General features: G+C 47.8%; 5 protein-coding genes and 1 long non-coding RNA gene across 7 annotated transcripts; 3 read left to right on the top strand and 3 right to left on the bottom strand.

The window, feature by feature from the left end:
• The first annotated feature begins 8092 nt into the window (after positions 1-8092).
• On the top strand, positions 8093-19188 carry Nrbp1 (nuclear receptor binding protein 1). The gene is made up of 18 exons (XM_059248286.1): positions 8093-8224; positions 11178-11406; positions 11580-11702; positions 11872-11973; positions 12532-12621; positions 12816-12856; positions 13213-13307; positions 14767-14850; positions 15061-15119; positions 15237-15335; positions 17137-17269; positions 17481-17586; positions 17678-17728; positions 17814-17949; positions 18124-18177; positions 18289-18352; positions 18539-18594; positions 18676-19188. The coding sequence occupies exons 2-18, from the start codon at positions 11197-11199 to the stop codon at positions 18778-18780; spliced, it is 1608 nt and encodes a 535-aa protein (XP_059104269.1). The 5' UTR covers positions 8093-8224; positions 11178-11196; the 3' UTR covers positions 18781-19188.
• Positions 19189-19329: 141 nt separating this feature from the next.
• On the top strand, positions 19330-20863 carry Krtcap3 (keratinocyte associated protein 3). The gene is made up of 7 exons (XM_059248677.1): positions 19330-19457; positions 19569-19753; positions 19837-19896; positions 20003-20209; positions 20311-20445; positions 20548-20660; positions 20757-20863. Exons 1-6 carry the CDS (start codon positions 19430-19432, stop codon positions 20653-20655), a joined length of 723 nt encoding a protein of 240 aa, XP_059104660.1. The 5' UTR covers positions 19330-19429; the 3' UTR covers positions 20656-20660; positions 20757-20863.
• Positions 20864-20940: 77 nt separating this feature from the next.
• Ift172 (intraflagellar transport 172) lies at positions 20941-61203 on the bottom strand. The gene is made up of 48 exons (XM_059248678.1): positions 61074-61203; positions 56185-56328; positions 55888-56000; positions 55438-55477; positions 55107-55172; positions 54852-54931; positions 54634-54721; positions 53393-53607; positions 52371-52494; positions 51877-51972; positions 50850-51011; positions 50449-50502; positions 50148-50251; positions 49894-49979; positions 46027-46139; positions 45156-45323; positions 41473-41609; positions 41134-41241; positions 36262-36346; positions 35920-36012; positions 35263-35340; positions 34817-35065; positions 34315-34393; positions 33966-34086; positions 33637-33781; positions 32642-32731; positions 32023-32120; positions 31798-31933; positions 31605-31721; positions 30970-31112; positions 29560-29653; positions 29380-29444; positions 28840-29020; positions 28508-28617; positions 28262-28391; positions 25760-25858; positions 25477-25586; positions 25300-25363; positions 25037-25123; positions 24714-24830; positions 24042-24152; positions 23758-23877; positions 22918-23013; positions 22574-22633; positions 22388-22486; positions 21885-22038; positions 21333-21424; positions 20941-21084 (listed from the first exon to the last, which is right to left on the bottom strand). Exons 1-48 carry the CDS (start codon positions 61110-61112, stop codon positions 20995-20997), a joined length of 5250 nt encoding a protein of 1749 aa, XP_059104661.1. The 5' UTR covers positions 61113-61203; the 3' UTR covers positions 20941-20994.
• Positions 61204-63424: 2221 nt separating this feature from the next.
• Fndc4 (fibronectin type III domain containing 4) lies at positions 63425-65904 on the bottom strand. The gene is made up of 7 exons (XM_059248372.1): positions 65700-65904; positions 65379-65523; positions 65166-65281; positions 64792-64996; positions 64263-64352; positions 63848-63972; positions 63425-63660 (listed from the first exon to the last, which is right to left on the bottom strand). The coding sequence occupies exons 2-7, from the start codon at positions 65497-65499 to the stop codon at positions 63625-63627; spliced, it is 693 nt and encodes a 230-aa protein (XP_059104355.1). The 5' UTR covers positions 65500-65523; positions 65700-65904; the 3' UTR covers positions 63425-63624.
• Positions 65905-67722: 1818 nt separating this feature from the next.
• Gckr (glucokinase regulator) lies at positions 67723-89205 on the top strand. 2 transcript variants are annotated; one of them, XM_059248345.1, is made up of 19 exons: positions 67723-67782; positions 68241-68396; positions 68789-68857; positions 69890-69958; positions 70321-70394; positions 70728-70794; positions 71061-71114; positions 72328-72422; positions 74898-75003; positions 76912-77030; positions 77435-77533; positions 77694-77791; positions 78113-78189; positions 78530-78626; positions 79238-79335; positions 79423-79506; positions 86692-86733; positions 88012-88146; positions 88545-89205. In XM_059248345.1, the coding sequence occupies exons 1-19, from the start codon at positions 67723-67725 to the stop codon at positions 88719-88721; spliced, it is 1776 nt and encodes a 591-aa protein (XP_059104328.1). In that variant the 3' UTR covers positions 88722-89205. The 2 variants fall into 2 exon arrangements, with proteins under 2 accessions (XP_059104328.1, XP_059104327.1); XM_059248344.1 differs by having other exon boundaries at positions 86692-86841.
• On the bottom strand, positions 86146-105807 carry LOC131897430 (uncharacterized). The gene is made up of 3 exons (XR_009375685.1): positions 105719-105807; positions 103689-103773; positions 86146-86453 (listed from the first exon to the last, which is right to left on the bottom strand). It is a non-coding gene; the product is annotated as an uncharacterized LOC131897430 (long non-coding RNA).
• Between the last annotated feature and the right edge of the window lie 358 nt (positions 105808-106165).

Genomic DNA, 106165 nt, shown 5'->3' with positions numbered 1-106165 from the left:
CAGGAGCTCTGGAAGAGCAGCCAGTGCTCTTAACCTCTGAGCCATCTCTCCAGCCCAAGAAACTAGATATTTTAAAAAATCTGATTTAAAAATGGAGTACAGATATAAACAGAGAATTTTCAATAGAAGAACTCAAATGGATGAGAAACAATTAAAAAATGTGTTCACTGGGCGGTGGTGGCACAAGGGAGGCAGAGGCAGGCAGATCTCTATGAGTTTGAGGCTAGCCTGGTCTACAGAGCTAGTCCAGGACAGCCAGGGCTACACAAAGAAGCCTTGTCTCAAAAAACAAACACAAAAACAAAAAAATGTTCAACATCCTTAGCCATCAGGAAAATGCAAATCAAAACTACTTTAAGAGTCCATCTTAAGTGTGTTATAATGATTAACAAGGGATGCTTGTGTTGGCCAGGACATGGAGCAAGGGGAACACTCCTCCATTGCTGGTGGGAGTGCATACTTGTACAGCCACTATGGAAATTAGTATGGAAGTTCCCCAGAAAGTTGGGAACTGATCCACCTCAGGATCCAGCTATACCATTCTTGGGCATATGCACAAAAGACACTCCATCCTACCACAAAGACACTTGCTCAACCGTATTCATTGTGACTTTATTCATAATAGCCAGAAACTGAAAACAATCTAAAAGTCCCTCAACAGAAGAATGGATAAAGAAAATGTTATACATTTAAACAATGGAGTATTACTCAATTTTTAAAAAAATGACATCATGGAATTTGCAGGCAAATGGATGGAACTAGAAAAAATCATCCTGAGTGAGGTAACCCAGATCCAGAAAGATAAATATAGTATGTATTCATTTGTAAGTGAATATTAGCCATTAAGTAAATAACCAAGCTACAATCCGTAGACCCAGAGATGTTAGGTTTTCTTTTTTCTTTTTCTTTCTTTCTTTCTTTTTTTTTTTTTTTTTTGAGTGGGGACACATGGATCTCCCTGAGAGGGGGAAATAGAATAGATTTTTATGAGCAAACTGGGAACTGGTGGGGATGGGAGAGGAGATCAGGTTGGGGGCAGATGAGGTGGAGGGAGAGAGTGCAGGCAGAGATGGCTGGAATTGGGAGTTTGGGGGAGCAATGTGGAAACCGAGTGCAGGGGAAACTCCCTGGAATCTATGAAGGTGATCCTAATGAGGACTCCCAGTAATGTGGGATATGGAGTCTCAACCGTCCAACTTTTGTTGACAGGCAAGGCTTCCAGTATTGGGGGTAGGTTGCATTCAACTGAGTTGTTGACCTAGGGGGTCCCATGGAAATCCCCAAACAACCCAGGCTGTTGCTAAGACAAAGGATTGCTCTCTGTAAACTGACAGTTGGGGCACCATTGTTGAGGACAACACCCACACAACTCATTGAATATGGAGAAGTCCGACAGGTGCCTACATGGAGCCTTCACCCCTACATTCTAGTCTCTTTGGTGTGGGAATATACTCTGCAGAGAAATGTGGACACCAACCCAGTCACAAAACCCTTGACCTACAATCTGTCCAGCCTGCAAAATATGCTAGGGCAATAGTGGCATAGAACTTGTGGGAGTAGCCAGCCAATGTCTGGTTTGACCTAAGACCCACTCCACAAGAAGAAACCCACACCCAACACTGCCTGTGTAACCAAGAACCAGAGACTTACCAAGCATGATGGCACATGCCTTTAAACCCAGCACTCAGGAGGCAGAGGCAGACTGATCTCTAGGTTTGAGGCCAACCTGGTCTACAGAGCGAGTTCCAGAGTTCCAAGACAGCCAGGGCTACATAGAGAAACTCTGTCTTGAAAAACAAAAACAAGCCAGGCGGTGGTGGCACACACCTTTAATCCCAGTACTCGGGAGGCAGAGGCAGGCAGATCTCTGTGAGTTCAAGGCCTGCCTGGGCTACAGAGTGAGTTCCAGGAAAGGCTCCAAAGCTACACAGAGAAACCCTGTCTCGAAAACTACCCCCTCCCAAAAAAAAGAAAGAAAAGCAAAAACAAAAAGAACCAGATGTAGCATGAATCTTAACAGTTCTTATTAATAAGATCAAACCCGAGGCCAGTTATTGGGGTAAATGCTTGAAGGTCAGAGTACCAGAACAAGCCACAGCTATCTCACCTTGCCAATTCCTCAGCTGGTCCTGTTTCCTCAGACTGGAAGCTTCTGTGTCCTCATCCCAATGGCTCTCAGCTGAACTGCTGCTAGAAGCCTGAATGCTTAACCAGCCAAAATGCTTAACCAGGCCAAATGCCTAACCAGCTAAATGCCTCCAGTTTCTGGTCCTGACGCCTTATAAACCTTTCTGCTTTCTACCACCACTCCCTGGGATTAAAGGCTGCTTTCTGGGATTAAAGGCGTGAGTCACCATGCCTGGCTGTTTCCAATGCGGCCTTGAACTCACAGAGATCCAGAGGGATTTCTATGTCTGGAATGCTAGGATTAAAGGCATGTGCTAACATTTTTAGCCTAAATATCTTGTGGCTTTTCTGTTCTCTGACCCCAGATAAGTTTATTAAGGTACACAATATTTTGGGGAACACAATACCACCACATTTCCTCTCTTTTTGTCTAAAATTAAAAAAGGCTTATAACTAATACAAGAAAAACTATCCAATAAGTATATACAATATATACAGCAAAAATTACATTAATGATGTCTAGTCCATTAACATTTGACAGATTCAGATAAAAACTCCATTATGTATATTAACAATGTCCAGTCCAGTAACATCTGATACTCAGACCAAAATTTTTTCATTACTTATCTTATTTAAAACAAGTAGCTCCTTTTTAAAAGTAGATTCCATAATCTCCCTTTTTATCTTACCATAACCATATTCTTTTTTCTTTTCACAATACATTCAGTAGTCTACCTTTTGTCATTTTTATATCTTCCCCTTTTTCTTCAGTGTAGATGCAGTGATCTACCTATTTATCCTATTATTTATCTTTTTTTCTCAGAGTAGATTCAATGATCTATCTCATATCTTATTCTCTTTTTGTTTTTGCTTTCTAGGGGTGAAGATATCTTTAGGGAATCTTGAAAAGAAAATTTTTGGGTTAATTGTCAAGTCCTGTATCATTTGTCCAGTCTCTGTATAATAGGAAAGTTTAGGGCTTGTCACAAGTACTTGCTGGAGTAGTCTGTCAGGCTGGATCATCTCAGCTAGTCATCTCAAAATTGTCCTAAACAGTTTGTAGTCCAAAGTCGATCTTTCCTTGGTGTTAACCAGCTTAATGGCTTTACCATAGTCCATGTGGAATCATTTTTGTGGGGTCCCATCATCCTTTTGAAGATTTCAAAGTTGCTGTTAGGTGTGGTCATGGTTCCCTGCAGACTTTTTTTTTGTTAAAACACAATACCACCACAACCAGAGACTAGATAACCCAATGCTTCTGGTTAAAAAAAAAAAAGTAACAGTAAAATCATCCCACTCCTAATAATATTCTGCTATACTCATAGATCAGTGCCTTATTCTTTTTTTTTTTTTTTTTTTTTTTTTTTTTTTTTTTTTTTTTTGGTTTTTCGAGACAAGGTTTCTCTGTGTAGCTTTGCGCCTTTCCTGGAACTCACTTGGTAGCCCAGGCTGGCCTCGAACTCACAGAGATCCGCCTGGCTCTGCCTCCCGAGTGCTGGGATTAAAGGCGTGCGCCACCACCGCCTGGCCAGTGCCTTATTCTTATTCAGTCATCATCTGAGAGGCTTCCTCTGGCATCATATGGTGACAGATGCAGAGACCCATAGCAGAGAGAGTAAAAATGAGAGATCTCCATGAAATCCCTCCCTTTAGAACTCAGGGAATCCTGAGGAGGTTGTAAGAGTCAGAGGGAATGGAGGATGTCCAGAGAACAAGGCCCTCTGAATCAACTAAGCAAGGTGCATATGAGCTCACAGGGGCTGAAGCAGAAAGTACAGGCCTACATGGGTCTGCATCAGATCCTCTGCATAGATATTATAGCTATCAGCTTAGTATTTTTATGGGACTCCTGACTGTGAGAATGAGTGGGTCTCTGACTCTTGTGCCTGCTCTTGGGGCTCTTTTCCTCCTGTTAGGTTGCTGTGTCCAACTTCGATATGATAGTTTCTGCTTCACCTTGTTTCAAATATGTTTTGTCATATTTTGTTATTTAAACATTTTCATATATTTTGATCATATTCTTTCCTCTCCTCCAACTCCTCCCAGATGCTCTCTGCCTCCCTACCCACCCAATAGGAGTGGATTTTAAGAACTCTCTCTCTCTCTCTCTCTCTCTCTCTCTCTCTCTCTCTCATACACACACACACACACACACACACACACACACACACACACACTCACTCACATGATAACTATATAAGGTGCCAGATACCTTGATTGTGGTGATCAATATATACATATATCAAAACATCAAGTTGAGGCTGGAGTGGGCTATTATGCCAGCAATTGGGAGACTGAAGTGTGATAGTGTTAAGTTGAAGCCCTGCCTTGGCATGGTGACATACATCTTTCATCCTAGCTCTTGGGAGGAATAGGCAGGCTGATCACTGGGTCCCAGGCCAGCCTCGTCTACATAGTAACAACTGAGCCAGCCAGGACTACATAGTGAGACTCTTGTCTAAAGAAGAAAGAGGGGCTGGAGAGATGGCTCAGTGGTGAAGAGCACCGTCTGCTCTTCCAGAGGTCCTGAGTTCAATTCTGAGACCTGGTGCCTTCTTCTGGCCTGCAGGGATTCATGCAGGCAGAATACTGTATACATAATCAATCAATCAATCAATCAATCAATCTTTAAAAAAAAAGAAGAAAGAGAAACAAACAAATGTGTTGTACACATAATGCTTTTCTTTTTGTGCTGGGAATGCAACCCAGGGTCTTGAGTATGCTAGGCAAACACTTTATCTCTGAACCACTCTGTAACCTTTAATCACTCAGAAAAATATTCATTTGTTTTTTGTTTTTTTGTATTTTTTCAAGACAGGGTTTCTCTGTGTAGCTTTGGAGCCTGTCCTGGATCTCGCTCTGTAGACCAGGATGGCCTCGAACCCACAAAAGATCTGCCTGCCTCTGCTTCCCGAGTGCTGGGATAAAAGGCGTGCGCCGCCGCCGCCGCCGCCGCCGCCGCCACCACCACCACCACCACTCGGCAGAACGAACGCTGTCTTAATAAGGCTTCTATATAAAATCTAACATATCAATGCGATACCTGTATTTTCCCCAAAATAATAATTTCATGAACAGGCAAGATACAATAGAATATTACCTGCAAACTAATACTTATAATAGCTAATGTTGGAAATCACTCTATTGTCCGATGGTAGTTATTAATTAAATATGGATATATTTGGGAAATGAAATACTTTATTGATAAAGTTTTTAAAAAAGGCTTTATTAGAAAGTATTGTGTAGGGACTGGAGAGAGAACTCAGCAGGTAAGACTTCAACCTGCCCCAGGGCGTGGTGGTTCCTGTGGAGGCCAAAAGAGGGCGCCAGATTTTTCTCAACCTGGAGTTACAGGCAATTGTGCGTTGCCATGTGGGTGTCGGCAACCAGACTAGGGTTATCTGCAAGAGCAGAAAGTGCTCCTGACTGCTGAGCCCATCTCCATGTCAATTTCTGAGTTTTTACGGCAAGCATTTATTACTTTCATAAGCAGGATGTATTTATTACTTCTGTAAGCAGGAAACATAAATGAAGTGGTATAAATGTGGGCAGCAGTTGACCACTTTAAGAATGAATGAGAGGATTGAAAATGAGGTTGCCAGAAGATCTGCTCTGCATATTTGAAATAGCTAGTTGAAATGCAAAGGCCGATAGTGCTGACAGAAAATAATGGGGAACTAAAGTAGCATGAACAGATACTTAATGAATGCTCGCCACGGTTCAGGAGTTCCAATTGCCTTGGTGCCCACGAGGAGAAAAGGTTAATCCGCAGAGGATGAGCATCCTTTCCCTTGAGACTAAAACAAACTTTGAAATTGTGTGCTCTACATTTTAGGTACATGCATCTTTTAATCCAAAAGAATTTTATTTTGAGAGAGGGTCTCATTATTGCCCTGGCTGACCTTGAACTCATGACATTAGCCTACTGAATGATGGGATTATAGGTATATACCACTATGCTGGGTGAAAAAAAAAAAAAGCTTGGTTTTTGAGACAGGGTCTTACTATGTAGCTCTGATCAGCTTCAAACTCACAGAGATTCACCTTACATGCCTGTTGAAAATGTAGTTTTTTGGGTTTTGTTTTTGTTTGTCAAGACAGGGTTTATCTGTGTAGCCCTAGCTGTCCTGGAGGATGTCTCTGCCTTCTGAGTGCTGGGATTAAAAGCGTGAACCACTACACCACCGCCCAGAGAATATTTAGTTTTTTGGTTTTTTTTAATTATTTTATTTTCTCTATAATCAGCTTGATACAGTACAAATTTTTATCCTAATAGTGAAATGTTTCACTGAGGCTTGCCCAGTAATTGAGTAAAACCAAAACTTATTATAAGCCACAGTCATCCTAGGGTCCTCCTGCTAGGTAGCCTCCCTGGTTCTGTAGGTTGCAGTCTGATTGTCCTTTGCTTTATATCTAGTATCATACCACTTATGAGTGAGTACATACCATGTTTGTCCTTCTGGGTTTGGGTTACCTCACTAAGGATGATGTTTTCTAGTTCCATCCATTTGCCTGCAAATTTCATGATGTCATTGTTTTTCTTTGCTGAGTAGTACTCCATTGTGTATATGTACCACATTTTCTTAATCCATTCTTTAGTTGACGGGCATCTAGGTTGTTTCCAGGTTCTGGCTATTACGAATAATGCTGCTATGAACATAGTTGAGCATGTATCCTTGTGGTATGATTGAGCATTCCTTGGGTATATGCCTAAGAGTGGTATGGCTGGGTCTTGAGGTAAATTGATTCCCAATTTTCTGAGAAACAGCCATACTGATTTCCACAGTGGTTGTACAAGTTTGCACTCCTACCAACAGTGGAGGAGTGTTCCCTTTGCTCAGCTACCACTACCACCTAGAGAAACCTTTGCTTTTAAAACAAGTCTTTTAGCTGGGCATCGGGGGTGCAGGCCCTTAATTCCAGTACTTGGGAGGCAGAGCCAGGCGGATCTCTGTGAGTTCCAGGCCAGCCTGGTCTACAGAGTGAGTTCCAGGACAACCAGAGCTACACAGAGAAACCCTGTCTCAAAAAACAAACAACCAACCAACCAACCAAACAAACAAACAAAAAACCAAGTCTTTTAAAATGAAGAGATGAGAAAATGAGTGTTTCTACAGGATTTCCAAATGAATCTGTGAAGTAGGATTAATTAGTACATTTAAGGCAGGTGAAATTGGTGATTATGACATTCTCAGGTCAGATGATTGCTCCTTCTCCCCTGATAATACATGTATAATGGCAGAATGAATTTCCATCCCTTACATTCTGCCATTAGTCTTCCAAGATGAACGGCTTACCCACAGTCTATTGTACTTTCTTTACATTAACTCGCAGCCAATCTAAATCCTTTCCAAACACCTTTCCAAGGGCAGTTTTGATGGATCTTCTCACTTCAGATTCTTCATTGGGCTCGCATCAACTTAAATTTGGATAACTTTTTTTGTATCATTTTCGCACGCGTTAACTATCACTGGATAATTTCAATGAGTTCTTCTTTATGAGGGTCAAATCGGGTGTGTTTGGGTAAACAGTGTTATGCAAATCAGCAACTATTAATTTTCACGTTAAGCGATTAAAAACAACAACAAAAAGCTTTCTGAAACACTGGTGCCCTGAGCACTGTCTCCTTCCCAAACGGGAAACGTGGGCGGGTTGGTCCCCGGGATTGAGGCGGCGTCTCTCGTTCCTTTTGTCTTTCCGGAGGATTAGGACTGTCATGGCGCTTTCAAGAAGAGAGAGGGAGAAGGCCTTGCTTTCGTCCGGCAGAATTACTCGGGGCACCTCGGCAGGGCGGAGGGTGGACCGAGAGCCGAGGAGACAACGCTGGCAAGCCGTCCGCCGGAGCCCCGCAAGGGGAGGAGACCCGGCAGGAGGCTGCCCGGAGAGCGCCCGTCTGCGGGAACCGCCCCCCGCCGGCCTGTCCAATGGAAACCTGGCGGCGGTGCGGCACCGCCCATCTGTTGGTCGGGACGCCGCGAGGGCGGGGCCCGCAGTTCGGTTGCGCTGCGGAGCGCAGCTGTGAGGGAGTCGCTGGCGATCGGAGGCCCCGGAACCCGAGCTGGAGCCGAGGCGCAGGCTGCGGGCGCGGAGTCGGGAGGTGAGCGCCGGAGAAGGAGGCCCTGGAGGGAGGGAGGGGCTCGCGGAAGGGCGCCGGGATCGCCCCGAGCCCGCGGGGCCGGCGGGACCCGGCCGGCGGGTGCTGTCGGGCGGCCCTGCTCCCTCGGGAGTCAGGCCCGACCCGGCCCGGGCCGTCGCAGCTGAGGGGGCCACCTTGGCCCCCGGGGCGCCGCCCGCCCTCCTTGGTGTCGCCGGCGTGGCCGCGGCGGCCCGGAATTCTGCGGGCGCGGGTCGGGGGGCCCCGGCGTTCTCTTAGAACTCTGGCCGCGAGAGGCGGGGCCGGCGGCGCGGGCGGGGGCGGGGCGGGGGCCCGGGCCGGAGGGCCTGCGGAAGGAAGCGCGGCGTCCGGGCCCGGCCTGCTCGCGGGGCGGCGCGCCGAGCGCGGGGGCGTGGCCTGCGGCCTGACGGCGCGGCGGGGCCGGCCTTTGATGAGGTGGCTGCGGTGCTCAGGCTCCTGTCTGGTGGGGCCCTCGGCGCCCGCCGCCGCTTCCTTCCTTCCCGATTCTGGCCGGGCGACCTGTTGGAGTGTGGAGGTGCTGAGGGCCTCGTGTCCCCGAGCTCGCTTCCTTTCCGACTGTGCACTAGTGCTGACCTCAGAGCGGCCTGCGGCTGCGAGCCATCTGGGGTGACGCGCAAGTGGGCTCTCAACTAATAATGGAAGCCGGGCGAGCAACTTTGCAAGATAACGGACGATGCCCTGGGGTGAATGTGCTGTGCGCCCTCGGGGTAGCTAGGGGCTGCGGGGAGATGGCCCTCACCGATGGCAGGCAGCCTTTCCACGTGTGATCCCCGGTAAACCTGCCAGCAGCCCCGAGGCAGAAGCCCCTGTGATGCAGAAGTTTCTGCATCCCGAGTGGGAGTGCTTTCAGATCTTTAGACACTGCTCTCATTTTACCTACCGGGACGGGACTAGGGAAGAGGAAGACACAAGCGTGTACCTTCCGGGACATTTGTCTCTAACTGATGACAGTCTTCTCTTGGAGTGACCTGACTGTGAAGTGGCTGTGTCCTTGGTCCAGTAGTTTAGGATTCCATAGGCCACAGCTTCCTGTATTGACATTCTACTCGTATCTTCTGTTGTTATCTCGCTAGAAGTTTAATTTAGCGGTGCAGATTTTAGGCACATCGCGTGAACGTAGCTGCTGGAGGAACTAATTGAAACACAGTTATTTCCTTAGCCTAACTCATCTTTTCTGTTCTACTGCTAAGACGTGCACATAACTTTCTTGGCAGACGAAGGAGAATTTCTAGGGTAGGCAAGGACTTTTCTTAGAAATTAAATCGGGGAAATATTCTACCAGATTTTTTTTTTCCCTGTGGTGCGGTGTTGCTCTTTGAGTTTACTGGAACGTTGTTTATCCCTCGATTTGGGTAAAACAGTATAGATTGGGGAGAGATGTGCAGAAAAGGACATCGGAGAGAAGTGTATGGCGGATTGGTGTTGATTGCAGGTTTCTGGTATTCTGAGCTGACTTTGGAGTGCAAGTTTACCTTGGGGGTATCACCTTCCCACTAGACAGCACTCACATGTTGCAGTTCCTTTTCAGCCTTTTTTTGGTGGTCCTTTTATTTTTTGCATGGATTAATGAAAAATTTAGGATTTTCTTCAAGCACCTCTGCCCCTGTAGAAATGTTACTGTTGAACACTTTTCCCATGAAAGCTATAGCTTGAATTATTTGTACTTGAAGGAAGTAACCGGTATCAGATGCAGTGCTTCAGAGAATGGAAAAGTCACAGCCTTTGAGCAATGTGAATGAAAGGAAAGTTGGAAACTTAAGGTCTTTGATCTTTTTTTCCTTCCAATTTGTGCTAATTAAGTGCAGGCATTTCATTTAATTCACTGATGTATCTCAAGCACCCACCCAGTGTGTGACCTACTAACCTACAAATGTTACTAAAGATTTCAGTGAGTAAATGAAAAGAAATGCTGTTAAACAATACCCACTTGCCACAGTCACACATCATAAGGAAGGTGAGCCATTAGGGATGGAGGTCACTCCTGCCAGTCACCTGGCCCAAAGGCAGCTTCTTTCTGTGTGGAAGGACGGCTAATGTCCCTGTTGGTTCTAGTAGGATAAATCAGTTAGGCATTTCAGCTCGTTGGCTGAGGATGGTGTAGACCCATAGAGCTGTCTCAGTGGAACATTTTGGAGTCTGGAGTCATGTGTTCTGAGTAATGCCCGTGTACCCTAGTCTTTGAGCACAGTGAAAATTGAGGCACATATGGAGAGTCAATGGGGACTATATTAATTGCATCACTATTTGCTGAGAAGGAATGGGGAACCCATTTGATCGTGGTATTTTGGTTTGACCAAAGTGGGTTGTCATTAGCCTTGTGTTTGATCTCTGGGTGGTCTTCAGCTGAGGTAACTAACAACTCTTCTCCAGAAGCAGGAGAGTCATTCACGTTTCAGTATTAGGTAGGAGTAATTCTGATTTTAGATTTTAATTTTTTTTTTTTTTCCCCGAGACAGGGTTTCGCTGTATAGGTTTGTGCCTTTCCTGGAACTCACTCTGTAGCCCAGGCTGGCCTCGAACTCACAGAGATCCACCTGCCTCTGCCTCCTGAGTGCTGGGATTAAAGGCGTGTGCTACCACTGCCTGGCTCTGATTTTAGATTTAAAGGAAACAGGGAGATGTATTTTTGAATCTGAAGACAAAGTTAGTTAAGACTATTATTTTTTTCTTTTTCTTTATCTTTTTTTTTGTTTGTTTGTTTTTTGTTTTTAGAGACAGGGTTTCTCAGTGTAGCCTTGGCTATCCTGGAACTCCCTCTGTAGACCAGGCTAGCCTCGAACTCACAGAGATCCACCTGGCTCTGCCTCTCTGCTGGGATTAAAGGCGTGTGCCACCACTGCCTGGCAAGACTATTAAAGTTTTATAGATGTGTTTTTGACCTCTGTCTTCTCCTGTGTTTGCCCAACCAATGCAGGCTGAGTGTTCATTCCAGCATGTCGGAAGGGGAGTCCCAAACAGTAGTCAGCAGTGGCTCAGACCCAAAGGTAGAATCCTCTTCTTCAGCTCCTGGCCTGACTTCAGTGTCACCTCCTGTGACCTCTACAACCTCAGCTGCTTCCCCCGAGGAGGAAGAAGAAAGCGAAGATGAGTCTGAGATCTTGGAAGAGTCGCCCTGTGGACGCTGGCAGAAGAGGAGAGAAGAGGTGAGTGGTGGAGATGGAGTTCTGGGGATGGAGAGTCAGCTGTACAGGTGAGGACTGGAGTAGCTGTCCGGAAGAGCAGACAGACTGGGTAGGTGGAGCTGGAAGGTGGTCATGCGGAGTACTGACATGGCAGGTTCGGGAGGTGACTTCATTTCTCTTGAATTGCTTCTCAGGTGAATCAGCGTAATGTACCAGGTATTGACAGCGCATACCTGGCCATGGATACGGAGGAGGGTGTGGAGGTTGTGTGGAATGAGGTACAGTTCTCTGAACGCAAGAACTACAAACTGCAGGAGGTAGGTGGTGAGGCCGGGGGCACTAGAACCAGGATTTAAACAGCTGTTGGTGGTGGGGAATGACTGGGAGGAGAACTTCATGGTTGGATCATCTATGCGGAGGGGGTAGGGAATGGCTTTCTTATTATTACAGTGATTTGTAAACTGTTTTTTCCATCTCCCTTGCCAGGAAAAGGTCCGTGCAGTGTTTGATAATCTGATTCAGTTGGAACATCTTAACATTGTTAAGTTTCACAAGTATTGGGCTGATGTTAAAGAGAACAAGGCCAGGGTAAGATTTTTTGCCTAGTATTTCCTGAACTCTCTGCCAGACAGCAACTGCATTTACTGTCCTTTTTACACTCAGAGGTTGAAACAAAGAGGTGATTTTGAGACAAGAACTAAAAATCTCCAGCTGTGGCAGGGAGAGTAGGGCTTCATCTGCTACCTATAGCATTTCCCAGCTCAAGATGGGGAGAAATGAGTGAACATGTTTGCTTCTGTATTTTCTTTGTGCTGTTGAGCCTAACAAAGTGATATTAAAGAAAAGGAAAGTTGGGGACTGGAGAGATGGCTCAGTGGTTAAGAGCACTATCTGCTCTTCTAGAGGACCCGGGTTCAATTCCCAGCGCCCACATGGCAGCTCACAACTATCTGTAACTCCAGTTCCAGGGGACCCTCACACAGATATACACACAGACAAAACACCAATGCACACAAAATAAAAATAAATTATTAAAAGAAAAGGAAAGTTGACAGACACATTTTAATATGTATGTGGTGTAAATGTCACCAGGTGAGAAAGAATGTCTAGATTAAAGCCATAACAGGAAGTGCTTTGCCCCTCTAGGTGATTTTCATCACAGAATACATGTCATCTGGAAGCCTTAAGCAGTTTCTGAAGAAGACCAAGAAGAACCACAAGACTATGAATGAAAAGGTACGGCGTGAGGCTAGACGTAGTTCAGTGGGAGCAGAGGCAGGCAGGTCTTGAGTTCAAGGCTAGTGTGATCTACAGTTTCAGGACAGCTAGGGCAATCTAGTGAGACCCTGGAGGAGGGTGGGTAGAGAGGGGAGAAGTAAGGGGGAGAGAAAATATTACCTGCTGATCCTTGGACCAAACTCTTTTTCCAGGCTTGGAAACGCTGGTGCACACAGATTCTGTCTGCCCTAAGGTAAGTAATATCTGGTTAGTTTTTTCCCCCAGTATCTCCTGATTTATTTCCTTAAGCAGACTGCAAGGCACTACTCTGCTTTTCTATTCTGCCTCTCCCCAATTCCTTTGAGTCACGTGTTGACAAGATTAGCTCCCCCTTATGGGGTCCTCCTAATGTCCTAATCACTGCAGTGAGCCTGCCTCACTCTCCTAGTGCTTATCCTAATCAAGTCACCTGGTATAACAGAGATTCAGAGTACAGGGATTATCATTATGGTGTCCAAGAGGAGACCTGGCCCTTGCTCCTCTTAACCCTTGGGTTCCCCCTGCCCTTAATTTCCTAGTGGCCCCTCTAACAGCCCAGTGCCCCCACAGCTACCTGCACTCCTGTGACCCTCCCATCATCCATGGGAACCTGACCTGTGACACCATCTTCATCCAGCACAACGGACTCATCAAGATTGGCTCTGGTGAGGGAGGGAGAGGTTCTGGGCAGGGGCGCCTCGGGAATTTGGGAACCATGGGGGTAAGGCAAAAGGCATGGGGAGACCAGCGAATTTTGAGGTGTGGGCTGGTGATAAGAGAGGCTTTTAGTAGAGATAATTCATAGGGAGAGACCAGTGAGTGGAAATGGGGTAGGGTATACAATCTTGTACTTCTTGGCGAGAAACTTGGACTAATACAGAGAAACTGATAGGAGGCTGGGAAAGGGCAAGAGATGGATCTGAGGTCTGACTTGAGCCCTTTGGGCCAAACCCTACCAAAGAGGTTCCAGACTGTGCCTGCTGTGAGTGCTTCCATTTGCCGTGTATCTGTGTGCAGTGACATTTCCGTGTGTCGTGTCTGTGTGGTGTTACCATTGTCTGGGGCTTGGCTGCTCCATCGCTCACAACTTTTCTCTGTTTTCCTCCCTCCCGCTTACGGGCTGCTCTGTTCCCAACAGTCTTTCATAGGATTTTTGCTAATGGTGAGAGCTCCCTCTGCCCCACTTGGGGCTCTGTTTGTGCTCCCGCTGCTCCCTCTGCGGCTGCCCAGTGCATGCAGTCGTGGGAGCAAGGCCTGTTCCCCGCTTCCCTGCCTAGTTCTGCCTGCCAAGCTTCTGCCCCGCCAGCCCTCCACTTGCTTGTCCCTTTGTGACCTGCTTGTTTCCTGTGGATTCTGCCTGGCTGGACACTTCCTCTTAGTCAGACTCCCCCCATCATCCGCTGGCTCCCTAAATCATACTGTGCTCCTAGATTCTCTGTGATGTGTAGTCATTGTTACGATCAGAGTGAGTCCAGCCTGGCCCTGGTTCCTCGTTCAGTCCTGTGGTAGGTGATGTTGAGGAATAAGGTTTTGGACAAGAGTCTGACATTTTGGTGGATTAAAAGTGAAACTGATTTCAGGGTATTGGTTCACTTTTGAGGTATTTTTTTGAGTTTCAGTCAACACAGACGGGTAACGGAAGAGGCTAGCTCCTTGGTTGTATGTTAATGCTGCTTTGCCTTTATCCAGGTTCATGAGGTCTCCAGTTGTCCCATCGTAGGAAGGGCTGCCTGTGTTTTTATGTTCATTGCAGGGCGGATGAATCAAATAAAACCTAGCATTTTCATGGGCCTATGAATTTGATAGATGGGACTTTGGAAAGATGAGCAGGTCATAAATGAAAGCTTTTCCTTTGACTCTGTTACTTGATGAGCCTAAAGCCTCAGTGTCTGTCTGTACAGTGTGTGGACTTTGTTGTTCCTGAGTTAGGGACCTTGGGCTGCAGAAAGGGGACATAGGTGGTGTTCGTATGTAGTCTATGGCTCAGAATTGGGAGAGTGGTAGGTTTGTGTCCATTGAGTATTAGAAAGGACACTTCAGGAGAAACATGGCTTTTGCAGCCTCTCTCTAGAGTAAGATCATGCTTTGGTGGTGGTCAGATTGTGGGTGTCTCCCTACTCCTAGTGGCTCCTGACACTATCAACAATCATGTGAAGACTTGCCGGGAAGAGCAGAAGAACCTGCACTTCTTTGCACCAGAGTATGGAGGTGAGGAACCCTGCCTCTCTGCCCCAGTCTCAGACCCCGCTTTAAAAAAAACAATTACAGTCCCTCAGGTTGTGTCCCTCCACCACTCCGTCCCTGATAGAGCCACCCCTGAGATACAGGGATATTACAACCAAAACTTCATCTCTCTGCACTTGCATACATTTTAGAAGTATGCCAGCCACTTCTTACACAGACATGTGTTTTCTCTAGAAGTCACTAATGTGACAACAGCGGTGGACATCTACTCCTTTGGCATGTGTGCACTGGAGGTGAGAGACTTGAGGGAGGGGAAAAGACAGAGAGGGAAGTGCTGGGAGGGATTGTGGGTTTGAACAAGGGTTTGTTTCTTAGACCTCATGTTCCCTTTGGGTTCCTCCTCCCTGCAGATGGCTGTGCTGGAGATTCAGGGCAATGGCGAGTCCTCATATGTGCCACAGGAAGCCATCAGCAGCGCCATCCAGCTCCTGGAAGACTCACTACAGAGGGTAAGAGTACTTGGGGCCAATTCCGTCCTTAGCTGATTTTCAGATGCTTTCAGGCTTATCCTCTTGGGATATGTTCTAAGAGAAAAAGAAGAAAATCAAAGTAGAAAAGATTAAACTGTACGATTTTCCTGTGAAGGGGTTCCGATAAGTAGTATTGAGGATAAAAATTGTTTCCTAGTTAAGTATATCTACATAGAGGTGAGCTGATTTGATGGTTACCTCGGTCAATTGCTATACACTCTTACACAGTAATCTTGGCATTCTAAAGTAAATTTAAATATCAAACCAGTCATTTTGGATTTTTGTTTGTTTGTTTGTTTTTTGTTTTTTGTTTTTTTCGAGACAGGGTTTCTCTGTGTAGCTTTGCGCCTTTTCCTGGAACTCACTTGGTAGCCCAGGCTGTCCTGGAACTCACAGAGATCCGCCTGGCTCTGCCTCCCGAGTGCTGGGATTAAAGGCGTGCGCCACCACCGCCCGGCTTCATTTTGGATTTTATATTTAATGAGCTAAGATTTAAAGGATGAAGGAATTATGAATCAGTAGGTAGATTAACTATAGTGAGACAGGACAGTCTGAACAAGAACAGTTAACTCAGGTCAGGCATAGAGGCATACACTTTATAATCCCAGCACTTGGGAGGTGGAGGTAGGAGGATCAGGAGTTCAAGGCCAGCCTGAGCTACATTACAGCCTGCCTCAAAAACAAAACAACAGCCAGGCGGTGGTTGTGCACACCTTTAATCCCAGCACTCAGGAGGCAGAAGCAGGTGGATCTCTGTGAGTTCGAGGCCAGCCTGGGAACAAAAGGAGTTCCAGGACAACCAGGACTACACAGAGAAACCCTGTCTCCAAAAACCAAAACAAACCAACCAACCAAACAAACAAAAAACAAGGAAGGAACAGTTAACAGAGACAATGATGGGGAGCAAGAAAGAAGCATCGGTCTAGTCCAAGAGTTAATAGAGTGGGATCAGGTTCCAGTCCGCATTAGGATGGGATAGTTGGGTAAAAGATCAGGTCTGTGACTTTGCTGGCCTTTAAAACTGAAAGTAAGAAAGCATGTTGCCATGCGATTTGATCAAAGGCAGAAAAGGAGGTAGAATGGTTAGAGAAAGCACGAGAAAAGGGCTGGAGAGATGACTCAGGGGTTAAGAAAGCATGGGAAACAGTGAATTCAGGAATTGAGTGGATAAAGGAGGTTGTGATAACAGTCTAGTGAAACACAAAATATGGTGACTATTACAGAGTTCAATAGTTCGCTAAGTTTGGGAAGGGAAAAACTAAATTTGGCAAAGTTCTAAAAAAAGTTGGCCATGAATGAGCTAATATAATAAAACAAAACAAAACAAACAAACAAACAAACAATATACATATCTATATAAAAAAGAAACACCAAGTCTCAACATTCAAGAAAAAGTATTGTGCTTGGAGAGTAGAAAAGTAATAACCAAGCCAGGCATGGTGGCTCATGCCTGTAATCCCAGCACTTCAAAGGCTGAGGCAGGAGAATTGTGAGTTCAAAGCCAACCTGGGCTATATAGTGAGTTCCAGGCCAGCTTAAGCCACTTAATGAGACCATGTCCCCGAAAAATAAAAGTCTAAGATGAAAAACAAACCAGAAAGACAGTGAATGATAATTTTCTTCATTACCATATATATATTTAAAGTCCTTTCAGGAAATATGTCAATGTTTCCAACAGTGTTGACTTCCAGGTATGTACGAGACCTTACTAGGTCTAATGAAAGTTACAGGACGTGAGAGGCTTGCCAGATGCCTGTTCCAGTTTCTTGTTCTCTTACAGGAGTTTATTCAAAAGTGCCTGCAGTCTGAGCCTGCCCGAAGACCAACAGCCAGAGAGCTTCTGTTCCACCCAGCACTGTTTGAAGTGCCCTCGCTAAAACTGCTCGCTGCTCACTGTATTGTGGGACACCAACGTGAGTCCCTGGACCCTACTAGAAATTGGTACTGGGACTGAATCCATGCTAAACAGAGATGACTAGGATTTTCTTCCAACCTGGGGCTTCCATCCCTGGCATGGCGTCTTTATTCTATTACCAAAGGGATTCATTACTGCTCCTGGGCCTCTAAGCCTTGAGTGAAGTGATTCTGTCTTTTTATAATGTTCCACCCCGTTATACCCACCAGACATGATCCCAGAGAACGCTCTGGAGGAGATCACCAAAAACATGGATACCAGTGCTGTACTAGCTGAAATCCCTGCTGGGCCAGGACGAGACTCAGTTCAGACTCTGTGAGTAACCAGCTGAGAGGGTCTGAAGGGGATAGATTGCTCACTCTCCCTCTGAGGCGCTGTAGAATGCTCTGCCGTTTCCTCCTTTCAGGTACTCTCAGTCACCGGCCCTGGAGTTGGACAAATTCCTTGAAGATGTCAGGTGAGAGGAGACGGGGGACTTGTGAGGAAGCAGGGGCAGGTGCCCTGAGACTTCACGTTTGTGTGACTCATGTCATCTCCCCCAGGAATGGGATCTACCCTCTGACAGCCTTTGGCCTACCTCGGCCTCAGCAGCCACAGCAGGAGGAGGTGACGTCACCTGTTGTGCCCCCGTCTGTCAAAACTCCAACTCCTGAGCCAGCTGAGGTGGAGACACGCAAGGTGGGACTCTGGGTGACTGTGTCTGTGGCCGTGGGGGCAGAGACGTTCAACTACAGCACTGTCCTCTGGAGTGCGTTTCTGCCCTGGCCACCGTGTTCTTCTGTGGGCCGGAAAGGCTTCCAGGTGCTGCCGTTTCCTGCCTGCTCTCTAGTGGCCGCCTCTCCTCTGTTCCAGGTGGTGCTGATGCAGTGTAACATCGAGTCAGTGGAGGAGGGGGTCAAACACCACGTAAGTGGGGCTGTGCGGGGCTGTGTGTGTGTGTGGGGAGGGGGGGACATCGGGACCGCACGGGGCCGCACGGGGAGAGGAGCCTCATTCCGTGATCGTCCTGTTCTCTAGCTAACACTTCTGCTGAAGCTGGAGGACAAGCTGAACCGGCACCTGAGCTGTGACCTGATGCCAAGTGAGGTCCCCTTTCTTTTGGAGGAGGGAGGCCCTATCCTTGAGGGGACGTGTCAGGGAGAGAGAGAGGGATTCAGAGCATGACTGTCCAGCTCCTGAAACTGGGTGGTCTGAGGAGGGCCTCGGGGGGTCCTCCCGTAGGGGGTCCTCCTGTAGGGTGCTCATCGCCCCTCCTCTCTTCTGTCAGATGAGAACATCCCGGACTTGGCGGCTGAGCTGGTGCAGCTGGGCTTCATTAGTGAGGTGAGTGGGGTTCCTGCCCTCTGCCCTGGCTGCTGCCGCCCTGCCGGCCCTCAGCCCTGCCTCACTGAGCTGCTTCCGCAGGCCGATCAGAGCCGCCTGACCTCTCTGCTCGAGGAGACCCTCAACAAGTTCAATTTTGCCAGGAACAGCACCGTCAACCCGGCCGCTGTCACCGTCTCCTCCTAGAGCTCTCTTGAGCCAGACCCCTGAGTGTGGCTGCCCCTTCCTTCTCCCCAGTCAGTATTACCCGGGAAGCCCCTTCTCCCCCTTATTATTCAGGAGGGCTTTGGGGCGCCCTGGTTGAGCATCACCCTGCCCCTCGCCCTCTCCTCCCTCTGCACTTTGTTTACTTGTTTTGCACAGACGTGGGCCAGGGCCTTCTCAGCAGCCACCTTGTAGCTGGGGCTAGTGGCTGCCCTGCTGGCCCCTGCCCTGCCTGTGTGGACAGGAGGCCCACGGGCACTGGGGGAGCTGACTTCTACGATCCCGCTGGGGCGGATGGGCGGGACAGAAAGGTGGTGCTGCGGGGGTGGCCCCGGGGGCCATTCGAATCGCCTCAGTTGCTGCTGTAATAAAGTCTACTTTTTGCTAAAAGCGTCGCTTGGTGTTTGGCGGCTCATTGGGTGGCACAGGGCCCGGGTGGGGGCGGGGCCAGGTGGGGCGGCCCCTTGGAGGCGGGGGCGGGGCCTCGGCGGGGCGGGGCCTCGGCGGGGGCGGGGCGGGCTCAGGTGGAGCTGCCTTGCGGCGGCGCGGAAGCTGGACTCCAGGTCGGCGGCCGGGCGAGGCCGGGGCCAGGTAGGGCGTGCGGGTGGTGGCGGGGCCAGAGCGGCCCACGATGAGGTGCTGCCGCCTCTGCGTCTTCGGTAAGTTGCACGACTTAACTCACCTGTAGCTCCCCGGCGTCCCACGCGCCGTGGCTGGCCCCGTGGCCCCGCCCTGCACGGCTAATACCTGCCCCTCCCCCTACTTTTCAGACGCCGCCCGCGGTCCCAGGCGGCTGATGCGCGTGGGCCTCGCGCTGCTCCTGGTGGGCCACGTGAACCTTCTGGTGGGAGCTGTGCTGCATGGTACTGTCCTGCGGCATGTGGCCAACCCCCGTGGCGCGGTCACGCCGGAATACACCACGGCCAATGTCATCTCCGTGGGTTCGGGGCTGCTGGTGAGCGTGGCGGGCGGATGGACCGGCAGGCGGGTGGAATGGGCGCAGAGAGACAGTGAACCATCGGCTTGTTGCTTCCGCAGAGCGTTTCCGTGGGACTTGTGGCCCTCTTGGCATCCAGGAACCTTCTTCGCCCACGACTGGTGAGAGGGGTGGAGGTGTCTCAGCTCTGCCTCAAATAGAGAAACTCGTGTCTAAGTCCCTGGGAAACGTAACCGGGCTGTTCACCCGGGTCTTCTACCCCACTAGCACTGGGCCCTTCTGGCGCTGGCCCTAGTGAACCTGCTTTTGTCTGCTGCGTGCTCCATGGGCCTCCTCCTTGCTGTGTCGCTCACGATTGCCAATGGTGGCCGCCGCCTTATTGCTGACTGCCATCCAGGACTGCTGGATCCTTCCATACCTCTGGACCAGGGGCCTGGACACACCGACTGCCCCTTTGATCCCACCAGAATTTATGTGAGCTTACTCTTGTTCCCAAACTTTGGTGGTCCTCACCTATGCCCTGTGTGCTCTCCTGCCCATTCCAAGCCTAGCCCTCTGTAACTTTTTGGTTTTAGGATACAGCCTTGGCTCTCTGGATCCCCTCTCTGTTCATGTCTGCAGCCGAGGCTGCTCTTTCTGGTTACTGTTGTGTCGCCGCACTCACCCTACGGGGAATTGGGCCCTGCAGGAAGGAAGGGTTGCAGGGACAGGTAAGGAAGAGGAACAGGAAGGGTTGGTTCCGTAGCCTGGTCCTGTAGAAAGGAGCTGTGTGCCATTGAAGGCCCAGTTACTGAATGCACCCTCTGCTGCAGCTGGAGGAACTGACAGAGCTTGAACCTCCTGAGTGTAGAAGGCAGGAAAATGTGAAGCTACTCCATCATCATCAGGATTTCCAGGCTTCACAGAGAACCTGGGTTTAGGACAGGTAAGAGGCCCTGGAGTGGGATGCATTCTTGGGACTGGGGCCAGTTTTTTGCTATGTTGATTGCTCTCTGATGCAGGTCGGCTCTTTCTTTATCAGGCAGGTGCTCTTCTGAGGCGCAATCCACAGGTGTTTTCTACTACGCAAGGGGCCCTGACTCCAGGGTGATATAAATAATTGTAATAAAAGAACTTGTTTTTGTCTTCTGCTTGATTATAATTACTTTCAGAGTAAAGGGTGCTGAGGTGTGCTGGGGAGATGTTGATCAAAGAATACAGCAGTCTCAACTACTTACAGAACTTTAATGAGGGGCAGAGCTAAGTCCCCGCCACACCAGTCACTGAAAAGAAAAGCTGGTGCTGGGGAGCCCGCCGCACCACTGGCTGATGAATTTGAGCACGTCCTGGCACACTGGGCTGTGGGAGGTCTGTGAGCAAAGGGAGAACGCGAGGGGACTCCTTAGAACCCGCGTGTTATGAGGAGCAGGCTCTGTGCCTGCCTTGTGGACAATCCTGCTGCACCCCACTCCACCACCCTGCACCCCACTCCTCCACCCTGCACCCACTCCTCCACCCTGCACCCACTCCTCCACCCTGCACCGCACTCCTCCACCCTGTACCCCACTCCACCACTGTTCTCTTTGCCCTCGTCCTTAAGACCGGCTCCCTCTCTAACCTTGATGGCCATAAGAAACTTGTTCCAGTTGTCTTTGTTAGCAGCCTTCCCTGGCCGCTTAAATTCAATTTTGTTCCTCAGAATGGGGTAACCTGTGGTGGAAGATAAGATGATGGGAGCCAGGCGGGGTGGTGCACGCCTTTAATCCCAGCACTCGGGAGGCAGGCAGAGCTCTGTGAGTTTGAAGCCAGCCTTGGCTACAGAGTGAGATCCCGGACAGCTAGGGCTGTTAACACAGAGAAACCCTGTCTCGAAAATCAGTTTAAAAAAAAGGTGCTGGTGTTTGCAAGGGAATGGGAAGGGTGAAAGCGGCCTGGGAGTAGAGTGGGATGGACGGATGGATGGTCCTGTCACTGAAGGGCATTTTCAGGGTTTCTCTGTGTAACATTCCTGGCTGGCCTCGAACTCACAGAGATCCGCCTGCCTCTGCCTCCTGAGTGCTGGGATCAAAGGCGTGCGCCACCACGGCCCAGCTGAAATGCATTTTTGATGCTGCTGCTTTTCCCTCCTTTCTGCTTGCTGTGGGATATGGGGTGATGTGGGGTTCGGTACCTGTAATGAGGCAGGGCAGTGCTCGCACTCCAGTGCTCGCTGCTACTAGGGAAGCCTCGTAGACCCCACGCTCATCCCGGGGCAGAACCTGTTCCAGCCGCTGATCCATTGAGACTGTGAGCACCCAGTCTCGAACCTCTTCCCTCTGGGCCTCCTGGGAAAGAGACTCGGTAGCACCAGCTTCCCATGGGGCTGGGGGAGGGGTGTGCGGGTGTGCGGGTGTGCGTGTGTGCGTGTGTGCGTGTGTGTGTGTGTGTGTGTGTGCGTGTGTGTGTGCGTGTGTGTGTGTGTGTGTGTGTGTGTGCGCGCGCGCGCGCGCGCGGACAGGCCTTCCTGAGCCTCGGCCATATGTCGGCTTTAGCTACAAGTAGCCCACCTTGGATCTGAAGGACACTGTCACTGCCTCTACTTTCCCTGAGCAATAGTGAAGGCTGAGGTCACTGACAATTAGCAACCCAAAGCCATCCTCCCTTCTCAGTGCCAACCCACTGGTGACACCTTACCGGTACATGCTGCTTGGCCGGGAGTGGCACCTCAAAGGGGATGTCTGTGTCCTGGAAATCTGAGTGGTCAAGGGCGTCCAGAGTCCCTTCTTCGATTGCCTGTGACAGAACAGTCAACCAGGAGATAGATAGGCACAGCCGGTGACAGGCAGAGCATCCCGATCTCTAGACGGTTTTCCTACTTACGTCAGTCAGATCCAAAAACCGGTTGAGGAAAATGAAAGCCATATTTTCCCAGCCAACTTCCTAGAAGAGACAAGTTGCAAATGGGTTTGAGGTTGAATCCTTCCAGGGGGTCAGGGGCTGCTCCAGGACGAGGCTGACCGTCCTCAACGTCAGCCCCATGCTCAGCTTTGCTCAGCTTTGCTCAGCTTTGCTCAGCTTTGCTCAGCTTTGCTCAGCTTTGCTCAGCTTTGCTCAGCTTTGCTCAGCTTTGCTCAGCTTTGCTCAGCTTTGCTCAGGGCGGTCTCCATCTTCCACTTTAGACTTCCTCGTTTCTTCGGCCCCACCCTTCCCTCGTCCCGGCTCACCTTGGCAGCCGTGCCGGCTTCGTAAAAGGCCTTGTCCGCAGGTAATAGCTGGGTGTGGCGCAGGAGCGAGACAGAAAGCCTGGCAGCTACGGTTTCCTGTGGATTAAAGGCAGAGTTTACGATCCTGGTCCTGCGGTGACTGAGCTACCCGACCAGTGAGCCTGTAACCAAGACAGCCATGGAGCTGGAGAACCAGCAAGCAGTTCTGAACCCTCTAGCTCTCAGGCTACTCTGGCCTTGGTTCTTTTCATCAGTGTAACATAACCCACTCAGGTTATGTATGGGGAGGGCTCTTTTACTTCTAGGAGTTGACCAAGTACATGAAATGTATGCACAGTTACAACCAAATTAGTCAAAAGTGTACTTCCAGGAGGCACATAGAAACTATCATCTGGGCTGGAGAGATGGCTCAGCGGTTAAGGGCACTGGCTGCTCTTCCAGAGGTCCTAAGTTCAATTCCCAGCAACCACATGGTGGCTCACAACCATCTGTAATGAGATCTGATGCCCTCTTCTGGCCTGCAGACATACATGCAGACAGAACACTATACATAATAAATCTTCTAAAAAAAAAAATCTATCTTATGTGAGTGTTTCAATGTAATGAGGCTGGTAGAACTGTGGGCACAGAGCCCTACGGTCAGAACAGTACAGGAAGAAACCTCATGTCTGCAAGTGTTAAGGACGGTTTAGAAAGAAGAGACTTTTGCGCAAAGGAAACGTGGCAGTCGAGGAGCCTAAGCTCGAAGACCCAGAACTCGGATCTGTTTGGCCTCCTAGGTCTGAGGGCGCATCCTTGTGACTGAGGGCTCTGCACTGGATCTCTCTGGTTGCATCTTACCAGCTGTTTGATGCTCTGGGCTGCAGATCGTGTAGCGTAGTAATGAGCAATCAGCAGCATCACCTCAAACTCCTCATGAGCGGCGGAGTTTGCTTCGCTGGACTTCACCAGGTTTTCACACTAGAAAAGGGTGGGGGGCAGAGCTAGACTCGGGTCAGAGAGGGGCCAAGGAGGGTTGTGGAGTGGTCACTGCTGGCCATTTGCACTGATAAGGGAAAGGTCTGTGTCCACTAAGGAGGCCAGGACAGAAGGGACTTCTTATCTCATTGTTAACCCTTGCTTACCAGGTTGAAGAGGACATCCCGAAGGTCAGCCCAGCTATGGTAGGCCTCGGCATTGTTGGTCCCAGGAGAGCTAACCATGTCAGTGAAGATCCTTTTGTAGATGTTGAAGTTCTAGAGGTTGAGGGGGAAGGAGACCCGAGTGAGGGAGCTGTGTGTGTAGGAGCTAAGAGACTGATGGGGGAAGAAGAGGCATAAGAAAAAAAATTTTTTTTGGCAGGAGGACCAGGATTTCAAGGTTATCCTAGGCTCCATAGTGAGTTCCAGGCCGGCCTGGCCTGCAGAAGGTCCTGACTCAGAAAACAGACAAAATTCACAACAAAAAACCTCGTCATATTAGCTGGTGTTCAGTGAGTGTGGGCGAATATATAAATGTGAGTACGGCCATGACATTAACAGGCTAATAGTCTAGAAAACTCTGATTCTCCGTAGAACAGTGTCAGTTCTAGAGGAAGTCAGTAAAGACTCTTGAAGGGTATCCATGATTCCTCTTGGACAGACAGGTCTGTATGTTTACTAAGGACATGGACAACTGCTTGGGTTTCTTCAAAGGCTAAATCCTCCAGAGAGTCTGCATTTCAGCACAGGATTCTTGGAGACAGCTGAAGGGATGGCTGCTTTAGAGGATGAAGAATGAAATCCTTAGGGGAAACATTCATCCCAGAAGGCGGGTACCTGTGGGTTAGCAGGGGCTCCATGTTGCACATAGAGGGCCAGTGCCTGGGTATAGCCACCTTCTCGGATCAGATGAGTTGCATACAAAGCCACATACTTGTGCAGAATCTTGTAGTTCTGTTTGGGAGTGGAGGGACAGCATGGACAGCAGTGACAAGAGTCCGTGGGTTGTTCGGGAGGTAAAGGGCACGTGCGACCCCCCCCACACACACACACACTCCCATGCTCAGTAGGGCCTCCGCAGATTGGGCATTGGTGGGATTAAGGGTGGGATGCTCAGAAGCAGGTAGATTCAAGAGGAGATGGGGGGGGGGCAGCCATACCTGCTTGGTAGCTGTTTCAATGCACTTGTCCCACTGACCCTGCTCCACGTACAGGTCCAAAGCAGCTACTACGTCCACACCCACCAGCTGTGGAGCAATAAAAAAGGGAGGATCTCTAGTACCTCTTCAGGAATTTGGCTTTTACTCTTGGTGGTGCTGGGGACTGAACCCAGGGCCTTATACGTGCTAGGCAAGAGCTCAACCACCTAGCTAGCCCCTCTGGCTTCTCCCTGCATTCTGCTTCCTAACACTGAGCGCCTTACCGAATCCACTTTGCCCTGGTTCTTGAGGAATTCCTTATAGTGCTGGTCCACATAGTCTTCATACCTGGGAAGATATACAGAGATTGCTAACTCCATGGTCCTGTGACGCCACACCCTCCCTCTAAGAACGTTCCGGTGTTTACAAAAGGAACTAAAGAGACAGACTCTAGCAGTTACCGGGGGTCTAACTCTTTGGCCACGCGTTTGGCCTTGTTCCACTCTTCCCCCTCAATGAAAGCATCGATTGCTTCTTTGACAAGGTCCAGGTTCAGATAGAGTTCGGCAGCCTGCACAGTGGGAATCGGAGGTTTTCACTATCTTTCCATCTGACCCCACGACCTCCCATTGCTGAACCCTCTCCCCAGAACACCGCCGCACCTGCCGGAGGGTCCGCCCCACCCATGTGGTGTCCACCATCCCACCCGTGTACACGGATTGTTGCTCCCAGCACCCTACTTACAGCGCTGTGCTTTCCAATTCCAATCAGCTGGGGACCTACAGCCCGAACGACTTCCAGACTGCGCTGGGGAGGCAGAAACTTGATGGACAGCTCAGCCGCCTGAGTGGTTGAACACAAGGTGGAAATGGTGGGAGACGGTCTACTAGGGCTTCTTGGCCTTGTGTTTTCCTCCTCCAGCTTCCCACTTTCTTGTGACCCTTCCTCATCTTCCACCCTCCCGGGCTAAGCCTGGCCGGCGGGTCTTCTGGCTGACCACCAGGGAACCTGTCTCATGTTCCACTCGGTCACTGCAACTCTGCACACTTCGTTTGCTGTATGAGCTCACTGTGTTTTCTTTGTCACAGCTAGGATCTTAGCACAGGGTAGAGAAAACCCAAATGAGAATTGCAGGGAACGCTGCGACTATGTGAGCCTCAGATTGTTCATGTTCACTGGATTTTGAAAACAGTACTAAAAAAGAATGGCAAATACCAGTAATATTAAGTTTAATGATTATTATGTTGAAATGTCAATATTTTAAAGATTTTGCTTATTTTTATGTTATGTGTATGGGTATTTTGTCTGCATTTTTTTCTGTGTCTGGTGCCCATGGAGGCTAGAAGAGGGTGTTGGATTCGCTGAAACTGGAGTTCCAGATGGTTGTGAGCTGCCATGTGGGTGATGGGAACATAACCTGGGTCCTCTGGAAGAACAGCAACTGCTCTTAACCACTGAGCCACCTCTCCAGTCCGAAATGTCAACATTTAAATGTTCAGTTAAGTATATTCAAACTATTTTTATTCTCTTTTTAAACCTTATTCAAACACAGGTATTAAAAACTGAAATGACGCCGGGCGGTGGTGGCGCACGCCTTTAATCCCAGTACTCGGGAGGCAGAGCCAGGCGGATCTCTGTGAGTTCGAGGCCAGCCTGGACTACCAAGTGAGTTCCAGGAAAGGCGCAAAAGCTACACAGAGAAACCCTGTCTCGAAAAACCAAAAAAAAAAGAACAAAAAAAAAAAAAAAAAAAAAAAAAAAAAAAAAAACCTGAAATGACACATTTGTAGCTTGTATAGTGTCCCAGCGACAGTGCTGGGCTGGATGATTGATAGCTCTGTTTAACTCTGTTTCCACTGGGGTGCCAACATCCACACTTATTTTAATTTCCACGTGACCCAATTTAGCTACCGTCTAGACTTTCCCCTGCCCTCTCTTGGCCTGCCAAATCCTTTAAGCAAGGCTTAAAGCATGCTTTCTCCCGATCCAGAGAGCCATCCTGTGGCCAACCTGAAGGTACAGCCCTGCAGACTTTAGTGAACAGCATAAAAGGTACCAGGTGCTTAGCGCTTGGTGAGCGTCTGCTCAGACCTCACAACCAAACATCAGCCCCTTGACTTCCTTTATTCCACCTTCTGGGACCTATTCAATGACCCCAGAACTTAGGACATCTTACGTGCGCATCAACATGACAATATTTAATTTAGAGAGCCAGTTACCCCCTCAGCCCCTCAGGGCTCCCAATCCTGTATATTTCCCTGTACCCAGGGTACACCATCTCAACTACACACGCATGCCTAATCACAAAGATAATAAACGGGGTTGGCTTATCGGGTAGTTTTGTGTCATAACTGAAATACACAGGATGTAGGCATTGTTCAAACAGTACTTTGGGTGTTTCCATACTTGGATGAGGTTAACATTTAAATTGTAAAGCAGATTGGCCTTCCTAATGTAGATGGGATTCATCCAATCAGCTGAAAGCTTGGATTGAACAAAAGGCTTACTTTACCCTGAGTAAAGGAAAACTCTCCCTGCCCAAATGTTGTCTGAACTGGGACACTGGCTTTTTCCTGCCTTCACTCTGGAACTGAAATGCTGACTCTTCCTGGGTCTCCAGCCTGGCAGTCTTCAGACAGGAACTACAGCACTTTCTCTCCTGGCCTTCCTGCTTGCCAGTCTCCATGCAGACCTTGGGACTTGCCACTTGGGTAGCTGTGTGAGCCAGTTTCTTATCTCGGGCAGATACACATGCATATCAGTTTTGTTCCTCTGACTAATGGTTTGTCTTTGGCTTGAGGAAGAGTACTGGCTGGCTCAGTCTGCTGGGGGGAGATGTTGGGTGGAGGTGCTGAAGGAGGAGCCATGCTGTTGGCACGGCCTTCAGCTAAGCCCCTGCGCCCCGAGTTGTCCTTCTGGCTCCTGTTCAAGTCCTCCTTCCTTCCTCAGAGAACTCTGGACTGCTGCAGCCCACAGAGAGCTCAGGTGTCTCTGAACTCCACTCCATACCCCTCAGTCTTTACTCCGATTGGTATGATTAAGTCCCCTAACTTCTGGCTGGCTGGGGTGTCTGTCTTACATCTCTTAGGGTCTTCAGATGTTGTGGCTCTAGTATACACAGCAGGCACTCGGTAGACGTCTGTTACTTCAAATAAAGTAACAGGAGGGTCAAGATGAATGCCTGTGAAGGCCGCTGAGTGGGAATGGACCTATGGGAATCAGGACCAGGAATGTCTGCAGCCTCACCTTCATCCAGCACTTCTCCATGAGGCCGCTGCTGCCTGCCTCTCGAACTTTGAGGTAGCAGTCCACGGCACGGCTGTACTCTCCAGCCTGTTCCCACTGCCGCGCTTGCTCCACAAGTCCCTCCACGCCTCTGTGGGGTGAGGAGAGTGTTTAATGGTCAGGACTGGGGAGGGGGAGTGTGGGCCGGTATATGCATGCCTTGTGTCCCATCCCCACCAGGTCCTGCCAGGACACGTGGCTTCTTACCTTCCCCCCTTCTTGGTGGCTTCCCGCTCATACTCTTCCTGGAGGGCCTCTAGCTGGCCAGGCACATAGTCCTTGCAGATGCGCAGAGCGTCACTCCAGAGTCCAGCCTCCTGCTCAGGTTTGCAGGTGTCAGAAGGGCAGAGCTGGGGGCTCTGAGGCGGCCTACTGCTACGTGGGCCCCTCTGGCCTGGGTCCTGACTTCTTAGACTCCTCCTTTCTCTTCTCCTGCCTGTCCTTTCTCTCTCCCGCTTTCTTCAGCACCAGGGGTCAGTGTGGACCTGTGGTCTCTCACTGTCCCATCCTCCCTTTGTGGCCCAAATAGAGTGACTCACCTTATAATAATTGAGAGCCAGGCCTGGTCTCTGGGCCCGAAGCAGCAACCCTTCGGCCTTCTGGAAGTCCTTCTCCTCCAGGGCCCCACGGGCCTGACCCACAAGTACCTCAGCAACACTGTCAGGGTCATGGGCCTCAGCCACGCGTTGAGCTGCCTCCCAATCCTGGTTGTGGACAAACCTGCCCGACAGGGGACATGGGAGATCTTGAGCACAGGACCGAAGCCTCAGCAGTGAGAGACAGACAACTATATAACTTGTAAGGTTTAAAGTAAAGATGACCGTGAGAGATCCTGGGGCAGTGTCTTTATCCTATCCCAGGGCAGGATAAAGAATCTGCAGTGCGGGGCTGGGGAGATGGCTTAGTGGGTAAAGGTGCTTGCCACAAAAACGGATGACCTGAGTTCAGATCCTGGAACCCGCATGGTAGGGGGAGAAAACCATCGTCTGCAAGTTGTCTTTTGACCCCCACACTTGTGTGGTGCATGCATTTCCAGACCCAGAAGTAAACAGAAAAAGAAAAGGTGTGAGGAAACTCACATGAGGACTGCCTCTTTGGGTTTACCAGCTCTGATGAACTCGGCTTCAGCCTCTTCAAATTTGCCCTGGACAGAGAGACCGTCACACGGGGTGAGGAGGAGCCTGGTATCACAGGCAACTAGACAGGATTGAAAGGGTCACAGTGGTTAGGGGTATGGGGGAACAAAATGACATCCATACCTCATCCTCCAGGTACATGGCGTATCTGAGATGAATCTCCGGGGTTTTGTGCTTGAGGGCTAGCCGAGAGAGTTCAAAGGCAAATTCAAAGGAGCTGAAATGGAAGATGTAGACAGTTTGTATATAATGCTTACAGAAGGCGAGAAAAATGGAGACAACCATGGGGGAAGAAAGGGCAGGTTTAAAGGTAACAGAAGTGACACAGTGACAGGTCAATCCCGTGCTTTGCTGAGGCCAGCAGGAGGGCTCCTGAAGCCCCCACCCTCCTCCTGAGCACTACTGAGTCCCAGCCTGGGACTCTGCTCCCGGCTTGAGACATTTGTTAAGAAATGCAGACATCTGCCCTGATCAGTTGTATGTGCTGCGGGAGATGACCCCCTCCCACGTTCACACAGGCAACCCTAATTTAACACAGTGGGTCACAGACAGATGAGTTGTGTGTGCTGCGGGAGATGACCCCCTCCCACGTTCACACAGGCAACCCTAATTTAACACAGTGGGTCACAGACAGATGAGTTGTGTGTGCTGCGGGAGATGACCCCCTCCCACGTTCACACAGGCAACCCTAATTTAACACAGTGGGTCACAGACAGACAGACAAAGACATCCCAGTAGGAGGGAGACAGACTAGCTGGGAGCTGGCTGAGGTGGGATGATAAGACAGGGTGATGGGGGAGGGTATGACTACAGTGCATTGTATGTGTTTATGAAATTGTCTAAAAAGATAAAAGAGAAGAATAGACATTGCTCATTTAACAGAATTACACTCTGATGACCCCAAAATGTTACTTAGTATAGTTCTAGCTTTTCATGCTGTTCCTGCCCCACCCTTCTCTTTAGAACCATTGATAAAACACCTCCCTTCCAAAGGTCTCTCGGTCTCTCTCTCTCGGTCTCTCTCTCTCTCTCTCTCTCTCTCTCTCTCTCTCTCTCTCTCTCTCTCTCTCTCCCCTCTCTCCTCTCTCCTCTCTCCTCTCTCCTCTCTCCTCTCTCTCCCCTCTCGACAGGGTTTCACTATGTAACCTTGGCTGGCCTGAGACTCACTATGTCGACCAGGCCAGCCTTGAACTCACAGAGATCTACTTGCCTCAGTCTCCCAAGTAGTGGGACTAAAAGTGTGCATTATTATGCCTAGCCAATTTTTCACTCTTTTTTTTGTTCGTTTTTGTTGAAACATGGTATCATATAGTGTAGGCTGGCCTCAAACTCACTATGTATTGAAGCTGGTCTTGAACCCCTGATCCTTCTGCCTCCACCCCCGAGTGGCAGGATTGCACATGGCACCGCCATGCCTGGCTCACGTCTTTACTTCTGCCTCGGCTTTTGGAACTGTTTTTCAGTGGCACGTCAGATTTCTTTCTCTATGTATGGGCTGCAGTCAAGGGAGAGGCGGCTTCCTCCGAGACCCACCAGTTGTCTGCAGCGTGGTCGACGGCAGCCTCCAGAAGCCCCAGCTTGTTAAGCAGTCTGACCGCGGCCTCTCCGCCCAGGCTCTTCGCCCACAGATAGGCCACGTGTTTGTGGGCGTTGGCTCCTCCGTGGGCTTTGGCCACCTGTAGAGCAAAGTTGCAGGAGCCCAGCCCACTGCAGGGCTGCCCCTGTTGTCTCTGGCCCCCTGCCTCAGCGGCGATGAGGGTCAGGATCCTGCTTCAGATCAGCACTGAAGAGGGCCAGGTTTCAGGTCTCTTAACGTAGGTCACAGTGGTTTTTTGTTTGTTTGTTTTTTTGAGACAAGGTTTCTCTATGTAGTTTTGCGCCTGTCCTGGATCTCGCTCTGTAGACCAGGCTGGCCTCAAACTCACAGAGATCCGCCTGGCTCTGCCTCCCGAGTGCTGGGATTAAAGGCGTGCATCACCACCGCCCGGCGGTCACAGTGTTTAGGGACAGAGGATGGGCTTCAGGAAAGTCAGAAGCCCTTAAAATTATAAGTAAAGTGTCGTATATACAGGCGTGGCTGTGCTTCTGACAACAATACTTGGGTCTTTGTGACATTAGTCAAAACCAGTCTTGTGAGAACAGGAAAGAGGGATGCACGGACTCCTTACCCGGTAGGCCTCCTCCCACAGCCCACTGGACCGGTACATGTTCACAGTGGCCTTCCATTCCTGGGCCTCAAGGTAGTGATACTCGGCCTCCTGCAGACGGCCTTCGGCCTCCAGCTCCTGTAGGGGAGTTCGTCAGGATGGAAGGGGTGATGGGGACTGGCTGGCAGGGCTGGGCAGGGCTGGAAGGGCTCACCTTGCCCAGGTGGAGGTGTGTGTCACTGAGCAGATCTGGGTGGTGCTTCCCTACCAGGCGGATCATGTCGTCATACAACTTGTGCTTCTTGAACATGGTGATGGCAAGATCGGGCTCCTCCACCGTCACATACAGCCTGAGGACAGAATGCAGCTGGAGCCTCCAACAGCTAGATCCCTGCTGCTGCTGCTTCTGGGAGGACCCGCCCTCCTCCACGCCCCTCACCTTTCGGCCTCCCGGTACTTGCCCTGCTTCTCCATCTCCTGGGCCTGCGTGATGTACAGCACCGACACGTCTTCCGGCCGCATGCACTTCATTGCCAGCTGTGAACATGGAACCCAGGGGGCTTCGGGTGCCAGCCTCAAGGAGGCCCATCCGCTCTTGAGCTCCGAGTTCTCCCCCAACGCTCACTGGCATTTAGTTACTGCCACTCTACTGGTCAGTTCAGGCCATGCCGTGTCCACCAGGAGCCCGTGAAGAGCTATACTCTGCTGAGGCATGAGAGACTGGGATATGTAGCACCCGCTGCATCACTACACGTCTACTTGCTCTGTGGAGCTCTGCGATGTAGGGAGAGGACAGTTAGAGGGACCAGGGGCTGTGGAGTGATAATTCCGAAGGCCTGGCTCCCAAGTCCATCAGCTGTTGTTAGAACTGCAGGCTAAGGGACAGGGACCTCTGATTTTTTTCCCATTGCTAGGGATCCAAGTTGTCCATGCTGTATTCTAGCAATCTTTCTTAGCCTTCAGGGAACCAGTAAAGGAGGGGGATCGGAGATCAAGGAGTGAGGCAACATGGCCACTAACGCAGAGTTCTTTCCTCACGGACACTGCTCATTCTCTACCTTGTGGGCTTGCTCCCAGCGGCCGGCCTGCGTGTACATGTCTATAGCATCTTTGGTCCGGTCTCCTTTGGTGTAGAGCTCCTCAGCAATCTAAAATTGAAAGGATGTCAACTGGGGTAGCAGAGAGCCTGGTACACCACTTTGTAGTAATACTGAAGAAAAGAAGGGTGCAAGGACAATGTGTCTCTAGGAAAAAGGCCACATCACGGTTGGGGATTTAGCTCAGTAGTAGAGCACTTGCCGAGCAAGCGCAAGGGCCTGGGTTCGATCCTCAGCTCAAAAAATAAATAGATAAATAGATAAATAAATAAATAAATAAGAAAGAAAAAGGCTAGATCAAAGCGGGGCAGAGACAATCATGCGCGTGTGCGTGTGTGTGTGTGTGTGTGTGTGTGTGTGTGTGTATGTGTGCATGTGTGTGTGATGCACATGTGTGGTGTATGTGCATGTGTTAGGTACACACATAAACATGAAACAAGGAGAAAGTGTTATTCCAGCACCCTCTGCCTTGTTTCTTTGAGGCAGGGTCTCTCTCTGAAGCTGGACTGTGTGATGTTTAGCTAGGCTGGTGGCCAGCAAGCCCCAGGCAGGGGATTCTCTTGTCTTCGCCCTCCACAGCTCTGGGGCTCCAGGCATGTGCGGGATCACGTGAGTGCTGGTATCTGAACGTAGGTTCTCACGGTGGCATAGCAAGTGCTCTGGACCACTGAGCCATCTATTCACATTTCTGCCCTGCAGGACAATCTACACCAGCTCTGCTGACGTCACTCATGAAGAATCACTTGAGCTGGCACAGGAAGAGAGCTGCAGCTCGCTCTGTCTGGGGAATGAGGCAGCATCTGGGTTGACAGTAGAGAAGTGAGCCTCCTCATTCGCAGTAACGTTGTCCGAGCCCAGCAAGAACGGCTCGGTGAGCTGCCCCCCATCTTGTTCTAGGGGGCGTCCTTACTGCCCTGCACTGCATTGCTTCAATGCTGCAGAAAGGGACTTCTCACCTCATACTCCTGCAGAGATGCATAGTGCTGGGCCACACGAGGATAGTATTTAGACGCAGTGTTCCGATCCTGGAGGTCTAATATATAAATTGCCTTCTTCCACTGGCGGGCACCCAGAGCAGCCTCAATGGCTTTAATGGAGCACCTGGCAGAGTCGGGCAGGACATTAAATATGTGTAAGGAAAGAGGAAGAGGAAAGGAGTGGAGACACTAAGCACATTCTAGCCCACATTTTGAGATCTCTCCCTTTAGGCTGCAGCATCCTCCTTCACCACAGTTTCTCACCTCATGCCCAAATCCCTGTGCCCTGTGCCCTGAAGCCACCACACCTGGCTTCAATGTAGTGGTTGATGGCTGCATCCAGCTGCTTCTGCTGCACCAAGTAGTCCCCCCAGGCCTCCTCCAGCTTCACAACCTCCACTGGGAAGGCCAGTCGAGCCAGCTCAACCGCTGCCAGGGATACAAGAGGCACTTGGCTCAGAATTCCAGGGACAGGACCCAGGGACGGGACCCAGGGAAACGGGACAGGGAGATGAAGTATGGACGAACGGGGAAGAAGTAGAGGAATGCAGAAGAATTGAAGCCAGTCAACCGGAATGGATGTCCCCAAGGAGATGCTGGGGTACTGGATGGGCAGGAGTGTACAGTGGAAAAAGACAGCTTAGAAGCAGCTAGTACCTTTCATGAATGCATTGCCTTTACAGTAGCACTCAAGGGCCCGCTGTGGGTTTTGAATCTTCTCAAAGAGATCACCTGCCTGTCAACACATAAGACTACAGTGAGAGAGACCCACTGAACACCTGCCTGTCAACACATATAAGACTACAGTGAGAGAGACCCACTGAACACCTGCCTGTCAACACATATAAGACTACAGTGAGAGAGACCCACTGAACACCTGCCTGTCAACACATATAAGACTACAGTGAGAGAGACCCACTGAACACCTCCCTGTCAACACATATAAGACTACAGTGAGAGAGACCCACTGAACACCTGCCTGTCAACACATATAAGACTACAGTGAGAGACCCATTGGACACAAAGAATCAGGAGTCGGCTTCCCCAAAGAAGGAGTGCTAGCAGGCAGTCAGGGAGAGCTATGTGTCCTCAAGTCTCCTTGGGTGGGAGAGGGTTTCAGGTTCTGGAGACAAGGGCCAAGAAAAGGTAGTCCACATACCCTTTCATAGAGCTCCCCCTTGATGAGGGCTGTGGTGATGTGTTCTACCAGCTCCGTGTTGGCCAGAAGCTCCTCACGGGTCAGCACCAGGCGCGCAGCTTTGGCAGGGAGCCCCGCTTTGAGGTAGAGGCTGATGGCTGCCAGCCCATCCCCTTGACTCTCCTGCAGTTCACCTGCTCGTTCCTCTTGTTGTGTGTCCATTAACCACTGATAGTAATCCCTGCGCAGCTTCTCCAGGGCTGGGTGTCCCTGGGCGTGCACAGAGGGAGCTAGGAATGCCATGTCTCTCCTGCTCCTATGTGACAGTGTGGCTCCTCCCATGGCACCAATATGTTAATTCCTCACCATATCAGGCAGCCCCAACCCCATTCCAGACCCCATGGCTTCCTTGGAAAGATTTCTGAAATTGGTAACACCAAACTGTGAAGAGAAGACAGAAACAATACCTTGGCCTCGGCCACAGCGATACACTCGTCCCAGCGGTGCAGCTCCTGGTACATGTCCATGGCCTCCTCAACAGCATTCTAAGGGTACCACATGGAAGAAAGAGGATACCAGGAAGGCACAGGGGCAGTAAGTCCTGCTCAGGATGACCAAGATGCCAAGCATAAACATGTTCTGTGTGTGTGCACTGGAAACTGAACTGAGTGCCTTGCACATGTTAAGCCCATGCTCAACCACTGAGCTATGCACCTGGCTCCAGTGATAGATTTACTATAAACTACAAGAAGCTGAAGATTCTGGGCTCCTTGTTTGCAATTTATCTTAAAGAAGGCTCCTCAGACTGTATAAGTTTTGGGCTCCACAAAATCTTGAATCTACCTGTGCACAAGAACTGCAAAGACCAATAAATAAATAAAATAAAATGTTGCAAAGGCAGGTTCTGGAGTAGAGAGGAGCTGAGACACTGTTTTGGGAGGAAGAAGAAATTAAAGACCAAAGGCGAATGCTTGCCTAGAACCAACACAGAGGAGGAACCTAAGGAAGGCGTGGGGTGAAGGCCCCAAACCTGAAAGTTCTCTCCAAACTTTTGGAAGATGGTCTTTCATTTTTTCTCCCCTCCCAAGATCCTCTTTTCCATCCTGTCCCTCTTCTCCCATTACCTGTTCCAAGAAGATCATCTCTGCCAGTTTGTAGTTCTTTTCCAGCATGGCTAGCCGTGCTCGGACCTGATAGAAGTCGGTTCCTTCTCCACCCTACAGGGAAAAGGAGGTTTGGTCATTCAGCCTAGGCGGACACGGGGGCCAGGAGGCTAACAGATGTGAGAAGCTAAAGATCTTTAAGGGACTCAGCAGCCTGAGGTTTCACAGGTAATTCCAAAGTGGTCCAACTTTAAGGACAAGGGCTGGGCAGGGTAGAAGCTAGAGAGGCTAGAAAACTAGGAATCACAAACTAACAGCAACTTCCACTTGGGAGACCGAATGAGTCAAGAGGATGATACTTGCATATTCCCTGGACACCTGATCTGCGATCTCATTGGTCTCATGCAGGAATCGAGCTTTTGCCACGTGACCCAGAGCAGAAAAGCACCTATAGCACAGAGGCATAATACCAAGAGTTACATTACTACAGGACTGTCATTAAGTCACTGGTTCAACACACATGTAGTGGCATCTAGTGTGTGCCCCGCACTGCAGTCACAGAAAGCCCAAGAGGAACAAGGAAGATGAAAGCCTTGCTCTTGGGATTTTCCATTCCTGTGGAGACAGACAATAGTAAATGGACAAAGAAGGAGAGAATGAGAAGTAAAACGATTGTGGTGATACTGTCATCAGTGGCTGAGGAGGCCAGTGAAATTGCCTGGGACCTGACTACAAGCAGCAGCTAGTCACTGGCCAGGCAAAAATATGCTCAGGGCTACAAAGTGGCAAGTCTGCTGGGGGTAACCAAGAACTCTGTCATTGGATTTCAGGCCTGCCCCACAAGAGGGAATTCACATCTGGTGCTATAAAAATGGTCCAAAGTCTATGACTGGGGAATCACAGGCCTAGTCAGGAAGCTACCACTGTTATTTTTTGCTAAATGTACATGATGTGCCCGTCATATTGCCTTTTAAATAATTACGTTTTGCCCATCGATCAGTGCTGTCTGTGGTCAGCATTGGTCAGGGGAGCTTCTGTGTGTAGTGGGCAGATGTAACGGCCAGGACATAACTGGTCAGGGTGATGAGCGTAAGTGACTGTTGAGTGCTCAGCCATACACGGGACGTATGTAAGGTATGTAAGGCTCAGGGAACGTCATGGAAGAGGGGGCGGGAAGAACCTAAGAAAGAAAGGGTGGGATGCTGTCTTCCAGGTATGACATGTGCCATGTGGAGACCAATATATCGTTATGGGGATAGAGGCACTCACGGGTGCCTCAGGATCTATGTGCAGTGAATGGTTGGGGGGGGGGGATACTTTCTTTAGTGGTGTGGCCACTGGTAAGGTGCCCACGCTCCTGCAAACAACCCCTCACCCAGGATCCTGTAAACAACTCTAAAGAAACTCACTGAATCATTAAAAGCAAAAGGTAGGAGGCAGGCTGGCTGGGAAGATGGGGATCAGAGACAGTGAGAGGGGACAAGAGAGGGTAATGGGTAAATATGATAAAAATACGTTACAACACCATAAGGAAACCCATTAGTATGTATGATTAATATCTGCTAGTAGAAAAAATTTTAGGAGAGTTAGTCATGGCACGATGGGGCAGAGGGAATGGCTATGCCCACTCCCAGCAAGGATGAGTGGGGCATGCTCAGAGCCAAAGGGTACAGTGTGGCTAGAAACTGATGGGCAACTAGCTAACCAGAATAAGAAAGATGCAGGGGCAAATACTTACAGGGCCACTGGCCACAGCAAGGGGTCTACCTTTTTTTTTTAAAGATTTTATTTATTATGCATACAGTGTTGTGCCTGCATACCAGAAGAGGGCGCCAGATCTCATTACAGATGGTTGTGAGCCACCATGTGGTTGCTGGGAATTGAACTCAGGACCTCCGGAAGAACAGCCAGTGCTCTTAACCTCTGAGCCATCTCTCCAGCCCCCAGTCTAGCTTTTATATTGAATATAACAATAAACTATTGGAAAATTCTAGGCAAAAAACAATTTTACAACATAGTGGGTTTTGTTGTTTTATAGACAGGGTCTCACATAGGCCAGGCTGGTCTTGAACTCATTATATAGTCAAGGAACTTCTGTCCTTCTGTCTCCACCTCCCAAATGCTGAAATTACCGGCATGTGCTATAATCTGGTATATGTGGTGCTGGAGACCAAAGCCAGGGCTCACACATGCTAGGCAAGCACTCCGTCAATCGAGCTCCAGCCCCAGCCCTCTAACGGATGGTTTTAAAAATTACTCTAGTTATTATTTGTTGTGCATATGTATTGCATGTGTGTGAATGCAGGCATGCCTGTGCTATGCTGTGCATGTGGAGGTCATAGAATAACATAGAGGAGTTGGTTCTCTCCTTCGACTATGGGTTCTGGGGATTGAACTCTGGTCAACAGGCTTGTGCAGCAAAACCTTCTAACCACTGAGCCATCTTGCTGGTCCCATAGTTGATGGTTTTAAAAAAAATCTGCTGGGCGGCGGTGGCGCACGCCTTTAATCCCAGCACTCGGGAGGCAGAGGCAGGTGAATCTCTGTGAGTTCGAGGCCAGCCTGGTCTACAGACCGAGTTCCAGGAAAGGTTCCAATGCTATACAGAGAAACCTTGTCTCGAAAAAAACACATATATATTTTATGTGTATGGGTGTTTTATCTGCATGTATTTCTATGTACCATGTGCATGCGTGGTGTTCCCTGAGGCCAGAAGAGGGCACTGGATCCCATGGAACTGGAGTGACAAAAAACTGTAAGCTGCTATGTGGGTGCTGGGAATCAGATCCTGAACCTCTGGAAGAGCAACAAGTGCTCTGAACTGCTGAGCCATCTCTAGCCCCCTAGCTGGTGATTGGAAAAAAAAAAAAAAAAAAAAAAGGACAGGTTCAGGGCACATGTTTTTAATCTCGCCCTGGGGAAGTGAAGCAGGTAACTGAGTCCCTGCTGTGTGGTGAACAGATTTTGCAGTACAAGACTAATATCAGTGAGGCTAACGAAGAGGCTTTCAAGTGACTGAGGGTGGGAGATGGTGGTGGTCTGCACTAGCGGTAGGATGGCTAGACCAGATATCAGACGTGGAATGTGTGTTGAAGACGAAGCCCGAGGCTGGGATGGAGCTCAGCTGGTAGAGCACTTGTCTAGTGCTCATTGAGCCCTGGGTTCGATCCCCCACTGTATAAACTAGGCAAGGCAGTGCAAGCCTGTTATCTTAGTACAGAGAGGTAGAGGCAGGAGGATCGGAATTCCAAGGTCATCCTTGGCTACATATGAAATTTGAGGCCAGCCTGGGCTATCCAAGACTTTGCTTAAAAACAAAATCAGGGCTGGAACAATGGTTTAGCAGTTAAGAGCATTTATTACTCTTGTGGAAGACTAGAGTTTGGTTCCCAGCACCTACAAGGTGGTTCACAACCATCTGTAACTCCAGTTTCAGGGGATCTGATGCCCTCTTCTGGCTACATGGGTGCCTGACACACATGGGTGCTCAGATAGATATGCAAGCAAACAGTCATATACATAAAAATAAAATAAACACACCTTAAAAAGTAAAAAGTAGATAGATACATATATTGATAGAGAGATGGATAGATATGTAGATAGATAGACAGACAGACAGACAGACAGAGCATACATACATACATATATAAATAGGTAGGTAGGTGGATAAGACGGAGTCCTTAGGACTTGCTGATGGTCTACATCGGGCCAAGGGAGGAGGGGTATAGAAGAAAAAGCTCAAGGGTGCTTCCCAGCAGCAGCTGACGTTTACTGGGCACTTTCATAAGCCTTCTGCACAGATCCCTCACTTCTTCACCACCATCACATTACCACTCTTCTTTGTAATACTATGTGGTAAATACTATCATCAGTGCCCCACTTTTTATGAAGAAAATCAAAGCCCAGGGTCGGAAAGGGTGAGTAACCTCTCTAAGTTTATACATTTGGAAAGCTGACCCAAGGTTTGAACTCAAGGAATCTGAGGTCCCAACTCTGTCTGTTACCTCTGTACCACACCCAGGACAGACAGAGAAGGCATGTTAAAAACTCCTGGGCAGGCTGGAGAGATGGCTTAGTGGTTAAGAGAGAGTACTGCTCTTGCAGAGGACCTGAGTTCAGGTCCCGGTACCTACATAAGGAGACTCACGACTACCTGGAGCTCTGGCCCCAGGGATCCCACGCCTCTGGCCTCTGCAGGAACCACACTTATGTGGACATACCCACACACAGACGCGCACACATACACACTGTGGTGGTTTGGATGAGAATGACCCCACAGGCTCAGATGTTTGAAGACTTGGTCCCCAGTTGGTGGAACTGTTTGGGAAGGGTCAGGAGGTGTGGCCTAACAAGGAGGAGGTGTGTCACTAGGGGTGGGCTCTGAAGTTTCAAAAGCTTGCTGCCATCTCCAATGCTGTCTGTCTGCTGGTTCCAAGACACGACTCTCAGCTGTCCAGGCCACTATGCTTTCCCTAAACTATCACAGACTCTAGCCCCATGGAACTGTAAGCCATTTTGTGCTCTTTTATAGGCTGCCTTGGTTATGGTGTCTTATCACAATAATAGTAAAGTGACTAATACACACCCAGTTAAAAATAACTAAATCTTAAAAAATTAAAAACTTGAAGAAAATCTCTTGGGCTGGGATTGCTGCTCCGTGGCAAAGGGCTTGCCTGGTAAGCATATAGTCCTGGCTGGCTTTTCCACATCATAAAACAGAAGAAAACAAATATGTAAACAGCAACAGTGCAAATAAGAAACTCTTAAGGGAGAAGCTTACAAAGAAGGGGAGCAAAAGTATTGGGGCATATTCGGAGCTAGCATATTAGGGAGGGCTCTGCAGTTAGGAGTGTGTTCTGCTCTTGTAGAAACTGGAGTTTGAGTCCCAGCACCTCCAGCAAGGTGGCTCACAACTGCCTGAAACTCCAGCTCCAGGGGACTGGACACTCTCTTCTGACCTGGGCAGGCACCTGCACACATACCCACACACTGACATTCTTATACACAAAGTTTAAAACTATTTTTTAAAAGATGATTCCTCAAATTTAGGATGGGAGGGGGTTTGGAGCAAGTGCACCAGGGAGGGCTCACACTGTTGGTGGTGTGTGTGTGTGTGTGTGTGTGTGTGTGTGTGTGTGTGTAGAAGCAGTGCCTACACACGGGACAGGAGCAGCCCAGAGGTGACCACTCACAGGCCTCCTAGTTGCCGGCATCTCAGTTCCCCATGGCTCTCACCTCTCAGCAGTGTGGAGCTGCCTTGCCTCCAGAGCCAGTTTGCTCAAGGTTTTCCACATTGCCTCTGTTTCTGGGGTCATCTCCAGGGTCTCCAAGAAGGCCGTCGCCCTGGAGAGGGAGGGAAGCAGAGCCCAGGAGTGAAGCCGGGTCTGGAGAAGCAGAGGAACCCTGGAGCTGGGGGGGAGGAGGGAGGAGAAAGGCCAGAAGCATTTGCCCGTTTTGTCTAGGCTCCTCCCACGACTGCGGGGCCCCATGGAGCTATGGCAGCTAGGGGGTCACTGCAGGTGCCCCTGGACCCACACTGGCTCACCACCACACTGGTTGTGAGCAGCCTCTCACCGGGCGTAGTTGCCGTCGTCGATGGCTGTTCCAAACTCAATAAGGCCCTCGTCCAGGGTGTAGGCAACAGTGGTCACACCTTCGGTCACCATCACCTCTGTCTTGCCTCCGCCTCGCTCCAGACCTACAACATCACCCTGCACAGGCCCCCCCACCGCCCAATGCCAGGTCAGCGCTTCCACCCATCCAGCTGCGGAGCCGGCTGCCCCCACCTAACCCAGGGTTCACACCCAGGGAATTACAGTGGCCTTGTTTCTTATCGCTGTTTCTCTTGGGCTGTAGCAATAAAGTTAACAGAGGTCAGCTCCAGTGCCTGGAGGGATACCAACAAAGAGTGGCATCCAGTTCTTCTGTGTGTGTGTGTGTGTGTGTGTGTGTGTGCGTGCGCGTGCACGTACACCTGTAATGTCTGTACTTGTGTGTCTGCGTAGACACGTGATTGTGCCTGTAACACGTGAGGCGGCCAGAAGACAAGCTCAGGTGTTGATCTTTTCTTTCATGAGCCAGGATCTCAGCTTGGCCCTAGGATTTACCAAGTAAGCTGGGCTGAGCCCAGGGGTCTACCTGTCTCTGCCTCTCCAGCTCTGGGATTGTAAGTGTGTACCATCAGGCCTCCCCCCGCCCCCCCCCCCTTTTTTTTTGGTTTTTTGAGACAGGGTTTCCCTGGCTATCCTGGAACTTACTCTGTAGACCAGGCTGGCCTTGAACTCACAGAGATCCACTTGCCTCTGCCTCCCAAGTGCTGGGATTAAAGGCGTGTGCCACCACTGCCCGGCAAGTTTAGATCTCTAAAAATTTTAGATATTAAAAATAGCAGTTATAGATAATGCACTGTAACAAAATTACATATGACATACTTAAAGATATAAAGATGACATGGAAAATGAAGTAAGGAAAGACTATGGCGTGGCCGGGCATACTGGAAAAAGAATCGAAATTTTATGAAGTGAAACCTGTGACATTGAACACGGACAAGTTCCCTGCCCAAATTTAACTCTGAGGTAAAAACCCCAGTGGTGGCTTAAGTAGCAGAGAGGGAAGAGTGAACCAATGAGGGGAAGGAGAGATCTGAAGACGTTATCCAGAATGTTCAGGGGGCAAGAAGGAGGAAGAGAGAAGAAGCTGAAAAGGCAAACGAGACAGAACAAGACATGTAGCATATGCTTAGTTAGAACTCCTGGGAGAAGGGCAACCGTGTTCTGAGAGAGTGGCTGAGACGTTCCCAAGACTGAGGAAGATAAGTGTGTTCGCAATCACAGGAAACACAACATATGCTGAATGGAATAACATTTCAATCCATATGTAAAGGCTGGGGTACCGCTCAGTACTAGAGAACTGACTTCTAATGCATAGGTTCAGTTGCTAGCCATCCACTGAAACAACCAAACCCCACACCCCTAACCTGATGAGCTGGCCTGTGCCCACAGCCCCTGTCTCTCAGGAGGTGAGGGCAGGAGGACTGAGCCCAGGAATTTGAGGCCAGTCTGTGCTACATAGCAAGACCCCATCACAAGGAAAAAAAGTACTACATAGAACAATTGTAGTCAAGTGTCACAACATCTAAGAAAAGCAGGTTTTAGAAACAATCAAAGGGCTACAGGAGACGGCTCAGGGACTAAGACTCCTGACTGCTCTGGCAGAGGACCTGAGCGTGGCTCCCAGCACCCACATCAGGCAGCTCACAGCAGCCTCTAACTCCAGCTCCGGGGGATCTGGTGCCCTCTTCTGGCCTCAGCAGGCACCTGCACTCAGGTGCACACAACAGGCCAGTTCATTATTGGGATAACATGTTACAAAAAGCTAAGAAGAGTTGGCTGTCAGTCAGGTACTGAGTCCAAAAGTGTTTTTGGAACAAAAGCTAAACAAAACCACTTTCAGATCATCAAGAACTGAGAGATTATAATCTTCCACTGAAGGACTTTCACCATAGGAATTTCTAAATGATATTCTCCAGGAAGAAAAGTAAGTCCTGAGGGGAGACCAACACTGCAGGCAGAGAGAGAGAGAAACGCGCTGGTGGCAAGTCTAAGCTCCGCCCACAAGATGATGATGTCATGAGCCATGTGTGGTGGCCCATGCTTGTGGTACCAGCACTCAGGGAGGCAGAGGCAGGAGGATAAGTTCAAGGCCAGGAGGGAGAGAAAGAATGAGAAAACGAAAATGAATGTTGACTATTTTGGGAGGGAAAAAAACCCCTACTAGCCAGGCATGGTGGCACAGGTCTGTAATGCCAGCCCTCAGGCACTTAGGAGGTAAAGGCAGGACTATAGAAAGTTCAAGACTAGCGTGACTTTCGAGTTGGAGAGATGGCTCAGTGGTTAGCTCTTACAGAGGACTTGGGTTTGGTTCCCAGCTCCCACATGGCAGCTTATAACTGTCTGTAACTCTAGTTCCAGGGGACCTGACACTCTCTTCTAGTTTCCACAGGCACCAGGCTTGCATGTGGTGCACAGATAAATGTAGGCAAAACAAACACACACATAACATAAAATAAATATTTTCTAAAAAAGAACCCCCCAAAACCAAAAACCAACCAACCAAACAAACGAACCAAAAAAACCATCAAAACTAAAGGTCTAACCCTGGAAACCCACTGCATGTAGTTTATAGTGCAGTGGTAAATACTTGTGTAGTGTGCCTGAAGCATGTTGGGTTTGATCCCAGCACAGCAGGAACAATGAAGATTAGAACTAAGAGCCAGAGAGAAGGTTCGACAGGCAGAGGCGCTCACTGGCCTGTTTTCAATCCCAGGACCCGCATGGTGAAGGAGAGAGCCAACTCTCAGAAGCTGTCCTCTGACCTCCACATATATATGCCATGGTATTTGTGCATGTGTGCACATACATACCCATAAAATAAATAAATGTAACTTAAAAATCTAAAGGTAGCCGGGCGGTGGTGGTGCACGCCTTTAATCCCAGCACTTGGGAGGCAGGGCCAGGTGGATCTCTGTGAGTTCGAGGCCAGCCTGGGCTACAGAGTGAGATCCAGGAAAGGTGCAAAGCTACACAGGGAAACCCTGTCTCGAAAAACCAAAAAACAAAAAAACAAAACAAAACAAAAAGTCTAAAGGTAGAATTAAAATACAGGTCCACAAAAGAAAAAGGGCGGTAATCAGAGCCAAAGACTTTCAAGGTCCTTACATTATTTGTTGGGGAGAGATGCTGGCTAACTTGAGCCTTCAAGTGCCTGTTAAGGGTTCAAGGATATCTCAAACAGATTTTGGATGGGGTGTGTGTGTGTGTGTGTGTGTGTGTGTGTGTGTGTGTGTGTGTGTGTGTGTGACGGGTCAGTGGAGAGTGTTTTATGTGTAATTTGAGAAAGGAGAGATTCTGAATGGCCTATAACAGCGAGCCAGCACAAGGATGATGGCATGGAACCATCCATCCCTCCTACTGGGGTCTATCTTCTAGACTAGAAAGAACTCCCTTTGGTGACTCCACACAGTCCCAGGGCCACAGGAACCCACGTGGGCTCATCTCCAGGAATGTAATACAAGGTCGGGAGACCCAGGCAAGGACAATCTGGAGCCAGTATGGGGAGGGAGCGAAAGCTCTGCTTGCCCGTTTCATCACGGAGATTATGGGGGGTGGGTGGAGAAAGTCAAGCAGCCTTCACAGACTTCTCCCCGGGGCTCTACCTAATTAGATGGACACGTCTGGGGGCTCCTGGTGTCAACATACCCTGATGGAGGACATGGTGACTCTCTCAGGTGCCTCAATGTTGTACCACACACACAAGCTGTTGCGGTTCTGAGCTACCAGCACATCACTCCCGGGAACCCACTGCACGTAGGAGCAGAAGTTGAGGATCATTGTCTTGGAGCAGCTTTCAATATCATATAGATGCAGCTGGAGGAGGGAGACAGCACAATTAGGAAGCAGTGTGGTGATGTCATCCGATTCTGCCCATTTTCCCCGTGGTAAACGACCCACCAGTCAGTGACGTACTGAGTTGCCAGCCCCTGGAGTTGATACTAAGTTGGTTTATCCTGACTCTGGTCAAGTATGAGATGACCAAACAAGCTAACACCTACATTCAAGGTGTGGTTAGGTGAAGGTCGGACTTTCGTTCTTAGAGTAACCCTGGGTCAGATTAACAGGCAAGGCTCCCAAATAAAACTAAACGAGCTGATGGTCTGCCGTGTGGCTCTCACCGAAACGACCAATCACACGAGAGGCTGAACTCTGGTGAGGCCATACTGAGAAGAGAATACGGAAGTGCAAGGAGGGACTTCTCAAGCCAGCCTCCTCACCTTCAGCTAATGTGGCTGAAGCGCACTGGTGGAGTGGCACAAGGACAGACTGGTGAACAGTCAGAGAAACCGACCCTGGAACGCCCTTCCTGACTCTGTTCCCATCAGAAGACAGTCTCCTTCAGGGTACCTAAGACAGGCTGTGACGGGGTACAGACTATTCTTTATCCCTTCTGCTATGCTAATGGCATATGGAACCAAGGACTTCTGTCCTGCATTGCCCCCACAGTCCTGGTAACAGTTTCTCTCATGCCCTTTATGGACCAGCCCAGGCCGAAGGCCCTAGTAACCCCTCTCACACGAAGTTTGCGGTCCCTGAAGAGAAGCTTGTGTCCAGTCTCATTAAGTTCCAGCCAATCCACACGGCTCTCGTGGTTGATTGTACCAATGTTGTAGCCGCCAATCAGATCCACTGCAAAGGAGACAGGTAAGAAGGATGATCCCAGCCATGTCCAGGGCTGCAGTTGTCTGGATAATGCTGGCCTTACAATCACGTTGGGCTTTAAGAACATCTTATCAGTCCAGGGGTACCAATGGGGACTGCAAATGACAAATACTGCACAATTTTTCTAGGATGCTTAAAAAACTGGGTTTCGCCAAGTATGGTTGTGCACGCCTTTAATCCCAGCACTCAGGAGGCAGAGGCAGGTGGATCTCTGTGAGTTCAAGGCCAGCCTGGTCTATAGAGAGAGTTCCAGGACAGCCAAGAACAGCTAAGGCTACACAGAGAAACCCTGTCAAGGAACTTGTCTAGAATTATAGACGTTTTACTTTGACTTTGTAGGCAACTAAAAGATCTCATGGAGACATGGTGGTCCATTGCAATAAGTCCAGCCCTCAGAAATCGGAGGCAGAGAGTGGGAGCTGGCAGCCAGGCCCTTCTATGTCAGCCAGCTCCCACTACCTAGTTTGACCCTGTCTTGAATAAACAAGTAAAAAAGGGTGAGTGTGTCACTGGGTACCAGAGAAAGCTGATGAATGAAGTGACCTTGGTGATGTCATACTGACTCCAAGGTCACCTGAGCAATGGAGTGCATGAGCTGAGACGGCACCAGTGGGTTCAGAGTGAAGAGTAGAAGGGAGCCTCTGAGGAAAGCTAGGCTCAGTGCAGCCGAGTGGCTCACGCCCAGAGTTTGAGCACAGGGCAGAAAGGCCGGATCAGGAAGATGGCCCACTGGAGACCAGCTGGTATGCAAGCTGGTAACTTGGAGACACAGAAATCATGACAGCAGGCATGGTGACTCCTATCTATAACCCCAGTACTCAAGGGTAAAGCCAATCTGGGCAACTTGAGACCCTGTCTCCAAACACTGAAAAAGAAAACAGCAACCCAAACCACGCCAGAGCAAGCCATGTTTGAGCTACAAGGATTCCTGGGAACACTGAAATTGTATGCAAAATTTGATGTACATGCATTTTTTTCTGGAAATGTCTATACTTTTCATTACATTAAAAAGGACTGGTGACTCAGAAAATTGAAGAACTATGTCCTTTTAGATATACTGAAAATGACCCCTGAGGAGGGACTGGACTTGTCTGAAGTCTCATAGTTTACCATTGCCACCAGAGGCTTAGGCCTCTTGACCTACATATCATTCCCACTGCAGATACCTGCATTTCTGAGCTCAGTGTGAAATGTAATATGCATGAAACATGAAACTATCTTAAGAAGAGGCCCATATGTGTATGAAAGCTTGGTTTATGACAGGATGGCATAACAAATTAGTGGGCTTTCAGTAAATGGTTAACAGATGGAGAAAATAAAGTTAAAAACCCTACCTACCCACACCACACACAAAAATAAATTCCAGGTGGAAAGCAAAATTTAAGAATGTTAAAATATAGGAGGGAGGAAGAGAACAAGTTGTTAGATGAGACCTCAAAAACCAGCAATTATTCTACTATTATTTTGGTAGATCTGGTGATGGAACGCAGGCCTGCCATGCAGTCTACCCCCAAGCTCTATCCCTAGACTCAATTTTTTTTTAAACTAAAAATCTATTAGTTGCATTTTTATTTATTTGTTTTTATTTTGCAAGGAGCACATGTGGACGTCAGGAGACAACTTATAGGAGTCAGTTCTCTCTTGAAGGAACTGACGTCAAGTCATCAGGCTTAGTGGCAAGTACCTTTAGATGCTAAGTCATCTTATTAGCCCCTAAATTAATTTTTAAAGTGCTTGCTGCAGGGCCTGAGTTTGATCCCTTAGAGCCACATGGTGGAAGAAAAGGACCCACTGTGACTCAGGTTGTCTTTTGACTCCCACTTGAGTACCATGGCATGCATGTCCCCAAACCAGTTCCGTGACACAAGTAAGTATAATCCATTCTTTAAATGTCTCAATACTAAAGACACCTAAAAGAGAGAAAAGTCAAGCCACGCAGACTGAGAAAAAAAATTTACAATGTAAGTACCCATCAGAGGCTACATACATACGTAAAAATTTCCCATCTTCAACAAAACACTTGGCTTTCACAATGCATATGGGATAAGAACTGGCAGGTCACAGAAGGAGAAATCCAAGTGATTAATAATAAATGCAATAGCATTTCACACACACCAGGCATTTCAGGTCCTGGAGAGGATGTGGAAGAAGAGGAATTCTAACTGGGAGAGGAACTGAGGTTGATGAACCTCTCTGGAGAGCAATGAGAAACACTTAGTGAAGTTGAAGACACAGCCCCTCTGTGATTCAGCAATTCTACCCTAAGCATAGACCTCAGCAAGCAGCATTGCTGTGATTAAAAAACAAAACAAGGGGTTGGGGATTTAGCTCAGTGGTAGAGCGCTTGTCTAGCAAGCACAAGGCCCTGGGTTCAATCCTCAGCTCCAGGAAAAAAACAAACAAACAAACAAACAAGACCAAAACAAACAACGAAAACCCCCAAACAACCAGGGGTTAAAGAAATGGTTCAGTGGTTAAAAGTACTGACTGCTCTTCCAGAGGGCCCAGGTTCAATTCCCAGTACCCACATGGCATCTGACACTCATGTATAAGTCAAGTTCCAGGGATCCCAATACCCTCTTTTGACCTCCAGGGGCATAAGGCATGTACATGGTGCACAGACATACATGCAGGCAAAATATCCATACACATAAAATAAATAAACCTTAAAAAAATTAACACTCAGCAGGGTGTGGAAGCATACACCTTTTGTCCCAGCACTTGGGAGGCAGAGGGAAGTGGATCTCTGAGTTCAAAGGCAGCCTGGTCTACAGAGTGAGTTCCAGGACAGCCAGGGCTACATAGAGAAACCCTGTCTCGAAAAAATAAAACAAAACAACCAAAAAGGAAAAAAAAAATTAACACTCTAAATGCCCATGAGTAAGAGATGAGGGAAAAGACTCAATGTAAATGCAACAACATGTTAGGATTCAACAGAACTAGGCATGAGTAAGCATGTATTAACGATATGCCATGACGGTCAGCAGCTCGTTTATTAAATGACTGTGTGGCAGGCAGGGGTCTAAGTGCTCCCCTCTGACGCAGGCGCTGTCTTCGCTCCCTCTCCGTGGGTGAAGAAATTAAGAAAGACTAACTTTGGTAAGCTCACACTGTAGCAAGTACAGCCAGGGTAGCTGGCGCCAGAGACCCATTCACACAGCTATGCTGTATATGCACGCTCGTCTCTACACTTTCTGGAAGATACTATGCTATTCTCAATCCTTTCTTCCATGCTTGTAACATTTGGTGATACAAATTACAAAGTTAATATTTATAAATGAAACACTTGTGAAATGCAAATTAAGTTTCTATTGTTACTAGTTACTAATAATAAAGGACATAAACATAAAAAAAATACAGCCCTCTCAGTTCTAAATAGTCTATGATTTGATGGCGTCTAAACAGGAAAATTCCTAAATTTGCTGATAATTCTTCTCTACTGTTCACAACTTGCTGACCCTAAGATATATTACTAGAGAAGATGGAAATTAAATAAACAGGCCTATCTGATAGGCCTGTGCATTTATATATCCATAGCTAGATACTTACATAAAGGCATACCCACAGGGAATTAAATATTTCCTATAACGGCTGTAAAAATGAGGTTACGTGTTCACCTGGTACCTTTCAGACTCCTGGACTTGTCAGTGAATGTGATCCCATGATACCGAAGTGCAATACAGGTATCCGTTTCCATATTAAAGTGATAAGAGCATCTTACCTATAGCAATAGTCTTAATATCAACAAGATAAGCCAATTTCTTATTATCTTCCATTCCTCGCTGGCACCTCTCGTTGATACGGACGCTGCGACAAGAACAAGGTGAGGTAAAAAGGGCTCAGCCTGGGGTCTTCTTGACAGTTCTGAAGTACCACGTGGGATGACATTTTTAGACTGATCTGGGGGCATACAGTTCAGAAGCTCAAAAGGAATCCTTCTGGATTTCAAGGGTTCAGAGACCCTTGTGAGGTTACCTGATGAGGTGAGGGTTCATGAATTCAGTGCGTACAGAACCCAAGGAGTCATTACTCCCATATTCTACCAGGGTCAGCTCGCCAGCATTGAAGATCATGCATACCTGGGGAGGAAGAGGAAGGAGGCGTGGAGAAAAATGGTGAAAGGGATACTGTGGGTCAGGGCGGCTTCTCTCTCACCTCTTCCTGCTTCGTCCCCACCCTTTGCCTGCAGTCTCCCTATCCCCTGCCGCTCACCCCTCTGACTAGGAGCTGGAATGAGGCTCATTGAAGGGGGTGGGGAATCGAGCTCTCCACTCACATTCTCATTTTCAAAGAAGTATTTCTCATTGCCACCAGATCCCTGCCAGGCTATCTGCAGAGTGAGGAGAAAACGTCAGAGACAGTGTGGACAACGACCCAGGACAAGGCTGGAAGGACATCAGTGGGGAGGAAGAGACGGCGTTCCAGGAGGCTTTGACATTACACAAAAGATGCGCGCATCAGATTCTTGCCCTGGTCCCCACAATTCTGAGAGATAGCGGTGAAACACAGTCCAGCTATGGAAATTTATACGCCATGATTCCACACCTCTCACTATTGAAATGAGGTCACCAGCATCAGAATGGTCTCCTTTGGGGATCCTACTTCTTGGGGCCCTGTGTCTCTAGAATTAGCAAGCCAAGACATCCCATTACCCACCTTGCCATCCTCGGTTCCTACCTCGCTGAGGCGGTTAGTGTTCAAGTCTCCGAGCAGCAGCGTGTCTGACGTGTGAGCTACCAAGTACCGTTCCTTTCCCAGGATCTTCACCTCCTCTACCTCATAGCCGTAGTGGGACTTGAGCACCACCCTGGTCCCTGAGGATAGGTTCTTCACTATCACCTGGTGAGGGACAGGGCCGAGATTAGATCTTCTTTCTTTTTCTTCCTCTTCTACTTCTGAATTTATTTATTTTGAGACATGTAGCCCTGGTTGGCTTGGAACTTGCTATGTAGTCCAGGCTGGCCTCAAAACTCACTGGCCACATGCCAGACCACAATATCTTTCTTTCTTTCTTTCTTTCTTTTTTTTTTTTTTTTTTTTAAGATTTTTAATTATGTATGTAGGTGTGTACAAAAATGAGTGCAGAGAGGATGTTGGATCTCCTAGGGCTGAAGTTACAAGTGACTGTTGTGAACCACTTAACATGGTGCTGGGAACTGAACTCATGTCCTCTACAAGAATAGTAAGAGCCACATCTCTGGCCCTGGTACAATGTCTTCCAGATAAATCACCTTTGTATTCTCAGTCCTTAGCAGCACTAACAACAGCAGGGAAAGGATAAATGTTTCTGGAGAGAATGGAAAGGTAAAGGAACAAACCAATAATAAATGCAGGGAAGGGCACAGGGAGAGTGAAAGTGTGTCTCTAAGACGACAGAGTCCTGGAGCTTTATGGTAGCTCATGATCCTGCTCATCGACTCCTCTAGTGGGCAGCGTTGGGGAGACTGCTTGACACCAGAAAGATAAAGGTGCCAGTCCCTGTACTCTTGAGCCTGGTGCTTAACCCTTTCCTTACAACAGGCCAGAACATCTCTACAGCAGGAGAGTTGCCAGGAAGTCGCCCTGACGCACTCTGTTCCCTGCGCCAGCTCTGCCAGAGCGATGAAGGTTACATTTGACTGTGGCTGTGGCCAGCAGGTGGGAAAATGTCACAAGGACGGGTGAGCATGGGCGATCTCAGCATGATAGGTCATGGGCTGCTCACCTGGCTGGGTCCCACATACGTCAGCTCGAACTTGTTCTTGTAAATGCTCCTCCGGAGGCAACAGTCAAACTGCTCCACCCCGCCACAGAGTGTGCCCTGAGAGACGAAGGGACAGCATGGGAGGCAACGCATGGGTGTGCTGGCACGGGACGCTGTCTAGATACACCCTCAGGACCTCAGTCCTCGGGGTCACAGTCTAGAGACGAGCGGCCAGCACAGGAGTGGCCAGGCTTTGGACCTATCCAGAGAGGACTTACAGGCATCACATGTGGATTGGATAATGAGGGAGCAATCAGGGTCCCCTGGACAAGTGTGTCCTTTGCAGTCTCCAGCAAAGTGCAAGTTTCCCTTTCCTGCCTTTAACAGCAGATTTTTGGGTTGAAGTCACAAGGCAGCTGGAGCATCTCTTGTGTCACAGTGGTGCCTTGGCACAGGGAGCATTTTAGTCTATGTGGAGACAATCGCCACTACGGAAAGGGGCAAGACTAACACACCGCACAGAGTCGTGAGCCGTCCCGTTTCCAGGCCAAGGCAGTGACAGTGTATAAGTTGGCAATCTCCTTGGGCTTGGCCTCTTCCCAGATGCTTCTTCGAGGACTCCAGTTGAACACCCGGAGTCTAGAGAGGGAAAGAGTGAAAATAAGCTAGTCATGAAAGGGAGCCGTCTCACTCCGTGAGAAAGGGAAGCAGATGCAAAAGAAGGGATCAGCAAGGCAGCCCAGCAGGGAGGGTAAAAACGGTGCAGAGGGAGCTGAGGAAGTCAAGGCAAAGGGAAACAGGGCAAGATGGGTGCCAGGCGTTGTGGGGCACACCTGTAATGCCAACACTTGGGAGGCAGAGGCAGGAGGATCACTGCAAGTTTGAGGCCAGCCTGGTCTACCGAGTGAGTTCCAGGCTGGATGGGCCACAGAATGAGACCCCGTCTCAAAAATCAAAGACAACAACAAAGGCCAGAAGAAGAGAAAGCAGGACAGCAGGACAGCAGGACAAGTGAGACAAATAGACTGCCAGGAGAGAGAAGAAGGAAAAACAAAGTGTAGCAGTTGAAGAAGAAAGGCACGTAAGGAGACACACAGGACTGAAAGGCCACAAAGGCAGACAGACAGACAGAGAAGAGGGGACCTGACCCCAGCTGCTTAGCTGTTGTTTTGTTCTTTATTCATTCACCAAACAGTGGCTGTACATCACATGCCAGATGCCAACGCAGGCACCGGAGAGAAAAAGATGGCTACTCAGAGTTCTTCTCAAGAACTCCTCAAAACAGAAGCAACAACTATGGCACAGTGGGATGAACTCCAGTCTGAAGAGGGGACTCGGAGGATGTGATGGATTCTGCTGTGGAATCCCAGGCTGCGGCAGCACAGTGCATTCTGAAGCCGCCAGCATGCCAACGGATGACAATCTGAGAATCCCTTTCAACAGACGTGGCTTCTGCCCACGCTCCCGCTGCAATTCAGGACAACTCAGCCAGTGCAGAGAGTCCAGAGAAAGACGGTGCAACTGGACGGGGACCTACCTGTCATAACTGCCCAGCACGACAGACTGGCCTCCAGGACTTGCTGCGGCTGTGGTGAATTCCCGCTCCTGAGGGTCACGGCTGTAGTCGAAAGTCTGCAGCACGTGGCCTTCCTTCCCATAGGCCACGATCCTCCGATCACAGCCCGCAGCCACAATGCTGTTGGTTGCCCAGGCCAAGGCATAGGGTGGGCATGGATGGCTAACCAGCTTCCCCTGAGACAGAACGTTTCAATTGTACTTTGTGGATGCCATCCTAGAAATGCCTCAGCCTCGCAGCTGATCCACACACTCTTGACCATCCCACCCTGCCAAGAAAAAAAAATCTTCCTGCCAACATTTCCCCACACCAACACACGCTAATTCTGAGGACTTCACGAATTATCCTTCGGGTCATGAGCACACACGTGCCTTATGTATATACTTGTTGACCTTGTACTCACAGGGGTGTGAGTGTTGGAGCTCTCTGGTATGTACTAGTAAAGCCACCCAAAGGGACACAACACACAGTAACTACACTGTCTAGGCCCAAGATAGCACATGGCTTCAAGGAGGGCTAAATGTAATTAATTACACAGTTAACTCACAATGTAAACGATTCAATAGTACTGAAATATACTGAGCAAAACACCAACACTTCCCTTTATGTCTATCTTTTCTTTTTCCAACAAAATCATTACCTCGTTGATATTTTATTGATTTGTATGTGTTTGTGTGTGTGCATTTGCATGTGTGTGCACATCTGTGCTTGTGTGCACGTGGTTGGAGGGCACAGGATAACCTGCAGATAAGTCACGTCTGTCCTTGCACCGCGTGGGTCCTGACAGGTTTGGCATCAGCACCTTTACCTGCTGAGCTCGCTCGCTGGCCTGTTAACTTCTTTCCCCCTATGCACTCGGATGTATGTGTGTTACGTAAACACGTGTATATATATATATATATATATATATATACACACACACATTTGTGTATATGTATCTATTTACATAAGTGGAAATAATTTTCACTTTTTGTCCCCCTCAGTCTTTCTCCCCCCTCTCTCAAGGTCCCTTCCACCCACTCCTCCCTATAAATAGTGAGCTCTAGCCTCCTGAACGCAGATCTCTGTGGCGGCACCCAAATGCTTCTCTCCAAGATCACACTCTCCCAGCCTCCTCCCCCAGTACCTCAGCCTCCCCCCGACCCCCCGGGGGGGGGGCTCCTAGAATGTCCACCCCACCCCAGAGTATGCGTGGTGCATACCTGTGACTCTCCAGAGCCTTCATCATCGAAGAAATACCTGACGATGGTGCCGTCTGCATGGCCCGAGAGGATCCCTTTCCCAGAGCAACTGAAGGGCAAAGGTGGAGAGGTGGACACAGAGGGAGACACACACACACACACACACACACCGTGAAAGTCCCCTTTCCGTCAAATGCAGCTTTTTCCCGACATTTCCCAGTCTTATTTTTTCCACTCACTTGGTTGTCAACGCCACCACGTAAGAGTCTGTCCCGTAGATGGTAGACGACTTGTTAGTTTTAGTGTTTGCTAAGCGAACCTGAAACAGCAAAGAATATGCAGAAGTCTGGCTAGGCTACTTTCAATTTCGCCCAGGCACTAAGATGAAGCCCACACTAATCTCCAGGGGAAAAGAGGAACCATATTCTCCCCTACCTCCCCAGGACCATTATCCCCACCTCACACCTACTCTGGGTTTCCTTCCCCTCCTTTACCTTGCCTTCAGCCAGTCCAAAGACAATAATGTACTCGGCAGGCCACTGCAGACAAGTGACAGCGCTCTATAGGAGAAAGGGTAAAAGGTAACCCCGCCTGCGTGGATTCGCACATGTACAACAACCCGCCACCCACCACCCACCGCCACCCCAGTCTTCCACAGGGGGAGCAGGCGAGGAGGGGACACAACAAGGCTCCTCGGTAGGTGACAATGAGCAGCCAGTCCACACCAGCCCTCAGCAGGTCAAATCAGGGCTAGACATTGGGAGAGGCAAGTCCGGGGACATTTCCAAGCAGATAAGCAGGTGTTTGCGCATCTGTGAACTTTACCGTCTGGATGAACTTGTTGCAGATCACCTTCTTGTCACCCCTGTCAAACAAAGACAAGGACGCATACTTGAAAATCACGTCCGAAGATAAACTGCCCGACGTGATGCGGATGAAAGGCGGCGGCAAGACCGGAAACCTTTCCTGGCCGACTAGCGCTTCCTGTCCCTCTGTGGGAGGTCTGATGGAGATGTGAGTGAGTGCCCAAGAAGCCCTGGAGCTACATCAAAGACACAGCGTCGCACTGGCTCTCGGGACCTTCCGCTGGCCTTACACTCATCCCTCCAGAGACGGGACTGCAGGACACACGGGGCAGGCACAGGATGGCCACCACAGCATCAGGCTCTAGGGCATTCCTGCTTTCCACGGTTGACCCCATCCCTATCCCAGCAAAGCATTTCTCACGCCCAGCTCTTTTTCTGTGGGCCACAAGCCACCTCCCGCCATCCTCACCAGTCTTCTCCAATCTTGTAGACATAGATGATGTTGTCAGTCTGTCCTATGGCAATTTTAGTGGAATCAGGAGAGAAAGCCATGCCTTTTACCATGTAGCTCTTCCTGCCATACTAGGGGTGAAAACAAAGATAATGAGTATAAATGAAAGAGAACAAAAAAACCACACGCCTGTCCCAAAAGACCGGGAAGTTTACACTGAGAAAAAGCGTAGACCATTTCCCATGTCTACGGCTAGAGGCCAGATTACCAAGTTTTCTAGGATAACATGTTGGAGCACACATGAGTTCACTCTACCTTCATGTCGGCTGGCTTGGTGGAGAACTTGTCTCTCCGCTCCCCATGTTCATCATACAGCAGTACCACGCGGTCCACCGTGCAGACAGCAAATTTAGCATTGTTCTGGGACCAGGCCATACAAGTCACCTTCGCAGCTCCATCCTGCAGAGGCAAAGGGGCAGTGTAGACAGTGCTGGTCTATGGTGCGTGAAGTATCTCCAGGCTCCTCAGTCTTAGCGTGGCTTTGCTCTACATCTACCGACACAGTGCTTTTCTCAAAACTAAACAAAATACGACAAAGTGCTTGGACACTTGAATTGTAAGAACAATAGTTTCCAAAACCTCGTGTGGCCCAGATTGGCTTCAAATTTACTCTACAGCATGGATGACTTGAACTTCTGATTCTCCTGGCTCTACCTCCTGAGTGCTAGGATTCAACGCATGCACCATCATGTCTAGTTTATGCCATGCTGGGGATAGGACAGGACCCAGGGATTCATTCAAGGCAAGCAAACACTGTCCCTACCAAGGCCTCTCCTCAGCCCCTAATGTGCTTTGAGACTCATGGTATAAATAATGCATCAACTGTTCCAAAAGCAATGGCCTGCTTGTTCCCTCATCTTTCAGGTCTGCTACTGGAAAAAAAAAATCAATTATTGTGATAAAGTTTAGTCTTTATAGCTACTCATTCAATTAACATTTTCAAGCACTTTACCCAGAAAGGCACTTGGCCAGGAGCTGACAGAGAGACAAAGACGAAGCACAGTCCAGCCCCAGGACGTAACTGGATGCTGAAAAATTGGAAATGCCCCATAAGAATAATATGTCCTGAGTGCAGGAATAATTTAGAGAAGCTCAGGACAATTTTATGCTTAAATGGTCAAAATTAAACTTTGAAGAATGGATGCCAGTGAATGGTAAATTACTTCAGATGTAATGAGTAGCATGAACGGAGTCAAGCTCTGGCCGAGGACCAGCAATTTAAGGAAGCCGAGGCTTTGCAAACGAGAGAGGAGGTAGGGCAGGAAGCACAGACTGGGCTAGCTCAGGAAGGGCCTTTGGAGGCGAGCTAATGATCTAGATTTATTGGGCAGGAATAGGAGAGACAGTGGACATGTGGAAACAAGGAGTAACATAATTAGAAGACTCGGGATAAACAATGTCACTGTCCCCTGCTAACTGCCTGCTTTATCAAAGTCTCGAGTTAAAAGTGACCACTGCACAAGCTGAGATACGGCCCAGTCAATGGAGTGTTTGCCTTGCACTCACGACTCCCCAAGTTTGATGCTTGGCACCTCAGAAGAGTAAGTTAAGAAATGAAAAGAATGTGGGAATGGCAGGTATGACGGCCCAGGCCTGGGAGGTGGAGGCAGGAGGATCAGATGTTCAAAATCCTCCTCAGCTACACAGCAAGTGTGAAGCCAGCCGGGTTATATGAGATGTTGTCCTTAAGAAAAAGTAAAAACAAGAACCGGGCATGGTGGCACATGCCTTTAATCCCAGCACTCGGGAGGCAGAGGCAGGCGGATCTCTGTGAGTTCAAGGATAGCCTGGTCTACAGAGTGAGATCCAGGATAGGCTCCAAAGCTACACAGAGAAACCCTGTCTTGAAAAACCAAAATAAATAAATAAATAAAAAGAAAATAAGTGATCATCCACAGTGAATTATTCTTCCTGCTTGTCCCTCACTGTACCAGCTGGGGTCCTCTAAGGCTCTACCACTAAAGGTTTTTGTTCCTGAGATAAAATTTTTCTCCTGCTCCAAATGTTTGAGTAATCATTTGGGGCTACTAGAGGTCTGGCTTAAAACACTTTTACTTTCTATATCTAACCCAAATGCTTCCAGAGCCAGAAGGGGAAGGGGTCATTGCATCAAAATTCTCAAACCACAGCCCGAAAAATAGCCAGCCACACCATCACCATGGTCATGATCCAACCACTCACTACCGTAGGTTAGAAGGGGGTGCAGGCGCTTCACCAACTTTGGCTGATCACCTTCCTTCATGGCTGAGTCCATCCTGGGCATCAGGCCCAGCTGCACCATGACATCATCTTGTTTTAGGGACCAAGGGGTTCTATTTCCAATTTTTCCATTAGGGTATTTTGAAATTACAGATGGCAGCACAAGTTTACTGAGCAAAGAGTACAACTTTTTATTGTTCTACCACGGAGCCAGGGCTCCATCCCCTACAACTCTTTCTTCTAATTTACTTCTACTCTCCACACACCCTGCAAACATCCCCAAGTCCCATAATCGATGGATTCTCCTTTCTCTGCAATAAGTGCCTGTCTGTCTTGACAACTGAGTGGAACAGGAAGTGGGACAGACATTTTCATAAATGCTTGATACCCAGTAAGTACCTGACCTCATATCTCTGAGGTAGAAGCTACTATTATTCCCATTTTACATATGGGGAAACTGAGGCACTGAAAATTTAAAAAGTAAATTACATATACAGTTTTTCGATGACAGATGGAATATTTGAATCCATGTATGTTTGATTCCAAAAGCTATAACTATAATGTCTTTAATTATGCTGTTGTGGTATATGTATTAATAACTTAATTCTACCATATGCTTTTATTTATTTTTGTCATTATCATTATTTTATTTTATTTTTTTTTGAGACAGGGGCTCTCTATGTACTCCTGGAACTCAATTTGTGAGACCAGACTGGGATTGAACTCACAGAGATCTGCCTGCCTCAAGGCATGAGGCATCATCATGCCTGGCTATTCTTTTTTTTTAAACTTTTTTATTAATTAAATTAATTGATTTATTTTACATCCTGACTGCAATTTCCCCGGCCCCCCTTCTCCCATCCCCTCTTTCTACTTCCCCTCACCCTCACCCCCAATCCTCTGCTCCTGTTTCTGTTCAGAAAGGAGCAGGCCTCCCATGGGCGTCAACAAAGCACGGCACATCAAGCTGAGGTAGGACTACACCCAGCTTCTCAAGGAGACTCTAAAAGCCACACATTATTCTTAGTTTTAAAAAGAAGGTCTTGCTATGTAGTCAGGCTGGCTCTGAGAGCACAGCAAGCTTCCTTCCTGCCTCAGCCTCACCAATTCTGAGATTACAGGCACCACAATCAGGTAAGGGATTTCCTTTTGTAGGGCTAGGGACAAATGCAGGGTCTCACATATGCCAAGCATATGCTCTACCACTATGCAACATCCTCTGCAAATAGCATACTCTTTCCGTATGTAGGTGTGTGGATGTTGGGGGTTCTATGTGCCTGTTTGTGTGTGCACGTAGAGGCCAGAGGTCAGGATCAAGTGTCTTCCTTAATTGCACCCCACCTTATTTTTTAAGACAGGGTCTCTCACGGAACCTGGAGCTCATAAATTTGGCTAGGCTGGCTGGTCAATGAGCTCTTGGGACCCACCTGACTCTGCCTCCCCAGAACTGAGATTACAGGTGTGCCTGGCACTTAAGCGGATGCTGGAGATCTGAATTCCGTGTCTCCTGCTTATGAAGAGCCATCTCCCCCACAGCCAACCTTATTTGTGCAGTGTTAGCCTGTCTTTTCTGTTTTGATGCCTTTCCCTGTGGTCTATCAGTCTTCACACAGCTTTTCAGCTTACAATGCTCTCTAAAACTTTCTCCTTACATCTCCACTCACAGGGCAGCAAGGGGATGTCCAGGAAGAGCCCCAGTGAGGGCCTGGTGCTGATAGTGTAGCAGAGACCAGGGGCCTCGAACCAGACCAATGATTCTTTGCGATGAACGCCCGCACGACAAGATGTATGGATAAAGGGGTTTACTGCGTGACTCACTGTGTCACACTGCAGCTTCCATGACAAGATTTTCCCTTTCTTCCTTTTTCTTTTTCTCCTTTTTTTATCTTAAATTTTATCTTGTTTTATTTGGGGGGGTTAGGTTGCAGGGTAGAGGGCGGATGTGAGGGGACAGGAGATGGGTGTGATCGGGATCCATGATGCGAAAGACACAGAGTCAATAAAAAAAGAGAATGTTAAAAAACTTTTTTTCCTTACATTTATTTATTATGTGTGGTGGGGTTGTGCGTGTGTGGCGGTCAGTGGACGACTTGCATGAGTTGGTTCTTTCCACCGTGTGGGTCTCAGGGATCAAACTCAGGCAGTCAGGCTGAGTGGTAAGTGCCTTTATCCACTGAGCCATCTCACTGGCCCAATTTTTTTTTTTTTTTTTTCTGTTTTCAAGATAAAGAGTCTCATGCAGCCCAGGCTGGCCTTGAACTCTCAATGTAGCCAAGAATGACCTTGCACTCCTGATCCTCCTGCCTCCACTTCCCAACTGCTGGGATTTCTGGCCTTCAGTGCCACCAAACCAGCTTATGGGGTGTGTGTGTGTGTGTGTGTGTGTGTGTGTGTGTGTGTGTGTGTGTATGTGTGTATGTAACATCATTTAACTCTCTCCTAAGTCTCTTAGAATTGCTCTCACGACGGATTTTCTTTCCCAAACGAAGAAGCTAGTGACAGAAAGACCAGGTAAGATGAGGCTTAAAGCCAGAGATACCATTCGGACAAATCAGCGCTACACCTGAACTCCGTTCCCTTCACTGCCAAACACTTTATGTTCCTGGGCTCCTCCCCGAGTGCCCAGCCTCTCCTGAATCTGAGATACACTTTCACAATCCAAACGCAGGTTCAGCCTTGCGCTTACTTCATCCTGTGCAGACGTATGATCGTTGTCCCTTATAGCCTGTGACGCAACTCCATCCCTTAGAGCCTAAGCTTGGGGCCTGACACTCGACTCATGTACGTGATGCAGTGAAGGTCTTCAGCGATGCCTGTGGCCTACTGAAAGAGCTTTCGCACTCTCCTGCACACCGCAGGCACTCCACAGAAACTTCTGTTCCCCCGCTTTTTTTTTTTTGGAACGCCCGGCGGCCGGGGCGGGGGAGAGGCACGCGATTCCTCACCTGAGGGCTCAGCAGGGTCCTCAGGTGCTTCAACTGCATGACGCACACGGCTCTCGGAGGCTCGCTGACCGAGGCAGCTCCCGCCGTTACCCGGACAACCCGCCAAGCTGCGGCGGCGGCGGCGCGAGCCGCTGACGCACAGGCGACGTGGCGCGACACACGTCCTAAGGTCACGTAGCGGGTTCGCGACGGCGGGAACAGGCACGTGCGCAAGCGCGGCGAGTCCTAGGGCGGGGCCACAAGAAGGGAGGTGGGGGTGGTCGCATCATCGCCTCGACCAATCCCGTAACGGCATGCAAACCCAAGGCAAAGCCCCACCCACAAGTCTTCCTCTTTCCCCGCCCCCCACCGCTCCGACATCACTTTAACCCTGGTGTTTCTCACCGCTGTATCCAGCCAAGTGCGCTTTTTCGTGGCTTAAACTCTGGAGCAGAGCAAAAGCAGGGGCTACGAGAGGCGAAAGCCGATTCGCCGAACTGCAACCTCCACCCGCCCCCGCCAAAAGTTCTGTGACTTGCCCGAGGCCACTCAGTACTGATGAGCAACAGTGAATGCTCAGGGAGATACCTGTTTGAAGTGGGCAGAGGTACAGTCCCGTTTTACACAACAGGACGGGTCACGGGCCGAAGTTAAAACAGCTAGTAAATGGTGGAGCCGGGATTCAACCCAGAGCCGATAACCTTTTAATTCCCGGAAGATGATTCAAGTCTTCTTAACCCATTGTCTCCGTGTTCAGCTTCTCGACCCTGTAAGACAGTCTCCGGAAATGATCCGGGGTTTGAGGGCTGTGTTGGAAGCACTGGCTAGGGAAAGGCAAGGCACCCTGTTTGGAAGCACCCTGTTTGGCCAATGGGTAAACGGTGAGTTCACGGCCGCTTACTGAAATCCAGGTGTCTTTATGGGTCAGTGCAAGGGACAGACAGAGCTTGGCTGCCCTCCTAGCTTAGAGCTAGGGGTTGAGGATTGGTTAAGAAAAGATACTGTCCTCTTTATTTTGTTTGACTGGGATCCTTTCAAGAATTTTTCTTCTAATTTCTTGCAAAGTATCAGAGAGAGCGAATGACATGCAGAAAAGGAGCTACCCGGAGGCCTTCTCTAAACGGTCCCAGGTTGGCAAGACCTATACCCCCTAAAAGCACAGCATGTGCTCTCCAGACAGAAGCTGGGTCCCAAAGCCTTGCATGCACAGCGGTTGCCAACGGCAACGAATATTTCTCTCTCCATTACTACCTCCCGCTTGAAAAATTAAGAACGGGTAGAGGCCAGGTCCCAAAATTTTTCACAGGTAACACAAATAGGTCCCAGAACCCAAATTATAATTTTTTTTTTTTCGATAGGGGCATCCAAACCCCTTTGTTTTATTTCTAGAATCCTCTGGATATGTTACAGAGTATAAATATAAACTCCTTTGTGGATTACAATTATTATTAAGTGTGAGTGAACAGAGACACAGACGAAAGAGAAAACAAAGAGGCACTGGTGTGCACAGGGTGAGAATACATGGCACCAAGGGACAGTCCGTGGGAGCTGTTCTTGTTAGCCCCCAAGACACTGCTCAGTCCTTCTGACCATTTTCCCAGAGTGAACGGTGGAATAAAAAGAATGGGGAGGGGGTTAGTTATATAACTCAGTGGTAGAGCATTTGCTTAGTATGCACGAGGTCCTGGACAAAGATTTAAACAACAACAAAAAAAAAATCGACTGGCCCTTTTATGTGACATGGCCCGGTTTCCACTGGTGCAAAAACTTCTGTGTCTTCTCATCGCCTTCCCCCGTTCGACAGAGCCAAAGAAAGGAGGGCTTCTAGCTTTCTGTGCCCTTTCCTCCTTGTCTTTTCTCCGCCCATCTTAGACGACAACACGGAGACAAACATCTTATGAGTCTGTTCCTTAAGTTGGCGGTGGCGTGAGGGGCCCTTGGAGAGCTGACAGGGTGTAGAGACGTCTTCAGCATACCATACAGTATACCTTACAGCCAGTTCCAGTTTGTCCAAGAACCTTTATTGGAAAAAATGTCCCAGGGGTGAGATCACCCGCAGCTGGAGGGGCTGCCAGGTGAGGGGAGCACCTGAGGCTCCGTGGAAGACATTGGAGTAAGTAGTACAGTGTGACATCTGCCTCTAGGCCCAGAGGGTTCCTCTTCCTCCCTGGAGGAAGGGCAATGCAGACAGAAACACCCCTCTCTCAGGCCCAGAGGCAAGCTGGAGGGGCAGCTAGTGGATGCCAAGAGTCCTGATGCACGTGAGATGGGCCCCTATTTGGGACCTAGTGGGATAGGGTTGAATAAATGACTCTCCCCTGGACCTGGGGGATAGGAGATGTTTCATTGATAGCCACTCCCAGGTCCAGGGGTACAGATTCTAACAGACCTACCTTCTGGCCCTGCTCACAGTAGAAAGAGGATGGGTACCAGCCAGGGATTCTGGGAGGGCATTGCCTTGTGGGAGTCTCAAGCAGATCACCATCTTAGGCTTTCCCTGACCCCACCCCCACCTCCCACATTATTAGTGCATCTCTCTTCTGGTTCCGGTTCTTCGTTTCACTCAGTTCACTCAAACGTCGATGGTGTTGATGGATGGAGACTTTTTCTGTGAAAGAAAATCACCCCAAATCTCGAATTCCAGAAAAGTAAAGGTGCCACACCTGCTTCCTGGACTCCTCCCTCCCAGACATTCCTGTCCCACCCCACCCCTCTTTTCTGCCTGTTCTGCCTTTCACTGAATACTCCTTGGCACCCAAATCACCCTTCTCACACCCACTGGTTCCCCACATCACCTGTCTCGTCCCCACTGGCCTTCCCTGAGGACTCTGTTCGGGCCCCTTCCCCTTCTCCTTGGGGTTGTTGTTGGAGTCGTTGTCCTTGATGATGTCGTACTGACGGCAGAACAGCCCAATTACAGCTGAAACACAACAAGACCATCTGAGCCGTTGCGGATCTTGACCTCTCCATTCACGGCCTGGAGGGTCCAGAGATAGTCACACAACTAGAAAAAATCCTTCAATCCCTGGTGCCCGTGCAACCCTGGCCTTGCAGTAGCCTTCCTCTTTCTCCTCAAACCTGTCCTGATTACCTCCCTCCACCGGCCCTCCCCCCACTCCCTTCCTCTCCCTTTTCTCCTGACAGATCGACAGCCTTCACCACGTCCCACTATCACAGACCCAAGTCCCTGGTTCCCCATCCAGGACTCACCAGCCCACATGAGCAACACCACCACAATGATGACCACTTCCCCTGTCTGCAGTGGCTGCTCTCCATCCAGACCCTCCACCGTAATGTCACCTAAGAAGAGAGCCATCCTCTGGGTTACAAAGGACCCCCTGGAGAGCTCTGTTACATACAGAAGGGAGATGTTGGGGGTTAGAGTCAGCGGGATCCATCTCGCACTGAACCTGGAGTTGTAGAGTGGGCCCTCTCAGGAAGAAGCCCTTGGTGGGCAGTGTTTAGACATCAAAGTGTGATCACAGAACTTGCTCGGTGCAGGCTGTGGCGGATGCGATTTGAGTTTGGGTGAAAGGAAGCTTTTTAAAAGCCCTTCCCCCCAAAGGATTCATTAGCAGCGTCTCTCTAGCTGGTCCCCTGCCCACCTGTTTTTTTTTCCTTCCCTGGCAGTGGAACGAATTAAATCATTCTGTTCATCTGAGCTAGACTGTTGTTAGCAAGTAAACCAGAGGTTAAAAGCCAGGTAAAAAGCCGTGAATCTACTAACACAGGCTCTCACCTGGGCTGGAGCTGTTGGAGGGCAGCCTGTCAGAACCCTTGAGAGTACGGAAGTGCACACGGGGCCCAGGGGGACTCTCTCCCCGGAGGCCGATGCTCCTGACCTGCACCGTATAGTCACTGTCTTCAGCCAGGCCCCAAAGAGCACAGGCCCTGGTGGTGGTGTTCACCTCCCTGATGACACGCTGCCCAGGGCCGTTCTGCCGCTGCAAGGAGATGAAGGGAAAGGAGAGCAACCTAGCCCCAGTCCCTGACCATCAGGCTGAACTCGGGGACTTCATAACATCCAAGCACTCCAAACGAGTAGTGTGGAGGTGACTGGAGGGATGTTCAGAGATCCAAGGGCACAGGTTGGGGAAACAGGGTGATTCATACTTGCTGGGAAATGGAGTAGCCAATGACGATGTTGCCTTCTGGGACGTCCCAGGACACAGTGGCCGAGTTGGCTCTGAGGTGAGTGACCGTCACATTCACAGGAGAGGGAGGTCGGTCTGGGGGGGGGGGGGTGCCAGGGTGTTGACAGGTTAAGAGGCTTCACCTCCACACTAGCTCTGACGGACCCCCACTGCGGGCGTCCTCTTCACTCACCTGCTCGCACAAAGCCCAGGTCACAGCTGACCAGCAGGAGGACCGTGGGACTCAGATATGGGGAAAGGGGCATCAAAGAAGCCATGGTTTCCACCGAGTTCGCCGAGGGGCCCGGAGGCATCCGCTGGACATCCAGGCGGGGATCCTGGAGGAGGCACGAGTTGAGAGGGTCAGGAGCTGCCCAGAACGCAAGCGGGATGCAGCAGCTCTTCCAGGCTGCCCACAGCCCACAGCCCATTTGCCCCGCGGCTTTCCCGCCTCCGCATAACCCCGGTGCCCACCCCAGCCCCCACCCGCGCAGTCGGATCAGCCCACACCCACCTCCCGGGTCCTCGTGGTCGGTCAGGCCTCGGGGGGCTGTTCGGTGCCCAGGGGGCGGCCCATCGCCGAACCGGCGCTGGTCCTACCCCATCCCGACGCGGGCCCGCCGAGGCGGGCAGCGCCGGCCGAGCTGCGGGCAGAGAGGGCAGAAGCGGAGTGGCCGCGGGCCGCGGGTCTGCGGGGCCCCCAGCGTTCCCAAGGGCCGCGCGCGACGTCTGTCTCGGAGCAGGGGGCGTTGCCGGCGGCGAGGCCTGGCAGCTGGCCTGCGTCCCCGGTGCAGAGGACAGTGCGGCGGCCGAAACTGGCCCCCTGCAGCGGGATAGGATCGTCCGGGCCAGCCAGCCAGCCAGCCAGCCAGCCGCCGCCTTCTGCAGAGCTGGCCCCGCGCGCTCCGCTGCAGCCCGGCTGGGACGCGCGGGCCTGCCCCGCCCCGCTGGGGTTCTCGCCGCCGTCATTCCCCCCGCCCCCCCTACAGCCCTGTTCTCTCGGGGCTCCTCCCACGACCCTCCCAATGGCGGCCTGCAGGGCCCCTATCCCTTCATCCTCCCTGCCCTAGTAGATGAACTGACTAGGGTACCCGGACAGGCGCAGGTGCCAGGGTCTCTCGGGCACCTGAGAGAGCCCCTCCTTCCCGGCATGAAATTAGCCAATTTGGGAGGAGGCATTCCATCTCCGAATGCAGGAGGGGGGCGAAGAGGCGAGGAGACCGAGAGGTGGAGATGATAATTGTTTTAACAGTCTCTTGGAGACTGCGTCAGCCTTTTAAGTCTCTTTCCCATTCATGATCTGATTTGATTCCGTTCTCTTTTTCATTCATTCTTTCATTTATTCAGCAAATATTTACTGATCATCTTCTCTGTGCCTGGCTTTATAAGAGCTGGAGATGACTTAAAAAGAATGCTGGGAGACGAGGAACAATTAAAAAACATCTCTCTCTCTCTCTCTCTCTCTCTCTCTCTCTCTCTCTCTCTCTCTCTCTCGTGTGTGTGTGTGTGTGTGTGTGTGTGTGTGTGTGTGTGTGTGTCTAACTCATTCGTTTTAGAGAAATCCATTAACCTGCGCCTCAGGTTTCCCACCTGTGAAGCATAGAAACCTCCAACAGTTGTTAGACCATCAAATGGACAGACTGGACAAGGTTCTTTAGAAACCTTCCGCTACTGTATGCAAAGAGTGTTATTAATTTGCACCAACTTGTTAATTGTTGCAAAATTCATTCAGGGAACATGGAAGTCCTTAAGTGATTCCATATTTTGGCTGAGTATGAAATCTGTGTGACACGAAATAACAGACCACTTCTCTGAGCCTGTTTCCTCATCTAAAAGCAAGGATGTCAACAATGACTTCTAAGTGTCCGGGGATCCAGTGACACCTACCATCTACAGGAGAAAGACACTGGCTGTATTTAGGGCAGGTTCTTCTTCGGTCCTCATTCTTCTGACGGTATTTCTATTTCTGTGACTTTTCCTCTGTGATATCCAGTTCGGTGTAGGTACACCCAGGGCCCAGCAGCTTCTGATGCTCTTCTTTCTGAGAGGAGAAGATAAAAATGGGCCAGTGGGGCAGGGAAAGACTGCAGGCTGACACGTGATCAAGCCATGGCCCAGGTCCTCCGATTCCTCTGACCCTGATCTCTGGCCTTTAGAGGCATTTGGGCCCCGGAGCTCTCTTGATCAGGGATTCTTTCTGGCCTGGGTGTTGTTCTGCACATCCAGGCTCCCAGCCTTCCAGAGGGCACTGTGCCTGAAGCAATGACCCTCACCTCTTCTTCAAGAGCAAAGCAGAGGCTGTGGAGACATAGTCTATTTGAAGAGGACCCTCAGGAGCGCCTATGGAGGGCTGGGAAGCTAGGGACAGGAAAGGGTGGGGAAGAGAGGGGTGTAGGGGGTGGGGCCTAGAGACACAGAGTTAATCATCTCCATGGCTCTCAGATAAGACCCTGCCAGCTGGAAGCAAAGTTATTGTCACCAGAGGAGTTTGTGTGACTGCAGAGGCAGGCAGGACAGAGTGTCCACAGTGTGGGACCATGCCAGGCACAAAACGATACCAGCATGTGATCGAGACCCCTGAGCCTGGCGAATGGGAGGTGAGGCCCTTTCTCAATTTCAGCCTTCTACCCTGATTCCTAGAATAGTTTTGAATTTGGACTGGCCTCAGCCCTAGGCTTCTGCTCCTTACCTCTTCCTCCTCCTCTTCTTTTTTTGGCTTTTGAGACAGGGTCTAGCCCAGGCTGGCCTCAAACTTGCTGCCTATCTGAGGAAAGTCTTGAACTCCTGATCCCCTGCTGCCACTTTCCAAATGCTGAGATCGAAGGCACACACCCGTCATAGGCATTCTTTTCCTTGTCTTCCCTTGTAATTTTCTGTCCCTAATAGACTCGGAACATCACATGAAGACTAAGTTCTTGGTAGATGACTGGGTGTGTGTGTGTGTGTGTGTGTGTGTGTGTGTGTGTGTGTGTGTGTGCCTGCTTTCACTCCCACGTCCAGTCCAGCAGTCAGAAAAGACTTTGGCTTCCTGTTCCTGCCCTTGTACCCCTTCCAGTTGTCAGGGTATGAAGCAGCTGTGCCAATCACAGAGAAGTCCAACCCACTGACCCGGAACTTGGACAAAGCAGATGCAGAGAAGATTGTCCAACTGCTGGGGCAGTGTGATGCTGAGATCTTCCAGGAGGAGGGGCAAATCATGCCCACCTACCAGGTAACCCAGAGTCAAACCTCAGACACCACAAAAGAGATGCCAAGCCAACCAAAAAAAAACACATCTCAACCTCTGCCCTCCCAGACTATGACTCCTGATTTTGGAAACCCTGAGTCCTCTCCTCCATCCCAATCCACCATCCTCTGTTTTTCCCCCTCATTCCCCCCTTTTCCCATGTATTTATGTATATGGTGGGGGGATTTATTCCGTGGGGAAATGTATGGAGGTCAGAGGACAACTTTTGGGAATCAGTCTGTTCTTTCATCACGAGGGTCCCAGGGATCGAACTCAGATCATCAGGCTTGGTGGCAATCCCCTTACCCGCTGAGCCCTCTTACTGCCTCCCTCCTCTCCTCCGTTTCTTCCTACTGATTCCTGTCCACTCTCTACAGCGGCTGTACAGTGAGGCCATTCTGACCACCATGTTGCAAGTGGCTAGGAAAGTCCAGGAAGTCTTGAAGGTGCGAGCTCTCCACCTGCTTCTCATCCAAACACTTTTGTTCCCTATAATGTCTTCTTTCTTGGGTCTCCATCTCTCATTTTTATAAATCTCAGCTCTTTATTATCTTGGTCTTCCCTTTGGATATTTATTGTTATCTTGGTCATCATAATAGTTAATGATAATTACTAGACAAATAATACTTTATCATCAGCAGTACATTTTCTAATTTTGTTTTGTTTTGTTTTCTTGGTTTTTCAAGACAGGGTTTCTCTGTGTAGCCCTGGCTGTCCTGGAACTCATTCTGTAGACCAGGCTGGCCTCAAACTCACAGAGATCCACCTGCCTCTGCCTCCCGAGTGCTGGGATTAAAAACATGCACTACCACTGCCCAACATACATTTTCTTTTAAAAAAATATTATTTTTTTTAACATGTATGGTTGTTTTGCCTGCATGTATGTCTGTGTACTACGTGAGTACCTGGTCCCCACGGAGAGCAGAAAAAGGTGTTGGATCATCAGGAACTGGAGTTACAGATGGTTGTGAGCTGCCATGTGGGTGTGGACAATCAAATCTGGCTCCTCTGGAAGTGTCTTAATTGCTGAGCCATCTTTCCGGCCCCAGCCATGAACCTTCGCACTCACTACCTTCATAGAAACCTGTGAAGTTGGTATTCTTGTCTTTTTTTTCTCTTTCCAGACCAGAAAACAAAGAAAGGGGGATCCCAGTAGCTTGCTCGAATATACCCAGCTAATAATTGTTGGATGCTTCTGCTTTGAGTATTTATTTTTGTTTAATTGACAAAGCTGCTCCCAAGTCCCTGCTGGAATAAGTAGGAATTTTAATGAATAGCTTAGTCAGGGAGGAGCGCCAGGAGGATTTCTTTCTCCAATTGTTCTTGTTTGCTACCTCACACAGCCTATGTTCTACTCAATTTTATGATGACATGAAGAATAAGTAGTTCTAAGTCCTCCATTGCTGACAAAGGAAAAAAAAAAGTATGCTTCTCCCCTGAGCTGGACCCTGGTGACCTGGGCTTCTCTCCTTCCACAGGAGCCCGATGGAGGCCTGGTTGTGCTGAGTGGGGGAGGAACCTCTGGCCGGATGGCATTCCTCATGTCTGTGAGTATGCTCATTCCCTCATTCATTTTCTCTCTTCATTCTGGGGATGTCACCCGGAACCACAAAGCTCGCCAGAGGTCAATTCTCTCAACAGACATCTTCTCTCCCCACCTCCATTCCAAAGGATAGAGTCTGATTTCTCTGACCCCACTAGAGCGCCATCTTTCTCTTGTTAACCCCCGCCATCTCACGCATCGCTAACCGATCATCCCCAAGTTGCATCTTTAAGTGGGAGATTACAAATAAGTTAGGGTTAACTATTGGTCTAAAAGACCATTCTGCATCCTCGGTCCTCTAGAAGCTGAGAATCCATGTTACGTCCTCTTTATCATTCCCTCTTCGTACCCTCTCCTCCTGGACAGGTCTCTTTTAACCAGTTGATGAAAGGTCTTGGACAAAAGCCTCTTTACACATACCTCATTGCAGGAGGTGACAGGTAAGTTACCTTGACCTGTGCATGTGGTCCGAACGTTTTTTTGAAACTGAATTTGAATGACTTTAGTCAAAGATTGTATCGAACCTCAGTCTCCACCATTCCCAATTGCCTTCTATCTGGCCGTTCAGACTTTTATCGCCTACCTGGCCTTGTAGGTATTTGAGTTTTTTCAAAAACTCTGTGGTGTATCTACCTTGGTCCTCGCTAAACAGAAGGTGTCCATTCAATGATAGCTCCCCTCCATTCCGTTCTTTCAGTGTGCCCTTTCCTAATAAACTATAGGTTTCTGCTTCTTAGCCAGTGCCACCGACCTGATTGAGTGTGTACCCTTAGGTCTGTCGTGGCCTCTCGGGAACGAACAGAAGATAGCGCCCTTCACGGGATCGAGGAGCTGAAGAAGGTCTGTGTTTTCTGACACTACTCGATTAGAGACACCCGTAGGTCCCTTTTCACAGGGTTAGAAAAACCCCAACCCCAGCCAAGGCCTGGCCCCTCCTCTGGCCCTGATTTTCTCACACAGTAGATTTGTACCCTGGTGACCTCCCTACCACCCTAACTCAGTTCCCCTCCAGGAGACCGCCCTGCTCCCGGGCACCCTAACTCAGTCCTCCTCCAGGAGACCGCCCTGCTCCCGGGCACCCTAACTCACACCTCCTCCATTCCTAGGTGGCTGCTGGGAAGAAGAGAGTGATTGTCATAGGCATTTCTGTGGGACTCTCAGTAAGTGTCAGGGCAGGCTGATGGGGCCATTTGACAAGAGGAAGGGGGTGGGGCTAGAACGGCATGAAAGGTGGATTGATGAGCTGGGTGCTAGGAAATAGAAAACCAACACAAGGAATTATTTTAATTTTCACCAACTTCGATCTGTTGTTTTTTTTTTTTCATGGATATGAAAAGAGGGGAGGGGGGAATTCCATCTCAGAATAACTGTGCATTGATTCATCAACAGCCAAGATGGACAGACTAGTCCAGGGGTCAGCAAGCTCTGCTGGCAGTCCATGTAGCCAGCTGCTTGAACTTGTGGACCGTTTTACTGGTGTGCAGTCTTTGTGTTTACTTAGACATCATGGCCTCTTTTGTGCTAGGCTTAAGTAGTTGGACAGAGATCATAGGGCCCACAAAGCCTGCAGTATTAATCTCTGGCTCTTCACAGAAGAGTCTGGCCCTGGCTTCGATCCCCACCAGCAACATCAGCATCCATTGTTAGAAATACTGGATCTCAGGCTCCAGCGGGTCAATCTGCGTTTTAACAAGATTCTCAGGATGTTTGTATGAGAACCACTGGATGAGGTTTCCTGTTAACCCCACAACAGTTTTGATTCTAAGAGTTCAGGGTGCAGAGCATTAGATCTCAGCAGTTGTATGATGAGGAAGAAGAAGACATTGGCCTCAAGGAGGCATTTCAGTTACAATTGTGATTGGCAGTTTCCCAGCTTCACCTTCTGGAGGATTTCCGCGGAGGAACATAAGAAAAATGCAGCACTAGCTGGGTGACTCTTGCCTGTAATCCAAGTACTCAGGAGGGAGAGGCAGAAGGATGGCTGTGTGTTCAAGGCCAGCATCAACTATACAAGGAAATCATAGCTCAGAGAAAAAGTAGATCTGGCCGGGCGGTGGTGGCGCATGCCTTTAATCCCAGCATTCGGGAGGTAGAGGTAGGCGGATCTCTGTGAGTTCCGGGCCAGCCTGGGCTACAGCGTGAGATCCAGGACAGGCTCCAAAGCTACACAGAGAAACCCTGTCTCGAAAAACCAAAAAAAAAAAAAAAAAAAAAAAAAAGGTAGATCTGCTACTTTTGGGGTACTTGTAAGAAGTAGGCTCCCCTACATAAAATTTGGGCTCAAGTCTTAAGCGTGCCGGGGCAGGTTCCATGTGGACCTTGGGAAACACGGAGTGGCCTCTTTAATGTGTCTTCCTCTCTTGCTCCCGCCAGGCCCCCTTTGTGGCAGGCCAGATGGACTACTGCATGGATAACACAGCTGTCTTCTTGCCAGTTCTGGTTGGCTTCAATCCGGTGAGCATGGCCAGGTGAGGCTTCCGTTAGGACCGGCCGGGCCTTGGGGGAGCCCGGGAAAGGGACATGTCAAAGTCCACAGTATGATCAGCAGGAGGCGGCAGATGGATCTGTAGTCTTGCTTGCCAAGCCTTGGAAAGTCAAAGTAAATAGGCGGTGGCCCTGAAGCTTTTGACGTTTTTGTTGGTCGCTTCATTTCCAATGGTCTCTCCTTGTTTCAGAAAGGGTGGAAGGCAGTTTACAAAGGCCACATAAGCTAGTTGGTGGTGGCGCACGCCTTTAATCCCAGCACTTCGGGAGGCAGAGGCAGGCGGATCTGTGAGTTCGAGGCCAGCCTGGGCTACAGAGCCTGTTCCAGCACAGCCAGGGTTACACAGAGAAACTCTGTATTGAAAAAACAAGCAAGCAAACAAAAACGAAAACAAAAGGTACATAAAACACAAATTCAAAGCAGGAATTGAAGAAGTAAAAAAGATAAGAACTAGAAGGAAAAAGCAGGTCAGGAAAGGGTATATCCCAAAGGTCTATGCTTTTATCTGGGGTGACCCCCAAGCGTCTTCTCAGAGTAGCAGTGGTCCCAAGTGGCCACCCACTCCTCTTTCCATCTCCTTTATTTCATGCTTTTTCTTTCATTATCCAAGGAGCCCTCTGGCTCCTCTTTGGCTGCTCACATCCGCCCCTCCTCCCCCTTGAAACCCTGTGCTACGGAACCACCTTCTTGGGAGGAGAGGGACAAGGTCTTGCTATGTAGCCTACCTAAGCTGCCCTATCCAAATGGCCACTTGGTCTGGTCTAACACTCCATGTCGCTGGCTAATACTGTGCCGGTGTCGTTCTTTATCCATTTGGGGTAAGGCCATGAAATGTCTATTTTGTTAAAGCATCCTTGGCGATTCTAATGCAGAGCCACATTGGGGGAACCCTGCTAAATAAGCCATTGGGTCGGATCACCCTATGGCACCGAGGGCTTCCTGTCCATGAGGGGTTGCAGTGAGAGAGCCTGGTTCTTTTGGAAGTTCTCCTCCAAGTCCCAGATTCCAGGCTTGTAGTGTAACTCATACTAAGGTGTAAATGAGTCTGTGATACTCTTAACCCTGATCCTTTTCGTGGAGGACGCTCCTTCACCCAAAATATATCTGCAGCAGCGGGTGCTAATTTCAGGCCCTGTGACTAAGTGAAATGAAGAATTTCAAACAATGTAGGCGTGGAGACCTTCCAGTTGTTCCTTAAAGCGGTGGCTCCCTGTCTTGGCTCATCTTCAGAACTGTCTCGGAAGCTCTATAAAAATACAGTTTAGGGCTCTGTGCACGCCTGCTGAGGCTAACCTCAGGGTGGATGTGGTATCCAGAACTGGATGGTTACTGCAAAACAGAACCCCTCCCCGGTGGGTGGGGTGGGGGGTGTTGATGTTCAGCGAAGTCTGGGAATCCTAATTTTTAGTCACAATGTTGGTCCTTTTTCTGTTCCCTCCTTGGGTCTAGGGAAGCAGAGGCAGGCAGATCTCTGTGAGTTCAAGACCAGCCTGGTTTACAGAGCAAGTTCTAGGACAGGCTTCAAAGCTACATAGAGAAACCCTGTCTCGAAAAACCAAAAAAGAGTTCAAGAAGGGGCTGGTGTGGGCCTGTAATCCCAGTGCTGGGGAAGCAGAGGCAGGAGGATCCCTGGGCGTGCTGGCCAGTCAGTCTAGGTTTAGTGTCTCAAAAAATAAGATGGAGAATAATTAGAGAAGATAGCTGGGGTTGGCCTCTGACCTCCACACACAAGTGCATGTGGAGCCACATACATGTGCATACACACACATGAACACACACACCACATGCACACACACACACACACACACACACACAGAACAAAAGAAATAGTTCAAAAAATTATGAAATCTTGTCGGGGATGTGATGATAAGGGACAGTTAGGGATGTCGTGTGCAGGGGTAGCTCAGTCGTTAAGGTCCTGACACACTGATGAATTCACAAATTATCTCCCACTTCAGAAGACCCTAATTTTTCTTTTTTGACATTCCAGTTTGTAGCTAAGCACATAGACTGCACTAGCTCTGATTAATTGATTGTGGAATATTCACCAACAGATGCTACAATTAACAGCATAACTTTACACCTCACTAGGGACTAACAATCTCCCTCAGGTAGTAAGGGTTCATTCCTTCGAGAGATTTTCAGATGTATTTCCCAGAAAGGGAAGGGTCTCAAAGGAGTCTAAGATGGAATATGAGGTGGTAATTTTTTTTAAGATTGATTTATTTATTATGTATACAGTGCTCTGCCTGCATGTATGTCTACAGGCTAGAAGAGGTCACCAGATCTCATTATGTATGGTTGTGAGCCACCATGTGGATGCTGAGAATTGAACCCAACTACTGTGAAGTAGTTGACCTCTGACCCCACTCTCTCACTGATCCTCACTACTAGCCGAGGCCTTTCCTTCAGAGTCTCACAGGCAGTCCTTTTTCTTACATGTTTTTCTGGACCTCAGAAATGACCCCATTGAAGACTGGAGATCGACATTCCGGCAAGTAGCCGAGCGGATGCAGAAGATGCAAGAGAAACAGGAAGCTTTTGTGCTCAATCCTGCCATTGGGGTAGGGCCTGACTTTCTTTCCTCTATGCACCTCTTCAGGCATGTGGGAATTGTTTGTTACTTACTGGGAACCTTTGATCTTATAGTCCCTGTTCATAAATCCCCAAGGCATTTCACATCAACCACATGGTTTCAAGGGAGTCCTATTTTCTCTTTACCTCAAATGCTTTTTAAAAAATCTTTATTTCAACCCTACTTATCAGTAACCAGTAGGCACTTCTAGGGTCTAGAACAGTCTAGAAGAGCTAGGACAGTTTAGAGTCTAGAACAGTTTAGAGAGTCTAGAACAGTCTAGAAGAGCTAGGACAGTTTAGAGTCTAGAACAGTTTAGAGAGTCTAGAACAGTCTAGAAGAGCCCTTTGCCATCTATGCATAGACAGGCTTCACTCAGCAACCACTGTTAAGTCTCATTTAGTCTCTTTTACAGCTTCAAATGTCAAATATGGCTTTAAAAACCAGCATGCAGTTTCATTCTTTGTTTTTGGTTTTTGGTTTTTCCAGACAGGGTTTCTCTGTGTAGCTCTGGCTGTCCTGGATCTCACTCTGTAGCCCAGGCTGGCCTCGAACTCAGAGATCCGCCTGCCTCTGCCTCCCAAGTGCTGCGATTAAAGGCATGTGCCACCACTGCCCATCGCCCGACTTTTTTCTTAACTAAAACTTTTGCTCCCTACCTCCCTTTGTCAGTGGTGGGCACACCCGAGAACTTCCTCTTGATCTTCACGTGAGCTAGGAAGGGGAATTTCATTGTGTGTTTAGCTTGTTCTTGTTTCCCGTTTTGTCTCATGTCTCACCCTCACTCTGCTGGTTGGTTTTCTGGTTTGTTTTTTTCATTAAAGGTTTATTTATTTATTTATTTATTTATTTATTTATTTATTTATTTGGTTTTTCGAGACAGGGTTTCTCTGTGTAGCTTTGTGCCTTTCCTGGAACTCACTTGGTAGCCCAGGTTAAAGGTTTATTTTTAAAAATTATTTTTAGCTGGGTGGTGGTGGCGCATGCCTTTAATCCCAGCACTCGGCAGGCAGAGGCAGGTGGATCTCTGTGAGTTTGAGGCCAGCCTAATCTCCAAAGCGAGTTCTAGGACAGGCACAAAACTACACAGAGAAACCCTGTCTCGAAAAAAAAATTATTTTTAGGGGTGTGTGTGTGTGTGTGTGTGTGTGTGTATGTGTGTGTGTGTGTGTGTGTGTGTGTGTGTGTGTATGTGTGTGTGTGTAGGTGACCATGGAGGCCAGAAGAGGGAATCAGTTCCTCTGGAGCCTCATACAGGCAGTGGTGAGCTTCCCAATGTGGGTGCTGGGAACTGAACTCAGGTCCTCTACAAGAGCAGTAAGCACTGGTAACCACTGGGCCGTCCTTCCAGCCCTTAGTCTTCTGCTTTTAATCACTGGCCACACCATTCTCTTTGCTGCGATCTTTGTGATGTGCGGTGTTACAAATCACCACTGAGTGCCTGCTCCACGTGTCTGTCCAAAGCATGGGGGACTTGGCACTGAAGAACAGCAAACTGCCGTAAAACACAGTGGGGGAAGGTTCTCAGAAAGAAGAGTATTCTCTGAAAACGCTCGACCCAGCCGACAAGAGACACAATCACTGTGGCTTCCTCCTGAGAGTCTTGGATCCACCATCGAGACGGCCAGAGGTGGCCCTTTCCTTCTCGTCTCCTTCCGTTAAGCACACTCCAGCACCCGTTCTCATAAAACAGTCAAGGCCACCAGGAAAAGATGGGCTCAGAGTGAACATGTAGTGGGGACCACCAACCACACTCATGCCCAGGAGTCACCAATCATGTTCCATGCCCAAGGGTCACCAACACCACTCCGTGCTCAGGGGTCATGAACTGGAGAACCGGTAGACTCCTGGGTTGTTCTCTTTCTCCCAGTTCCTCTTAGTGTCTTTGCCTCCTTAGCCCGAGGGGCTCAGTGGCTCCTCCCGGATGAAAGGTGGGAGTGCCACCAAGATCCTGCTGGAAACTCTGCTACTCGCGGCCCATAAGACTGTGGACCAGGGTGTTGCGGTCTCTCAAAGGTATGGAGGAAACAGACAAGTTGGGGATCAGATCCATGCAGGGGTGACGTGGGGGAGGAGGTGGGAGGTTCAGAATCCAGAGGCTGGCTTCCAAGATGCCAGTCTGCTGTGACATCTTTCCCTTACCAGAGTCTCTGGCCCAGGTTCAGAATGCTCAAGCCCACCCTCTTCTTGGCTTTTGTTTTTCCCACTTCAGCCCTTTTTTAAAATAGGATCCTTTCTGCTCTTATCAAAGGGGATCTTTCTCCCTCCTTCTTCCCTCCAGCTTCCCTCCAGCAGGGACTAGCAAAATTTTTTTTTTTGAAAAATGGGAATTGTGTCTTCCCTGAGGCGTGGGTAGGGATACCTAGGTCTTTTTGGGGGGACACCAGGCCCTCTTTGGGAGCTAGTGAATTTTCTTCCAGATGCCTTCTGGAAATCCTGAGGACATTTGAGCGGGCTCATCAGGTGACCTACAGTCAGAATTCCAAAATTGCCACCCTGATGAAACAAGTCAGCACCAGGTATGTGGCTGTGTGTTTGTAGAGGACATCTTGAGAGCAGGGCATAGTCTGCGGGATGGGTTAACAAGAGTGATGGGTCCACGTGCTGGAAGGCCTTGGGTGTTTCCTCTTGGGTTATTCATGGTGATCACGTGTGGCCTGGTCTCTGACTCATTCTCAGCCTGGAGAAGAAAGGCCGAGTGTGTCTAGTTGGCTGGCAGACCCTCGGCATCATTGCCATCATGGATGGAGTGGAGTGCATCCACACCTTTGGTGCTGGTAGGTCCTGGTCCTGATGCTCTTTCCAAGTATCCCAGCCGACTGATCTGCTATCAAAGCGTTTTCTGCAGACCCCTGAGGTTCTCCGGTGCCCTCCATAAAGAGGCATCTCAGTCAAATGCTCTTTCCATCTGAAGCACCAAATTCCACCTCGTCCTTGACCTCTCGGCTCCCACCTCAGTGCTTTGACTATAACTTCCCACCCAGATTACCGCTCACCCCGCGTCCCACTTTCCGACCCCATGACAGCCCTTACAGGAGAGCCTTAGTCCTATCTTCTAAAGCCCGCCATTCTTTTCTCTCTGATCTCAAACGTCCCAGATTTCCAAGACGTCCGTGGCTTTCTCATTGGTGATCACAATGACATGTTTAACCAGAAGGCAGAGCTCACCAACCAGGTTGGAAGAGGACAGGCCTGGGGAAGTTTTGGGACTCATTGGTGTTCAGAGGGCAGTGGAGGAGTGGAGCCTGGGGGTGAGGGAGGATGAGGGGATAAACAGTCCCAAGAAGGTCAAAGGTCATGGTGCCTCAAAGCAGTGAGTATGGAAGGCTCTGGATTGACCCTCTAACACTTGGCTTTAGTTCACCTTTGGTAAAATGCTACCATTTTGAACACTGATTGTTTTTCCAAGTGAAGTCAGAAGGGCTGTATTAGATGTCCCCTAAGGTCCCCTTCAGTCAAGTCTGTGCTCTTGAGTGTCCTGCTGGGAGGAACTCTCCTGTCTTCTCCTGTCCCAGGGTCCCCAGTTCACCTTCTCCCAGGATGACTTCCTGACTTCCATCTTGCCCTCCCTCATGGAAATTGACACTGTGGTCTTCATTTTTACCCTGGACGGTGAGAGGGAAGATGGGATAGGGGGGTTGGAAGCGACGGTGATTTAGAGGAGCTGCCATTTTGAGTCTCAGGGTGTCTTGTCAGAGGAGGATGTCTCAGGGATTCTATTGTTGTGATAAAACACCGTGACCAAAAGCAACTTGGGTAGGGAAGGGTTTTCTTTTTCCTTTTTTAACCTAACAACTGTGATATAAGTGTGATATAAGTGATATAAGTCTATCATTGAGAGACTTCAGGGCGGGAACCTGGAGACAGGAACCAGAGCAGAAGCCATGGACGAATGCTACTTTCTGTCTTGCTCCTCATAACTTGACCAGTCTGCTTTCTTATGGTACTCAGGGCCACCAGCCCAGGGGTAGCACCGTCCATAGTGAGCTGGGCCCATCAATAATCAAGAAAATGCACCACAGGCTTTCCCACAGGCCAATCTGGTGGGGACAGTTTCTCAATATAAGTTCCCTTTTCCCACATGATTCTGGCTTGGGTCAGGTTGACACAAACTACCCAACACAGAGGGACAGAGTGTGAGTGTCCTGGCAGGATCCCAGGGTGGCAGGAAGAACAGCTTCATAGCCCAGCCTTTTAACTCTGGTGCCTCCTATCCCATGCAGATAACCTCACAGAGGTCCAGGCGTTGGTGGAGCAGGTGAGAGAGAAGACCATGAGCATCCAGGCCCTGGTGCACAGCACTGTGGGGCAGTCCTGGCCAGTGAGTGTCCAGCAATGGAGAGAAGATCTGGGAGTGGTCCAGCCAGGCCTTCTGGAACACACCACCGGTTTATCTCTTCCTCCTCAGGCCCCTCTAAAGAGGCTCTTTCCCTCCATCATCAGCATCACGTGGCCACTTCTTTTCTTTGATTACGAAGGGAGCTACATCCAGGTAGGTGGGGATGAGACCGCAATGCCAGCAGGAGTGGGGTCCAGAGAACCCCCAAGTCTCCATACCTGTTTGTCTTCTTTCCTCCCCAAGCCAGGCAAATTCTCACATGATTTGGTCTCTAAACAGAGTTGCCAAGGCAACAAGGTTCAGTTCTTTCTAGGCATGTACAGAAAGGGTGAGATAGGCCACCAATCACCACAGGCTCATTTGTTCTCTGGGACAAGTTAATTGTTGATGCTGAAGTCATGACCACCACCCGAAAGCGTTTCTTTTGAGCAGCACACTATGCGGAACGTAAACACAGATATGACCCCATGGAGTCCTTGTGCAGCCGTGAAATGACAATCCAGGAGACAAACTGAGAGGAATCATGGGAGTACTGAGCAGTTTGTGTGCACTTTGCAGTTTGGTTTGGAGCGGGCACCGGGAAATCTGGGTGTCAATCCAGCTCTGCTGTGTGTCCCAAGAAAGAAAACTTGTATCTCTGGGCCTGACTTTTCTTACAGTCAACCTGCCCACCCTTCATGGGACAGACCCAGGGTCCAGAAGAAGTGCTGGGGGCGGGGCGGGTTATGATCTTTCATCATTATTCAAACTACTTTCTTCTGGAAGCTTCCAGACTTGACCGGACAGAGCCAGCACACAGCCTCACTGAACCCAGAGCTCTTACATAACTGTCTCTCCCTAGTGGGAAATCCACTCCCCTTTGTCTTTGTTCTAAATGGCGTTCCTGTGTCTATCCCTTCTTCTTGGCATGCTTCCCATGTTCACATTCTCTTCCAACATTGCCTGTTTTTGAAGACATCTTCTCTGAATAACTGTACGTTCTTATATTCTTCTTCACACTTACACAATCATGATGCTTAATACAAATACAAATTATAGCCTAATGAATATTTCATATTTTTATCTCAGTTCTTATAGCAATCTCCTAAGGCATGTGTGTTCAGTTTTGCCATCTCTCCAGCCCCTTATTTCTGTTTTCTTTCTTTTCTTTCTTTCTTTCTTTCTTTCTTTCTTTCTTTCTTTCTTTCTTTCTTTCCTTCCTTCCTTCCTTCCTTCTTTCTTTTTCTTTCTTTCTTTCTTTCTTTCTTTCTTTCTTTCTTTCTTTCTTTCCTTTCTTTCTTTCTTTCTTTCTTTCTTTCTTTCTTTCTTTCTTTCTTTCCTTTCTTTCCCTTCTTCTTCTTCTTCTTCTTCTTCTTCTTCTTCTTCTTCTTCTTCTTCATTTTTGTTTTTGTTTTTTCGAGACAGGGTTTCTCTGTGTAGCCCTGGCTGTCCAGGAACTCACTCTGTAGATCAGGCTGGCCATGAACTCACAGAGATCTGCCTGCCTCTGCTTCTTAAGTGCTAGGATTAAAGGTGTGTACCACTACTGCCCGGCTATTACTGCTTCTAATGTAGTGACATTTAAAGTTTGTCTTATTCAGATCTATTAGTTTTGTTTTTCCCTTGTGGTTTTCAATCTTTCACTTGGTGCTGGCTTCTCCTTTCCATATGGAATTGTCTGAAGAAAAGGTTTCCATTGGGACGTTATCATACTTTGCTTTTGGCTGCTATGACAGAACACTGACGGAAAGCCACTTGGGAAGGTTAAGACTTTCAACTTACACTGTACAGTCTATCATTGTGGGGAGTCAGGGCAGGAGCTCAAACAGGAAGCAGGAGCAGAGGCGGGACCATGGGGGAAAAGTGCTTCCTGGCTTATTCTTCTTAGCTTGCTCAGTTTTCTATTTTCTATTACATTTTACTATTTGTGTGTGTGTGTGTGTGTGTGTGTGTGTGTGTGTGTGTGTGTGTGTGAGAGAGAGAGAGAGAGAGAGAGAGAGAGAGAGAGAGAGAGAGAGAGAGAGAGGAGTTGGCTCTCTTCTTCTACCTTGTGTTTCCAGGGGATTGGACTTAGGTTGTCAGCAGGCACCTCTACCCACTGGGCAACCTCACCAGCCCTCAGCCTGCTTTCTCATACAACCCACAACTGCTTGCCCAGGGGTGGCACTACTCACCAGAGTGGGCTGGGCCCTCCCCCATCAGTCATCAACCAGGAAAATGCCATATAGACATGCCCACGGGCCAGTCTGATGGCGGCAATTCCTCACTTGAGGTCTCATCTTCCTGGGTGACTCTATTGTGTGTCAAGTTGACAAAACCCAGCACTTGCTGACCTTTGGTTGTAGGAATATTTTTGATAGTGTAATGGTCTTCCTTTTTTTTTTTTTTAAGATTTATTTTTTATGTATACAGTGTTCTGCCTGCATGTATGCCTGCAAGTCAGAAGAGGGCGCCAGATCTCATTACAGATGGTTGTGAGCCACCATGTGGTTGCTGGGAATTGAACTCAGGTCCTCTGGAAGAACAGCCAGTGCTCTTAACCACTGAGCCATCTCTCCAGCCTGATCTTCACTTTTTAAAAAATAATTTATTTTTATGTGCATTGGTGTTTTGCCTGAATGTATGTCTGTGTGAGATCTTGGAGTTACAATAGTTGTGAGTTGCCATGTGGGTGCTGGGAGTTTAACCCAGGTCCTCTGGAAGAGCAGTCAGTGCTCTTAACTGATGAGCCATCTCCCCAGCCCCTTCATTGTTTTGTTTTTTTTGTTTTGTTTTGTTTTTTTGTCGAGACAGGGTTTCTCTGTAGTTTTGTTGCCTGTCCTGGCTAGGCCTGGAACTCACAGAGATCCACCTGCCTCTGCCTCCCAAGTGCTGGGATCAAAGGTGTGCACCACCACCACCTGGCTGGTCTTCATTTTTAATCTGAAACATTTTGCTCTACTCACCAACCCTTTGCCACATTTACTTCATCCATTTATTTTCCCTAGCTCATCTGAAAGAAAAGTGAAGCCATCTTATACTTCACAGTGTGCCAGGCAGAGCGGCACATGCCTGTAACCCTAGCATTTGGGGGGCAGAAGCAGAATCAGGAAGAGTTCAAGGCCATCCCCAGCTACATAAGAAATTTGAGGTCATCCCGAGTTACATGAAACCCTGTCTCAAAAATAAAAACAAAAACACCCCAAAACTTCACATCCATCACTTCAGAATACATCCGTTCCAGGCAAGGGCATTTGCTGCTGTAAGTATGATATGATTACCCACTCTGGGAATGACAGTTAATCTGATACCATTACCTAAATTCAGATTTCCTGAGATGTCCCTGGGAAGTTGTTATTCTCCAGATCTGGAATCTGATCAAGGATAATCTACTGACTTTAATCAGTAGGTCTCTCTGCCTTCTCTTAGCAGTCTTTAGCCTTTTGTTTTGATTTTTTCTTTCTTGTCTCTCATTGACATTGCTATTTTTAGAAGTCTAGGCAAATCTGTTTCCAGAATGTACTTAACATTTCCAAAATGTACAAACAACTTCTGTATTGTTTCTTCATCACATTCAGGTTTATGTTTTGTTTTTGTTTTTGCTTTTTTTTTTTTTTTTCCTTTTGGAGGAGACTAGCACGTCACATCAGGAGTCAGCTGGCATCTGTCTCTTCCTTGGCGAGGCTGTGGTGACTTATTTAGTGGCGGTGATGGCTGCTGTTTCTTTGCATCCTGTCACCCAGCTGTCCTTACCCACTGTGTTCGCATCTGCTGTTTCTCCTTGACTCAGTTATTCCCGTGGTGACTCTCAACGGGTGATTCTCTATTTCTAGCCTCTTCCTCTTATCTATATTCAGTGATTGGCTTCCTTCTCCGAGGAACTTCCTATTCACGACCCACCCCATCTGTATTTGTTTAATGCCATTATGGACTCATGAATTTTCTGTAAGTGTTTAGATTTTTTTTTTAAGATAGGCTTTTTATGTAGCCAAAGCTAGACTAGAACTCATTATATATCCTAGACTGGCCTTGAACTCATGACCCTCCTACCTCAACCTCCTGACTACTGGGATGATAGACATCCACCACCATGCATGACTTGGATGTATTTTAATATATTCTATTTTCTTTTTCTTTTTTTATATGTATGTGTCTGTGCCTGCTTGTCTCTGTGTGTGCCATGTGTGTGCAATGCCATGGGACAGAAGAGGGCATCAGATCTCCTGGAACTGAAGTTACAAGAGACCGTGAACTGCCCAGTGTGGGTGCTGGGAATAGAGTTCAATCCAAAGCAAGAGTGGCAAGTGCTCTTCATATGGGCCATCTCTGCAGCCCCTTAGCACTCTCTGTCTCTCTCTCTCTCTGTGTGTGTGTGTGTGTGTGTGTGTGTGTGTGTGTGTGTGTGTGTATCTCAGTCTCTCTGTCTCTGTCTCTCTCATTTTCTGAGACAGGATCTCTCTGTGTAACAGCCCTGGCTGTCCTGGAACTCACTCTGTAGACCAGGCTGGTCTTGAACTCACAGAGCTCTGCCTGCCTCTGCCTCCTGAGCACTGGGATTAAAGGTGTGCACCATGCCTGGCTTCCCTTACTACATTCTCTTAATACTTGTTTTTCATTTTAATCCTCAGAACGAAAGCTTGTTCAAGATGGCTTCCTCAGGCCTATTCATAGCCACGTTTAAACATACTTTGCATGTTTCTGAAAAAACAAAATTGAAAACAAACCAAAATTAAAAAAAAAAAAAACACACCTTATTTCCGGGTGACATACATTTTACATCTCATGTGCTTTGCTTAACTCTTCTGAATGTTGCTCAGCGGCAGTATGCAGATCTCTTCCTCACTTACAGTGTGCACGTACACGTATAACTGACCTGACCGATCCCTTATTTGGGGCATCAGCTTGTTTTCAACATTTTGCTGTTGCCAATAACGAAGCAATGATTGTGCACGTATCTAAGTGTTTCTTTGAGATAAATACCTAGAAACGTTAGCTAGTTGTCAAAGGTTACATACAAATAGAATTTTGTTGGATGCTGTAAGCTTTTCTTGCATAGTCTTTGTGCCGCTCGCTTTCAGCAGTTGGAGTTTGTAATAATGCTGGCTCCACACAGCCTCCCGGAGAGTTTGTCTGGCTTCATTCAATTTCTGTGTAATTTTCATTTTTTATTATATTATTTATTGACATTTAAAAAAATAATATATTTAAATTTGTTTTACATGCATTGGTGTGAGTGTCAGATCCTCTGGAACTGGAGTTACAGACAGTGGTGAGCTGCCATGTGGGTGCTGGGAATTGAACCCAGGTCCTTTGGAAGAGCAGCCAGTGTTCTTAACCACTGCACCATCTCTCCAGCCCTATTTATTGACATTTTGAAGTAGTGGGATGGTACCCAGGGCCTCCCACGTGCTAGGCCAGTGCTCTGCAACGGAGCCACACCCCTGCCTGTATCTCTAGGATGTCAGAGGTGGAGCATCTTCCCTCTGCTCCCCTTTATTCTCCTCCACCCACCTCCCCGCTCTCTTTTCCTTTCTCTTGCCCCATTTTTCAGTTGTCCTGGACCCCCCTATGTAAATCTTCTTGCCTCAAGTCCATGACGATCCCTCCCTGCCTGCTTCCAGCATGCTGGGATTACAGAGGTCCGCCACCATGCCCAGGCTTTACTTCTTTTTTTTCTAACAGGCTTTTAAAACTTTTCTGACTCCCTTGGCCTTGAGTTCTTTATAAAGCCATTAGTGTTCTATTTCTGATACATGTTGTAAATATTTTCTCTTGGCTTTAGTCTGCAGAGTCTGCTTCAGTTTTTCCGAGGTTGAATTTGTCAGTTCACTATTACCATGTGGGGCTTGGAGCCCAGGAAGCTCCTTCTACACCCAGGCTGGTATGGCACCTCTGTGTTTCTTCTTGCAGTTCTTAGGACTTTTGTTTTTACTGGAAGCAGTAAGGCATGAACTCATTTATATCTTCCCAAGCAATTACCTAATTGTCTTAGTTACTTTTCTGTTGCTGTGACTAAGCACCATGACCAAGGCGACTTATAAGAGAAAGCATTTAATTGGAGTCCCTGCTTACAGTTTCAGAGGGTGAGTCCATGGCCATCAGAGCAGGGAGCATGGCAGCAGGCAGGTGGGCATGGCGCTGGAGCAGTCGCTGAGAGCTTACATCTTGAGACACCAACCAGGAAACAGAGAGTGTTAACTGGGAATGTCGTGGGCTTTTGAAACCTCAAAGTCTACCCCCAGTGACACACCTCCTCCAACAAGGCCACACCTCCTAATTCTTTCCAAACTGTTCCACTAACTGTGGAAGAAGCATTCAAATATGAGCCTATTGGGGTCCTTCTCGTCCAAACTACCACACCAACTGTCTCAGTTTAATTGTTAAGTATAGCTGCTCTTGAGTGATGCGGGATGTTAAATGCGCACTGGTCCAATAACAATACAGAGAAACCCTGTCTCAACCCCCCCACCACCAAAAAAAAAAAAAAAAAGAATCTCTCTGTGAAAAAAGATGTTTGGGTGTGGGGGTGTGGTTTGTGCCTAATGGGGGTTCTAGAGGAAGCCCCCACTGTTTGATCTCTTTCAAAGAGCACTTGTTGCTCTTCCAGAGGACCCAGGTTCAATTCCCAGCACCCACACAGCAGCTAATAACTGTCAGTAACTCCAGTTCCAGATGCCCCCTGCTGGCCTCCGAGTTCACTGAACACATGTGGTACACAGACACACATGCCAGTAAAACACTCATACATGTTAAGAATACATGTAAATAAATCTTTTTAAAACATAAAGTAGAATATTACACCTGAAAATGCGAGAAGAAAGGCCAAATTCACAATTGCCTCATTAAAGCAAACTTTAATAAATGTTGACAAGAAAGATGGACACTGGCCAGGTCCACACCCGGGATTCCCAGAGAATGGTGCCTTCGTCCAATCAGGGGCAAGCATACATCCTGAGTACTCCTGCCCATGTACCTCCTGCCTACCTTGTGATCAAGCACATCTTGTGTAGTTGGGGCAACCAATTTTGTTTACTGAAAACACTTGGCTTGTTGTCTGACGTGAACAACAGCCCCCAGCATTCCAGGAAGTTATCTGTCCTTGGGCAATCGGAGTTTACAGGTTAACTTTAGTCCTCACGATCCTAGAATAAAAAGTAAAGAAGATTGTTAAAGCTTGTTCTCATCAAACAAAGGATCTGTGTCTTGGTGTCTGGTTTCTTAGCACAGGTTTTCTGTGTTATCATATGGCTCTCTCACCCAGGTGCCCTCCCAGCCTCTTAACTTCCCGCATTCCCGTGTGCTGTGTTAGCTTATGGCTCTCTCACCCCACTGCCCTCCCAGCCTCTTAACTTCCGGCGTTCCCGTGTGCTTGCATTTTAGAAGTTCCAGCATGAGCTAAGCACCAAGTGGGTGTTGAATACAGTGAGTACCGGGGCTCACGTGTTGCTTGGGAAGATCCTGCAGAACCACATGCTGGACCTCCGCATCGCCAACTCCAAGCTCTTTTGGAGGGCACTGGCCATGTTGCAGGTGGGAGCTTAACGGGAGGGCCCCCAACCTAGATTGCCACATAAGGTTTTTTTTGTTTTTTTTTTTTTTTTTTTTCAAAGTCGGGGAGGGGTATAGGGTTAAGAGCTAGTTTTTCACAGGTGTATCTTTCTCGGGCATATCCTCCGGTCTGTTTCGCATGCACACAAAGGTACATAAGAGTGAAATTATAACTCCCAGGAGACATTCTTTAAGTTTCAAGGATGCAATAGAAACCCAACTCTATCCAAGCAGTGGTGGCGCACGCCTTTAATCCCAGGGTGGCAGAGGCAGGCGGACCTCTGAGTTTGAGGCCAGCCTGGGCTACAGGGTGAGTTCCAGGACAACCAGGACTGTCACACAGAGAAACTTTGTCTCAGAAAAGAACTAACAAACAAACTCGTATTGCTCTAAGCCAAAGCCAGTGAGTTTTCATGTAACTGAACAGTTCCAGGACAGATGAATGCTCTTGCGACGTGACCTAGAAACTTCGGTCTCTAGCTCTGTTTTTCCTCTGAGTTGTTCTCAATCTCGGGTCCATTCTCTTCATTAGGGGCCACATTTAGTGCTAGTCTAACATCCTGACAATCAGTGAGTAGGAGTCTTTCTGTTCCTTGTGACACCACCAGTGCCTGGTGGCGGGCTCTTATTGGCTTGTCTTGGGTCACGTGCACAACTTTGAACCAATCGCTGTCCTTCAGGGAGAAAGGGCTCCCTGCTCATCTGCTTTGTGTACTTTCAAGACGCAGGTGGGGCGGGATGGGAGATGAGCTTGATTGTATCTTACCGCCTCAGAATGGGGACCAACAGTTATCCAGGAAAAGAAAGGGGCCGATGCCAGAAAGGAGAGCGAATAGATGCTGACCAGAGAACATGTTGGGTGGCCTTGAAGGCTGCTACCCTTGGATCACAGTTGTAAATCTCACCCATTTCCCATTCCTCATGGGCCAGCGATGGTTCACCACCAACTCCTTTAACTCAGTTTTTCTTTATACCTCGTGATTATGGGATTGTCAGAGGGGACAAATTCTCCAGGGTCTTCCGCCAATCTTCAGGAGCCCAACACCCCTACCCTCACTCCCCACCCCACCCCGCCCACCTTCTCAAATCTCTTCCTTCTCCTGTGTTCTCCGTTCTCCTTGGCATCTGCCCTGACACGGACTTCTTCTACAGCGGTTCTCTGGACAGTCCAAGGCTTGCTGCATTGAGAGCCTCCTCCAAGCAATCCATTTTCCCCAACCACTGTCAGATGATGTCCGGGCTGCTCCCATCTCCGGCCATGTCCAGGTTGCCTACGAGAAGGAAAAGGTATCCTTCCCCCTTGCCGGCCATTCAACCAACACTTTCTGAGGATCTTAAACATCTTTGGAACTTGGTGTGACACTGGATTTACAAAGCTCAGAGATCCGTGCCACATGGAGCTCCCATTTGGAGGGGTAGGTGGATGGGGGTAGAGGTGGCGTGGGGAGGCATGACTGTGACAGAAACTACAGAGGCACAAAAAGATACCAACAAAGGGGCTTCTGTTCTGCCTAGGAGGGGCATCAAGAAGGACTGAGAGGCTTTTGCACAGGACTTCTTTCTAGTCTTTGTAACAACTTCCTATTCTTGCACCCACCTTACCGCCTGTGTCCAATTCTCTGCCTCTCCCACAAGGTTCTTTCTCAAATAACCTTTTCTCCAGCTCGCCCTGCCCCTTCCCACAGGTCATCCCCACAGCCTTGCTGAGTCTGCTACTTCGATGCTCCATCGCGGAGGCTAAGGCACGCCTGGCTGCAGCTCCTTCTGTCTGTGAGGTTGTCAGGAGCGCCCTCTCTGGGCCGGGTCAGAAACGCACCACCCGAGCCCTTGGAGACCCTACAGCCTGTAGTGCAGTGAATTGATGTTTCTGTGACCATGAAGGAGGCAGGGCCTTGGTCCATTCCCATGAGGACTTGTGCCAACAATACACGTGGTGGTGGGACAAATCCAGTTTTGGGGAGTGGGGTGGGGGGAGCACTAACAACCCAGGATCAGGGAAGAGTCCCGCTCTCAGCCGGATCATTTCTACTTTTACTGGCATCTTCTGATCTCAGAAATAAAACTAAATGTCTTGCTTTGGAACCTAACCTTGCAAAAAAATCAGTTATCACAAACAAGGAAAATGGGAGCACCAGGTAATTTCGGGCAAGAGAGAAGGTACTATTCACTAGAGAAGGACAATCCCAATGAGACAAGATCCTTCTGACTAGAATGAATGCCACATCCACTTGGAGACCAGTGAGCAGAGGGCTTTGACTGCACCCTCTCCCTGTGTTTGAAGAAAGAGCAAAGGAACTCTGGATGTGCTGGGGACCCTTTGGTGGTGGGACCCAAAGAACACTAGAAACTTGTCTGTACAGCTTTAGACTTCAGCTACCAAGGATTTTGATAAAGAAAGGCACCTGGATTCATCCCAGGTGCAGTCTTCAGTACCTGCAGCCAAGACTCTTACGGTAGAGATCTGGCTCCCCCTTGTGGTGGAGAAATAGCCGATTAAGCGATACCCCAGGACCTCCCCTATAGAGAGAGTTAAGGAACCTTCATTGCTAGAATTATTTTGGGATATTAGAGGGGAAGTCAAGAATCAAGAAAAGTCTTGGAACAAATGAGGTTAAAATGAGGCAAATAAAACCTGAGAATGTTTTGAAGGCTTACAGTGGTTCTGTGGAGTGAACAACAGGGGGTTAGGTCCTTGTTAGGGGATTCTGGGCTCTAGGCAGAGCTAAAATAGTTCAGAAATTCGTTAGAATTGGGTAAGGCACGGCGGTGCATGCCTGTAATCCCTTCATTTGCGAGGATGCAGTAGGGGATTGTGAATCGGAGGCTACATGTCAAGAGCTCTCTCTCTCCCAAAGAATTATCCAGAGACAAATGGTCTACAACTAGCCTCCAAACAGCTAGCGCTCTGGAGAAAGCAGACATCCAAGGAGATGAAAACAACTAGAGTAGGCAGCCATGATGCCGAAATGTTGATGGGGGGGGGGAGGTGGGGAGGGGTTAGGGTGGGAGGGGGGCTGACCATAGGGTTGAAGATAAAGGCACATGACCTCTTGGGTACTCATTTGCTGCATCAAAACCAGGAGGATTTAGGGTAGGAGACAGTTGGATACTGAACACATTAGAAGTCTAATATATTGAAAATGGAACTCACGACCGTTCTTCCAGGTCAGCTAGTTGTTATTTTCACAACTTAGGTGGAATTGGGTTTAGACAGGCTAGCATGGGTCTTGAATATGTTAAAGAGCTGGGTCCTCTGCAAGAACAAGAGCTCTTAACCACGGAGCCTGTAAGAGCCGGGCGGTGGTGACGCACGCCTTTAATCCTAGCACTCGAGAGGCAGAGCCAGACAGATCTCAGTGAGTTCGAAGCCAGCCTGGTCTACAGAGAGAGAGTTCCAGAACAGTCAGAGCTGTTACACAAAGAAACCCTGTCTCAAACAACAACAACAATCAAAGCAAAAAGAGTAGGGTTTGGGAGATGGCTCAGTGGTTAAGATCACTAGCTGCTCTTGCAGAGGACCTGGGCTGAGTACCAGCACCCACATGGTGGCTCACAACTGTCTGTAACTCCAGTTCCAGGGGATCTGATGCCCTCTTCTGACTCTCTTGGGCACACATGTGGTACACAGACATTCATGCAGACAAAATATCTATACACATAAAATAAATTAAAAAAAGATGCTAAGGATAGAGGAGAAAGGGTAAATGGGGTTTAGTTACTACTATTACAGCTTTTGTGATTACTACGAAATAAAAAGTATATTAAAAAATAGAATTCCTGCCAGGCAGTGGTGGTGCATGCTTTTAATCCCAGCACTTGGGATGCAGAGGCAGGTGGATCACTGAGTTTGAAAAGTCAGCTTGGTCTACAGAGTAAGTTCCAGTATGGCCAGGGCTATGTAGAGAAACTTTGTTTCAAAAAAAAAAAAAAAAACCAAAACAAAAGCATAATTGCTGATTATAATAGCATGTCATGTGTGGGAAGGCTAAATGAATTTAAATATTCTAAGGGCCCTGGATTATGCGTAAGAGAATACATGTTTGATTGATCTAACACTGATCAGTGTGTACAGTGCATTCTAGAAGACACCCAGGTCTGGTGAGATGGCTCAGCAGGTAAAGGCGCTTGCTGCCAAGCCTGGTGACATGAGTTTGAATCTCGGGAGAGAGCACAGGCATGGAGAGCTGGCTCCGTGGTTAAGAGCTCTTGTTCTTGCAGAGGACCCAGGTTCAGTTCCCAGCACCCACATGGCAGCTCACCATCTCTAACTCCAGTTCCAGGGATCCGATGCCCTGTTCTGACCTCCTTTGGCACCAGGCAGGCGTGTGGTACACACACATACATGCAGACAAAACACTTGTACACATAAAAAGATCTAAATCTAAAAAAATATACTTGAAGAGAGCTGACTATCAAGTTGTCCTCTGACCTCCATATGTAGGCCACAGTGCAAGTACAAACACACACACACACACACTCACTCACATCACATCACACACATACAAGAAACAGACAAACAAGGCTAGAGAGATGGCTCAGAGGTTAAGAGCACTGGCAGTTCTTCCAGCGGTCCCGAGTTCAAATCCCAGCAACCACATGGTGGCTCACAACCATCTGTAATGAGACCTGGTGCCCTCTTCTGGCCTGCAGGCTGAACACTGTATACATATTAAATAAATAAATCTTTAGAAAAACCAAATAATAAATGTAATTTGTAGAAAGGCATTTAGTAGGTGTAGCTTAATAGTAGGACGCTTGACCACTATGTGTGAGGCCCTGGGCTTGACACTCTCAGCACTGGGGGAAAAGCTATTTACTAAAGACATATATATGGTTTACTATGCTGCCATCTATTCCTTCAGCACGGCCACTTAATTGTGACACAGTGACATGAAAGCAACCATAGACACTAGGCAAGTGGACCAAATGGACATATGGAGACTGTATTTATATCACTTGTACAGTATGTCTTGTTTTGGAGCACATGCAGACTGTTTTAACTATTCTAACTTTTCTATGTAATGCTATGAATTAAACTCAACTGCATGCATGCTAGGGACTTGCACTACTGATGAGCAGTGTGAAGAGGCCTAATTTAACATTAGTGAGCCATGACAGGCTGCAGACTAACAATACTGGGGCAGGGCTCACCATTACAATAAGCAGAAAAAACCACGAACTGTACCCTGTGGGGACCAGTCAGAATTAAGACAAACAAGTACTAAATGCTCTAGAACATAAAGGATAGCTTACATCACTTGTATATCGATTGCCGATTTGCTTGCAGTAACACCAGTACCAATCACTGTTTGACAAAACTTGTTACCTCACTCATGGCCAACCTACATCCTAATCCAGATTCTCCTACACTATACCCTCATCCTAATCTGGAATTCCCCTACACCATCCTTTACTCCTTAAAAATCCTGCCATAAAGGAGCTCAATCCTCTCCCTGATCCAACCACTGCGTTGGAGTGTATGGGAAGCCCAAGCTCGAGCTTGCAATAAAGGCTCTTTGCTTTTGCATATGAACTCAGACTCCTGATGGTCTCTGGGGGGCTCATGACTCGGGCAGAACACTGTGCATCCCTAGCAAGGCGGCTAAATATTTAAGACACAAAGAATATCTTTTCTGGACATACTAGGCCACTTGATCAAGAAAAGAACTTTATTTTGGTTCTGAGTTGAAGCAGTGTTGACAGGTCACATCTGGTGACAGAGCGTTTGCTGGTAGAATCCAGATGTGGAACAGGGAGGATGGCACATGGCAAGAGACAGGGAGTTTATGTGTATGGATATCCATTTTTGTCTCTTCTCTTTCTAAGGCTACCAGTCTTCAACCACGGGGGCTCCGCTTGCATAATTTTCTGCCTAATCGCCCCTGAAAGGCCCCACTTTTAAACACCACAGTTGAAGTCAGGCTAGTGGTGCTCATGTGCCCTCCCAGCATTTGGATGGTGGAGGCAATAGGATTAAGAAGTTTAAGACCAGCTTTGGCCACATAGCAAATGGAAGACCAGACTGGGCTACATGAGACCTGCCTCGAAAATATGAAATAAATAAAATGATAAACATTGTAGTTGAATTAAATTCCTACTCTCCTGATGCTTCACCATGGGATGAAATTTCACCCCATGAACCCTTAAGGGACACACATTATATCTAAATGACAGGGCCTATAAAGGTCCTTGTCAGGGCTGGAGGCAGCACAATGGTGAGGTACTGAGTTCAGTACCCAGCATCCATATTGTGTGGTTCACAAACATCCGTAAACTGCCGATCCCCTCTAGCCCCCTCACTGTGGAACCTGCACTCATACACACATACACAATATTTAAAATAGCAATAAAAACAAATCTTGAAAGGTTCGTGTTAAAGTGCACATAAATGTTTCAAGAAACCGAAGGGATATCTCATTCCTAATTCTTCACCAGGACTCCAGGCTGGTATACAGCTAGCACCTGCCACATAGCATGTGCTCAATGTACAAGTCAGAGTTCTTTATAATTAAAATCCTTGTAGAAATTGCACAGTGCTTCATAAAGCACACATACCGTACTTATTTAACTATTTCTTTTTTAGTGGGCTTCCCAAGAATATTAATTGCACTGACCCTATAGACAGAAAATACTGTGTGTGTGTGGGGGGGGAGACTTTGTCTTCTGAAATGGTGCCTACCAGTCAGTGGTTCATTAGTGTTCCCATATGAAAAGAATAATTTTGATCACATGAATTGATCACATCAATATTGTTTGCACTGTGTTGACTTGATAAGATGGTGTGGTGATCCATGACTACTCTAAACTTGGCAGTGAGACTGTAGATCCTCTAAGGCCACTGCTTAGTGTGATGTCTGTCAGGTCAACAGCAACTAGGCAATATGGAGACCTGTGAACTTAGAAAACCAGGTTCCTCAAAGTCCCTGAGAGTTCCCACTTCAACTATCCCAGCTCTCTTAGATTCCACTTGACTCTGTGTTCTAACCTGCAGTTTGAAATTTATGGCCATAGACCCAATCCCAGTTTATGACAGTGACCGGCTCCAAAGAAAATGTGAGTCAGAACAAGTCATTTTGGAAGACCTTTGAAACTTTAATTCGCCACTCCTTCCTTAGTGACGAGTTTGTCTGCCTGGACCCTAGAAGATTCATAGATGGATTCTTCCCTGAGCTTTGGCTATTAGAGCTCAGAGCCAAGGTCAAGGTCAGCCACAGGGAAGGGCATCAGCTGGAACCTGAGTGTACACTGGCTTTACCTGGTACTGTCTATTGTGATGTCATGACATCTCAGTCTAGAGACAGACACTCTGTAGTTGAGAGGGGCATAGGCTTGAGAAATGTCCCTAACATGGGGGCTCTCTTTCCCACTGCCGACACATCTCAGCCTTACGCTACTCGGTTTCTTTGTTTATGGAATATGGGTGTTGTTTTCTTGGTATCAGAGCCAGACAAAGGTGGCAGCCAAGAAAGAGGTACGTGATAGCCACTTTCTCTTGAAACTCACTTCTCTCCATGCTGGAACCCTATAGGTTTGTCTAAATGCCTATCCTCTGGGCCTTAGGAAGAACTGAATGGAGGGGAGAGGGGGGTTGAGACAGCATTGACTGAGAGCTTCCTCTTTTATTTTTTTCCTTCCTTATTTTGGTTTTCCAAGACAAGGTTCCTCTGTGTATCCCTGGCTCTCCTGACTCACTCTGTACACCAAGCTGGCCTTGAACTCACAGAGATCTGCCTGCCTCTGCCTTCCAAGTGCTGGGATTAAGGGCATGAGCCACCACTGCCCAGCTTCTCTCTCTCTCTCTCTCTCTCTCTCTCTCTCTCTCTCTCTCTCTCTCTCTCTTCTGGTTTTTTGACATAAGGTTTCTCCATGTAGCTTTGCGCCTTTCCTGGAACTGGCTTTGTAGACCAGGCTGGCCTCGAACTCACAGAGATCTACCTGCCTCTGTCTTTGGATGGGCATGGTGGTGCACACCTTTAATACCAACACTAGGGAGGGAGAGGCAGGAGGATCTCTCTGAGTCTGAGGCCAGCCTGGTCTACATAGTGTGTTCTAGGACAGCTAGGACTATACAGGGAGAGTCTGTCTCAAAAAACCAAGAGGAGGAAGAGGGAAGAAGAAAGGAGGAGAAGAATGAAGAGGAGGAGGAGGAGAAGGAAGAGGAGGAGGAGGAGAAGAAAAGAGGAGGAGGAGGAGGAGAAGGAGAAAAGAAGGAAGTAGTAGTAATGGTAGCTTTAGGATCTATTATCAAATAGACACCGAGGCAGAATGTACTAGATGCTGAGAAAGTGCTGTCTAGGAGCTCGAGCTGAAGTAAGACATTGATATGACATAACTTTGGGAAAAAGAATGTGGTAAGGGTGCTGTGGGTATTGTCCATCACATGGGATGGGAGACAGACGGTAGAGTGACTTTGTTTTATAAAGAAAGGTTTATTATCATATGACAAGACAAAGAAGATCAAGTGACACTTTGCTGTGGGATTTTTTTTTTTTTTTTTTTTTTCTTTTCGAGACAGGGTTTCTCTGTGTAGCTTTGCGCCTTTCCTGGAACTCGCTTTGGAGACCAGGCTGGCCTCGAACTCACAAAGATCCGCCTGCCTCTGCCTCCCGAGTGCTGGGATTAAAGGCGTGCGCCACCACCGCCCGGCTGCTGTGGGATTTTTATTTCCAGCAGGAGTACAATTGTTTGAGTTCGTGGTGCACGTGTTTAACATTAGTAGGTCGTGCCTCTTCTGAGTTTTCGATCATGTGAGCAGACCATGAGTGACTGGCTCCCCCACAGTCCTGCCATCTTGCCCAGACTTGGCACACCCACCTCTTATTTTAGTGATTCCAGTGAGTGTGTGGTATCGCATTGTGATTTCCTGTGCAACCCCCATAACTAAACACTGAGCAACGTCTCAGGTTTATTAGCCATTTGGAAATTCTCTCTTGTAAACTGCCTATTCAAGTCATTTGTACAGTGTGTGTGTGTGTGTGTGTGTGTGTGTGTGTGTGTGTGTGTGTGTGTGTTAGGTGTGTGTAAGGATCAAATTCAGGTCATTATTTATGCTAGGCAAAGCACTCTACCACTGAGCGACATCTCTTGTCCATTTTTTCCTTGATTTTTTTTGTTTGTTTTAGTTTTTTTTTTCCCCTTCCATTTTTCAAGACACAGTTTGTTTTTGTAATCCTGGTAGTCCTGGAACTCTACCTGTAGACCAGGCTGGCCTTGAACTCACAAAAATTCCCATTTCTCCCTCCCATGTGCTGGGATTGAAGGTGTGTGCCACCACTGCCCGGCTTTCCGTGATTTTTATTAAGGATAATTTATTAAGGATAATTAAGGCAAATCAAAGGCACACAGAATTGGTAAATGAACCTACCTAGTCTGAACAAGGCCACACATTCAATCTGTAGTATGAGAAAAAAATAAAAGGTGGTCTGATAAATCTTCATAGACTTCACTTAACCCTTGCTACATCCTTTTGAAGCAAATCAGAAATAATTTCATGGTAAATGTTTTAGTACGTTTATTTTGAGATCCTGCCCCACTCCACACAGAAAAAAAAATAAAAGAAAAACAGGTTAATCACAATATCATTATTACACCTAAAAATGTAACAATAAAATCTGAGTAATTCCTTAATACCTCAAATATCCGCCAGCATTTAAATTCCAATAGTCAAGCAGAAACTTAATGGCATAAATTATTATTTAGCCCAACTCAATATTGAATGTTGAGATTAAACAATATGTTTCTGTATTCTAATCTACAGAGTCTTTCTTTTCTTTTATTTATTTCATTCATGTATTGGATAAAAGGGTCATTTCTCTAGATTTCACAATCAACATTTTGTTGATCAAACACCCATGCGGTGTAGCCATACACATCTAGGCAACACTAATGGGACTTAGTGGGTTATAAAAAAGAAAGCATGAAGTTGGGAGGTGGATATATTGTGGGGTATGTATGGGGGAAGTTGGAGTGGGGAGGGGTGGGTATGATTATATTTTATTGTACACATGTATAAAATATTCTGAAATTAGGAAAAATGGTAATGCCCCTCCATGTTGTCAGTTGACAACTGCTGTCTCTAGTACTTCATGTGAGTGAGTTGAGATTTATCCAGAACTCATGTAGAAATGCATTTGCCAGGGGAGCAGGGTTGGAAAGTGTGACCTTCAAGCGGGTTTAATGCATTCTTTCTAGACTAAGGTCTCACAGGCATGGCTCCTCACTCTCTGAGGACTGGGTTAGCTGCCACAGGAGACGGGACCCCTTTTGTCTTCCACACACATCCACTTGCTCCTCTGGCCCTGTCTGCTGTGAGTTGAAGCTACACAAAGACCTCACGCGAAGCTAAGGACATGCTAGCACTAGGCTCTTAGACATCCAGAACCATGAAGCCAACTAAACCTCTCTCCTTCATAAATGAGCTGATCACAAGTATTCTATTTCAGTAACTCAACATGAACTAGAACCATGAGGAAGTTGGTTCTAAGATTTATCAGAATTTGTTTTCTGGTAGGGAGAGGTGACATAGTTCATAGGTAATGATAATCATCAGAGGGCACATAATGTGTGATTTGGCATGGCATTTTATTTTTATCTATCTATCTATCTATCTATCTATCTATCTATCTATCTATCATCATCTATATCTATCTATCTATCTATCATCATCATCATCATCATCATCATCATCATCTCTTTCTGTCTATTGTCTATCTATCATCTATATCTACCTTCTTACTTATTTTTAATGCTAGGGATCAAATCCAGGGTCTTGTGCTCTCGGCAATCAGTCCACCACTGAACTACATCTTCAAGCTTGGTATAATATTGTAAATAACATTATAAATACTGTTTTCTTTCTTTTTTATTACTTTTTGTTTTTCGAGATAGGGTTTTCCTGTGTAGCCCTGGCTGCCCTGGAACCCACTTTGTAGACGAGATTGGCCTTGAACTCACAGAGATCCACTTGCCTCTGCCTTCCAAGTGCTGGGATTAAAGATGTACACTACCACCACCCCTTGTGATTACCATTTTATACAAATGATGCCGAAACCTGAGAACGCAACAGATCTTTCCATACTGAGCTGCTTAGAGAACCCTGCTAAGTGTATCACTTTGACTTTATCCTCCTGTAGGAATATTCTCTAAATCATGCCATGTGTAAATAACAACAGTTTTTTTTTTAAGTTTTTTTTTTTTTTTCTTTTGTTTTTTCGAGACAGGGTTTCCCTGTGTAGCTTTGCGCCTTTCCTGGAACTCACTTGGTAGCCCAGGCTGGCCTCGAACTCACAGAGATCCGCCTGGCTCTGCCTCCGAAGTGCTGGGATTAAAGGCGTGCGCCACCACCGCCCGGCTAACAACAGTTTTATTACCTCTTTTCCAACCTTATGTCTTGGTTCTCCTTGTCTTCATTTATTATTATGACTTCCGGTACAATATTCAGTAGCAATGTATTGTGGGCATCTGTCTCTTTATTAAGTCAAGGAAAAATTTCAATAATTCACCAGTTATGTATAATGTTTTCTGTGGTTTTTCAAATATTCTCGTCCAAATTAAGGAAGTTTTAGCAAGAATTGGTGTTAATTAAAAAAAAAAAAACTTCTAAAATTTTAAATTAAATCTCTTTATACTGGGTGCTAAATATTAAGTATATTTCCTGCCTCTATTTAGATGGTCATATATTTTTTCTTGTTTGTTCAATCAATGTACTGAGTTGCATGAGAATGTAAGATAATAAACCAGCTGTGAATTCCTAGGATACATATAACATATTTGTAATGTTGGTCCCAATACTTTAATTAGATTCATTAGATTCAGTTTGCTGATATTTTGTTTGGGATTTATACATCTATGCATATATATATTGACTGGTCAAGTCTTAGATTTTAGAATGATGATTATTCCAGCTTCCTCCATTGAAAATAGAAGCAAATCTGAATTTCCATCTCATTAATGTAACAGACACCCTCAATACTCAGGGCATTGCAAGGGTTTTTGGAGTTCTGTACTAAGAATCTGGAATAAAGACCAGGTTGTTCTTTATCACACACACACACACACACACACACACACACCCCATACACAACACATGCTCACACATACCCACACCACACACAAACACACACACAGACACAGACACACAGACACACACACCAAAGGAGGATATACTAAGGTTAAGAAATAGGCTCTCATAGCTCCTCTGGAATTCATAGACAAACTTGGGTAAGAGTTAATGTCATTGTCCCAAGCCCAAACTCTGCAGGACAGGACAGGCTAGAAAAATGGGTACACTTTTGTGTGCTTGAGTCTTGTGGAAGGATTCTTTCCTCTTCAGGGAGTTCTGGCCTCTGCTCTTAAAGCCTTCAGCTGATTGGGTGATGCCCACTCACAGTATGGAAGGCAATCTGCTTTAAAGTGTACTGATTTTAAATGTTAATCATATGTAAAATTACTGTCAAAGAAATGTTCTAGACTAATATATGACCAAACAACTGGGCTCCATAGCCTAGCCAAGTCGGCATAAATTAACCATTACATCCCTTTCTCTTGCTTAGATTTATTATTACTATTTTTAAAAAGGGGTGTGTGTGTGTGTGTGTATAAAATTGTGTGTTTGTGTAATTGTGAGTGTGAGCATGAGCACAGGTGCCAGCAGAAGCCAGAGGTGCTGGATCCCCCTGGGTCTGGAGTTACAGGGCATTGTGAGCTGTGTGATATGGATGCTAGGAATCAAACTTGGGACCTCTGCAAGAGCAGTATGTGCTGTTGTTAACCACTGAACCATCTCCCCAAGCCTAATTCTTCGCCTCTTTTTTATCTGGAAAGAGTTTCATAACTTAAATAGTTCTTACGTTTAGGTTTTCATTCCATCTCCAGTTTGTTTTTAAATATGATATGAAGTAAAAGGCCCAACTTCGTTCCTTTACATGTGGTTATCCAGTTGCCTCAGCACCATTGGCTGAAGCTTATTCTTTTTTTTCTCCAAATGAGATTTCTCTCTCTTTTTTTTTTCCTTCTTCGAGACAGGGTTTCTCTGTGTAGTTTTAGTGCCTGTCCTGGATTTTGCTCTGTAGACCAGGCTGGCCTCGAACTCACAGAGATCCGCCTGGCTCTGCCTCCTCAGTGCTGGGATTAAAGGCATGTGCCATCACCGCCTGGCGAAGAGGGGTTGTTGTTGTTTTGTTTTTTTTTCGAGACAAGGTTTCTCTGTGTAGCTTTGTACCTTTCCTGGAACTGGCTTTGTAGACCAGGCTGCCCTCGAAACTCACACAGATCCGCCTGCTTCTGCCTCCTGAGTGCTGGGATTAAAGGCATGCACCACCACCACCCTACTCTACAGGTCTATTCTTAAACCAGTACCACAACTATTTTTGAGTACTGTGATTTTGTACACCGTTTTTCTTTTTCTTTTTGGTTTTTCAAAACAGGGTTTCTCTGTGTAACCCTGGCTGTCCTGGAACTCACTCTGTAGACCAGGCTGATCTCAAACTCACAGAGATCCACCAGTCTCTGAGTGCTGGGATTAAAGGCGTGTACCACCACCACCTGGCTCTGTACAAAGTTTTAAAATCAGAAAGTATGGGTCTTCTGACTGTTCTTTTTATTTATTTTTTATCTATCTATCTATCTATCTATCTATCTATCTATCTATCTATCTATCACTATCTATCTATCTATCTATCTATCTATCTATCTATCTATCTATCTATCTATCTATCTATCTATCTATTATATATACAATGTTCTGTCTGCATATATCCCTGCCTGCCACCATGTGGTTGCTGAGAACTCAGGACCTCTCTAAGAGCAGCCAGTGCTCTTAACCGCTGAGCCATCCCTCCAGCCCTGACTGTTCTTTTTCAAGGTTGTTTTGGCTCCTGAGGGATCTCTGTAATTCCATAGGGATTTTTAGGACAGGGTCTTCATTTATGCAAAAAAGGTCACTGGGGTTTGGGTAGGGATTACACAGCATCCCTAAAGAATCTATAGATTGTGTTGGTAATGTCATTTTACTATCAAACCTTCTGATCATGAACAAAGGATGTCTTATTTACTACTTACTCTCTACAACAGTGTTTTGTAGTTTTTCCATCTCATGACACAGCCACCTCCCAAACACCCCATCTACTAATAATATTTCCTTGCAGGTTAGGATTTCAACATATCAATTTGGGGGATAACACTGGACCCAATGTATGTTGGGGGGAGTTCCCAGGTATTTTTACTTTGTTGAGTGTCTTAAAACAAACAAACAAACAAACAAACCACATGAGTACATGTTTGGTTTTTCTGCACCATTGCTATGACCATGGCAACCCCAACTTTGTGTTATTAGTATGGTGTAGTGTATTGACCACTGTGCTATGTTGAAATAGTCCTGCATTATTTAAACATCATCTCACTGTGTGTATCTACTGTATCTGGTACTGTTACACTGCGCACAGTCCCCTCCCTCCCCACTCTCCTTCACTGTCTCCCCACAGTGTCCTTAACTCTTCCAGTCATTTCTACTTTCATGGCATGTTTACATCTGTGAGGTTATGTACTCTATGAAATTAGGAACCACAAAGGAGAAGAATCATTTGATGTTGTCTTTCTGAGGCTGGCTTAGCTGCTTTATAGGAGTTCCTATAAAGCATCCCTTTTCCTGAGAAAACTATGTAACCTTGTTCTTGGTGACAGAAAAAGTCCATTGTGTATACACACACATTTAACATCCATTCCTCCATTGTTGCACACATAGGTTGGTTCCATAACTCAGTTATTATGTATATATAGTGCTGCAGGAAATGCTGATGGGCACGTGTCTCTGTCACATTAAACCTCCACACATTCTTTGGATAAATTCCAAACACTCAGACTCATCATCATTCTGTAAGTTCTGGCCAGCCCAGTAGGTGTACTATGTTTATTAACAAACTTCTGCACTCTATCTTACATTTTTGAGTAGTTCCACTAAGTACAAGTCTAGGTAGGCACTTGCTTTCTTATAGCACATTCAAGCCATAACCTGGCTTTACAGTGGGTTTGGAAGTCTAGGAATTCACTCAAAGCATGTCATCTGCCTTTAATGATGGCACCATCAATTCAGAAACACTTTAGAATTCATGGTCTGAGGGTGTTTGGAGGACCACTCAGATCACGTGAACACGATGCTATCTCCAGTCTTCTACGAGACAAACTTGCAGGCATGTCTGTGAGGGAGTTTAGAGACTGTGTTAACTAAGGTGGGAAGACCCAGTCAAAATGTGGGCAGCATGGCTCCATGGGCTGTGGTCTCGAATGAAATTGAGGAAGTGAGCCGAGTGAATACCACCAGTCATCTCTCTCTGACTGTGACTGGAATGTGACCAGCTAACACCTGCCTCCTCCACCATGATGCTCTGCACCCTCAGACTGTGAGCCAAATTAAACCGTTCCTTCCTCAGCCTGCTTTTGGGACAGCATTAAGAGTAACTAATAGAGACTGTGAACCACACAAGCAGCCTGTGGCTAAAGGTTTCTGGGGACTCCCCTTCAGGCCTTGTACTTTTCAGTGTGAAGCCAAGTTTGCTGGCAGGCCCCAGGGCCTAGGAATAAGTGGTAAATCTGTCACTTAGAACTTGTAAATGAGCATGTGGGGGCGTCTTCTGCTGGATTAAAATGATACTAATTGGCGAGATTGTTTAGTGGTTAAGAGCACTTGCTGCTCTTGCAGAGGACCCAGGTTTGATTCCCAGAATCCACACGGCATGCCACAACCATCTGTTGTAACTCTAGTTCCAGGGGATCTGATACCATCTTCTGGACTCAGAGGGGCACCAGGCATACATGTGGTTCACTTTCATACAAGTAAACATTCATATACATAAAAATAAGTAATGTTATTAACAAATACATCTTTATGAAGCATAATATGTTTTGCTTTTTGCATTGTATAATAATTAAATCAAGCTAGTTAATACACTTTTCACTTCAGACTTTTTTCATGTGTATGATGAGAAATTTAAGATCTATTTTAGCTATTAGAGTTTTTAAAAAGTTTTCTTTAATTAGTTCGTTATCCAAGGTGGTAGGAATTTTATTTTTCCAGAGGTGAGGACCGAACCCAGGGCCTTGAGCTTGCTAGTCAAGCGCTTTACCACTGAGCTAAATCCCCAACCCCAGAATATTTTAATCGATTTATTTTCTTTGTTCTAGTCTTTCACATTTGAATACTTTAAAATTCACATTACAAGCCAGGAGTGGGGGGATGGGGTGGTGAGGAGGTGGTGGTGCGCGCCTTTAATCCCAGCACTCAGGAAGCAGAGGCAGGCAGATCTCTGAGTTTGAGGCCATCCTGGTCTACAGAGTTGTTCCAGGGGAGTCAGATTTACACAGAGAAACCCTCCTATCTTGAAAAATGAAAAACAACAACAAAAAATTCACATTATTTTTCACACTTGAATTCTTTCTTAAAAATTGAGATTTTTTTTTTGTATTTTATGTATATGAGGATTTTGCCTGCAAGTAAGTGTACATGTGTACCACATGTTGCCTGGTACTTCCAGGGGTCATAAGAGATCAGATCCTCTGAAACTGGAGTTGAAGTTATAAGCCACCATGTGAGTGCTGGGAACCGAACCTGGGTCCTCTGTAAGAGTAGCCCCTGCTCTTAGCGGTTAAACCGTCTCTCCAGCCCCTCAACATTTGAATTCTCAAACCACTTAGAGCCCATCTCTGAATCCCATATTGAGAAATGATCCACTTTTATTTTTCTCACTGTTTGCCACTGTCTTAGTTTCTATTCTGTCGCTGTCACAGAATGCCCTAACAAAAGAGCCTTAACGGGGCAAGGGTTCACTTCAGCTCACCATCACCCAAGGTTATGGTCCATTGGTCCATCGTGGTAGAGGAGGTCACAGCTGCAGGGGCCTAGGCTAGCGAGTCACGTTGCATCTGCAGTAAAGAAGCGGAGATGAGTGATGAGTCCAAACTGTAGCCCACTTCTCTTTCCCCACTGAAACAGTCTAGGATCCCAGTCAGAGAATGGCGCCACCACAGTGGCACCCCAGGTATGGTTATCAAGACGGTTCCCCATGGGCATGCTCGGAGGCACAGGTCCACATGATTCTAGATTTTAGCAAGTTGACAGCACTTATCACAGCTATGGAATCATTTCTTGTCACTATGTGGAGCTCTCTTCAATTAAGCTGCCATATGTAAGTGAATTTATTTCAGAGCTGGGTTTAGGGTTTTTTGTTTGTTTGTTTTGAGACAGGTTTCTCTATATAACCCTGGCTGTCTTGGAACTCACTATTTAGCTGAGGCTGTCCTCAAACACAGAGAAATTCTTCTGCCTCTGCCTCCTGATTATTTCAGAACTTTTTTGTTTTTAAATTCTACCTGCTTGCTCCTGTTCTTATGAACTTGTTTTATGGTATGTCTTAATTTTTGGTCCAGTAAATTGTTCCCTTACACTTCTGTTTGTGGTTACTTTTGGCAATTAGCAGACCTTTCTTTTCATTTATTTACTTATTATTTACATTCATGGTATTCATTAATTACACTCATGATATTAATTACATTTGTGGTATTCATTGGTTACATTTGCAGTATTCATTCAATAACTGTATTTATGATATTCATTAATTACATTAATTGTATTGATTTATTACATTCATGATATTATGTCCTGATACTACTGTCCATTTGTGGGACTTTTCCATCAAATAAAACAGAGATTCTGTACTTAGAAAATCATTGCTCTATATTCCTTTCTTCTACATCTTGAGATAACATCTAATCTTTCTGTCTCTATGAATTTGTATATTCTATATATCTCATGTAATACAATTCTGTAGTATTTGTCCTTTTTTTGAATGTAAAACCATTTTATGTACAACTGCAGGAGAAATAATACACAGATAGCTTGAACATAAAAACAGGTTATAATTCAAGTCCAGGGTTATTTTAAACAAGTCAGTTCTTTTCATCTACCATACTGGCCACAGGGATTGAACATAGGTTGCCAACGCTTGGCAACAGGTGCCTTCAGCCACTGAGCCATTTTGCTGGCTCCCACAAGGCATCTTATCTGTGTAGTTGACTGTTTTCCTTACTAATGCAAGTCTCTAGAGCACAGGACTCATATTTACCTCTAGAGTCTCAGGACTACACATAATAATCTAGGACTTAGGTTTGTTTAAACAGTTACTAATTTGCATGTGGGTGCACGCATGGACAAATGGCATGCACGTGGAGGTGAGCACAACTTGTGCAAATTGCTTTTCTCCTTTTACTATGTGGGCTCCAGAGATGGGACTCATGTCATCGGGATTGGTGTCAAACACCTGTGCCCACAGAGCCATCTTGCTGGTCCCTTAGGATATGTAATCCATTATTCACAACTAAATAAATGAGATGGTAACTAATGATATGTTTGCAGATGACAACTGATAAAACATATCGCTATCCCCTAGATAAGATGAGATGTGTTGTCAATAAAATCCCCAAACTAGAACGTAAACCTGACTTGGTTTCTCTTTATGTGTTTCTAGACTTCCAAGCAACAAAAAAGATCTCTAAAACAGATCCGGAAACTCAGAGGTAAGAATGATTCTATCCTTATGGGTCAGCTCAAGGCTGATGACGGATCAACTGTGGACCTGCTTTAGGACTCTTTCCACTTGAAGTGGAAGAAAGTTGAAAAAGAGGGTGTGCCTGGAGAGTACGCCCATCTCTCTGACATCTTTCCTTCCAAAGTCAGTCAGACAGCTCCATCCTCCATTGTTTCCTTTCCCCGGGCTTCTCTGTCCCTACATCTTCATGTAGAGCCCAAAGTATGGGAGAGGAGGATGGACAAAGATGAACTACCAAGAGTGTGGTGCAGGAGGTCCATTACCTTTATTCCTCTACCACGGATGTGGATGTGGGGTAGCCATCTTTGAAGGGGAAGGTGTATCGGGATCTCTGTGTTCCCCCAGCGCTGCGCTGCGTTCCCAGTCTGGGCTTCTCCTGGGTCACTTCTAGTACATGATGAAGACAGGATAGTATGCTTAAAAAGCACAACAAAACTCGATAGCTGTGCTGTACCACTCATCAGCTTCACGATGGGTGTGACTTCATCTTTGCTCCCCTAATTGTTAAATGAAGGGGGTTCTGTTAGATGACGTCAGCAGTCACTCTGCTAACAGTTTCTTGGCTCCTGTTACAGTTTCACGGTTCGAAGAAACAGAGATAAACGTCAGTGTAGCTGATCTGACATGGTAAGCAGAGTCTGTCTACAGACTGTCCTGTGACAAATACCCATGCTGACTAGTTTCCTGTCAACTTGATACAAGCTGCCATC

Source organism: Peromyscus eremicus, chromosome 22 (assembly GCF_949786415.1).
Source record: "Peromyscus eremicus chromosome 22, PerEre_H2_v1, whole genome shotgun sequence".
NCBI lineage: Eukaryota > Metazoa > Chordata > Mammalia > Rodentia > Cricetidae > Peromyscus > Peromyscus eremicus.
Note: the sequence above shows the minus strand (reverse complement) of the source record. Positions and strands in the feature narration are given on the sequence as shown.

Coding starts and splice junctions, on each gene's coding strand:
- Gckr (XM_059248344.1), top strand. CDS start 67,723: ATGCCAGGCACAAAACGATACCAGCATGTGATCGAGACCCCTGAGCCT. Junction 70,795..71,060: donor GGATCGAGGAGCTGAAGAAG/GTCTGTGTTTTC, acceptor CTCCATTCCTAG/GTGGCTGCTGGGAAGAAGAG. Junction 79,507..86,691: donor ACGAAGGGAGCTACATCCAG/GTAGGTGGGGAT, acceptor CTTGCATTTTAG/AAGTTCCAGCATGAGCTAAG.
- Krtcap3 (XM_059248677.1), top strand. CDS start 19,430: ATGAGGTGCTGCCGCCTCTGCGTCTTCG. Junction 19,897..20,002: donor ACCTTCTTCGCCCACGACTG/GTGAGAGGGGTG, acceptor CTACCCCACTAG/CACTGGGCCCTTCTGGCGCT. Junction 20,210..20,310: donor TTGATCCCACCAGAATTTAT/GTGAGCTTACTC, acceptor TTTTGGTTTTAG/GATACAGCCTTGGCTCTCTG.
- Nrbp1 (XM_059248286.1), top strand. CDS start 11,197: ATGTCGGAAGGGGAGTCCCAAACAGTAGTCAGCAGTGGCTCAGACCCA. Junction 11,703..11,871: donor AGAACTACAAACTGCAGGAG/GTAGGTGGTGAG, acceptor CTCCCTTGCCAG/GAAAAGGTCCGTGCAGTGTT. Junction 17,950..18,123: donor CTGAGGTGGAGACACGCAAG/GTGGGACTCTGG, acceptor CCTCTGTTCCAG/GTGGTGCTGATGCAGTGTAA.
- Fndc4 (XM_059248372.1), bottom strand. CDS start 65,499: ATGCCTCCGGGCCCCTCGGCGAACTCGGTGGAAACCATGGCTTCTTTG. Junction 65,282..65,378: donor CCTGGGCTTTGTGCGAGCAG/GTGAGTGAAGAG, acceptor CCCCCCCCCCAG/ACCGACCTCCCTCTCCTGTG. Junction 64,353..64,791: donor CTCCAACAGCTCCAGCCCAG/GTGAGAGCCTGT, acceptor CTCTCTTCTTAG/GTGACATTACGGTGGAGGGT.
- Ift172 (XM_059248678.1), bottom strand. CDS start 61,112: ATGCAGTTGAAGCACCTGAGGACCCTGCTGAGCCCTCAG. Junction 55,173..55,437: donor GCAACAAGTTCATCCAGACG/GTAAAGTTCACA, acceptor TTTCTCCTATAG/AGCGCTGTCACTTGTCTGCA. Junction 45,324..46,026: donor TCAGGGACCGCAAACTTCGT/GTGAGAGGGGTT, acceptor TCCCTCCTCCAG/CTGCATCTATATGATATTGA.